General features: G+C 46.0%; 29 non-coding genes across 29 annotated transcripts; all 29 read right to left on the reverse strand.

The window, feature by feature from the left end:
• Positions 1-30,313: 30,313 nt before the first annotated feature.
• LOC144765440 (small nucleolar RNA SNORD50) lies at positions 30,314-30,384 on the reverse strand. The gene has a single exon (XR_013597429.1). It is a non-coding gene; the product is annotated as a small nucleolar RNA SNORD50 (small nucleolar RNA).
• An 8,729-nt stretch (positions 30,385-39,113) lies between these two features.
• On the reverse strand, positions 39,114-39,181 carry LOC144765424 (small nucleolar RNA SNORD50). The gene has a single exon (XR_013597413.1). It is a non-coding gene; the product is annotated as a small nucleolar RNA SNORD50 (small nucleolar RNA).
• Positions 39,182-39,802: 621 nt separating this feature from the next.
• Positions 39,803-39,888, reverse strand: LOC144765408 (small nucleolar RNA SNORD103/SNORD85). The gene has a single exon (XR_013597398.1). It is a non-coding gene; the product is annotated as a small nucleolar RNA SNORD103/SNORD85 (small nucleolar RNA).
• Positions 39,889-43,962: 4,074 nt separating this feature from the next.
• LOC144765425 (small nucleolar RNA SNORD50) lies at positions 43,963-44,030 on the reverse strand. Its single transcript, XR_013597414.1, has one exon. It is a non-coding gene; the product is annotated as a small nucleolar RNA SNORD50 (small nucleolar RNA).
• A 621-nt stretch (positions 44,031-44,651) lies between these two features.
• On the reverse strand, positions 44,652-44,737 carry LOC144765409 (small nucleolar RNA SNORD103/SNORD85). The gene has a single exon (XR_013597399.1). It is a non-coding gene; the product is annotated as a small nucleolar RNA SNORD103/SNORD85 (small nucleolar RNA).
• A 10,078-nt stretch (positions 44,738-54,815) lies between these two features.
• Positions 54,816-54,883, reverse strand: LOC144765426 (small nucleolar RNA SNORD50). The gene has a single exon (XR_013597415.1). It is a non-coding gene; the product is annotated as a small nucleolar RNA SNORD50 (small nucleolar RNA).
• Positions 54,884-55,504: 621 nt separating this feature from the next.
• Positions 55,505-55,590, reverse strand: LOC144765410 (small nucleolar RNA SNORD103/SNORD85). Its single transcript, XR_013597400.1, has one exon. It is a non-coding gene; the product is annotated as a small nucleolar RNA SNORD103/SNORD85 (small nucleolar RNA).
• Positions 55,591-59,626: 4,036 nt separating this feature from the next.
• On the reverse strand, positions 59,627-59,694 carry LOC144765428 (small nucleolar RNA SNORD50). The gene has a single exon (XR_013597417.1). It is a non-coding gene; the product is annotated as a small nucleolar RNA SNORD50 (small nucleolar RNA).
• A 621-nt stretch (positions 59,695-60,315) lies between these two features.
• On the reverse strand, positions 60,316-60,401 carry LOC144765411 (small nucleolar RNA SNORD103/SNORD85). The gene has a single exon (XR_013597401.1). It is a non-coding gene; the product is annotated as a small nucleolar RNA SNORD103/SNORD85 (small nucleolar RNA).
• Positions 60,402-64,463: 4,062 nt separating this feature from the next.
• Positions 64,464-64,531, reverse strand: LOC144765429 (small nucleolar RNA SNORD50). The gene has a single exon (XR_013597418.1). It is a non-coding gene; the product is annotated as a small nucleolar RNA SNORD50 (small nucleolar RNA).
• A 621-nt stretch (positions 64,532-65,152) lies between these two features.
• Positions 65,153-65,238, reverse strand: LOC144765412 (small nucleolar RNA SNORD103/SNORD85). Its single transcript, XR_013597402.1, has one exon. It is a non-coding gene; the product is annotated as a small nucleolar RNA SNORD103/SNORD85 (small nucleolar RNA).
• A 4,028-nt stretch (positions 65,239-69,266) lies between these two features.
• Positions 69,267-69,334, reverse strand: LOC144765430 (small nucleolar RNA SNORD50). The gene has a single exon (XR_013597419.1). It is a non-coding gene; the product is annotated as a small nucleolar RNA SNORD50 (small nucleolar RNA).
• Positions 69,335-69,955: 621 nt separating this feature from the next.
• Positions 69,956-70,041, reverse strand: LOC144765413 (small nucleolar RNA SNORD103/SNORD85). The gene has a single exon (XR_013597403.1). It is a non-coding gene; the product is annotated as a small nucleolar RNA SNORD103/SNORD85 (small nucleolar RNA).
• A 4,065-nt stretch (positions 70,042-74,106) lies between these two features.
• Positions 74,107-74,174, reverse strand: LOC144765431 (small nucleolar RNA SNORD50). Its single transcript, XR_013597420.1, has one exon. It is a non-coding gene; the product is annotated as a small nucleolar RNA SNORD50 (small nucleolar RNA).
• Positions 74,175-74,795: 621 nt separating this feature from the next.
• Positions 74,796-74,881, reverse strand: LOC144765414 (small nucleolar RNA SNORD103/SNORD85). Its single transcript, XR_013597404.1, has one exon. It is a non-coding gene; the product is annotated as a small nucleolar RNA SNORD103/SNORD85 (small nucleolar RNA).
• Positions 74,882-78,919: 4,038 nt separating this feature from the next.
• LOC144765432 (small nucleolar RNA SNORD50) lies at positions 78,920-78,987 on the reverse strand. Its single transcript, XR_013597421.1, has one exon. It is a non-coding gene; the product is annotated as a small nucleolar RNA SNORD50 (small nucleolar RNA).
• A 621-nt stretch (positions 78,988-79,608) lies between these two features.
• LOC144765416 (small nucleolar RNA SNORD103/SNORD85) lies at positions 79,609-79,694 on the reverse strand. The gene has a single exon (XR_013597406.1). It is a non-coding gene; the product is annotated as a small nucleolar RNA SNORD103/SNORD85 (small nucleolar RNA).
• Positions 79,695-83,734: 4,040 nt separating this feature from the next.
• On the reverse strand, positions 83,735-83,802 carry LOC144765433 (small nucleolar RNA SNORD50). The gene has a single exon (XR_013597422.1). It is a non-coding gene; the product is annotated as a small nucleolar RNA SNORD50 (small nucleolar RNA).
• Positions 83,803-84,423: 621 nt separating this feature from the next.
• LOC144765417 (small nucleolar RNA SNORD103/SNORD85) lies at positions 84,424-84,509 on the reverse strand. The gene has a single exon (XR_013597407.1). It is a non-coding gene; the product is annotated as a small nucleolar RNA SNORD103/SNORD85 (small nucleolar RNA).
• A 4,040-nt stretch (positions 84,510-88,549) lies between these two features.
• On the reverse strand, positions 88,550-88,617 carry LOC144765434 (small nucleolar RNA SNORD50). Its single transcript, XR_013597423.1, has one exon. It is a non-coding gene; the product is annotated as a small nucleolar RNA SNORD50 (small nucleolar RNA).
• A 621-nt stretch (positions 88,618-89,238) lies between these two features.
• LOC144765418 (small nucleolar RNA SNORD103/SNORD85) lies at positions 89,239-89,324 on the reverse strand. The gene has a single exon (XR_013597408.1). It is a non-coding gene; the product is annotated as a small nucleolar RNA SNORD103/SNORD85 (small nucleolar RNA).
• Positions 89,325-93,383: 4,059 nt separating this feature from the next.
• On the reverse strand, positions 93,384-93,451 carry LOC144765436 (small nucleolar RNA SNORD50). The gene has a single exon (XR_013597425.1). It is a non-coding gene; the product is annotated as a small nucleolar RNA SNORD50 (small nucleolar RNA).
• Positions 93,452-94,072: 621 nt separating this feature from the next.
• Positions 94,073-94,158, reverse strand: LOC144765419 (small nucleolar RNA SNORD103/SNORD85). The gene has a single exon (XR_013597409.1). It is a non-coding gene; the product is annotated as a small nucleolar RNA SNORD103/SNORD85 (small nucleolar RNA).
• A 22,743-nt stretch (positions 94,159-116,901) lies between these two features.
• On the reverse strand, positions 116,902-116,969 carry LOC144765437 (small nucleolar RNA SNORD50). The gene has a single exon (XR_013597426.1). It is a non-coding gene; the product is annotated as a small nucleolar RNA SNORD50 (small nucleolar RNA).
• Positions 116,970-117,590: 621 nt separating this feature from the next.
• On the reverse strand, positions 117,591-117,676 carry LOC144765420 (small nucleolar RNA SNORD103/SNORD85). Its single transcript, XR_013597410.1, has one exon. It is a non-coding gene; the product is annotated as a small nucleolar RNA SNORD103/SNORD85 (small nucleolar RNA).
• A 10,418-nt stretch (positions 117,677-128,094) lies between these two features.
• On the reverse strand, positions 128,095-128,162 carry LOC144765435 (small nucleolar RNA SNORD50). The gene has a single exon (XR_013597424.1). It is a non-coding gene; the product is annotated as a small nucleolar RNA SNORD50 (small nucleolar RNA).
• Positions 128,163-128,782: 620 nt separating this feature from the next.
• Positions 128,783-128,868, reverse strand: LOC144765422 (small nucleolar RNA SNORD103/SNORD85). The gene has a single exon (XR_013597411.1). It is a non-coding gene; the product is annotated as a small nucleolar RNA SNORD103/SNORD85 (small nucleolar RNA).
• A 6,056-nt stretch (positions 128,869-134,924) lies between these two features.
• LOC144765439 (small nucleolar RNA SNORD50) lies at positions 134,925-134,992 on the reverse strand. Its single transcript, XR_013597428.1, has one exon. It is a non-coding gene; the product is annotated as a small nucleolar RNA SNORD50 (small nucleolar RNA).
• A 622-nt stretch (positions 134,993-135,614) lies between these two features.
• LOC144765423 (small nucleolar RNA SNORD103/SNORD85) lies at positions 135,615-135,700 on the reverse strand. The gene has a single exon (XR_013597412.1). It is a non-coding gene; the product is annotated as a small nucleolar RNA SNORD103/SNORD85 (small nucleolar RNA).
• Positions 135,701-142,356: the final 6,656 nt, after the last annotated feature.

Here is a 142,356-nt window from a genome sequence, read left to right on the forward strand (position 1 = left end):
GGTTTCTGGCATTTCAGCCTCGTCGGCCCGGCTTGCTTGAATCCTGATGGAGCAGTGAGCAAGGGACTCATGTCTGAGTATACCCTGCCACACCTATAGTGGCCAAAAACGATTCAGAAAAGGGGGTGGTGATGAACAGAGTGTCTGAATTAAGCAGACCACTCTTACCCAGTCCAAAGATCAGGGCTTGATCCATCACCGTTATTTAGCTCACTGCCCCATCCCAGCTCAGAACCTGGCTATATGCAAATTAGTCTGTCCCTGGCCCAGTGCATCATGGGAACAGGGCAGACCAAACTACCAAGCCAATTCTTCACCAGAAAGGAGACAAGCTACCGGGGACCGGTTTCTGGCATTTCAGCCTCGTCGGCCCGGCTTGCTTGAATCCTGATGGAGCAGTGAGCAAGGGACTCATGTCTGAGTATACCCTGCCACACCTATAGTGGCCAAAATCGATTCAGAAAGCTTCCTTCCCAGAAAAGGTTAGCAGGGCTGTGATGGTCACAGCCCATACCCAAACTGAGCCCTTTCCTGAAAAGGTTGGTAGAGTTGTGATGGCCACAGCTCAAACTCAGACAGATAATAGTGTTGTGAAGCCTGAAACAATGGATCACTCCACTCAGACAGAGAGCATTGAGGAGGAAGAGAAATCTCCCTCCCACCAGACTTTAGGAAAGGATCAGCCTCCTCAGGGAACTGATTTGACCCCTTGTGAAGAAACTGCCCCAGAGGTAGTCAGGCCTAGCCTGGCAGAACCCCTGATGGCAGTGGACCCTTCCAAGGTGGGACCCAGTCTGGAGCAGGTAACCTGCCCCTCTCTACCCTGCCTCAGCCAGCCCAGGGCTGTAGAGGTCAGGGAGGCCAGTGGTGGACCCCAAAGGGCCCCCTGTCCAAAAGAACTTCCCAATCAGCAGATTAAGGACACTGAAGCTAGTAATCCTAGCCAAGTGAAAATAAAACAAACTCCTGAGGGATCCCCCTTAAACGTAGTTAGTGAACTCCCACAGATGGACACTGTTGGGCACAGCCAAACCTGGGACCTGAAGGCCCCAAACCTGACCTGTCCCCCCCAGTAAGCCAAACAGAGGGACTCAGCCTCCAGCTTTAGGTAGCCAGAGGTTGACCCTGAGAGCTCAACACAACTCAGTCTTGGAAAGAAAGGCCTCTATGGTGGATAATGATTGGAGGAAGCTGAGCCCAAAATTAGTGGAGCCTCACTTCAGTACTCCATCTCAGCACCAGCCTTTTACTTTGCCAAAACACACCACAGGTAGAGATTCCCTATGGTGGAGACCCTCAGACACCCTTAGGGTGAGGGATTGCTTAGTATACCATGAGATAGGGGGTAACCATGCCAATGCTGGTACTTCCTTATATGGCCACTTAGGCAATATAGGCTTACCTGTCAAGGATAGCCTTATATCCTTTCGTTTGGGGGGGGGGGGGGGGGGGGTTATGTAGGAAGGTAGATCCCAGACTATGGTTGCCCCCAACTTTTTGCCTGGTGTTTTGCTGGTTTTCTGACTTAGTTCACCTGGGGCCCTGCTATTCAGGACCCCAGGCCCACTGCTCTCTCTGTTAAAATGGATTCCATGTACCTTAGGTACATATCTAATTGGATACTGAGTCACCTTATCAGTCCCTGCACAGTGTACCTTAGGTACCCAGGGCATAGGTGTACCCAGGGCCTACCAGGGGCTGCAGCATGTATTATGCCACCCCTGGCTGGCCATCCAAATCTGACACAACTGGCTGCACGACAGCTGGGGCAAGGTGGTGTAATCACCCTTTGCTTTAGATATAGTATTCCTATATCTAACCCTAAAATGGGCACATATATTCCTATCAGTCACTCCTATGGCAGGCCTTAACAATCCTGAAGGCAGGGTGCTTGGAATAATGTGAAATGGTGCTCTAGCATGAGCTGAGCCCGTTTGCAGCTTGCGGAACCAAGTCCTAATAGCTGTTCCATGATAACGCATACCATATACTCTTAAGTGCATTATAATCCTCGCGGTTATATGCCAACTCTGGTATCGCTTTATCAAAACATGTCGAGTAAGGTGTCATACAAATTGGAATACTAACCCCTCGCCAATTCTGGCGACAGGGTTAGCATTCCACCCTTCTAGAGGGACACGACATGTATGTAACCTGTAACCCCGGTTAATATCAGACATAGCCTCAGCTCCGCAAGATGGATGCTGCCACCGAGACACAAGTCTGCCCTCCTGCTGCTGGGAGTCCTCCCAGCACAGGAGGCAAGGACAAAGGGTTTCCTGCCAGGGGCGGTGCCAGCACCGTCCCAGACAGGATTTTGTGTATCCTAGGTAGGCAGGGCTTTAGAGGAAGGTGACTGCAAGTGGCACCCCGGTGCACACTATGCATAGGCCGGCTTGAACCAGTTCCAGGGGCACTCCAGCCCCTGATCTGGGGAAAGCCCGCCAAAGGAGAGGGGTGTAACCACCCCCCTCCTATTCCCACCCATAGGGCACGACTTAGTCGCGTGCCAGCCCCTTTTTGCAGGATAAAGGTAGGAACTGGCCCCCTTCCAAATTAGATCAATCTTTGAATCCTGAACCGACTTTCTACGAGAGGAACTCAAGACTCTTCCTAAGATTTCTCCCTTGTGACTAAGGAGTAGTCACCCTGCAGCAGCAGGCACCAACCAAGCATCGCGGTCTGCTGTAAGTCTCTCCTCCGGATCAAGACTGCCCAGCACGACGAGAACCGGCTTCCCTGGCACCTCTGACCTCAACCTGCATCATCAGCCCAGCTGTGATCCGTGGGTGTGACGAGACCTCGAGGGACCGGCCATCTTTGAAGACTGCCCGACGCTTGTCCAGCACGACCACCGAGTGACCCTCGACTGAGTGCTTTGGGGTAAGAGAAGCCCCGACCCTGAGCAGCTCCAGCACCGAAGTTCAGCCCCCCTGCAACCACGAGATCTGCTTGGGGCCCTTCTGCTCTTTGCTGCTCACCGCGTTGTCCAGGTCACTTGCCCGTTGGCTAGTGGCCCTCTCACGACGCTTCACGACGACAAACACCGCTGGTCTGGTTGCTCCAGACTAGCCCTTGCTCCCCTCCAAAAGAGGAGCACCCTGGACCCTCCTGGTCCACTCCAGACTCCATTTTAAGTCCACCGCGTGGGCTTGCATTTGCCAAGACTTGTTGCCCCAATCCTGGGTCCAGCGACGTCGACAGCAGAGACCATCGTGGGACAGCTCGCACCTCCATCCTGGTCGCCGACAACGCCTCCTGGTCCGAGAGACTGCAGAGCCCAGCAGCGCCCACTCACCTGGTCGAGGTGACTTCGTCCGGTGCCATCCTGGTGCCCACCTAAATCACTGGCTAGTGATTCAGAACTTGGTCCCCTCTGCTTACAGGTCTTCTTCCCTGATCCAGGCTTGGATCACCACGAACTTCTTCACTGGCCGCCTGCCAGCAACTTCTTTCTTCAGGCTCCTGGTTCTTTAACGAGGGTTTCCGACGCAACTTGAACCCTATGCAGCCGCAGCCCCTGGGCTAGGTAAACTGAGTACTCCGGTGCTCCAGCATAGTCCAACACCCTAAGTGTTCGGATCCACTCTTGTTTTCGACCCACCTAGTCGGGTTCGCCCGAGAACAGTAACTTTGTGATTGCTAGTATCCATAGACTTGTTCCCGCATTATGCGTGAGAGTTCCCACTCTGCACACGGCGTCCCTAGGCCTCCTGCTTCTAATCCAAGGGTTCAGCATTGTAGGCCTAGCGTTTCTACAGTCTAGAAAAGTATTACTTACCTGCTAGTAACTTCGCATTCCACTTCTTGTGTATATGGTTTTTCGTGCCCCTCGGGCATTTGTGTAAATTGTGCGACTTTAAGTATTTTCGTAAAAATTTTGTTGTGTGCTTAGCTCCCTGTCTCATAAAGAGCCAGGGTAGTCTTGTTATAAATAAATATACTTTATTTTTGATAACAACTTGTGTGGTGTCCTTTCACTTGGTGTTCAAGGGGTAATGTGATGGTAAAACAGCTGGCTTAACACGCCCTCTAGAGTCTTAGCCTTAGACTGCTCTTATCCATGTGTGGTTCTGAAAATCTGGATTCATATAATAGTTCTGGACTCGAGAAATAAAACTTTGTCGAAATATGACGAATTTGGTATCAAAAGACCGAGAATGACGAGTACATCATGTACATGTATTTTCGGCGTGTTGAGTGACGATTTCACCTCGAAATCATCATTTACATTCTGAACCCTTGGCTCCCATTTATATGTTGCCCTTTACATAGGCCTTAATCCAGTTGAGTTTGATTCCACAAGGACACATACTCCTTAATCGACTTTTCCCTGACCTCAGTACAAGTTAGAACCATTGCCCCAGGCCGAACTCGTTAGGTCAGTTCCCTCCCAGTGGCCGAGCAAGATAGCATCTAGGCTCAACCAGCCATAAAACCATTTCAGCGCGCACACCTGCCATATCTCGCTCACATCTTTTTCCACTCCTTTGCTTCACTTACTTTATGGTGGGGAGGTGCCCGTTTTTAGTAGGGGTCCAGTGATACCTGATGAAATGTTGGGCTTTGCCAAATGATTTGTTGTAGGCAGCACGAAGTGAAATATGGACATGTCATCATGACTCTGCTTTTTCTTTGAACCAGAATATGTTAACTATTTACTTTACAACCAAGAATGTTTTGCCTAGGGCCTAAAACTGTGTGTAAGAAGAGAAGCCTGACTTCATGAAAGTGTGCAGTCTCCTGAGAACATACCCGTATTGTACTTCTAGGACACCTGTTACCTTGGTTGCAGCCAATAAACTAATCTTTGACTTCACCTAGAAGACTCTGAAGTTTCTGTAGGTCTGGATCAGGAGAACCAGAGGTCTCTGGGTGTTGATTCCCTGGCACCGCTGGGTTACCGGTTCTGTGCCGGTTCTTAAAAACCCAGTACCTCAGTTGGCGCCCAACGTTTGGGGCGATTCCAGTGGTACCAGTCAGCCAGAAGATCGTGAGGAGCTTTGTGTGGAAATTCCGGAGGACGGCCAACCACCTCATCGACCCCTGCATGTCGACGTGGTCCGAAGGTCTTTGCTGCAAGGTTCCCCGCTTCCCGACGGCTACAAGGGCTGCTGCCCTGGCTATCGCCCTGATTTGGACCCTTGAAGTTTTTGGTAGAGCGAAACACTGAGACGAGTCTTCTGGTGACGTCATCGATAATTTCAGTTAAGTATAAGTGGAGCATCTCCCAGTCCTTAGTTGGACTTACTTTGTGGTATCTTTGGGATACAAAAGGTTTTGTATTGGTACTTGCAAGCACCATAACCGAAGGACTCGTGTATTCACGAGAAATATCGTAATCTATAATCCTTTGAAGTTTGGAACTAGACTAGAGAGCGAGGATGCCTAGTCTTAGACTTGGGAATTTATTTTGTCTTGGTAATAATAGGGACTCCCGATTGGAAGGCTCATGTCCGGTTCCTCCAGTTGGAACTCCGACTTACGAGCTATACGTAAAACATGGGGTAGGCCCCATCACCTACAACGAAGTATGGATTAAATACACCAGGAAATATGGTGTTCTAAAATGGCCCCAATATGGTAGCTTTGATTCTGAAATCTTAGGCAACCTTGAAGTTAAACTCTTCAAAAAGAAAGCCCGGCCGGCAATGTTTGACTCCTTCCGCTTATGGCGTAAAGAAGCCAAACAAAAAGAAATTAAATTAGCTAAGAAAAATAAGAGAGAAGGGGGACTTTCAGTAATGCAAGCTGCTGTGCAGTTTAAAGATAATGAGGAAGAGCAGATTAATGAGCAGTTGCACAGGCAACGTAAAATGGCAATAGATAAGTGTTATCCAGTTTTGCCGTCTCTTCAGCAAGAGGCAGCAAAAGAGCGTGAAAAAGACCCATTAATGTCACATTTGCTAAATTCACCACCCCCCTATGCGCAGAATGTCACAGCACCCCCGCAACCTTTAGTTGCACAAGCTGCGCCTCCTGCTCCTCAACAGCACCCACCAGCTGTTCTTCAGCTGGCTCCTACTTCTTCGGTGCAGCCTCCTCCAGGCCCACCGACCACTTCTATTTCACCTGTGTTTTCTACGATTTTGCCTACTGTACTTTTTACGTCTCCTAATGCTCCCTCTACGATTCTGCCTAGTGCCCCCTCTATTTTCTCTGATACCTCTTCTGCTATCTCTACCCCCGCCTTATCTCACCCCGTTTTTCCATCTGTTTGTCCTTCAGTTTCACCTTCCATTCGGCAGAAAATGGCCAGCACTGTTACTAATCTTCTTTTACCTCTTTTCGGGTCGCCTGCTACGACCCCTAACATAGGAAGAAGACAGTTGCGAAGTCAACTGCCTGATTATCAAGAGAGAGATTCCCTGAATAGTTTAGCTCGGAAATGGGTCATGGACACTGCAAAATATGATGTAGTCAGTCATGGAAGTCTTCCATCAATGGGAAGCAGCGACACAGATATGTTTTCGAACAGATGTATGTTTTTCTTGGCGAGGATTTAGAAGACAATGATCAAGAATGCATCCCACAAGAGATGTGTCGTGTACGGTTTAGGTTTGGAGAGGGTATGATTGTAGGTCCAGATGTGGAAAAAGCAGTTGAAATGTTGTTATCATATCGGCGTAAGGGAGGCAGTTCAGGGTCACCATCTGAATCTAATACATCCAGTAGGAAAAAGGCGCGACAATACCCTATGAGAGAAGTTCCCCCACAGTGGAGAGAGGGTAACACGACTGCTGTCCCACCTATTCTGCCACACTTCCACCGTGTATGGGTACATGTCCCATGGAAGCGAGCTGAAGTTTTAGCACTCAAACAAACATTACCAGATCCACGTAAAAATCCTGCAGGGTACTATAAAGAATTGTCACAAACTGCTGGGTCATGTATAATGAATTTAGCCGATATCGATATGTTATTTGGAAATGTCGTTCCACAGCCTTTATGGGGTAAAATTCGTCATGTAGATCATGACCAGGAATTAGGTGAAACTGTGGTAAATAAATAAATAATACCTCTCTTTTTGACTAGACATATAACATAACAGATAGCTCAATAAATAAGAGTCAAGATTCGAGGTAGTAGGAGTTTTGCAGGTTTAATACAGCATAAGGACAGGAACAGGACAACCTGCATAGGAATAAAATGGCAGGGCCCAGCAGCTGCTGGGGCTGCATCTGGGATGAGCGCGCTGACTTTTAATAACAATACATGAGCATATATACATAACGCAAACACATAGCATTACATTGCAGTAGGCGTAGCAGTGGGTGGAGCAGAAGGTGTGACGCGTAGCAGTCGCGAAAGATAAGGGCGAAAGTAGGTGTAACTGGGCGTATACATAGACATGTGATGCAAACGTAACAGAATATGTCATGAATGGGCGGAAACATTGGAGGGGGCTACCTAAGGAGCCGGAACCTCTAACCTGATGGTGCGCGCAAACTAGCAATGACGTATCACTAGGAGAAACTGGGGGCTTCGAACTCTGTGCTAGGAGCAGAGACTGAAGTCTGGAGAGTCAGGGCGACATGTACCTAAACAGTATCTAGTATCTGATGTTTAGAGAACATGTTGATATAAACTAGAAGTTAGGAGGGGAAAGGCTAACTTGATTCTAAGACTGGACCATGCATTATTCTACATGTAGTGCGTGATGAAGAATATTAAATGACCATTAAATGCAGTATTTCTCTAACGTGGAGACGTGAAGGCTAGACAATGACGGAAACTATTGATACGATTCAGTAGTTTAGGAATGCAGAGGAGGAGGACTGAACTGATAACTGGAATCATAACATACTTTTGGCAGACTCAGAGACTGAGCCAGGCTGAGCCGGGCACTGCGAGGCAGGAAGTAAGTGAAGGGTCGAGGATACAGGTGGGGGCTGTATCGCTCCTCAGCGAAGTTGCAGGAGACAGGAGCTGAATCTGGTGTCCAGGCCCTTTTGAGGCCTAGAAACGGGGACTTTATAATAGAATAACGTGCACACTGATAAACGTGGCAACGTAGCTTTACATAGGCCTGATATTCGTAGTATTCACGAGGACTGGAAACTGGCATACTAGAGGTGGACACAACTGTAATTGCGTCATTAATCGAACATGGGGAATGCATATGCATATTTAATCATGCACACATAACATATGATGGATGACACGTAGGGACACAGAACATGGCAAATTTTACTTTTCCACATTCCCTCCTTGTCACTACGTTTCCATCAGGAAACATCAATATTCATGATACCATCTATCATTTCATACAGTATCATTTGCTCGTCTCGAATTATCCTGGAACGGGATTTAGAACGGGGCTTGGGACTAGGAATACAAGAGGTAGCACAAATGCCGCAAATCGCAGGGCCACATTGTATACAGAGGCAGCAGCTGAATATGATCGCTACTGCAATACCTAGGAAAGACAATATTTTCCATCCCCATGCGGAAATTATATTCCAGAACCAACCGGACCATGTCCAGGTGCCTGGATCTTGGTGTAACAGATGGGCAATTTTATGGAGTCTGGTTATAGCTGAATAAACAGACGGCGCGTTATTTGGAATGAAAATGCAGCAACTAGATCCGATGACTCTACAGGCCCCGCCCTATCGGCCAGTATGACGTCAAGGACGAGACGATTCTGTAAAACGACAAATCTCATAGCAGATTGCTCTTCAGTTAAATTACCTAGAGCAGAGGCAGTCTCATTTACTACAGCTTCAAGGGTTCTGGTTAACCTACGGATCAGTTTACTATTCTGGATAGGTCCTATGAAGAAAAAGAAACCTCTGTTGAAATCTGTATACTGTTCTAGAGCAGTTTCAGTATAATCGACAATTGGGGACTCCCTTTTATGTCTAATGTGTACTAGATGTGTATTTCTATGATAATCAGGTGGGGCTAGAAAAACTGGTGGCAGTAGGAAGGCAATGTAACAGGTTCCCTCCCAATCGAGGGGCAGACGAACATATGCAGTTTGACCACAAATAAAATAAGAATGACGTGAAGCTTTAAAGATAGATTTCCCACTGTCACTATACTTGACAATAGTAGTACAATCACTATGTCCTACGTGTATGGAACCCTTATTTCGGACACATAATTCGCCTCTGACTGGTAGTACTGAAATAGTAGGTAAGTCTGGAGTAGTATCAGACTGAACATTCAGGACCATGAAATTCGAAGAATAATTACCTAAATTATACACTTCATTTTCTAGATCTAAACCTGTTCTGTGGGGGAGACCTTGCTTGTCTGGAAAACATGTATTGTTAAGAAAAGATATATCTGTTGAGGATGACTTTAACGTGGACCATGCTCCACACGAACCATTATGTGAAAATGGATAAGGAAAAAGTGGCAGAACTCCCTTCGGTGTCTGGAAAGGGGGGAGTCGACCACACACCCAACAATTAGTGGCATTGCTGGTCTGGTGTGAGTAATGTAACATGCGGATAAATGAGTTATTTCGCATAGCGAGGCGGTAAGACAGTTCATGAGGAGGCAGATCACTAAACGTGTGCTCTACTGTAGCATTAGCAGACTTATTTACATGAAGAACTGGGAAATACAAGAAAAATGCATAACTGGTGCAGGAAATCATAAGGCTGAGAAATAATATGAAACATAGAAAAACGATACATCGGATTGAGTTTTGACTAACTCTCTCACTATGGGGGTCTATTTTATACATGTCAGAAACAGTCTAACCGTTTCACCTAGGGGAGGACTTAGACAATCAAACTGACTGACTTATTTTACTAGACCGGAGTTTTAGCTTGTACTCCTGTTGTGGAGTTTTCTCTAACAGGGGAGGGGTTGTAGCAATGTCTTTTGCGGGACAGTCCTTGAAAACAATATTTTGGCAATCCTTCAAATCCTGGGAAATGTTCTTTAAGACGGGTTTCAGTCCATTAAAAAGTTTGACATGAGAAAGGTGTACCCAGCCTTTGCGTCCTTCCAACTTCACGGCTGTACGGGTGGTGAGGAGGACCTGTCGGGGCTCTTTCCAACGAGGCTCCAGCGGACTTGATCTGTCAAAGTTGCGGACCATCATCATGGATCCCGGAACGATTTCATGCGGTGCCACCTCGGTATTGTCTGGAAATGCGGCAGCAACCTGTGAACGACATGAGTTGAGGGCAGACATCAAGGAAGCTAGGTAATCTGTCAGCATATTACTTGAAACATCGGTAATACTTCGGGGTCTAGGAGTACCCCACATGTTAGGGGGGCGGCCGAAAACGACCTCATACGGGGACAGACCTGATCTGGAATGTGCGACCATGCGCATATAAAATAAAGCGACTGGTAGAGCTACTAGCCAGTCCACACCTTTTTCTTTACACACTTTTGCAATACGGATTTTCAGGGTCTGGTTATGTCTCTCTACAAGACCGGCTGCTTCAGGATGGCGTACACAATGGAACTTCCACTGGTACCCTAACAAAAGGGAAACGTGCTTCATGAGTTCAGATGAGAATGGCTGGCCGTTGTCAGAATATACGACTCTAGGGAGTCCATAACGAGGGAAGAACTCACGAACCAACTGCTTGGCAGTGGTCGCGGCTGTGTAATCTGGGACTGGATATGCTTCTGTCCACCTGGACAAAGCGCATACAACTACAAGGACATACTTGAAACCTCGACATCGCTCCATCTGAATATAATCCATCTGGAGGACTTCAAAAGGGTGGTCAGGGGGCTGGAATCCACCTTGTTCCACCGGGACACTTTTACCTGGATTAAACTGACAACATATCATACAGGTACGGACTTTCTGCTTGGCTGCAGCTCGTAAATGCTTGTTGAACCAAATGTTCTGGATACTATCTAACATAGCTTTTTCTCCTAAATGTGCTGGACTATGTGCGGTATTAATAATGACTTGAACCATAGAGTCGGGGAGAAACCATGTGGCTCTACCCTTTGTTAACCATCCTTGATCTGTCTGGACCCCTCCTTGTTCGGACCATTTCTTGATTTCTTCAGGAGTAGCATGTAACTGGATATCTATGACATCTTGTGTAGGGTCCTTAACTGTCATACATGTAATCGGATCTGGAGTATGTGTCTGTGTCGGATTAACTTGAATGTCTGGAGTCTGTGCTGTAAGCTTGGCTGTGCGATCTGCTAGATCGTTACCTTGAGAAATGGTGTCAGTAACCTTCGTATGTGCTTTGCACTTCATAATAGCGATAGATGTCGGTAAGTGTATGGCATCTAACAGAGCTTGAATAAGGAGACCATGCTGAATCTTGGTTCCATGAGAAGTCATGAAACCTCTCTCCTGCCAGAGCACTCCGAAGTCGTGTACAACTCCAAATGCGTAACGTGAATCTGTGTAAACATTAACTTTCAAGTTCTTGGCGTGTATACAGGCTTGTGTCAGAGCAACTAGCTCTGCTGCTTGAGCGGACAGGGTATCAATACGGTGTGTTTCAATAACTTCGGTGTCAGTAGTCACTGCATACGCGGCGACTAGTTCTCCTGTACTTGTTCTCATACATGAACCATCCACATAAAGTGTCAGGTCGGGGTCTGGTAACGGAATATCTGTCAGATCTTGTCTTGGCTTTGTCGTAATGTTAACTACTTCCACGCAATCATGTGTGGCAGAATTCGAATTAACTGATGGTAACAGTGTAGCAGGATTCAGGATGTTGCAGCGTCTGATTTCTATGTGTGGCTGGAACAGTGTCAATTCATAACCTGTTAAACGTGCAATTGTCAAGTGCTGAGTTTGTGTTCGGTTTAAAAGAACTTCCACAGAATGTGGAACTTGTACTGTCAAGGAGTGTCCTAAGACTATGGAATCACTTTGTCTGATAGCTAGTGCTGTGGCTGCAACTGACTTGAGGCACGCAGGCAGAGCCTGGGCTACAGGATCTAATGTGCTCGAAAAATAAGCACAGGGCTTGTATTGTCCTGCTTGATCTTGTGTGAGAACAGATAATGCTGTACCTTCACGTTCAGTGACGAAAAGTGTAAAAGGCTTACTGTAGTTCGGTGTCGCTAGAACTGGAGCTTGGCATAGGGCTTTCTTTAACTCATTGAAACTAAGTGTATGTTCAGATGTCCAAGGGAGGACAGTCGATACGGCTGTCTCCTGTGTCGTTAACTGTATCAGTGGTTTGGCTAGAAATGCATACTGAGGAATCCATTGTCTGCAGTAAGAAGTAAGGCCAATAAAAGCACGTACCTCCTTCTGGGTCTTGGGCTGAGGAAGACTCGCTATTAACTGGATACGGTCTGGTGTCAACTGCCTACCCCTCTTGGACAGTAAGTGTCCTAAGTAGACCACTTGCTGGACACAGAATTGAAGCTTCGAAGGGGACACCTTGTGCCCCATCTCGGCTAGGAAATACAAGACTGTAAGTGATGCTCGCTCGCAAGCACGTTCAGAACGGGCTGTGATCAGTAGATCATCGGCATACTGGAGCAGGGCAGTGTCAGTTGGCATGTGAATGTTGTCTAGTTGTCTCTTGAGTGCTTGACTGTAAATACTAGGACTTTCTGTGAAACCTTGAGGAGCTCGTGTAAACATATAGCTCCTTCCATTTAAACAAAATCCGAAAAGGAACTGGCTGTCTGGATGAATAGGAACACTGAAAAATGCGTTCTTGAGGTCTATGACAGTGAAGAACGTGGCTTCGGAATCAATGGCTGTCAATAGGGAAGAGATATCTGGGACAACTGGGTACTGCGGAATAATACATTTATTAAGCTCTCGTAGGTCAATCACTAATCGATATACTGGGGGTGCATTTGGATCAGTACGTTTCATGACTGGAATGATCGGAGAATTACATACATTGGAGTCAGTTTCTACAACCACTCCTTGAGCAATAAGCTCGTCAATAATTTTGGATAAGGCTGCTACAGCCTCAGGTGGCAATCTGTACTGTCTGATTCGTGGTAACACTACACCTGGCTTGAGAGTCACACGATAGGGTGTGATTTGCATGTACCCTACATCAGTTGGACCTTGCGCCCATAAGTGCTGCGGAACATTAGACAGTCTTGAATCAAAATCTCGTAATACATAGTGACCCTTGAAGTCACGTAGGAACAATCGTATTCCCTCTGGGGAACAGCATATAACTGCACCTAACTCTTTCAGTGTCTTAATGCCTAATAGGTTTTCTGGACATGACTTAGTAAGTAACAGATCAGTAGTACGGGACAATGGACCTACTTCTAGAGTAACTGGCTTTGAAATCTCATTTACGATAGGTTTTCCTGAAAATCCAAGGGAAACATTTCTTGAGCCTGAGAGCGGAGCCCCTGGAACTTCGGCGTGACTAATTGTGGTCCTACTTGCCCCTGTATCAATCAAAAACTTTCTGTCTTTCCCTAATACTTGACTATGAACATAGGGACCTTCTTGATCTACAGGTATCTCGATGAGAGGCAAGCCTACCTCCCTCTCTAGGCTGTTTCATGAATACTGCTGGTACTCTGGATACTCAGACTGTGCATACTGGTACATCTGCGATGTAACATGCTGTGTTGCAGCAATAGGCTGCGGTGCGGTAACTGTCTGTGGTGCATTCTGTGGCTGAGGAATCTGTGAAACTTGTTCTTGTCTAGGCGGACGTGGTCTTTCTTTAGTCTTACCAGTAGCTATGTTGTGTTTCAGAACTGCACACTCATTTATAAAATGACCTGGCTGTTTACAATAATTGCAATTCCCTTTAACGGGAGCTGCAGGATGACTGGCTTGATTCGGACCCCTCTTCTGACTGTCTTGAGGAACAGATTGTGCAACTAGTACTTTCATTTTCGTGTCTTTCATACGTTTTCTCTCGTGTTCTTGTTCTTCTCTGATTCTATTCTGGTGGTATTGAAGCATCTGCAACATCTGGGACGGGGTATTAGCTTGCCAGGTACTTTCGACTTTCAAAACTCGATTTTTAATTTGTGGGCTTGAATTCTCGACTAATTTAGTAACAAAAAGGTGAGGGTATGACTCACTACTTGTCTTGAGGCCACTGTTGATGCTGAAACATTTTTCAAATCTAGAATAAAAATCACTAATATCCTCATCTTGCTTCTGTTTACAGGCTGAGATTGCATCCCAGTCTTCTTTTCTAGTTGTCAATAACCTGGGTAAAACTTGTATTAATAATTCTGGTAATTCTTTACATTTATCTCCAAGACCGGTACCTGGTACTCGTGCCTTGTCTTCAGCTTCTAGAACTGCCCAATCGATCTTTTTCTCTCCCACCTCCCATTCTTTTTCCTTGAGCTTTTCATACACCCCTGCGGGCAGCAGAACCTTTAACATTTTAATTATATCTGGATACGTGTATTCTCCCATACGGAGCATGTCTTTTAATTCTCTATGGAACCCTGCTGGATCTTTGTCATGACAGGGAATTAATTTCTTCATCTCGAGGAGTTCCATCTTTGTTATTGGAGTGTATACAAACACTCGCTGCATTTCGCCACCCGTTCCTTTAACTGGGTGGACTTCTCGTAACGGATTCTGTCTCTCCATGTAAAATGGTTTACTTTCTGGGGGTGAGACATGAACTAAATGCGGGTTCAGAAACGTTCTATATTTGTGACGCTGTTCTAGAATGACACTAATTAAGTCGGTACCTAAACCTTTCCATCTATACTGGAGTAACTCGTTCAGGACATCATGTAACGGACCTGGATCAGAGTGTTGACCCTCATACAAAGTAATGAGGTGCTGGATCATATACATACCCACCAGTCGTTGTTCGGCTGGGGGCATTTTCAGAAACATTTGTGCCACTATTTCGTCTGGAAAAGTGGTAGAATCAGTAATCCATCGGACTGCTGATCGGGCTAGTTCTTGTTCATGCATGGTACTCAACTCACTGTAACCGATTCGTGATTTCAGAATGTGATCGGTAGCTTGGAATACTTGTTCTAGAGAACCTTGTTCTGGTGCTGGATGATGGAAAATAGACTTGTGTTCTAGGCGTAAATGGCGATCTGGAAATCTAGATTTTCCTACATACGCTATTCTGGCGGGATTCTCGTCCTCTACCTCTTCAGTATCAGAGTTACTTTCTTTCTCGCTTACTTGTGCTGCTTTACGTTGTTCGTGTATCTTTATTATTTCTCTACGGATTTTCTTGTACATACTCTCCACAGCACCGACGGTCTTGTGCTTACCCTCGGCTATATGATCACTCCACCTTGTCAGGGTTTTCATTTCGGCTGGATCTTTAGACGGGTAATCTTGTTCTCTTATTAGACAATTGATCAGAAACTTTAATATCATGAGCTGGATCTCGGCTTTCCTTTGAGACATGGCCTCGCTAATACTTTCTGGATCATCCCCTGTACGGATGAAACGATATATTCTGTCTAGATCTTCTTTCATATTCGGTAAGGTGACTAGATACTCGGCCACCTTTCTTACGCGGAATGAATATAAAACCATATTATCCTCGCCTGGGACTGGATCATAGCCGCATTCGGCAAGGGATTTTCTTATTTCTGCTACAGTCTGATGTCTAGGCGTACGCTGTGACGCTTGTGCATGTAATTCGGCTGTCGTTAAACGCTTGTGTGGCGGCGGGGTTTGAGGAGTACCTCCCCCTGCGGCCCCTAAACTGGAGTCGTCTACTGAGGCTCTCCGTCCTGGCAGAGTGGGAAATGGAAATGTAGGCTGGACTTGTATGGCGGGCTGGACCGGGGGTACCGTAACAGGTACTCCGGTGTCTGGAGGAGCGGGAAGTGCCTGATTTACAGGGACTGGCGGAGCGCGAACAGGATTTGCATATTCTGGGACTGTGTCGTCCAAATAGGACGAAATGAAAATATCAGCTGCGGTCTGTTTGTGACGTAGCTTGGTCGGAACTAATGGTGGCGGGAAATTACTGGATGCCTCTGGGGTCGCTTTTGGCAAGCCCTCGGCAAGGAGAGGATACATACCCCTAATAAGGGCATGCCTCTGTCTGTCTGACTGTTCGGCTTTGACTTGTTCACCTATCTCGATTAGTTCTTTTTCTTGTGCTCGTTCTAAGGATTCTCTACTTAATTCTGACTTTCTGATTTCCTTTTCAGTTCTTTTATGAGCTTCTTTGCGCCATAACTCGATGGCATCTTTCTGTGACTGTCTGGCTTTCTTTTTCCATAATGCCTCTTCTACTCGCATGATGCACTCGGCATCCCATGTACCCGATACGGGCCATCTATACTTTTCTTCTAACTGTTTGGTATACTCTACCCATAAATCTAGATACAATATGGCGCTTATGCCATGCTTCTGATACATAAAATGACCTGGACTGTCCCTCGGCGGAACAGGAACTGCTTCTTCTAACAAACCCTTTCTAGTTTTTAGCTGACGTAATCTCGAAAAGAGAGACATTGTAAACTTGAATCGGAACACAATACAATACACGAGAAACAATAACAATTTGGAGAACAATTCAGGCATACCACGACATTGGAAATACATTGAACAACATCATAACATAACAGTTCGGACAGAATATTACCTGGAATACTGAGAACAGAAACACAAGAATTTCTCGAGAACGGAACAGACTAGAGTTACTGGATGCACTGCTGAAACAGTACGGAACATACCGGTCCCATAAAGGGACGCATCAAGACCCGTATCCACCTAGGTGAACACTTCGTTTGTGAGTCTGTGTACCACCAACCCACGGACCAGAGTCAATTTAGATTGACCCTGTCTAGATACTACCCCAGTAATGGTACTCACCGGGCAGCAAGAACGGAAGGCCTCGGACTGGACTGGACTGCTACGACGACGACGGACTTCGGACTTCAGTTACGGGTGGACCTCCGGATACCTCGGACCTTGGACTCTTGGCTTGGGCTCTGGTCGGGACTCGCCGCGTTCCTCCACCGTCTCGTTTGGATGCTGGACCGCCTCCTCCGTCTCCTCCGTGGGCCTGAGGGATACTTGAAGCAGAAATATCTGCCGGTGCGCAGAAGAGTTCCGTCACGACTGCAGAGGGTCAGGGGGTCGGCGTGGCTTCACCGACGCGTGGGGAAAGGGCAAGTCCCTATTCGGGCGCCATTATGTGGTAAATAAATAAATAATACCGCTCTTTTTGACTAGACATATAACATAACAGATAGCTCAATAAATAAGAGTCAAGATTCGAGGTAGTAGGAGTTTTGCAGGTTTAATACAGCATAAGGACAGGAACAGGACAACCTGCATAGGAATAGAATGGCAGGGCCCAGCAGCTGCTGGGGCTGGATCTGGGATGAGCGCGCTGACTTTTAATAACAATACATGAGCATATATACATAACGCAAACACATAGCATTACATTGCAGTAGGCGTAGCAGTGGGTGGAGCAGAAGGTGTGACGCGTAGCAGTCGCGAAAGATAAGGGCGAAAGTAGGTGTAACTGGGCGTATACATAGACATGTGATGCAAACGTAACAGAATATGTCATGAATGGGCGGAAACATTGGAGGGGGCTACCTAAGGAGCCGGAACCTCTAACCTGATGGTGCGCGCAAACTAGCAATGACGTATCACTAGGAGAAACTGGGGGCTTCGAACTCTGTGCTAGGAGCAGAGACTGAAGTCTGGAGAGTCAGGGCGACATGTACCTAAACAGTATCTAGTATCTGATGTTTAGAGAACATGTTGATATAAACTAGAAGTTAGGAGGGGAAAGGCTAACTTGATTCTAAGACTGGACCATGCATTATTCTACATGTAGTGCGTGATGAAGAATATTAAATGACCATTAAATGCAGTATTTCTCTAACGTGGAGACATGAAGGCTAGACAATGACGGAAACTATTGATACGATTCAGTAGTTTAGGAATGCAGAGGAGGAGGACTGAACTGATAACTGGAATCATAACATACTTTTGGCAGACTCAGAGACTGAGCCAGGCTGAGCCGGGCACTGCGAGGCAGGAAGTAAGTGAAGGGTCGAGGATACAGGTGGGGGCTGTATCGCTCCTCAGCGAAGTTGCAGGAGACAGGAGCTGAATCTGGTGTCCAGGCCCTTTTGAGGCCTAGAAACGGGGACTTTATAATAGAATAACGTGCACACTGAGAAACGTGGCAACGTAGCTTTACATAGGCCTGATATTCGTAGTATTCACGAGGACTGGAAACTGGCATACTAGAGGTGGACACAACTGTAATTGCGTCATTAATCGAACATGGGGAATGCATATGCATATTTAATCATGCACACATAACATATGATGGATGACACGTAGGGACACAGAACATGGCAAATTTTACTTTTCCACAAAACGTGGGCTAATATTACTGCTGCAGATGCCCGCCAAGTTGGTGGTGCCAAGCCTGAGCCTTTGATAGCAGAACTCCCTGGTAGAATAGTAGATTACATGAAAACGATAATGCCTGCAATATGCGTAAATTGGGATAAATTGTCTGCATGCAAGCAAAAGAAAGAAGAAACCGTTTCAGATTTCTTCACCAGATTTGAAGAAACATTTATTGACCACAGCGGTCAAGATATGACCACAGAAGGTGGTCAGAGATTGTCGATAAATTCGTGCACAATCTGCTTCCAGAATTGTGTAAAAACTTAAGATTCAGAAAGTTCTTGGGCAGTCTCATCTTCAGCCCAGATATTAGCTACTGCACAATACTACGAGAATAGAGACAAAGATGAGAAAGATAAAGTAGAAAAGAAAACTAGAGAACTCAAAACGAAGGTTTTGCTACAGCAAGCCTATCCGCCACGTGGTGGTGGTAATCAACATAATAATGGCCAGAATCACTACCAGAATACTTTTCAGCAGCCTCAACAGTATCAGAGAAACTCGCAAAGATTTGATTACACTCAACCCCGTGTAGGTCCCAACCAGTGTTTATATTGCAAACAAGAGGGTCATTACAAGTATAATTGTCCTGCCCTATCACAACGTGCAAATGGAGTTTCTGGTGTAAGAGGTCGTGGCAGTCAGCAAGCGCCTAGAGGTAGAGGGCGTGGAAACGCCCCACAGGACACACGTCCCCTTCCACCACAAAACTCTATGAACAGGTTTGATCAGCAAAATAACGTATCTGACAGGACAGCTCAATACTATGTTGAAGAATATTAAACAGAAAATGAGCAGTGGGAGAATGATGACTGCTAGGACAGCCATAGACAAAGAGAGGGAGTTGTTTCAGTTCCAGTAGATCAGAGTGGACCTTACGTTGAGGTGATTACATCAGGTGTGTCAGAACCTTTTCTGTTGGATACTGGTGCTACAAAGAGTTCTATTATGCACTCCAAACTCCCTGGCGCACCTTTGTCTGGCGAAATGAACGTTTCTGTAGGTTTTTCTGGCGCCTCGGTTAGAAATCCGATTTCTGACCCTTTATCTTTCTGTTGGTCCTTGTGAATTCGAAGCACCCCTTATTCTGACAACAGGTTGTGGTGAAAATTTGCTAGGATTAGATTTTCTAAAAAGATTGTATGCGACTTTGTATTGTTCTCCTTCAGGAGTACAACTCACTTTAGGTAAGAAAGTGGTGTCTCCCATGTATTTGTCGAGAGATGCACTTCCAGCAGAATTAGCATTTCTCCCAGATATTCTTTGGGCTACTGGTCCTAATGATGTAGGTCTTTTAGAAATTCCACCATATGTTGTAACATTGAAGTCGAATGTTAAAATGCCACGAATTCCCCAATACAGAATATCTAATGAGGGTGAAAAAGCTTTGCTAGCGATTGTTTACGAATTGATTGAAAAGGATGTGATTGAGGAAACACGAGGCAATGTTTGCAATAGTCCTGTTCTGCCTGTTTTAAAACGAACTGACCCTTCTCAGCCACCTGTGTACAGATTCGTGATTGATCTTCAAGAAGTAAATAAGATAGTTGTGCCACAATTTCCAGTTGTCCCCGACATTACCACATTGACTAGGATTCCAGCTTCTGCTTCATGGTTTTCAGTGATTGACCTAAAGAATGCTTTCTTCAGCATCCCAATTGCTGAGGAGAGCAGGGATATTTTTTCCTTTAGTTTAGGAGGTCGAAGCTTCCGCTTTAAACGCGCTCCTCAAGGCTACTGTGAAAGCCCCTCAATATACAGTCAGGCTCTGAAAACTCAGCTTGACACGATTGTTTTGCCAAAAGGTGCCACTCTTGTACAGTATGTGGACGATTTGCTCATTGCTGCAGATAATGAGAAAATTTGTAAACAGGCCACATTGACATTGTTGCGTCATCTGTGTGATCTGCTTCACAAGGTGTCACTTTCCAAGCTTCAATATTGCCGACAAGAAGTGACCTACTTAGGTCACCTCTTATCGAAGGAGGGAAGGAAACTGACCCCAGAAAGAATTCAGGCAATAGCGAAATTGAGTGTGCCAAGAACACAGAGAGAAGTACGTGCTTTCTTGGGCATTACATCGTACTGTAGACAGTGGATTCCAAATTTTTCGTTATTGGCCAAACCCTTGGTGGCACTAACGTGTAAGAATACACCCAATCTCATTCCTTGGTCTGAAGAGTGTCAGAAAAGTTCTCTCGAATTACGCACAGCATTATGTTCGGCTCCTGTGTTAGGTACCCCCAACTACAGTAAGCCTTTCACATTGTATGTCCACGAGAAGGAGGGCTGTGCATTGTCTGTGTTGACTCAGTTATTCGGAGATAGACAGCGGCCATGCGCCTATTTTTCGGCCACTTTGGATCCGGTAGCACGAGCATTGCCGAGTTGTTTAGGGCCACAGCATCAGCAGCTGTTTCTATTCGACAGTCTACTGGTCTAGCAATGAATAATACACTAATCGTGATGGTCCCGCATGCAGTAGACACATTGTTAAATAGGACCAAGACACAGCACTTAACTAGTGCTCGACTGTCCAGTTACGAATTGACGCTGCTAGCGAGCCATGTGCACATAAAAAGGTGCAGTACTCTGAATCTAGCCACGTTGTTACCAATTGCAGAAGAGTCAGATGCTTCAGAGCAGCACAATTGTTTCCTCACAACAGAGGAAGAGACAAAAGGGAGAGTGGATTTATTTGACACTCCTCTTGCTGAATGTGATGGTACATTATGGGTAGATGGTTCATGCTTTAAGCTCCCAAATGGGAATGTGACTGCAGCATATGCTGTCACAACTTTGCACACAGTCGTTGAAACTGCACGAATACCACATGGTTCAGCTCAAGCCGCAGAACTAGTCGCACTTACGAGAGCATGTGTGTTGTCTAAAGGAATGAGAGTGACTGTGTACACTGATAGTCAGTATGCGTTTGGAGTGGCTCACAGTTTTGGACGATTGTGGAGAGAACGTGGATTCCTGACTTCGCATGGAGCTAAGATTCAGCATGGTCAGTTGGTGAATGAGCTTCTTGAATCACTGACCTTGCCCCTGCAAATGGCGATTGTGAAATGTAGTGCTCACAAGAAGGTGACTGATGATGTTGGTCTTGGAAATGCATTTGCTGATGAGACCGCTAAGGAAACGGCAAAGAATGGGATGAGACGAATGTATGTTGCAGGCCCTGAAAGATGGACTGGTGAGGTTGGAATATGTGAGGACACGATAGAAAGTGTGAAGTCCATCCAAGCTGAGGCCACAGAGAAAGAGTTAAGCACGTAGAGAGAGTACAGGAAGAATGGATGCAAATGGTTGTTGGGTTGAATTGACAGAGCATCAGAGATGGTTGTTACCCGATGCATATGTGCTTGCAGTGGTTACAATGGCTCATGGAATGGCTCATATCAGCGTGAAAGGGATTTGCGAGTTGTTGGCCCCAGTGTGGAAGAATTCAGGGATTCCCAAGTGTGCAGAGAATGTTGTCAAGAATTGCATGGTATGTCTGAAGCACAATCCTGGTAGGGGAACCCCAACTCCAGCTGGTCATTTTGCACCTCCTACGTATCCGTTTGAGGTTTTGCAGATAGATTTCATACACATGGAGAGGTGCAACAACTTAAAATACGTGCTCGTGGTTGTTTGTGCCTTCTCAAGATGGGTAGAAGCCTATCCCCTAAAAGACAATACTGCCTTGTCCACAGCAAAAGCCCTTGTAAAAGAGTACTTCCCCAGGTTCGGAATGCCTAGAATTGTCTGGTCTGACAACGGAAGTGAATTTGTGGGTCGTGTGATGAAGAGTGTGTGAAGGGCTAGGCATTAGGCAGAAGTTCCACGCTGCAAATCACCTCCAATCAGCTGGATTAGTAGAATGTTACAATGGCACGTTAAAACTTAAATTGGCCAAAATCCAAGCGAGCACAGGTCTTAAATGGCCTGACGCTCTACCCGTAGCACTCCTATCCACCAGAATGACTGTGCATTCGCGAGTGAAACTCAGCCCCTACGAAATCGTCTTTGGCCGGCCAGCCAACATATGGGGAGTGCCTAGGCCCACGAAGTTCAGCGAGCTGCAACACCCTATTTTGCTTGATTACTTGTATGAATTGACGGCTAAATTGCGTGTTTTACATCAACAGGTCCACAACACCTTGCCTCCGGTCTCTGAGACTCCGGGTCACTCCATTGACCCCGGTTCCTGGGTTCTCGTCCGCAACTTTCAAAGAACAAGAAACGACCAGCCCAGATGGACCGGGCCTCACCTCGTCCTTCTGTCCACGAGGTCAGCCGTCCGGGTGGAGGGGAAGGCCAACTGGGTCCACGGGATCCATTGTAAAAAAATACCCTTCCCTCTGCCCTATGACCAATGGATCCAGAAGGGTGTCACTGACTCAGAGCTCACAACTGATGACCGTGTAAAAGAAACTAACCCTGATTGTGAAAGCGAGAACATTTTTCAAGAAACTGTGCCACCACCAGAACAATTGAATTCTTTGGAACCTGAACTGCTGTTTCAGGACCAGACAGTACCAGGAAAAAGACGCTACAATTTGCGACAGAGAAAAACAGACTAATAAAATTGATTCCTTTTTATGATTTTGAGACCAAAGACCTATGGACTAATAAATTCCTTTTTTTCTCCCAAATACCTTTTTGTGCAGATCTCCCATTTAGGAAACTTGCTTATTTTTGTTTTTCGAACCGCCATCCGGGTTCCGCTGCTAGGGCCGCGATTGGTTAAAGTCTTTGGAAGTGCAGCCAACGACGTTAGGTCGGTGGTTCTGGTCGGTCCAAGGGAGTTGCCCTAGACTGACAGAAGCACTCCTTAGCAGAAACTACCTCCTCGTCGCGGGCAGCACCTTAGAGAGGATGGAGTTTCCTGATGTGGAGAGACCTGCCAAACAAATGAACTTTAAGCAGAGACTATGTAACACGATGACAAAGAAAAGTTTTATAATATTGTGTATTTTTATGCTATCCAGCGTAATGATCTTCTTGATAAGTTGTTTTATTCTCTTTCCATGTAACATTTGCGCCCACTGCATCACCCATACCTCCCCCTACTGTTTCCTCTCATTCTTTCCACCCTCTGCCTGACCACGAATCAAATAGGAGATTAGAGTTCATTAATAACTCCTTCGTTCAGTTATTACACCAACACCAACTTGTAATGAACACGACTAACTGTTGGGTGTGTGGTCTCATGCCTCACACAACGGATAAAGGTATCCCCTATTTGGTCCTGCCATTTAGTCACAATGGTTCAGTATGGGCATATAGGACAATGTTCATATATGCACGAGAAATCCAACCCTACATTCTGTAAAAGACAACCTCAAGACTAGCGCCCTAGTCAAAGGTATAGTTGACATGATCAAGGAAGTAACTTCTTATGAAGATACTCCGGATGATGAGATACTTGCATATGTAGGTTGGAACGTGACCGGATATGGCACTACGTTAAGTGAGAAACAGCAAGCCAAAAGATCGTCCCCTATCTGGATCGTACCCCATCAAGGTCACCTGTGTCTTCAAGGTATTGGCAAGAATCCCAGAGCTCAGCTAGGGAAGAGTGTCTGTACAGAAACGTATGTGTTTGGATCTCAGACTTCCCCTGCGTTTTTAGCCGCTAAGGGTACTTATTTCATCTGCCATGATAGAGCCTATACATGGTTGCCCCCTGACTTCTCGGGCTCATGTTTTGTTTCATTCCGGTTACCTCCCACCTACACAGCAGCGGCGGATTACCATCGGACAAGGGTAGTTAGAGGTGTTTTGAGTAAAGAAGACACTGCAGGTCAAGAATTTGGGGACTTTGCAAAGGGTTTTCTGCCGTTCTGGGGATCCATGGCTAACAGTAGAAACATAAGGCAATTAACAAGGGTAGTTGAATCCACCGTGATTGAAACTGCTGGTGCCCTTAGTAACCTGACTGCTGAGCTCCAGTCGGATCGACTTATGACCCTTCAGAACCGGGTCGCTTTGGATGTAATACTTGCGGACCGAGGTGGAGTATGCAAATTGATCCAGTCTATAGTTGTTGCATTTTCATCCCAGATAATGCTCCAACAGTGTACAGGGCCATCTCCAAACTGCATAAGATTTCCGAATCTATTCATGCGGATAAAGGAGATTGGTCATTAATGGGATGGTTCTGGGAACTGATATCTGCCTGGGGATGGAAAATTCTGATGGTCATTGGGATGGTTTTGGCCATTCTTTTTCTGTTCTGTCTGTGCATACAGTGTGTTCCTGCAATATGTGGCCTCTGCATCACATTATGTGTACGGAAGCCTGTGTCAAGAGATAAACTAAGTACTAGAATGATGTTACAGCAACATCTGACTTTAGGAATATAGATCTGGACTCAGACTAACATGAGGATAGATTAATTGCCTATGTAAGGGCAAAAGGAGGGTTTGTGGTTCTGAAAATCTGGATTCATATAATAGTTCTGGACTCGAGAAATAAAACTTCGTCGAAATATGACGAATTTGGTATCAAAAGACCGAGAATGACGAGCACATCATGTACATGTATTTTCGGCGTGTTCGAGTGACGATTTCACCTCGAAATCATCATTTACATTCTGAACCCTTGGCTCCCATTTATATGTTGCCCTTTACATAGGCCTTAATCCAGTTGAGTTTGATTCCACAAGGACACATACTCCTTAATCGACTTTTCCCTGACCTCAGTACAAGTTAGAACCATTGCCCCAGGCCGAACTCGTTAGGTCAGTTCCCTCCCAGTGGCCGAGCAAGATAGCATCTAGGCTCAACCAGCCATAAAACCATTTCAGCGCGCACACCTGCCATATCTCGCTCACATCTTTCTCCACTCCTTTGCTTCACTTACTTTATGGTGGGGAGGTGCCCGTTTTTATTAGGGGTCCAGTGATATCTGATGAAATGTTGGGCTTTGCCAAATGATTTGTTGTAGGCAGCACGAAGTGAAATATGGACATGTCATCATGACTCTGCTTTTTCTTTGAACCAGAATATGTTAACTATTTACTTTACAATCAAGAATGTTTTGCCTAGGGCCTAAAACTGTGTATAAGAAGAGAAGCCTGACTTCATGAAAGTGTGCAGTCTCCTGAGAACATACCCGTATTGTACTTCTAGGACACCTGTTACCTTGGTTGCAGCCAATAAACTAATCTTTGACTTCACCTAGAAGACTCTGAAGTTTCTGTAGGTCTGGATCAGGAGAACCCGAGGTCTCTGGGTGTTGATTCCCTGGCACCGCTGGGTTACCGGTTCTGTGCCGGTTCTTAAAAACCCAGTACCTCACATGCTACTAGGATAGCTGGTCTATAAGGTTGACTTACAACCAATCATCAATAAGGGTTGTTTGGACTGATACATAGTGATCACTAGAATAGTGAGCACTGCTTATCAGGCCAACTTCTCACACGATGTACTAGGCATGATGCCTCCCCTACCATTTGGCCTTCTTGAGGGTGTACCCCTTCCATCCCTCTGAATTGCAGTGCTCCCATGGCCCTTGCTGTCTCATTGTCCTTTTTGAGCTGAGTTAACTTGTCGTCAACTAGCGTTCCAAAGAGTTGCTCTCCGTTAAAGGGTGTGTTCAGGATGTTGTTCTGTACCTCAGGCTTGAAGCCTGAAATCCTAAGCCAGGCGTGTCTTCTCTCCGTCACCCCAATCATCATTTGCCTACTCGACATCTCCGCAGCATCCAAGGCCGACTTTAAACATGTTTGCGCCATGTTTTTCCCTTCCTCTACCAGGTGGACTGCCCTTTGCTGGTATTGTTCTGGTAGATGTTTCAGGAGTTGCCCCACTTCCTCCCAGAACTAGTAAACGTGCATGTTGATTAGGGCTTTTGAGTTGCCGATGAGCCATTGAATCACTGCACTCCGTTCTACTTTCCTTCCCATGAGGTCCATCCTTCTACTCTCTTTGTCTGGAGGTGGTACGGCATTTGTGGGGACATTGGCCCTTTTCCTAGCCATTGCTGTAATTGAGTCAGCTGGCACTGATCCCTGAATGTATGCAGGGTCCTTTGAGGATTGCTTGTACTTCTTTTCTATCCTTGGGGTCACTGATTTACATACAGCTGGCTCCCTGAAAGCCTCCCAGCCCTGGTCCAGCACACTAGGGAGCATGGGCATGAACTGACTCCATGTTTGTTGAGGTAGCTCTTTCCAGGAGAAAACATGCCTTTGGCTTCTACTCCCATTTCACTCCATATGTCTTTGCAGCCTTTTTAACGACCATATTATAGACCCCTTTAACCTCCTGCGGTGAAGGCCTCGAAGAGTATGTGTCTACTCCTCCTTCCTATAATTCGGTATTGAGGTCATGCCACTCAAAGTCTTGTTCCTCAGAGGACGTAGAGTCCTGGTAGGTTTGTTGATCCTCCTCGCCTTCGCTCTCGAAGTAATACATGGCCTCTTCCTCCTGCTCCTAGACCGGTGCAGGCATTTTCGGCGGTTCAGGATCTTCGTCGCATCTTTCGACTTCGGCAGGATGGTGTACTAGCTCATCCTTTCGAAGTCCTTTTTTCGCTGCAGGATGCTCGCCATTTCTGCCTCGAGCCTCCTTTTCTTCCTCTCCATCTCTGCAGCCTGTTCGGGGTCGAGAGTTTGAGCGCTTCGCTTTGAAATCATCAACGTCGTTGTGGACCCTTCTTTTCTCGGCGTTGAGGTGTCCTTTTCGAGGGCATCCTTTGACGACCTAGATTTTTCGTGGGTCTTTGCCGTCCGGGAGTCCTTTTCAAAGGATCTGCTGGGCTGCTTATCCTTGGGTGCCGTTGCTTTCACCGAGTGGATCGACAGCAAGGTTCCCTTTGAGGACTTTGCTTCACTCTTATGAGTGTCGCTCGAGTGTCTGGGGGATGACGACTCTTACCTCCTTCAAAGTTTTCTTTGGGACCTTGATGAAGGTGCAGTCCTCCGGCCCCTCGGCGAGGTAGTCCTCCTCTCTACTGGAGAGGCCAAAGTCTCATAGCAATGGAGGTGGCCCTTGCCCCTGCATGGTGTAGTTTCCCAGTCTCTGCCTCTCCCTTACTCTGAGGGTCTTGGGTGTGAACGCCAAGCACGTGTTGCAGTCCTCGCTGTTGTGGTCGAGCAGCAGGCAGAGGTTGCAGACTGGATGCTGGTCCTTCTGGGCGTACTTGTGGTGACAATTGGTGCAAAACTTGAAAGGTGTTTTGTCCATCCCTGCGCTCAGGGAGCCCCCAGTGTGCGCATTTTCCGTAGAACGTTGAGATCTCGGTTGAAAACCTTCTCCGTCATCCCGGTTACCTGACCTGTAGTCTGGTGTGTTGAAATCAGTGATTTTCATCAATTTTCTGCTATTTTCGTCGATTCTCTCTACAAATCTCTGGAACTCCTTCGGTAACTATCCAGACCCAACGGCTGAAAAAAGAATCTGGACATGGCGACAAAAGGTGGTAACTTCCGGAGGAAGCACGTCGACGTCACGAAGGACACTAAATGGTGGTATGTCGACGCCCACCTGGGCCACAAAAAGACAAGAAAAAAAAGACTACAATACCGACCCAACTACTAGATGGCGGAATAATGCACAGCATAGTTAATCCAGAAAGATTCACGCTGCAAAACGAATAGTTTCTAACCTGTTGGTGTTGTTTTGCAGCTTGAAGATCTTTCTAGATTCACTATGCTGTGCATTATGGGAAACAACCTTTACAACGCAACTTTTACAACGCACTACCATTACAACAAAACTTTTACAACGCAAGATCCATTACATAGCATGCCATTACAACGCAGTCATTACAACGCATACCATCACAACGCATAGTACCCTTACACTACCCAAAACGTACCCTACTGTTGTACCCCCTGGAGTTAGAATAGTAATTTTTACCCTCACACTATCCAACACTTACCCTACTGTTGCACACCGTGGAGTTCGAATAGTAATTTTTACCCCTATACCATCAAATACTTACCATACATGCAATGTAATGGTATGCGTTGTAATGGTATGCGTTGTAAAGGTAGTATGCGTTGTAATGGAATGCGTTGTAAAGGCATGCGTTGAAAAAGTATGCGTTGTAACATCATACATCCGTGCATTGTTCCGCGGTCTAGTGGTTGGGTCCGGAATCGTTGTCTTTTCTCTTTTTTTTCCGTAGCCCAGGTGGGCGTCGACGTCACACCTTTTGGTGTCCTTCCTGTGACGTCGGCACACTTCCTGCGGAAGCTCCCACCCTTGGGTGCCATCTTCGGATTTTTTTTTCCTCCTGTTTTTGTGTCATTGTTATACATCCTTTTCCAATCATTTCAGGTTCTTTCTTCTTTTCAAGGAACTCCTGATTGGTCTCTTAAGAGTTTGACTGTATATTGTCTACGTATTCCCTTTTCCTACTATCTCATCTTTCTGGCGGAGGTGGGTGGGTTCGCTAGTGAATCCAGAAAGATCTTCAAGCTGCAAAACAACACAGACAGGTAAGAAACTATTCGTTTTGCAGCGTGAATCTTTCTGGATTCCCTATACTGTGCAAAGACTTTGTAGCGGTTTGTCATGTTTGTGGCGGCTGGGTGGAAGATGAGCTTTGGTTGTTGAATATACGTTGAAGCACTCTGTCCTACTTGTGCTTCCTTGTTCATTTGTATATCCACGCAGTAGTGCTTAGTGAACGTGTACACTGAAGCCCATGTTGCGGCCAGGCATATGTCTTGTATGGGTGTGTTAGCCAGGAAGGCTATTGTTGCTCCCTTTTTCCTAGTAGAGTGGGCGTGTCCCCCTCCTAGTAGCTCTTGCCCTGCCTGCTTGTGACAGAATTGTATAGTTTGTGCGATCCATTGTGCGATGGTGCCCTTTGTTACTGGTCTTCCCATGAAACTGCCTGCAAAGGACACAAAGAACTGCTTTGTTTTCCTGTGCTCTTTAGTTCTTTCAATATAATGCATTACTGCCCTTCTAGCGTCTAGAGTGTGCAGTGCCCTCTCTGCACTTGTGGATGGGTTCTGAAAGAAGCTTGGTATCTGAATTGGTTGGTTCATGTGAAAGGTGAGGAATCTGCAGGTGGCAGTATCCATCTAAAAGAGGTTTGTGGAGCTTCCTCTACTAGCAGTTAAGAAACATATCTATCTCTATCTATCTATCTATATATATTTATATATAAATATATATATATATTTATATATAAAATAACCAGAGTGCTTTTGAAGAATAAAAGTGAACAAGCATCAGAGACTGGCTAACTAGACTCAACCCATTGCAGTTCCAAACTGTGGTCTCATCATGGTCGTTCACAAATGGCCATCTATACTATAGAAGCACTCCGCAATTCTCTGTATGTAGCTCAGGTACACAGCTACCTAAGCAGGCCTACAAAGGTGTTCAATAACTGCATAATTTTGTCCCAATTTACACTTCACAGCTTGCTGCCAACCAATACATCAAAAGATGTAGTTATTACCGCATAATCTTTCTTATAACACGGACCAATCGGAGATCAGAGACTTTCAACACAATGATGCACCCAAACAAATTCAAAGCAAACTTTTATTAAATACATCAGCGTAAATATCCAAAACAGTCACCAGATCAGGTCAATCAAATTCTTATTCCTTAAACTTCCTCAGGTAGTAAACGCCAACTCCTCAGGTCTTGCCATCTCATGTAAGGTACCTGAAAGTAACAAGTTCTCAGTTAGCAGGCGGCAAATTGGCATGCACATACCTATTGAAAGCCACTCTTGGTCTTAAGTCATATAAAAGCACCTACACCATGTTTAAATTATTCAGCTAGTATGAACCCTGTAGGATAAAGCCAAGTTTGTAGTTGTGGCTCTGAACAGGCTTAGTGGCTAAGCAGCAGTAGCTCATTCAGAAGACTCACGAGTGAAACACCCAGACAGTATAGGCTTGCAAATTCCCCTTAGTGTGTATGATGTTAGGTGGCGATTGAAGATAACACAAGTTGCCACTGCACCATATAAACGGATGCAGTACAGGTTAAAAAAATAAGGGGGGGGGGATCAACCAAGCCCACCTATACAATCCCTACGTTACAAGGAATGATGTCAGAAGTCAGATCCCTCTAAAAGGTTTCATCAGGCATTCAAGGTTCGGGATAGTTTCATCACTGAACAGCCAATTACAGATAAGATTATAATTATACCTGGGATAAGACTTCTACACTGGTCCGACAACCTGAAATAAAAAAAAAAACAATCAGGTACTGTAGCAAAAAACAACCGACAAAAAATCTATACTTGATATGCAGCATATCAGTGTCTACAGTGAGAGTTCATCTGCAGTTTTGTTTTATCTAGGGAAGGCCAACAATCTGGGACTGCACAACAGCATAGCGAATATGCTACTTACCAGTATGCATCTGTTCTTGGCATGTAGGGCTGCTGACATTCATATCTATAGCATAGATCGCCGCCTAGTGTTGGGTCCGGATGATTGCACATTGTTGTCCTGGAAGAGTCTTCGAAGTATCACGAGATAGGTGGCTCCTCCCCTGGACTACAGTGCGCATGGGCATCGACTCCATCCCCAGATTGTTTTTAGCCATTGTGGCAAAGATGGAGTGTAACACCGTGAGTGATGACCATGCTAAGTGTAAGTGCTGCAGCCGCTACAGGCGCCGGGGAGGAGGGCGGGCGATATGAATGTCAGCAGCCCTACATGCCAAGAACAGATGCATACTGGTAAGTAGCATATTCGGTTTGAGGCATGTGGGCTGCTGAATTCATATCTATAGCATAGAATATATAGCAGTCCCTCCATTAGCGGCGGCCGCCTGTGCCAGCTGCAGCAGTTTGAAAAAGTGTTTTTAGAACAGCCTGCCCTACAGCTGCCTGCTGTTTGGAGTGCACATCTACACAGTAGTGTTTTGTAAATGTGTGGTGTAGACAATGTGGCTGCTCTACAAATGTCTTCTAAAGGGATATTTCAAAGGAAAGCCATGGAGGCCCCCAACTTGCAGGTGGAGTGCGCCCTGGGGGGGGATTGTTAAAGTGCGCTTTGCTTTTTGATAGCAAATTTGAATACACTTAACGATCTACCTGGCTATACCTGCTTTGGAAATGGGGTTGCCTTTGTGTTGCGCGGAAAAGGCAACAAAGAGTTGTTTCGTCTTCCTAAAATCTTTGGTTCTATCAATGTAATACATTAAAGCTCTTTTGACGTCAACAGTGTGGAGAATTCTTTCTGCCACTGTCTCAGGATTTTGGAAGAACACAGGCAGTTCAATAGTCTGATTGATATGGAACTGTGAAACCACCTTTGGAAGAAATTTAGGGTTAGTGCGCAGCACCACCCGGTTGGAGTGAATTTGTATGAATGGCTCCTGGATAGTTAGTGCCTGGAGTTCACTAACATGTCGCAGTGACGTAATCGCTATTAGGAAAGCCACTTTCCATGTTAAGAACTGAATCTCGCATGAATGTAGAGGCTCAAAAGGTGGACCCATTAGTCGGGTGAGGACCACATTAAGATTCCATTCAGGAGCTGGTGGGGTCCTGGGAGGAATGACTCGTTTGAGTCCCTCCAGAAAGGCTTTAATGGCAGGCACTCTGAAAAGGGAGAGATGCTGCCTGTTTTGGAGATAAGCTGCTATGGCGGATAAATGTATTTGAATGGAAGCATATGCTAGATTGCATTTGTAATGATGTAACAGATAACAATTGATGTTGTGCGTAGACGCGTCAAGCGGGTCTATGTTGTGGTCCACACAATAAATGACAAACCACTTCCATTTTGCCGCATAGCATGCTCTGGTGGTGGGCTTTCTTACCTCCCGTATGATATCCATAGTCTGGAGGCAAGTTGAGGTAGCCAAACTCTAAGACCTCAGGAGCCAGATCGCCAGGTTGAGCTGTTGCGGATCTGGGTGCTGAATGTCGCCATGGCTCTGCGTCAAAAGTCTGGGTGTGAGGTGCAGCCTTTGATGCGGTACCACGGAAAGTTCTAGAAACGGGGTGTACCATGGTTGGCGTGCCCACGTTGGAGCAACCAGGATGAGCGTCATCGAGTGTTGCTTTAGCTTTCGTGCCACCAGCGGTATTAGAGGTGCTGGGGGAAAAGCGTACGCAAATTTGCCTGACCAGTTCATCCATATCGCATTGCCCTGCGACTTTGGGTGCGGGAACCTGGCGGCAAAGCTTTGGCATTTGGCGTTTTCCCTTGTGGCGAACAGGTCTATCTCTGGATAACCCCACTGCTGGAAGTACGGGCGGAGTACTGATGGATGTAGCTCCCACTCGTGCATTTGGTGGTTGTACCTGCTGAGCAGATCCGCCATCTGATTGTCCTTGCCTGGGAGGTGTTCCGCCATGAGGAAGATGTTCCTTTGAATGGCCCACTTCCACATGCTCTGAGCTAGATGAGACAACTGTGGAGAGTGTGTACCTCCCTGCTTCTGAATGTAGTACATGGCCGTCATGTTGTCCGTCCGGATCAACACGACCTTGTTGCACAGAAGTACCTTGAATGCCTTCATCGCCATGAAGATTGCCATCAGCTCTAGGTGGGTTGATGTGCATCTTCTTTTGCTGCATTGTCCATAGTCCCTGCACTGTGTAGTGGAGTACATGAGCTCCCCAACCCTGGAGAGATGAGTCTGTCGTTAGGATGATCTGTGGCACAGGCTCCTGGAACGGTCGGCCCTTGCAAAGGTTGTGTGGATTCCACCAATGCAGAGAGTTGTATGCACAACCGGTCACCAACACTAGGTCTTTTAACTGTCCGTGAGCCTGATTCCACTGACGTGCTAAGCACTCCTGAAGCGGACGCATATGTAGTCTCGCGTGCGGGACTATGAAGATGCAGGAGGCCATCATGCCTATTAACTGCATGAACACTCGTGCTGGAAGCGAGTGTTGCGGTCTGAATTTCTGTATCAGGAATTGAATGCTGTTGATCCTCACTGAATTTGGCTGTGCTGTGGCTGCCAGAGTGTTTATTGTCGCGCCCAGACACTGCCGTACATGGGGGGGCTGAAGGTGTGACTTTGGGTAATTCAGTGAGAATCCCAGATCGTGAAGGTGAATGGTGTGGGACATGTTGGCAGCGCACTGCTGGGCCGACTTTGCTTGGACAAGCCAGTCGTCCAAATAAGGGTAGACGTCAACGTTTTGTCTCCTGAGGTGCGCAGCCACTGTCGCCAGGCACTTTGTGAACACCCTGGGCGCTGTAGTTACTCCGAAAGGAAGGACTTTGAATTGGTAATGCTGATTCTGAATGGTGAATCTGAGGTATTTTCTGTGTGACGGATGTAGTGGAATGTGAAAATATGCATCCTTTAGATCTAATGTTGCGAGGAAATCCCCCTGATTGAGCAACGGAAGAACCTGCTGCAGTGTGAGCATATGAAAGTGTTCCGATAGGATGTATTGGTTTAGGGGTCTGAGGTCCAGTATGGGTCTGAGGGACCCGTCTTTCTTTGGGATTAAGAAGTACAGGGAGTACACTCCTGTGCCTCTTTGTTCCACTGGTACGAGCTCGATTGCCCCTTTTTGCAGCATGACGAGTACCTCTTGCTGCAACAAGTGCAAATGCTCTGTGGACATAGGACGGTGTTTTGGGGGTATGTTGGGTGGAGTGGATGTTAACTCCAGACAATAACCGTACTGGATAAGCTTTATGACCCACTTGTCTGTGGTGATGAATTTCCAGACCGGCAGGAACTATTGGAGTCTCCCCCCGACCGGTGTTGTATGGTCGGGGGGCAGTGACAAGGCGTCACTGTTTGTTGGCGGCGGAGGATCGGGAGCTGTTGTTTCCACGACCTCTGCCTTTGGCGTTGTTTCCGCGATCGCCAAATCTACTGTCTTTGGTGTACGTGTTTTGCGCGCCACCCTTATTGTACTGTGTTTGCTGGGACATCTGGCCTCTGGAAACACCTCTATTGCCTGAGCGAGGAAAAGAACCACCCCTGAACTGCTGGGACTGGAGAGCCCCCATAGACTTTGCAGTCTCGGTGTCCTTTTTGATTTTTTTCTAAGGTGGTGTCCACCTCAGGTCCAAATAAGTGATCAGGGTTTACAGGCTGATTTAGGATAGTGGTTTGTATCTCCGGCTTGAACCCGGAGATTCTGAGCCCGGCCTATCGCCGCAACATTACACTGGTGTTAATGGCCCTGGCCGCGGTGTCTGCTGTGTCCAGTGCACACTTAATAGAAGCATTTGAGATGAGTTTCCCTTCTTGTATGGGCATCTCTGCTGCCTCTTTATATTTATCTGGCAAGTGTTGTAACAGGGTCTCAAGTGTATCGTAATGTGCCCTGTCATATCTGGCCAAGAGTGCCTGAGTGTTTGAAATGCGCCAGATATTGGCCGCTTGAGCCGCCACCCTTTTCCCTGATGCTTCTAGCACTTTAGATTCCCTGTCAGGGGGAGGAGCATCACCAGTAGTTTGTGAGTTTGCCCTCTTCCGGGCGTTGGAAACAACTAAAGAGTCCAACGGCAACTGGCCCTTGATGTAGGTAGGGTCCCCAGGTGCCGGCTTGTACTTTTTTTTTTTATTCTGGGGTTTATAACCCTGGCCCTTGTGGGTTCTTTAAAAATGTCTGCAGCATGTTTTAAGACACCCTTCAGCATTGGCAGAGTCTTTACAGTCTTCTCAGAGGTGGAAAAGGTGTCAAACAAAAAATCCACCTCAATAGGGTCAGCATGGAGCTGGACGTCATGATTTTTGGCTGCCCTTTCAATAAGCGCATTAAATGCCGCTGAGTCCTCAGTAGGCGATGTTTTTACATTATACACTTGAGTGTCTGGGGCAGTTTGTGGATCCCCTGGGTCAGCAGCATCTGCCCATGTGTCATGTTGATCCTCAGGATCAGTGTCCGCAGGGTAGTTGTACTCATCATAGTCACCTTCCCCAGCCTCCACCTCGGAGTAAGTGGGAGAGATTGGAGCAGTGTCCTGTCCACGGGGAGCTATTAGTTCTACCAGAACGGGTGTTTCCGTGGAATCCTTCTTTTTCTTTAAAGGAATTGTGTAGGACTCCATAGGTTGTGCTGGGGTGATCTTTCGTTTGTAAATAGAAAGTTTACCGGTGTCGGCGTCTATGAATTGTTCCGACTGCTCCTCCAGCAGGGGTGTCGATACTTTGTGCCCACAACCGCAGGTGTAGGCTTAGGCCCCATGGACACCTTCATGGACGCCTCGACGACCGTCTTCGGCGCGAATGCCTTCGGCACCACTTTCGGCGGCAGCGTAAACTGAATGGGCGCGGTCGACTTGTGCGGTTTGGTGGCAGGCTTCGGCGTGGAAGTATCCTTCCGATCGGCAGCGGAAGATTTGTCCTTAATGCGTTTCAATGATTCCGACACCTGCTTCATGAAGGAGGCGGACGGCTGCGTCGACTCGACAGGTGTCTTCGAGCCACCACCAGGTGCGGACTCGAGGGTTGTAGTACTTTTGGCCTTGTCCGGCCGACGCGCAGGATCGACAACTTTTGTAGCTCCGAGTCCTTTGTCTGTGTCGACGGCCCTCGGCGCCGAAGTCTTCAGGTCGACGACCTTGACAAGTGCTTTTGGTGTCCCAGTCTTCGGCTCGACACCCTTGAGCGACTTCACCGGGTCGATAACCTTTTTTGGCTTTGTCTGCACCGACAGGTCTGAAGACTTGGAGCCGACCAAGGCGACACGCACTTTGTTTCGACGGCACCTCTAGCACTTTCGGTTGTGTAGACACCGGAGCTTGCTCTTTCGGTTTCGATTTCACCAGTTGTGGCTCTTTAGAAGTGTCCGTAGCCGGGCGAGACTGTGGAACTTGGTGCAAGATCTTGGGTAAGGCCATGTGGCGATCCCTCGACCTGAGCCGTACATATTGTTTCAACGGGGCATAGCTCCTCGCTTGAGCTATCTTCCGTGGCCCCATAGGCTTCATCGTCGTCTCATACCTAGTCGACTATTTCTTCAGCATCGAGCATTTCTACGTCTGCGTCGTAGTTGGAGTCGATCTCCGCCGCTGGATTGGAAAGCGGCTCTTGATCTTCCTGCTCGTCTGCCTCTTCTCCCTCGGTTTCGAAAATGTTCACCGGGTCAGGTGCCGTCTGCTGGGCCTCCTGGCGCGCTGCGCGCAGAAGTCGAATTGTCTTCTTGGAGCAGAAACGAGAACAAGCCATACAGTTTGCTTCATCGTGATCCGGCGACAGGCACTTGTTGCACACCGGGTGGACATCGATGTGAGGATACTTCGAGTTGCACACGGGGCACCTTTTGAACGGGCTCCGTTCCATGATGGTTCGTCGAAGGCCTGTAGCGTCGACCGGGCCTCGAGCACTGAAGAGCCACGCGACTCCTCTGGATGTCCGACTCGGGAACTGAGCTGGAACAGAACTGGGCACCGATCGGAAGACAATACCGACGATAGGAAAGGCCTTTGGGCCAAAAAGAAAGTTTCTATTGATTCCGAACTTGAGTGATCAAATATGCATCCGAACCCAATGGCGGAAAAAAACAATCTGGGGATGGAGTCGATGCCCATGCGCACTGTAGTCCAGGGGAGGAGCCACCTATCTCGTGATACTTCAAAGACTCTTCCAGGACAACAATGTGCAATCATCCGGACCCAACACTAGGCGGCGATCTATGCTATAGATATGAATTCAGCAGCCCACATGCCTTGAACACAGAGTGTTCAATCATCATTAGGTAGAAATTGAAAGAAAGTCACTTGAAGCACTGTTTTATTTCATTGGGTGCTGAGGGCCAAACAAATGTGATCACTTACTAGAAACTGAGCCGATCCCAGCTGAATTTGGCAGATGACAGGAGTACACAAGCTGTGAATCGAAAGAAATGGCACTTTAAGGAGGATCACGTTTCGAAGTAGAAGCACATACCTTTTAGTAGAAACAAGGAAAGCAGGAAACTAATGACAAATATATGGCTGCACTAAGGATTCTGCTACACAGTGAATTTGGAAACTGCACAGAACAAGATCTCAGAGACCAAATTGAGAATAATACTTATTTGAATAATCTTCATAAAAGATTACTCTGTAGCCACAATCCAGCCCCTGAGAGAATATATATGAACAGCAAAGGGGTTTGAGAAGTTAATGTTACCTGCTCTGGCCATTGCAACAAAGAGCACAATTGATTCACCCTACTGGCAATGCTGTGAGTTAAGAGAGAAAAGTCATATACAAAAGGAAGGGAGAGGGAGATATCTATTTAAGATGTGGTTCAAGGACACGAGGGAGGCAATTCCGCTGGTCCAGCAGTGGGAAAGGAGTGCAAAATATCGGGACACTTTTAAAAGTGTGTCTAACCTCATGGCTGCTATTGATATTCCTCTCCTGTGCTGGACAATAATAGGAATGGGTGTGGTCATGACGAGCTCAACTCGTCAGGAGCACACGAGCACCGTGCATCATGACGAGCTGAGCTCGTCATGAGCACGGAAGGGGTTAAGGCACATAACTCAGTGAGAGTAAGTCACATTAAGGAGAAAAAAAATGATGTGAGTGAAGGAATGTCAAAATTGGCGTTAACAATAGATTAAGAGTTATGACTGATTTGGGGTTACCTGTACTATTTTATCTGAATACAGCTTTACAGAAGTTCAGGCAAATGTACTCCTGAAGTCTTCATATATCAAAAGTGAAGCATTTGGTGAGCATGTATCATTACTTACGGCTACTATGAAGACCGCTTAGGAGATTAAGGACAGGGGTACTTACACAAAAGATTAAGTAGCGAGTGACAGTAGCGACCTAATTGGATGGGTTAATCAGGGTAGATTAGGGACCGCACCAGGTACAGATAACCCATCGATTCTGATGGGGCGGATGGATATGTCATATTTTGAACTGTTTTGGAGAGGTTTTCTTTGTCAAAGTAGGTTGTAGGAAACGGTTTGAGCACACAATTTTGCAGAAAGGCCCCATCCTCTCAAACATAAGAAGAGAAATGTGAAACTCGATCTTAAGGGGGGGGGGGGATGGGGGGGGAGTTAAGACAGCTTTTAGGTGACTTGTGTGTGCAAGAGATTATTAAGCCTGTTGATGTAGCACAGTTAATTTCCGCTGTCCTAGAGTGGGCAAAAGGAGGGGTGGCTAAAGATTGTGTGCAGGTTGGCACTCACTCACCAAGAATATTGTTACTGAACATCATTCGATTTCCAAAATACAGGAAATGGTAGGCATCCTGAGTGATGCCGGTTATTTTACAACAACACAACTTAATGCAGCACATCATCAAGTGATACTTGAAGCCAATTCTCAAATCTTAACTACCTCTGTTACACCATTTGGTGTTTATAAATATTTGCGTATACCATGCCGACCCACATTTGTGACTACTATTTTCCGAAGCTAATGTACAGATTTCAAAATCTCAGCCAGTACAAGCTTTCCAGGACGATAGTTTGATTCATGCCAATAGTGTCGAGGAATACAACAGCATATTAACAGGAATTCATGGGGTGCTAAAAGATAGGGAGGTTGACTGTGACAAAAGAGAACTGCAAGTTTTTGACATTCTGTGGAGAATTCAATTTGGAGGTTTGGTGAAAGCAGTAAATGAGGGACCTTGTACGATTTACAAAGATCAACTGAGATTGTTCATAGGAATGAGTGAATATTATTTGGGACAAGTGCTCGAGTTAAATCCCACAATATATTTACTTGGCATATGAAACCACGGGGGCCATTTGATAACAGTTAAGCCTCTACATGTGATGAGTACAAAGAAAAACTTGCAGCAATTTTCGCTGCATGAAGTGTATCATCCTTTAAAAGCACAATTTAGATCTAAATATTGCCCCATTTTTACAAGAACCACCATATCCGATCTATAAATATGCTCAACCTTAGTTGCAATCAGCAAGTAATAATCATATGTGGAATGGCAATCTGATTTCAGGAGTCAGATCCGTACGAGTTCTCCTCATAAAGTCAGGTTCGGGATTGTCTCATCATTAATCAGACTGATTTTAAACTTTACACCACATGTGGAGGAGCGAAGCATACTTTCAGAATGCAGCATCTGTATGACCATCTTCGGTCAGACAATGCATCTGTGCTTCTTAGAAGCACTACAGACAAATTGGTCTTTCAAATAGATAGCATGGCCCACAAAACACTGACCTCACAAGTGCACCCAATATCAAGAGTTAAGCTATAGCATGCACATAGGTCCCACAGCATACAAAGATCCAAGTCTTAGTAAGACAACGCAAGAAAGACATCAAGTTGCACAATAAAAGACATTTAAGCTACAAAGTCTAACTGACGCCTGCTTGAAAATGGTTCCTCACCTTTTTGGAGGGTAGCCGAGATAACAGCAGCATTCTTCGGGCCATCATTCCTAAAAGCGAAGGCACAGTATGTTAAGCACTATTTAGTAAGATAAGCTGAAAGAAACAGTACATCATTCTTCACCCTCTCGAGTCTCTACCACACTGGAGCTGAAAAGTATAGCAAATGTTAACAGCCTGCAAGAGGAGAAGAGCTCCACGGTCCTTCCTTTTGCCCCACTCACGAGGCTCTCTTGCAAAAACACTAAGTCACTTTTAGCTGCCTGCAATATGATGTATGGGCGTCTGTCCAGCTCAGATTTATGAGTACATGATAGGTTTCTCATTACTGAACACTCGTTCTCAGTGAGGGCAAGTGTATCATCATCGCCAGAGTAGCCCGTAGAGGCAGCAGTCAGTGGTGATAAGGAACGAGGACCACAACATATGACCAAAAAGCAGGAATGAGCATTGGTTAAGACATTGGCACTACAATCTATCAAGCCACACATGAACAACTGAAAGCTACTCTCAACCTGCAATTCGAAGTAAGATGAATTATGGGGAGCACTGACAAGCAGGTCAGTCACACTAGTGAGTTGGACGAGGGCACAAAGGATGGGGCAAAGGAATAGCAGAGTATTGAATGAAGGAGAGCTGAATGCTTAACAGATAAAAGAGCAGCACTTACAGGAGGTACCGTTGAAAAATGTAGCCTACAAGCTAAACATAAAAACTCAAGCTCAATTACTTTGCACATGCTGTGAACTAACTACACCCTAATAGCCTAATCGGTGAAGGATGGAAAAGAGTATCTGGTAGTTTGCCACGCCAAAAACCAGACAGGTCATGAAGCTCACCAGTCAATAAGCAAGTACAGAGGTTCACAAAGTCAAGAGAAGCCCCATGCCCGTGCGGACAGCCAAATCAACACTCGCTTTCAAAATTGTGTTCTCGGTTTTAACTTCACTGCGACACAAATCAGTCACATAAGGCAATGTCTGGGTGTGCCATTTCCCCCTTTGGTCTTCTCCCTCTTCTGAAGGCTTGGGGTCTGGTTGCACCACGAGGCAGACTACAGACAGGTCATGGAGTACAGGGCTTACATGGGAGCACCATGGTGGGTCTTGTAGCCTCCATGTTTCAGGAAGGTCTGGTGCAGGAGTGGAAGTAAGGGTACAATCCTTACATTCTTCACACTATCATTCCTGCCAAGTCTTGGATCTGGTCCCATGGTACGGACTTTGGTGCAGCATAATCTAATGGACACGTGGCACAATATCGCCTCTTGCGCTGAAAGGCTGCACTCTAGAGTGGGTTAACTGCAAAGGAGGAAAACTCAAATTGACAAATTCATCCGAGTGGCTAGAGAAGTGTAAGTATGCAGTTTAGTGATTATATTTCCCTTGGATGCAAACACAGCAATTATTTTGGTGAACAAAAGCAAAATTATTGTATTCTTCTGTGGCAGTTTTATGGCTTTATAGAATTTACATAACTATGAGCGAACAACTTTACACACCCACCACAAGACTCAGATTTATTTTCTGAATGGTTAATTTGCTTGTAGGTGTAGATCACCAGATATTTTTAGCAATGAATAGCAGCGGTTTTGAGTCCTGTCGTGTAAAGTTAGGGGAAGTGACCAACCAAAAGAACCAGTTTCAGAGAAAAATTAAGTACATCTAGTGCAGTGGGCAGCAGACATTTAGAGCAGGACAGATGCTACCGGGCAGAGCACAAAAGGGAGGAGGGCTGTGGCTATCTAACATACTGCTCAAGTGAGGCTAGCCAAAGCACTAACATGCTGGTCAATCAAGGTCAGGCTGACCCATCATAGCATGCAAAGGCTGTGCCTGACCTAGAGCACATAGAATGCGGATACGTCCCCACGCATGGTGAGAAGATGCAGTGGTCCTTTTCGGTTTAGCAGATAAATCGCAGACACAAAACATTCACTGGTCACAAAAGGAAAGCGATATTGGCACAAAGAGAAAGCATGCAAGTATTCTTTACTGACCTAAATGCTATCGGGATATAAGAAATGAACAGCACTGTGCACAGTTTTGTAGAAATTGCAAACTGGTGTCAGTTATTTTGACAAAGTGCAAGATAAAGCTCAGGATATACTGTAGGCCTAACCATGGCAAGGTCGCAGAGTGTGCAACCGCCTACTGCAGTTTTCCAAAATCCAGGCAAGACAAACATTAAGTGAAAACAATGGTACAGAGTTTTCAATCATCATTAGGTAGAAATTGAAAGAAAGTCACTTGAAGCACTGTTTTATTTCATTGGGTGCTGAGGGTCAAACAAATGTGATCACTCACCAGAAACTGAGCCGATCCCAGCTGAATTTGGCAGATGACAGGAGTACACTGAAGCTGTGAATCGAAAGAAATGGCACTTTAAGGAGGATCACGTTTCGAAGTAGAAGCACATACCTTTTAGTAGAAACAAGGAAATCAGAAAACTAATGACAAATATATGGCTGCACTAAGGATTCCGGGCTGCTACACAGTGAATTTGGAAACTGCACAGAACAAGATCTCAGAGACCAAATTGAGACCAATACTTATTTTAATAATCTTCATAAAAGATTACTCTGTAGCCACAATCCAGCCCCTGAGAGAATATATATGAACAGCAAAGGGGTTTGAGAAGTTAATGTTACCTGCTCTGGCCATTGCAACAAAGAGCACAGTTGATTCACCCTACTGTCAATGCTGTGAGTTAAGAGAGAAAAGTCATATACAAAAGGAAGGGAGAGGGAGATATCTATTTAAGATGTGGTTCAAGGACACGAGGGAGGCAATTCCGCTGGTCCAGCAGTGGGAAAGGAGTGCAAAATATCGGGACACTTTTAAAAGTGTGTCTAACCTCATGGCTGCTATTGATATTCCTCTCCTGTGCTGGACAATAATAGGAATGGGTGTGGTCATGACGAGCTCAACTCGTCAGGAGCACACGAGCACCGTGCATCATGACGAGCTGAGCTCGTCATGAGCACGGAAGGGGTTAAGGCACATAACTCAGTGAGAGTAAGTCACATTAAGGAGAAAAAAAATGGAGTGAAGGAATGTCAAAATTGGCGTTAACAATAGATAAAGAGTTATGACTGATTTGGGGTTACCTGTAACTATTTTATCTGAATACAGCTTTACAGAAGTTCAGGCAAATGTACTCCTGAAGTCTTCATATATCAAAAGTGAAGCATTTGGTGAGCATGTATCATTACTTACGGCTACTATGAAGACCGCTTAGGAGATTAAGGACAGGGGTACTTACACAAAAGATTAAGTAGCGAGTGACAGTAGCGACCTAATTGGATGGGTTAATCAGGGTAGATTAGGGACCGCACCAGGTACAGATACCCCATCGATTCTGATGGGGCGGATGGATATGTCAGATTTTGAACTGTTTTGGAGAGGTTTTCTTTGTCAAAGTAGGTTGTAGGAAACGGTTTGAGCACACAATTTTGCAGAAAGGCCCCATCCTGTCAAACATAAGAAGATGAATGTGAAACTCAATCTTTGGGGGGGGGGGGGGGGGGGGGGGGGGGGAGTTGAGACAGCTTTTAGGCGACTTGTGTGTGCAAGAGATTATTAAGCCTGTTGATGTAGCACAGTTTATTTCCGCTGTCCTAGAGTGGGCAAAAGGAGGGGTGGCTAAATAAGATTGTGTGCAGGTTGGCACTCACTCACCAAGAATATTGTTACTGAACATCATTCGATTTCCAAAATACAGGAAATGGTAGGCATCCTGAGTGATGCCGGTTATTTTACAACAACACAACTTAATGCAGCACATCATCAAGGGATACTTGAAGCCAATTCTCAAATCTTAACTACCTCTGTTACACCATTTGGTGTTTATAAATATTTGCGTATACCATGCCGACCCACATTTGTGACTACTATTTTCCGAAGCTAATGTACAGATTTCAAAATCTCAGCCAGTACAAGCTTTCCAGGACGATAGTTTGATTCATGCCAATAGTGTCGAGGAATACAACAGCATATTAACAGGAATTCATGGGGTGCTAAAAGATAGGGAGGTTGACTGTGACAAAAGAGAACTGCAAGTTTTTGACATTCTGTGGAGAATTCAATTTGGAGGTTTGGTGAAAGCAGTAAATGAAGGACCTTGTACGATTTACAAAGATCAACTGAGATTGTTCATAGGAATGAGTGAATATTATTTGGGACAAGTGCTCGAGTTAAATCCCACAATATATTTACTTGGCATATGAAACCACGGGGGCCATTTGATAACAGTTAAGCCTCTACATGTGATGAGTACAAAGAAAAACTTGCAGCAATTTTCGCTGCATGAAGTGTATCATCCTTTAAAAGCACAATTTAGATCTAAATATTGCCCCATTTTTACAAGAACCACCATATCCGATCTATAAATATGCTCAACCTTAGTTGCAATCAGCAAGTAATAATCATATGTGGAATGGCAATCTGATTTCAGGAGTCAGATCCGTACGAGTTCTCCTCATAAAGTCAGGTTCGGGATTGTCTCATCATTAATCAGACTGATTTTAAACTTTACACCACATGTGGAGGAGCGAAGCATACTTTCAGAATGCAGCATCTGTATGACCATCTTCGGTCAGACAATGCATCTGTGCTTCTTAGAAGCACTACAGACAAATTGGTCTTTCAAATAGATAGCATGGCCCACAAAACACTGACCTCACAAGTGCACCCAATATCAAGAGTTAAGCTATAGCATGCACATAGGTCCCACAGCATACAAAGATCCAAGTCTTAGTAAGACAACGCAAGAAAGTCATCAAGTTGCACAATAAAAGACATTTAAGCTACAAAGTCTAACTGACGCCTGCTTGAAAATGGTTCCTCACCTTTTTGGAGGGTAGCCGAGATAACAGCAGCATACTTCGGGCCATCATTCCTAAAAGCGAAGGCACAGTATGTTAAGCACTATTTAGTAAGATAAGCTGAAAGAAACAGTACATCATTCTTCACCCTCTCGAGTCTCTACCACACTGGAGCTGAAAAGTATAGCAAATGTTAACAGCCTGCAAGAGGAGAAGAGCTCCACGGTCCTTCCTTTTGCCCCACTCACGAGGCTCTCTTGCAAAAACACCAAGTCACTTTTAGCTGCCTGCAATATGATGTATGGGCGTCTGTCCAGCTCAGATTTATGAGTACATGATAGGTTTCTCATTACTGAACACTCGTTCTCAGTGAGGGCAAGTGTATCATCATCGCCAGAGTAGCCCGTAGAGGCAGCAGTCAGTGGTGATAAGGAACGAGGACCACAACATATGACCAAAAAGCAGGAATGAGCATTGGTTAAGACATTGGCACTACAATCTATCAAGCCACACATGAACAACTGAAAGCTACTCTCAACCTGCAATTCGAAGTAAGATGAATTATGGGGAGCACTGACAAGCAGGTCAGTCACACTAGTGAGTTGGACGAGGGCACAAAGGATGGGGCAAAGGAATAGCAGAGTATTGAATGAAGGAGAGCTGAATGCTTAACAGATAAAAGAGCAGCACTTACAGGAGGTACCGCTGAAAAATGTAGCCTACAAGCTAAACATAAAAACTCAAGCTCAATTACTTTGCACATGCTGTGAACTAACTACACCCTAATAGCCTAATCGGTGAAGGATGGAAAAGAGTATCTGGTAGTTTGCCACGCCAAAAACCAGACAGGTCATGAAGCTCACCAGTCAATAAGCAAGTACAGAGGTTCACAAAGTCAAGAGAAGCCCCATGCCCGTGCGGACAGCCAAATCAACACTCGCTTTCAAAATTGTGTTCTCGGTTTTAACTTCACTGCGACACAAATCAGTCACATAAGGCAATGTCTGGGTGTGCCATTTCCCCCTTTGGTCTTCTCCCTCTTCTGAAGGCTTGGGGTCTGGTTGCACCACGAGGCAGACTACAGACAGGTCATGGAGTACAGGGCTTACATGGGAGCACCATGGTGGGTCTTGTAGCCTCCATGTTTCAGGAAGGTCTGGTGCAGGAGTGGAAGTAAGGGTACAATCCTTACATTCTTCACACTATCATTCCTGCCAAGTCTTGGATCTGGTCCCATGGTACGGACTTTGGTGCAGCATAATCTAATGGACACGTGGCACAATATCGCCTCTTGCGCTGAAAGGCTGCACTCTAGAGTGGGTTAACTGCAAAGGAGGAAAACTCAAATTGACAAATTCATCCGAGTGGCTAGAGAAGTGCAAGTATGCAGTTTAGTGATTATATTTCCCTTGGATGCAAACACAGCAATTATTTTGGTGAACAAAAGCAAAATTATTGTATTCTTCTGTGGCAGTTTTATGGCTTTATAGAATTTACATAACTATGAGCGAACAACTTTACACACCCACCACAAGACTCAGATTTATTTTCTGAATGGTTAATTTGCTTGTAGGTGTAGATCACCAGATATTTTTAGCAATGAATAGCAGCGGTTTTGAGTCCTGTCGTGTAAAGTTAGGGGAAGTGACCAACCAAAAGAACCAGTTTCAGAGAAAAATTAAGTACATCTAGTGCAGTGGGCAGCAGACATTTAGAGCAGGACAGATGCTACCGGGCAGAGCACAAAAGGGAGGAGGGCTGTGGCTATCTAACATACTGCTCAAGTGAGGCTAGCCAAAGCACTAACATGCTGGTCAATCAAGGTCAGGCTGACCCATCATAGCATGCAAAGGCTGTGCCTGACCTAGAGCACATAGAATGCGGATACGTCCCCACGCATGGTGAGAAGATGCAGTGGTCCTTTTCGGTTTAGCAGATAAATCGCAGACACAAAACATTCACTGGTCACAAAAGGAAAGCGATATTGGCACAAAGAGAAAGCATGCAAGTATTCTTTACTGACCTAAATGCTATCGGGATATAAGAAATGAACAGCACTGTGCACAGTTTTGTAGAAATTGCAAACTGGTGTCAGTTATTTTGACAAAGTGCAAGATAAAGCTCAGGATATACTGTAGGCCTAACCATGGCAAGGTCGCAGAGTGTGCAACCGCCTACTGCAGTTTTCCAAAATCCAGGCAAGACAAACATTAAGTGAAAACAATGGTACAGAGTTTTCAATCATCATTAGGTAGAAATTGAAAGAAAGTCACTTGAAGCACTGTTTTATTTCATTGGGTGCTGAGGGTCAAACAAATGTGATCACTCACCAGAAACTGAGCCGATCCCAGCTGAATTTGGCAGATGACAGGAGTACACTGAAGCTGTGAATCGAAAGAAATGGCACTTTAAGGAGGATCACGTTTCGAAGTAGAAGCACATACCTTTTAGTAGAAACAAGGAAATCAGAAAACTAATGACAAATATATGGCTGCACTAAGGATTCCGGGCTGCTACACAGTGAATTTGGAAACTGCACAGAACAAGATCTCAGAGACCAAATTGAGACCAATACTTATTTTAATAATCTTCATAAAAGATTACTCTGTAGCCACAATCCAGCCCCTGAGAGAATATATATGAACAGCAAAGGGGTTTGAGAAGTTAATGTTACCTGCTCTGGCCATTGCAACAAAGAGCACAGTTGATTCACCCTACTGTCAATGCTGTGAGTTAAGAGAGAAAAGTCATATACAAAAGGAAGGGAGAGGGAGATATCTATTTAAGATGTGGTTCAAGGACACGAGGGAGGCAATTCCGCTGGTCCAGCAGTGGGAAAGGAGTGCAAAATATCGGGACACTTTTAAAAGTGTGTCTAACCTCATGGCTGCTATTGATATTCCTCTCCTGTGCTGGACAATAATAGGAATGGGTGTGGTCATGACGAGCTCAACTCGTCAGGAGCACACGAGCACCGTGCATCATGACGAGCTGAGCTCGTCATGAGCACGGAAGGGGTTAAGGCACATAACGAATAGTTTTCTTACCTGTCGGTGTAGTTTTGCAGCTTGAAGATCTTTCTGGATTCACTATGCTGTGCATTATTCCGCGGTCTTGTGGTTGGGTCCGGATTCGTAGTCTTTTCTTTGTTTTTTTTTTTTTTTTTCTTTGCCCAGGTGGGCGTCGGCGTCACACCCCCTTTGGGTGTATTTCCGGTGACGTCGGCATGCTTCCTGCGGAAGCTCCCACTCTTGGGCGCCATCTTCGGGTTCTTTTTTTCCGTGTTTCTTTCGTTTCCGAAGTAATGGCAATGTTCATCTTAGTTTGTATTTACCGCTTTGTACTTTCAAAGTCTATTCTTTAGTTAACCACCTCTTCTCTCTCCAGCCTCATCTTTCTGGCGGAGGTGGGTGGGTTCGCTAGTGAATCCAGAAAGATCTTCAAGCTGCAAAACTACACCGACAGGTAAGAAAACTATTCGTTTTGCAGCGTGAATCTTTCTGGATTCACTATGCTGTGCATAGATTTTGTAGCGGTTTCTCATCTCTGTGGCGGCTGGGTGGAAGATGAGCGTTGGGTGTTGAATATGTGCCGTAGCACCTTCTGTCCCACTTGAGCTTCCTTGTTCATTTGTATGTCCACACAGTAGTGCTTCGTGAACGTGTGCACCGAAGCCCATGTTGCCGCCAGGCATATGTCCTCTATGGGTGTGTTAGCCAGGAAGGCTATTGTAGCGCCCTTCTTCCTGGTGGAGTGGGCACGCGTCCCCTCAGCCAGTTCCTGTCCTGCCCGTTTGTGGCAGAGTTGGATTGTTTGTGCGATCCATCGTGCAATGGTCCTTTTGGTTACTGCTTTGCCCATGAAGCTGTTTGCGAAGGACACAAAAAACTGTTTCGTTTTCCTGTGCCCCTTTGTCCTTCCAATGTAGTGCATGACTGCCCTTCTGGCGTCCAGGGTGTGCAGAGCTCTCTCTGCGCTGGTTGTGGGTTTTTGGAAAAAACTCGGTATCTGTATCGACTGGTTCATGTGAAAATTGGATACCACCTTCGGCATGAAGTGTGGGTCAGTCCTCATCACAACTCTATCGTTGTGTATTTGTATGTATGGTTCTTGTAGCGTCAGCGCTTGAAGCTCGCTTACTCTGCGTAAGGACGTTATCGCAACCAGGAAGGCTGTTTTCATAGTTAGCATCTTTAGGGAGGCCTTGTGAAGTGGTTCAAAGGGCTCTTTCATGAGTTCCGTTAGGACTGTGTTCAAGTTCCATGCAGGTGGCGGCACCCGCTTGGGTGGTGCGATCCTTTTCGCTCCTTCTAGGAATCTCTTCACCACCTGTGATGTGAAGAAGCTCCTGCACGTTTCTCCCCTTGTGTAGGCTACTATCGCTGCCAAGTGAACTCTTAACGAGGATGAGCTAAGGTTCTTCTCCAGTAAGTGCGTCAGGTACCTTAGCACTGTGGAGTCCCTCTTCATCTTATTGTGGAGTCTTTCCTGTCTGCACCATATTGTGAATCTTTTCCATTTCGCAACGTAGCACTTTCGAGTGCTGGGCCTTCGTGCCTCCCGAAGTACCCTCAGGGTGCTTTCTGGTAGTCTCAAATGTGCGAACTCTATGTCCTCAGGAGCCACGCTACTAGGCTCATGCTCTCTGGCTCTGGATGCAGTACCTCTCCTTTCTGCATGGACAGTAGATCTTTCCTCCTGCTGAATCTGTGGGGTGCACACTGTGTCATCTCCATGATCTGCGAGTACCAGGTCTGCCTCGCCCACTGCGGTGCGACCAGTATCAGTGTCATGTTGCTCGCTCTGCATTTGCTCAGTACTCTGTGCATCAGTGGTATCGGGGGAAAGGCGTAGGCAAATGTCCTTGACCAATCTATCCATAGGGCATTCCCCAGTGTCCCCTCCTCGGGCTGCCTGGATGCGAAGTTTTGGCATTTTGCATTCTGGCGTGTGGCAAACAGGTCCACCGATGGTGTCCCCCACCTGTCGAACAGGTATCTTGTCTCCTGAGCATTGAGCTCCCACTCGTGGGATGCCGATGTCTGCCTGCTGAGCCAATCGGCTTGTATGTTGTCCTTCCCTGGTAGGTGTATGGCTAGCAGGTCTATCTTGAGAGGGATGGCCCATCTCCATATCTCCTGCGCCAGCGTTGAAAGCGGTGCGGACTGTGTGCCCCCCTGCTTGTTGATGTAGAACATCGCAGTGGTGTTGTCTGTTTGTATCAATACCTTGTGCTTGTACAGTCTTGTTTGAAAGGCCTTCAGTGCAAGGAAGATTGTCTTCAATTCTAAGTAATTGATGTGCTTTGTGGCATCCGTCGGTGTCCACAGTCCCCTCACCTTGAGCTCCTCCATGTGAGCGCCCCATCCCTTCAGGGATGCGTCTGTGGTGATGGTCACTGTTGGCGTTGGGGGCGTTAGAGGCTTTCCCCTTGCTATGTTCTCCATGGTCCACCATGTCATCTCCTTCTGCACTGCGTGCGTTACAACCACTAGATCCTCCCAACTGCCTGTAGCTTGTGACCATTGCTCCTGTAGCCATTCTTGAATGGGTCTCATGTGGAGTCGTACATTCGGTACCAGGTGGATGCATGATGCCATCATCCCCATGATCTTGCTCGCCGTCCTCACTGTCCGAGCTTGTCCCTTCCGGTAGAGGCGAGTTTCCTTCACCAGCGCCCTCGCCCTCTTCTCGCTGGGGAACACCTTGCCCTGTAAGGTGTTGATCTGTGCTCCCAGGAAGATCTTCACTTGTTCCGGCTCCATTGATGATTTCTTCCAATGGATGGAGAACCCCAGGTTTATGAGCGTGCTGGTCACTGTATGTGCGTGCAGCTTGCATTTCTGGTATGAGTTTGCTTTCACCAGCCAGTCGTCCAGGTAAGGGTATACATGTATCCCCTGCCTTCTTAGGTGCGCCGCGACTGCTGCGAGGCACTTTGTGAAAACTCTTGGTGCCGATTTTAGACCGAAGGCCAGTGTCGTGAACTGGTAGTGGCTTTCTCCGACGGTGAACCTGAGCATGTGCTTGTGCTTCCTGTTCATTGGGATGTGCAGGTATGCGTCTTTGAGGTCTATAGTGACCATGAAGTCCCCGGTCTGCAACTGTGGGAGCACCTCTTGCAGGGAGGTCATTTTGAATTTTTGCGTTCTTATGAATCGGTTCACGAACCGTAAAACGAGAATGGGCCTCATTGTCTCGTCTACTTTTGGTACCAGGAAGTATGTTGAGTATACTCCTGTGTTTCTTTCTTTGAAGGGTACCCTTTCTATGGCCTGCTTCCGCAGGAGTTCTTTTGCTTCTTCCTGAAGGCACTGCAGCTGCTTGCTTGCTAGCGGCTTTCTTCTTGGTTTTCTGCTTGTTGGCCTCGCCTCCAACTCTATGCAGTATCCGAATTGGATAATGTTGAGGATCCATTTGTCTGATGTGATTCCTCTCCACTCCTGGAGGTGGAATCTTAATCTCCCTCCCACTGGTGTCCTGTGGTCGTGGGTGTCTAGTTTGTCTTGACCCATCTGTACGTGCTGCCCCCTGGGATCTTTTTTGTGGGTGGGCACACGGGTTTTTTCGAAGTCACTTGGAGGTGGGCTGCTGGCCCCCTCTTCTATTTTGTCCTCGTCCATTTCTCCCTCGAAAGGACTGGCCTCTTTGTTGGTACTGCCAGGGCTGTTTCTGATGGCCCTGCTGACCCTGCGAGTCTGCCTGGTGCGTTTGCTGGAAAGCCTGGTGTGAAGTACCTGGCTGGTTTCCACCTCTCCCGCCAGGCCTCCGTGACGGGGTGCCCCTCTTGTTCCCTCTGAACTGCAATGCTCCCATGGATCTTGCTGTTTCGTTATCCTTCTTAAGTTGGCTGAGTTGCTCATCAACTGTTTGTCCGAAAAGCGTACTGCCGTTGAACGGGGTGTTCAGGATGCTGTGTTGCACCTCCGGTTTGAAACCGGATATCCTGAGCCAGGCGTGTCTCCTTTCCGTGACGCCCATCATCATGAGCCTGCTGGCCGTGTCTGCCCCATCCAGAGCCGTCTTAAGGCAAGAATTTGCAGCATTCTTCCCCTCTTCAATTAGCTTTTCGGCTTTCTGCTTGGCATCCTGGGGCAAGTCCTTCACCAACTGTCCCAGTCCCTCCATGATTTGGTACATGTGTCTGTTCACCAGGGCGTTGGAATTAGCCATGCGCCAGTGGGTCGCGGCATTCCGTTCGATCCTTCTGCCCACCAGATCCATCCTTTTGCTCTCTTTATCCGGTGGCGGGCCCGAGGTAGTGGGTACGTTAGCCCTCCTCCTTGCTGTGGCCGTGATAATGGAGTCTGCGGAGACCGTGCCCTGAATGTAGGCCGGGTCCTTTGCGGCATGCTTGTACTTCTTCTCAGTTCTGGGAGTCACTGCCTTGCATGTTGCGGGCTCCCTGAAAGCTTCCTTCCCCTGAGCCAAGACGCTCTCGAGCATCGGGAGGAACTGGCTCCTCGTTTGTGTTGGGAGCAATGTTTCCAGAAGAAAGTCTGCTTTCTGCTTCTCTTCGTCGAGCTTGAGCTTGAAAGCTGCTGCGGCAGATTGTATCACCGCGTTGTAGGCCCCGATGTCGTCCGGCGGCGAGGGCCTCGAGGGGTAGGTGTCGACCACCTCCTCCGGGCTGTCGGTCTCGACATCGATGTAATCCACATCCTGAAGGTCATAGGGCGCCGACTCTGTGTCTGTCCTGCCCTCATCTTCCTCCCCATAGCTGTAGCTCTCGTGGGGATTCTCGTACTCCTCCTGGTCGTCGAACACCTCGACGTCCCGGTCTTGCTCGGTGACTTCGGCGACCTCCTCTTCTTCCTCCTCGACCGCCTCCAGCACTGGTGGCTTGGTCTTCTGAGGGATCGTGAAGGCCTTCATCCTTGCGTCGAAATCTTTTTTCCGCTGCATGAAGTTCTCCATTTCTGCCTCGAGGCGCCTTCTTTTCTTTTCCATCTCGGCCGCGTGTTCCGCGTCGGATGGTTCCGCCGGTCTCTTCGACGGATGGCTCGTCGCCGTGCCTCTCGGAGTCGAAGTTTTCGACGTCGAACCGGATATCGGGTCTCTGGTCGTCGTCGACAGTTTCGGGTCTTTCTCCCTCGTCGATCGATCCTTTTCGGGGACGATTTTCGACGTCTTCTGCTGATCAGCAGCTCTCGGCGCCGGGGACTCCTTCTCTGAGGATCCGCTGGGCCTGGGAGTAGTCGCGGACGCCGCCTTTTTTGGCGTCGGCGCTTTCGGGGTCTTGCCCTCGATTTTTCGAGACTCAGTCTCTCGGGTTCTTGGGGGCCGAAGAGTCTCCTACCTTGTCAGAAGTCTTCGTGTAATCGGTCTCTACGACCGTGTAGCAGTCGTCTTCGGCGGCAGCGTTGTCTTCTTCCTCGGAGGACATCCCCAGCTCGTAGAGCGACGGGGTCGGGGCCTTCCCCTGCAGGGTGGCGTGTGCTACCCTCTGCCTCTCTCTCACACGAAGGGTCTTCGGGGTGAAGGCGGAACAGGCGTTGCAGTCTCCGCTTTCGTGGTCCACCGGTAGGCAAAGGTTGCATACCGGGTGCTGGTCTTTCTGCGCGTACTTGTGGTGGCAGTTCCGGCAGAACTTGAACGGCGTGTTGTCCATCCTCGAGCGTCCAGGGCCTCTCTGGTCGCGTGTTCGTCGACGTTCGTCGAAGATCTGGATGGAAAACGCCTTATCTTTGCTTGTCTTTCGTCGGTGAAGTCCCCTGGAGTCTTCAGATGACTTCTCCTCGTCTTTTCTGTATTTTCTTTCTTCTTTCTCCAAAAATGTCTGGAGCCCAAACGGGAACGATCCAGACCCGACCGCGGAAAAAAAGAATCTGAAGATGGCGCCCAAGAGTGGGAGCTTCCGCAGGAAGCATGCCGACGTCACCGGAAATACACCCAAAGGGGGTGTGACGCCGACGCCCACCTGGGCAAAGAAAAAAAAAAAAAAAAAAACAAAGAAAAGACTACGAATCCGGACCCAACCACAAGACCGCGGAATAATGCACAGCATAGTGAATCCAGAAAGATTCACGCTGCAAAACTCAGTGAGAGTAAGTCACATTAAGGAGAAAAAAAATGATGTGAGTCAAGGAATGTCAAAATTGGCGTTAACAATAGATAAAGAGTTATGACTGATTTGGGGTTACCTGTAACTATTTTATCTGAATACAGCTTTACAGAAGTTCAGGCAAATGTACTCCTGAAGTCTTCATATATCAAAAGTGAAGCATTTGGTGAGCATGTATCATTACTTACGGCTACTATGAAGACCGCTTAGGAGATTAAGGACAGGGGTACTTACACAAAAGATTAAGTAGCGAGTGACAGTAGCGACCTAATTGGATGGGTTAATCAGGGTAGATTAGGGACCGCACCAGGTACAGATACCCCATCGATTCTGATGGGGCGGATGGATATGTCATATTTTGAACTGTTTTGGAGAGGTTTTCTTTGTCAAAGTAGGTTGTAGGAAACGGTTTGAGCACACAATTTTGCAGAAAGGCCCCATCCTGTCAAACATAAGAAGATGAATGTGAAACTCAATCTTTGGGGGGGGGATGGGGGGGGGGGGAGTTGAGACAGCTTTTTAGGCGACTTGTGTGTGCAAGAGATTATTAAGCCTGTTGATGTAGCAGTTTATTTCCGCTGTCCTAGAGTGGGCAAAAGGAGGGGTGGCTAAATAAGATTGTGTGCAGGTTGGCACTCACTCACCAAGAATATTGTTACTGAACATCATTCGATTTCCAAAATACAGGAAATGGTAGGCATCCTGAGTGATGCCGGTTATTTTACAACAACACAACTTAATGCAGCACATCATCAAGTGATACTTGAAGCCAATTCTCAAATCTTAACTACCTCTGTTACACCATTTGGTGTTTATAAATATTTGCGTATACCATGCCGACCCACATTTGTGACTACTATTTTCCGAAGCTAATGTACAGATTTCAAAATCTCAGCCAGTACAAGCTTTCCAGGACGATAGTTTGATTCATGCCAATAGTGTCGAGGAATACAACAGCATATTAACAGGAATTCATGGGGTGCTAAAAGATAGGGAGGTTGACTGTGACAAAAGAGAACTGCAAGTTTTTGACATTCTGTGGAGAATTCAATTTGGAGGTTTGGTGAAAGCAGTAAATGAGGGACCTTGTACGATTTACAAAGATCAACTGAGATTGTTCATAGGAATGAGTGAATATTATTTGGGACAAGTGCTCGAGTTAAATCCCACAATATATTTACTTGGCATATGAAACCACGGGGGCCATTTGATAACAGTTAAGCCTCTACATGTGATGAGTACAAAGAAAAACTTGCAGCAATTTTCGCTGCATGAAGTGTATCATCCTTTAAAAGCACAATTTAGATCTAAATATTGCCCCATTTTTACAAGAACCACCATATCCGATCTATAAATATGCTCAACCTTAGTTGCAATCAGCAAGTAATAATCATATGTGGAATGGCAATCTGATTTCAGGAGTCAGATCCGTACGAGTTCTCCTCATAAAGTCAGGTTCGGGATTGTCTCATCATTAATCAGACTGATTTTAAACTTTACACCACATGTGGAGGAGCGAAGCATACTTTCAGAATGCAGCATCTGTATGACCATCTTCGGTCAGACAATGCATCTGTGCTTCTTAGAAGCACTACAGACAAATTGGTCTTTCAAATAGATAGCATGGCCCACAAAACACTGACCTCACAAGTGCACCCAATATCAAGAGTTAAGCTATAGCATGCACATAGGTCCCACAGCATACAAAGATCCAAGTCTTAGTAAGACAACGCAAGAAAGACATCAAGTTGCACAATAAAAGACATTTAAGCTACAAAGTCTAACTGACGCCTGCTTGAAAATGGTTCCTCACCTTTTTGGAGGGTAGCCGAGATAACAGCAGCATTCTTCGGGCCATCATTCCTAAAAGCGAAGGCACAGTATGTTAAGCACTATTTAGTAAGATAAGCTGAAAGAAACAGTACATCATTCTTCACCCTCTCGAGTCTCTACCACACTGGAGCTGAAAAGTATAGCAAATGTTAACAGCCTGCAAGAGGAGAAGAGCTCCACGGTCCTTCCTTTTGCCCCACTCACGAGGCTCTCTTGCAAAAACACCAAGTCACTTTTAGCTGCCTGCAATATGATGTATGGGCGTCTGTCCAGCTCAGATTTATGAGTACATGATAGGTTTCTCATTACTGAACACTCGTTCTCAGTGAGGGCAAGTGTATCATCATCGCCAGAGTAGCCCGTAGAGGCAGCAGTCAGTGGTGATAAGGAACGAGGACCACAACATATGACCAAAAAGCAGGAATGAGCATTGGTTAAGACATTGGCACTACAATCTATCAAGCCACACATGAACAACTGAAAGCTACTCTCAACCTGCAATTCGAAGTAAGATGAATTATGGGGAGCACTGACAAGCAGGTCAGTCACACTAGTGAGTTGGACGAGGGCACAAAGGATGGGGCAAAGGAATAGCAGAGTATTGAATGAAGGAGAGCTGAATGCTTAACAGATAAAAGAGCAGCACTTACAGGAGGTACCGCTGAAAAATGTAGCCTACAAGCTAAACATAAAAACTCAAGCTCAATTACTTTGCACATGCTGTGAACTAACTACACCCTAATAGCCTAATCGGTGAAGGATGGAAAAGAGTATCTGGTAGTTTGCCACGCCAAAAACCAGACAGGTCATGAAGCTCACCAGTCAATAAGCAAGTACAGAGGTTCACAAAGTCAAGAGAAGCCCCATGCCCGTGCGGACAGCCAAATCAACACTCGCTTTCAAAATTGTGTTCTCGGTTTTAACTTCACTGCGACACAAATCAGTCACATAAGGCAATGTCTGGGTGTGCCATTTCCCCCTTTGGTCTTCTCCCTCTTCTGAAGGCTTGGGGTCTGGTTGCACCACGAGGCAGACTACAGACAGGTCATGGAGTACAGGGCTTACATGGGAGCACCATGGTGGGTCTTGTAGCCTCCATGTTTCAGGAAGGTCTGGTGCAGGAGTGGAAGTAAGGGTACAATCCTTACATTCTTCACACTATCATTCCTGCCAAGTCTTGGATCTGGTCCCATGGTACGGACTTTGGTGCAGCATAATCTAATGGACACGTGGCACAATATCGCCTCTTGCGCTGAAAGGCTGCACTCTAGAGTGGGTTAACTGCAAAGGAGGAAAACTCAAATTGACAAATTCATCCGAGTGGCTAGAGAAGTGTAAGTATGCAGTTTAGTGATTATATTTCCCTTGGATGCAAACACAGCAATTATTTTGGTGAACAAAAGCAAAATTATTGTATTCTTCTGTGGCAGTTTTATGGCTTTATAGAATTTACATAACTATGAGCGAACAACTTTACACACCCACCACAAGACTCAGATTTATTTTCTGAATGGTTAATTTGCTTGTAGGTGTAGATCACCAGATATTTTTAGCAATGAATAGCAGCGGTTTTGAGTCCTGTCGTGTAAAGTTAGGGGAAGTGACCAACCAAAAGAACCAGTTTCAGAGAAAAATTAAGTACATCTAGTGCAGTGGGCAGCAGACATTTAGAGCAGGACAGATGCTACCGGGCAGAGCACAAAAGGGAGGAGGGCTGTGGCTATCTAACATACTGCTCAAGTGAGGCTAGCCAAAGCACTAACATGCTGGTCAATCAAGGTCAGGCTGACCCATCATAGCATGCAAAGGCTGTGCCTGACCTAGAGCACATAGAATGCGGATACGTCCCCACGCATGGTGAGAAGATGCAGTGGTCCTTTTCGGTTTAGCAGATAAATCGCAGACACAAAACATTCACTGGTCACAAAAGGAAAGCGATATTGGCACAAAGAGAAAGCATGCAAGTATTCTTTACTGACCTAAATGCTATCGGGATATAAGAAATGAACAGCACTGTGCACAGTTTTGTAGAAATTGCAAACTGGTGTCAGTTATTTTGACAAAGTGCAAGATAAAGCTCAGGATATACTGTAGGCCTAACCATGGCAAGGTCGCAGAGTGTGCAACCGCCTACTGCAGTTTTCCAAAATCCAGGCAAGACAAACATTAAGTGAAAACAATGGTACAGAGTTTTCAATCATCATTAGGTAGAAATTGAAAGAAAGTCACTTGAAGCACTGTTTTATTTCATTGGGTGCTGAGGGTCAAACAAATGTGATCACTCACCAGAAACTGAGCCGATCCCAGCTGAATTTGGCAGATGACAGGAGTACACTGAAGCTGTGAATCGAAAGAAATGGCACTTTAAGGAGGATCACGTTTCGAAGTAGAAGCACATACCTTTTAGTAGAAACAAGGAAATCAGAAAACTAATGACAAATATATGGCTGCACTAAGGATTCCGGGCTGCTACACAGTGAATTTGGAAACTGCACAGAACAAGATCTCAGAGACCAAATTGAGACCAATACTTATTTTAATAATCTTCATAAAAGATTACTCTGTAGCCACAATCCAGCCCCTGAGAGAATATATATGAACAGCAAAGGGGTTTGAGAAGTTAATGTTACCTGCTCTGGCCATTGCAACAAAGAGCACAGTTGATTCACCCTACTGTCAATGCTGTGAGTTAAGAGAGAAAAGTCATATACAAAAGGAAGGGAGAGGGAGATATCTATTTAAGATGTGGTTCAAGGACACGAGGGAGGCAATTCCGCTGGTCCAGCAGTGGGAAAGGAGTGCAAAATATCGGGACACTTTTAAAAGTGTGTCTAACCTCATGGCTGCTATTGATATTCCTCTCCTGTGCTGGACAATAATAGGAATGGGTGTGGTCATGACGAGCTCAACTCGTCAGGAGCACACGAGCACCGTGCATCATGACGAGCTGAGCTCGTCATGAGCACGGAAGGGGTTAAGGCACATAACTCAGTGAGAGTAAGTCACATTAAGGAGAAAAAAAATGATGTGAGTGAAGGAATGTCAAAATTGGCGTTAACAATAAAGAGTTATGACTGATTTGGGGTTACCTGTAACTATTTTATCTGAATACAGCTTTACAGAAGTTCAGGCAAATGTACTCCTGAAGTCTTCATATATCAAAAGTGAAGCATTTGGTGAGCATGTATCATTACTTACGGCTACTATGAAGACCGCTTAGGAGATTAAGGACAGGGGTACTTACACAAAAGATTAAGTAGCGAGTGACAGTAGCGACCTAATTGGATGGGTTAATCAGGGTAGATTAGGGACCGCACCAGGTACAGATACCCCATCGATTCTGATGGGGCGGATGGATAGGTCATATTTTGAACTGTTTTGGAGAGGTTTTCTTTGTCAAAGTAGGTTGTAGGAAACGGTTTGAGCACACAATTTTGCAGAAAGGCCCCATCCTGTCAAACATAAGAAGATGAATGTGAAACTCAATCTTTTGGGGGGGGGGGGGGGGGAGGGAGTTGAGACAGCTTTTAGGCGACTTGTGTGTGCAAGAGATTATTAAGCCTGTTGATGTAGCACAGTTTATTTCCGCTGTCCTAGAGTGGGCAAAAGGAGGGGTGGCTAAATAAGATTGTGTGCAGGAACATCATTCGATTTCCAAAACACAGGAAATGGTAGGCATCCTGAGTGATGCCGGTTATTTTACAACAACACAACTTAATGCAGCACATCATCAAGTGATACTTGAAGCCAATTCTCAAATCTTAACTACCTCTGTTACACCATTTGGTGTTTATAAATATTTGCGTATACCATGCCGACCCACATTTGTGACTACTATTTTCCGAAGCTAATGTACAGATTTCAAAATCTCAGCCAGTACAAGCTTTCCAGGACGATAGTTTGATTCATGCCAATAGTGTCGAGGAATACAACAGCATATTAACAGGAATTCATGGGGTGCTAAAAGATAGGGAGGTTGACTGTGACAAAAGAGAACTGCAAGTTTTTGACATTCTGTGGAGAATTCAATTTGGAGGTTTGGTGAAAGCAGTAAATGAAGGACCTTGTACGATTTACAAAGATCAACTGAGATTGTTCATAGGAATGAGTGAATATTATTTGGGACAAGTGCTCGAGTTAAATCCCACAATATATTTACTTGGCATATGAAACCACGGGGGCCATTTGATAACAGTTAAGCCTCTACATGTGATGAGTACAAAGAAAAACTTGCAGCAATTTTCGCTGCATGAAGTGTATCATCCTTTAAAAGCACAATTTAGATCTAAATATTGCCCCATTTTTACAAGAACCACCATATCCGATCTATAAATATGCTCAACCTTAGTTGCAATCAGCAAGTAATAATCATATGTGGAATGGCAATCTGATTTCAGGAGTCAGATCCGTACGAGTTCTCCTCATAAAGTCAGGTTCGGGATTGTCTCATCATTAATCAGACTGATTTTAAACTTTACACCACATGTGGAGGAGCGAAGCATACTTTCAGAATGCAGCATCTGTATGACCATCTTCGGTCAGACAATGCATCTGTGCTTCTTAGAAGCACTACAGACAAATTGGTCTTTCAAATAGATAGCATGGCCCACAAAACACTGACCTCACAAGTTCACCCAATATCAAGAGTTAAGCTATAGCATGCACATAGGTCCCACAGCATACAAAGATCCAAGTCTTAGTAAGACAACGCAAGAAAGACATCAAGTTGCACAATAAAAGACATTTAAGCTACAAAGTCTAACTGACGCCTGCTTGAAAATGGTTCCTCACCTTTTTGGAGGGTAGCCGAGATAACAGCAGCATTCTTCGGGCCATCATTCCTAAAAGCGAAGGCACAGTATGTTAAGCACTATTTAGTAAGATAAGCTGAAAGAAACAGTACATCATTCTTCACCCTCTCGAGTCTCTACCACACTGGAGCTGAAAAGTATAGCAAATGTTAACAGCCTGCAAGAGGAGAAGAGCTCCACGGTCCTTCCTTTTGCCCCACTCACGAGGCTCTCTTGCAAAAACACCAAGTCACTTTTAGCTGCCTGCAATATGATGTATGGGCGTCTGTCCAGCTCAGATTTATGAGTACATGATAGGTTTCTCATTACTGAACACTCGTTCTCAGTGAGGGCAAGTGTATCATCATCGCCAGAGTAGCCCGTAGAGGCAGCAGTCAGTGGTGATAAGGAACGAGGACCACAACATATGACCAAAAAGCAGGAATGAGCATTGGTTAAGACATTGGCACTACAATCTATCAAGCCACACATGAACAACTGAAAGCTACTCTCAACCTGCAATTCGAAGTAAGATGAATTATGGGGAGCACTGACAAGCAGGTCAGTCACACTAGTGAGTTGGACGAGGGCACAAAGGATGGGGCAAAGGAATAGCAGAGTATTGAATGAAGGAGAGCTGAATGCTTAACAGATAAAAGAGCAGCACTTACAGGAGGTACCGCTGAAAAATGTAGCCTACAAGCTAAACATAAAAACTCAAGCTCAATTACTTTGCACATGCTGTGAACTAACTACACCCTAATAGCCTAATCGGTGAAGGATGGAAAAGAGTATCTGGTAGTTTGCCACGCCAAAAACCAGACAGGTCATGAAGCTCACCAGTCAATAAGCAAGTACAGAGGTTCACAAAGTCAAGAGAAGCCCCATGCCCGTGCGGACAGCCAAATCAACACTCGCTTTCAAAATTGTGTTCTCGGTTTTAACTTCACTGCGACACAAATCAGTCACATAAGGCAATGTCTGGGTGTGCCATTTCCCCCTTTGGTCTTCTCCCTCTTCTGAAGGCTTGGGGTCTGGTTGCACCACGAGGCAGACTACAGACAGGTCATGGAGTACAGGGCTTACATGGGAGCACCATGGTGGGTCTTGTAGCCTCCATGTTTCAGGAAGGTCTGGTGCAGGAGTGGAAGTAAGGGTACAATCCTTACATTCTTCACACTATCATTCCTGCCAAGTCTTGGATCTGGTCCCATGGTACGGACTTTGGTGCAGCATAATCTAATGGACACGTGGCACAATATCGCCTCTTGCGCTGAAAGGCTGCACTCTAGAGTGGGTTAACTGCAAAGGAGGAAAACTCAAATTGACAAATTCATCCGAGTGGCTAGAGAAGTGTAAGTATGCAGTTTAGTGATTATATTTCCCTTGGATGCAAACACAGCAATTATTTTGGTGAACAAAAGCAAAATTATTGTATTCTTCTGTGGCAGTTTTATGGCTTTATAGAATTTACATAACTATGAGCGAACAACTTTACACACCCACCACAAGACTCAGATTTATTTTCTGAATGGTTAATTTGCTTGTAGGTGTAGATCACCAGATATTTTTAGCAATGAATAGCAGCGGTTTTGAGTCCTGTCGTGTAAAGTTAGGGGAAGTGACCAACCAAAAGAACCAGTTTCAGAGAAAAATTAAGTACATCTAGTGCAGTGGGCAGCAGACATTTAGAGCAGGACAGATGCTACCGGGCAGAGCACAAAAGGGAGGAGGGCTGTGGCTATCTAACATACTGCTCAAGTGAGGCTAGCCAAAGCACTAACATGCTGGTCAATCAAGGTCAGGCTGACCCATCATAGCATGCAAAGGCTGTGCCTGACCTAGAGCACATAGAATGCGGATACGTCCCCACGCATGGTGAGAAGATGCAGTGGTCCTTTTCGGTTTAGCAGATAAATCGCAGACACAAAACATTCACTGGTCACAAAAGGAAAGCGATATTGGCACAAAGAGAAAGCATGCAAGTATTCTTTACTGACCTAAATGCTATCGGGATATAAGAAATGAACAGCACTGTGCACAGTTTTGTAGAAATTGCAAACTGGTGTCAGTTATTTTGACAAAGTGCAAGATAAAGCTCAGGATATACTGTAGGCCTAACCATGGCAAGGTCGCAGAGTGTGCAACCGCCTACTGCAGTTTTCCAAAATCCAGGCAAGACAAACATTAAGTGAAAACAATGGTACAGAGTTTTCAATCATCATTAGGTAGAAATTGAAAGAAAGTCACTTGAAGCACTGTTTTATTTCATTGGGTGCTGAGGGTCAAACAAATGTGATCACTCACCAGAAACTGAGCCGATCCCAGCTGAATTTGGCAGATGACAGGAGTACACTGAAGCTGTGAATCGAAAGAAATGGCACTTTAAGGAGGATCACGTTTCGAAGTAGAAGCACATACCTTTTAGTAGAAACAAGGAAATCAGAAAACTAATGACAAATATATGGCTGCACTAAGGATTCCGGGCTGCTACACAGTGAATTTGGAAACTGCACAGAACAAGATCTCAGAGACCAAATTGAGACCAATACTTATTTTAATAATCTTCATAAAAGATTACTCTGTAGCCACAATCCAGCCCCTGAGAGAATATATATGAACAGCAAAGGGGTTTGAGAAGTTAATGTTACCTGCTCTGGCCATTGCAACAAAGAGCACAGTTGATTCACCCTACTGTCAATGCTGTGAGTTAAGAGAGAAAAGTCATATACAAAAGGAAGGGAGAGGGAGATATCTATTTAAGATGTGGTTCAAGGACACGAGGGAGGCAATTCCGCTGGTCCAGCAGTGGGAAAGGAGTGCAAAATATCGGGACACTTTTAAAAGTGTGTCTAACCTCATGGCTGCTATTGATATTCCTCTCCTGTGCTGGACAATAATAGGAATGGGTGTGGTCATGACGAGCTCAACTCGTCAGGAGCACACGAGCACCGTGCATCATGACGAGCTGAGCTCGTCATGAGCACGGAAGGGGTTAAGGCACATAACTCAGTGAGAGTAAGTCACATTAAGGAGAAAAAAAATGATGTGAGTGAAGGAATGTCAAAATTGGCGTTAACAATAGATAAAGAGTTATGACTGATTTGGGGTTACCTGTAACTATTTTATCTGAATACAGCTTTACAGAAGTTCAGGCAAATGTACTCCTGAAGTCTTCATATATCAAAAGTGAAGCATTTGGTGAGCATGTATCATTACTTACGGCTACTATGAAGACCGCTTAGGAGATTAAGGACAGGGGTACTTACACAAAAGATTAAGTAGCGAGTGACAGTAGCGACCTAATTGGATGGGTTAATCAGGGTAGATTAGGGACCGCACCAGGTACAGATACCCCATCGATTCTGATGGGGCGGATGGATATGTCATATTTTGAACTGTTTTGGAGAGGTTTTCTTTGTCAAAGTAGGTTGTAGGAAACGGTTTGAGCACACAATTTTGCAGAAAGGCCCCATCCTGTCAAACATAAGAAGATGAATGTGAAACTCAATCTTTGGGGGGGGGGGGAGTTGAGACAGCTTTTAGGCGACTTGTGTGTGCAAGAGATTATTAAGCCTGTTGATGTAGCACAGTTTATTTCCGCTGTCCTAGAGTGGGCAAAAGGAGGGGTGGCTAAATAAGATTGTGTGCAGGTTGGCACTCACTCACCAAGAATATTGTTACTGAACATCATTCGATTTCCAAAATACAGGAAATGGTAGGCATCCTGAGTGATGCCGGTTATTTTACAACAACACAACTTAATGCAGCACATCATCAAGTGATACTTGAAGCCAATTCTCAAATCTTAACTACCTCTGTTACACCATTTGGTGTTTATAAATATTTGCGTATACCATGCCGACCCACATTTGTGACTACTATTTTCCGAAGCTAATGTACAGATTTCAAAATCTCAGCCAGTACAAGCTTTCCAGGACGATAGTTTGATTCATGCCAATAGTGTCGAGGAATACAACAGCATATTAACAGGAATTCATGGGGTGCTAAAAGATAGGGAGGTTGACTGTGACAAAAGAGAACTGCAAGTTTTTGACATTCTGTGGAGAATTCAATTTGGAGGTTTGGTGAAAGCAGTAAATGAGGGACCTTGTACGATTTACAAAGATCAACTGAGATTGTTCATAGGAATGAGTGAATATTATTTGGGACAAGTGCTCGAGTTAAATCCCACAATATATTTACTTGGCATATGAAACCACGGGGGCCATTTGATAACAGTTAAGCCTCTACATGTGATGAGTACAAAGAAAAACTTGCAGCAATTTTCGCTGCATGAAGTGTATCATCCTTTAAAAGCACAATTTAGATCTAAATATTGCCCCATTTTTACAAGAACCACCATATCCGATCTATAAATATGCTCAACCTTAGTTGCAATCAGCAAGTAATAATCATATGTGGAATGGCAATCTGATTTCAGGAGTCAGATCCGTACGAGTTCTCCTCATAAAGTCAGGTTCGGGATTGTCTCATCATTAATCAGACTGATTTTAAACTTTACACCACATGTGGAGGAGCGAAGCATACTTTCAGAATGCAGCATCTGTATGACCATCTTCGGTCAGACAATGCATCTGTGCTTCTTAGAAGCACTACAGACAAATTGGTCTTTCAAATAGATAGCATGGCCCACAAAACACTGACCTCACAAGTGCACCCAATATCAAGAGTTAAGCTATAGCATGCACATAGGTCCCACAGCATACAAAGATCCAAGTCTTAGTAAGACAACGCAAGAAAGACATCAAGTTGCACAATAAAAGACATTTAAGCTACAAAGTCTAACTGACGCCTGCTTGAAAATGGTTCCTCACCTTTTTGGAGGGTAGCCGAGATAACAGCAGCATTCTTCGGGCCATCATTCCTAAAAGCGAAGGCACAGTATGTTAAGCACTATTTAGTAAGATAAGCTGAAAGAAACAGTACATCATTCTTCACCCTCTCGAGTCTCTACCACACTGGAGCTGAAAAGTATAGCAAATGTTAACAGCCTGCAAGAGGAGAAGAGCTCCACGGTCCTTCCTTTTGCCCCACTCACGAGGCTCTCTTGCAAAAACACCAAGTCACTTTTAGCTGCCTGCAATATGATGTATGGGCGTCTGTCCAGCTCAGATTTATGAGTACATGATAGGTTTCTCATTACTGAACACTCGTTCTCAGTGAGGGCAAGTGTATCATCATCGCCAGAGTAGCCCGTAGAGGCAGCAGTCAGTGGTGATAAGGAACGAGGACCACAACATATGACCAAAAAGCAGGAATGAGCATTGGTTAAGACATTGGCACTACAATCTATCAAGCCACACATGAACAACTGAAAGCTACTCTCAACCTGCAATTCGAAGTAAGATGAATTATGGGGAGCACTGACAAGCAGGTCAGTCACACTAGTGAGTTGGACGAGGGCACAAAGGATGGGGCAAAGGAATAGCAGAGTATTGAATGAAGGAGAGCTGAATGCTTAACAGATAAAAGAGCAGCACTTACAGGAGGTACCGCTGAAAAATGTAGCCTACAAGCTAAACATAAAAACTCAAGCTCAATTACTTTGCACATGCTGTGAACTAACTACACCCTAATAGCCTAATCGGTGAAGGATGGAAAAGAGTATCTGGTAGTTTGCCACGCCAAAAACCAGACAGGTCATGAAGCTCACCAGTCAATAAGCAAGTACAGAGGTTCACAAAGTCAAGAGAAGCCCCATGCCCGTGCGGACAGCCAAATCAACACTCGCTTTCAAAATTGTGTTCTCGGTTTTAACTTCACTGCGACACAAATCAGTCACATAAGGCAATGTCTGGGTGTGCCATTTCCCCCTTTGGTCTTCTCCCTCTTCTGAAGGCTTGGGGTCTGGTTGCACCACGAGGCAGACTACAGACAGGTCATGGAGTACAGGGCTTACATGGGAGCACCATGGTGGGTCTTGTAGCCTCCATGTTTCAGGAAGGTCTGGTGCAGGAGTGGAAGTAAGGGTACAATCCTTACATTCTTCACACTATCATTCCTGCCAAGTCTTGGATCTGGTCCCATGGTACGGACTTTGGTGCAGCATAATCTAATGGACACGTGGCACAATATCGCCTCTTGCGCTGAAAGGCTGCACTCTAGAGTGGGTTAACTGCAAAGGAGGAAAACTCAAATTGACAAATTCATCCGAGTGGCTAGAGAAGTGTAAGTATGCAGTTTAGTGATTATATTTCCCTTGGATGCAAACACAGCAATTATTTTGGTGAACAAAAGCAAAATTATTGTATTCTTCTGTGGCAGTTTTATGGCTTTATAGAATTTACATAACTATGAGCGAACAACTTTACACACCCACCACAAGACTCAGATTTATTTTCTGAATGGTTAATTTGCCTGTAGGTGTAGATCACCAGATATTTTTAGCAATGAATAGCAGCGGTTTTGAGTCCTGTCGTGTAAAGTTAGGGGAAGTGACCAACCAAAAGAACCAGTTTTAGAGAAAAATTAAGTACATCTAGTGCAGTGGGCAGCAGACATTTAGAGCAGGACAGATGCTACCGGGCAGAGCACAAAAGGGAGGAGGGCTGTGGCTATCTAACATACTGCTCAAGTGAGGCTAGCCAAAGCACTAACATGCTGGTCAATCAAGGTCAGGCTGACCCATCATAGCATGCAAAGGCTGTGCCTGACCTAGAGCACATAGAATGCGGATACGTCCCCACGCATGGTGAGAAGATGCAGTGGTCCTTTTCGGTTTAGCAGATAAATCGCAGACACAAAACATTCACTGGTCACAAAAGGAAAGCGATATTGGCACAAAGAGAAAGCATGCAAGTATTCTTTACTGACCTAAATGCTATCGGGATATAAGAAATGAACAGCACTGTGCACAGTTTTGTAGAAATTGCAAACTGGTGTCAGTTATTTTGACAAAGTGCAAGATAAAGCTCAGGATATACTGTAGGCCTAACCATGGCAAGGTCGCAGAGTGTGCAACCGCCTACTGCAGTTTTCCAAAATCCAGGCAAGACAAACATTAAGTGAAAACAATGGGACAGAGTTTTCAATCATCATTAGGTAGAAATTGAAAGAAAGTCACTTGAAGCACTGTTTTATTTCATTGGGTGCTGAGGGTCAAACAAATGTGATCACTCACCAGAAACTGAGCCGATCCCAGCTGAATTTGGCAGATGACAGGAGTACACTGAAGCTGTGAACCGAAAGAAATGGCACTTTAAGGAGGATCACGTTTCGAAGTAGAAGCACATACCTTTTAGTAGAAACAAGGAAATCAGAAAACTAATGACAAATATATGGCTGCACTAAGGATTCCGGGCTGCTACACAGTGAATTTGGAAACTGCACAGAACAAGATCTCAGAGACCAAATTGAGACCAATACTTATTTTAATAATCTTCATAAAAGATTACTCTGTAGCCACAATCCAGCCCCTGAGAGAATATATATGAACAGCAAAGGGGTTTGAGAAGTTACCTGCCCTGGCCATTGCAACAAAGAGCACAGTTGATTCACCCTACTGTCAATGCTGTGAGTTAAGAGAGAAAAGTCATATACAAAAGGAAGGGAGAGGGAGATATCTATTTAAGATGTGGTTCAAGGACACGAGGGAGGCAATTCCGCTGGTCCAGCAGTGGGAAAGGAGTGCAAAATATCGGGACACTTTTAAAAGTGTGTCTAACCTCATGGCTGCTATTGATATTCCTCTCCTGTGCTGGACAATAATAGGAATGGGTGTGGTCATGACGAGCTCAACTCGTCAGGAGCACACGAGCACCGTGCATCATGACGAGCTGAGCTCGTCATGAGCACGGAAGGGGTTAAGGCACATAACTCAGTGAGAGTAAGTCACATTAAGGAGAAAAAAATGATGTGAGTGAAGGAATGTCAAAATTGGCGTTAACAATAGATAAAGAGTTATGACTGATTTGGGGTTACCTGTAACTATTTTATCTGAATACAGCTTTACAGAAGTTCAGGCAAATGTACTCCTGAAGTCTTCATATATCAAAAGTGAAGCATTTGGTGAGCATGTATCATTACTTACGGCTACTATGAAGACCGCTTAGGAGATTAAGGACAGGGGTACTTACACAAAAGATTAAGTAGCGAGTGACAGTAGCGACCTAATTGGATGGGTTAATCAGGGTAGATTAGGGACCGCACCAGGTACAGATACCCCATCGATTCTGATGGGGCGGATGGATATGTCATATTTTGAACTGTTTTGGAGAGGTTTTCTTTGTCAAAGTAGGTTGTAGGAAACGGTTTGAGCACACAATTTTGCAGAAAGGCCCCATCCTGTCAAACATAAGAAGATGAATGTGAAACTCAATCTTTTGGGGGGGGGGGGAGGGAGTTGAGACAGCTTTTAGGCGACTTGTGTGTGCAAGAGATTATTAAGCCTGTTGATGTAGCACAGTTTATTTCCGCTGTCCTAGAGTGGGCAAAAGGAGGGGTGGCTAAATAAGATTGTGTGCAGGAACATCATTCGATTTCCAAAACACAGGAAATGGTAGGCATCCTGAGTGATGCCGGTTATTTTACAACAACACAACTTAATGCAGCACATCATCAAGTGATACTTGAAGCCAATTCTCAAATCTTAACTACCTCTGTTACACCATTTGGTGTTTATAAATATTTGCGTATACCATGCCGACCCACATTTGTGACTACTATTTTCCGAAGCTAATGTACAGATTTCAAAATCTCAGCCAGTACAAGCTTTCCAGGACGATAGTTTGATTCATGCCAATAGTGTCGAGGAATACAACAGCATATTAACAGGAATTCATGGGGTGCTAAAAGATAGGGAGGTTGACTGTGACAAAAGAGAACTGCAAGTTTTTGACATTCTGTGGAGAATTCAATTTGGAGGTTTGGTGAAAGCAGTAAATGAAGGACCTTGTACGATTTACAAAGATCAACTGAGATTGTTCATAGGAATGAGTGAATATTATTTGGGACAAGTGCTCGAGTTAAATCCCACAATATATTTACTTGGCATATGAAACCACGGGGGCCATTTGATAACAGTTAAGCCTCTACATGTGATGAGTACAAAGAAAAACTTGCAGCAATTTTCGCTGCATGAAGTGTATCATCCTTTAAAAGCACAATTTAGATCTAAATATTGCCCCATTTTTACAAGAACCACCATATCCGATCTATAAATATGCTCAACCTTAGTTGCAATCAGCAAGTAATAATCATATGTGGAATGGCAATCTGATTTCAGGAGTCAGATCCGTACGAGTTCTCCTCATAAAGTCAGGTTCGGGATTGTCTCATCATTAATCAGACTGATTTTAAACTTTACACCACATGTGGAGGAGCGAAGCATACTTTCAGAATGCAGCATCTGTATGACCATCTTCGGTCAGACAATGCATCTGTGCTTCTTAGAAGCACTACAGACAAATTGGTCTTTCAAATAGATAGCATGGCCCACAAAACACTGACCTCACAAGTGCACCCAATATCAAGAGTTAAGCTATAGCATGCACATAGGTCCCACAGCATACAAAGATCCAAGTCTTAGTAAGACAACGCAAGAAAGACATCAAGTTGCACAATAAAAGACATTTAAGCTACAAAGTCTAACTGACGCCTGCTTGAAAATGGTTCCTCACCTTTTTGGAGGGTAGCCGAGATAACAGCAGCATTCTTCGGGCCATCATTCCTAAAAGCGAAGGCACAGTATGTTAAGCACTATTTAGTAAGATAAGCTGAAAGAAACAGTACATCATTCTTCACCCTCTCGAGTCTCTACCACACTGGAGCTGAAAAGTATAGCAAATGTTAACAGCCTGCAAGAGGAGAAGAGCTCCACGGTCCTTCCTTTTGCCCCACTCACGAGGCTCTCTTGCAAAAACACCAAGTCACTTTTAGCTGCCTGCAATATGATGTATGGGCGTCTGTCCAGCTCAGATTTATGAGTACATGATAGGTTTCTCATTACTGAACACTCGTTCTCAGTGAGGGCAAGTGTATCATCATCGCCAGAGTAGCCCGTAGAGGCAGCAGTCAGTGGTGATAAGGAACGAGGACCACAACATATGACCAAAAAGCAGGAATGAGCATTGGTTAAGACATTGGCACTACAATCTATCAAGCCACACATGAACAACTGAAAGCTACTCTCAACCTGCAATTCGAAGTAAGATGAATTATGGGGAGCACTGACAAGCAGGTCAGTCACACTAGTGAGTTGGACGAGGGCACAAAGGATGGGGCAAAGGAATAGCAGAGTATTGAATGAAGGAGAGCTGAATGCTTAACAGATAAAAGAGCAGCACTTACAGGAGGTACCGCTGAAAAATGTAGCCTACAAGCTAAACATAAAAACTCAAGCTCAATTACTTTGCACATGCTGTGAACTAACTACACCCTAATAGCCTAATCGGTGAAGGATGGAAAAGAGTATCTGGTAGTTTGCCACGCCAAAAACCAGACAGGTCATGAAGCTCACCAGTCAATAAGCAAGTACAGAGGTTCACAAAGTCAAGAGAAGCCCCATGCCCGTGCGGACAGCCAAATCAACACTCGCTTTCAAAATTGTGTTCTCGGTTTTAACTTCACTGCGACACAAATCAGTCACATAAGGCAATGTCTGGGTGTGCCATTTCCCCCTTTGGTCTTCTCCCTCTTCTGAAGGCTTGGGGTCTGGTTGCACCACGAGGCAGACTACAGACAGGTCATGGAGTACAGGGCTTACATGGGAGCACCATGGTGGGTCTTGTAGCCTCCATGTTTCAGGAAGGTCTGGTGCAGGAGTGGAAGTAAGGGTACAATCCTTACATTCTTCACACTATCATTCCTGCCAAGTCTTGGATCTGGTCCCATGGTACGGACTTTGGTGCAGCATAATCTAATGGACACGTGGCACAATATCGCCTCTTGCGCTGAAAGGCTGCACTCTAGAGTGGGTTAACTGCAAAGGAGGAAAACTCAAATTGACAAATTCATCCGAGTGGCTAGAGAAGTGTAAGTATGCAGTTTAGTGATTATATTTCCCTTGGATGCAAACACAGCAATTATTTTGGTGAACAAAAGCAAAATTATTGTATTCTTCTGTGGCAGTTTTATGGCTTTATAGAATTTACATAACTATGAGCGAACAACTTTACACACCCACCACAAGACTCAGATTTATTTTCTGAATGGTTAATTTGCTTGTAGGTGTAGATCACCAGATATTTTTAGCAATGAATAGCAGCGGTTTTGAGTCCTGTCGTGTAAAGTTAGGGGAAGTGACCAACCAAAAGAACCAGTTTCAGAGAAAAATTAAGTACATCTAGTGCAGTGGGCAGCAGACATTTAGAGCAGGACAGATGCTACCGGGCAGAGCACAAAAGGGAGGAGGGCTGTGGCTATCTAACATACTGCTCAAGTGAGGCTAGCCAAAGCACTAACATGCTGGTCAATCAAGGTCAGGCTGACCCATCATAGCATGCAAAGGCTGTGCCTGACCTAGAGCACATAGAATGCGGATACGTCCCCACGCATGGTGAGAAGATGCAGTGGTCCTTTTCGGTTTAGCAGATAAATCGCAGACACAAAACATTCACTGGTCACAAAAGGAAAGCGATATTGGCACAAAGAGAAAGCATGCAAGTATTCTTTACTGACCTAAATGCTATCGGGATATAAGAAATGAACAGCACTGTGCACAGTTTTGTAGAAATTGCAAACTGGTGTCAGTTATTTTGACAAAGTGCAAGATAAAGCTCAGGATATACTGTAGGCCTAACCATGGCAAGGTCGCAGAGTGTGCAACCGCCTACTGCAGTTTTCCAAAATCCAGGCAAGACAAACATTAAGTGAAAACAATGGTACAGAGTTTTCAATCATCATTAGGTAGAAATTGAAAGAAAGTCACTTGAAGCACTGTTTTATTTCATTGGGTGCTGAGGGTCAAACAAATGTGATCACTCACCAGAAACTGAGCCGATCCCAGCTGAATTTGGCAGATGACAGGAGTACACTGAAGCTGTGAATCGAAAGAAATGGCACTTTAAGGAGGATCACGTTTCGAAGTAGAAGCACATACCTTTTAGTAGAAACAAGGAAATCAGAAAACTAATGACAAATATATGGCTGCACTAAGGATTCCGGGCTGCTACACAGTGAATTTGGAAACTGCACAGAACAAGATCTCAGAGACCAAATTGAGACCAATACTTATTTTAATAATCTTCATAAAAGATTACTCTGTAGCCACAATCCAGCCCCTGAGAGAATATATATGAACAGCAAAGGGGTTTGAGAAGTTAATGTTACCTGCTCTGGCCATTGCAACAAAGAGCACAGTTGATTCACCCTACTGTCAATGCTGTGAGTTAAGAGAGAAAAGTCATATACAAAAGGAAGGGAGAGGGAGATATCTATTTAAGATGTGGTTCAAGGACACGAGGGAGGCAATTCCGCTGGTCCAGCAGTGGGAAAGGAGTGCAAAATATCGGGACACTTTTAAAAGTGTGTCTAACCTCATGGCTGCTATTGATATTCCTCTCCTGTGCTGGACAATAATAGGAATGGGTGTGGTCATGACGAGCTCAACTCGTCAGGAGCACACGAGCACCGTGCATCATGACGAGCTGAGCTCGTCATGAGCACGGAAGGGGTTAAGGCACATAACTCAGTGAGAGTAAGTCACATTAAGGAGAAAAAAAATGATGTGAGTGAAGGAATGTCAAAATTGGCGTTAACAATAGATAAAGAGTTATGACTGATTTGGGGTTACCTGTAACTATTTTATCTGAATACAGCTTTACAGAAGTTCAGGCAAATGTACTCCTGAAGTCTTCATATATCAAAAGTGAAGCATTTGGTGAGCATGTATCATTACTTACGGCTACTATGAAGACCGCTTAGGAGATTAAGGACAGGGGTACTTACACAAAAGATTAAGTAGCGAGTGACAGTAGCGACCTAATTGGATGGGTTAATCAGGGTAGATTAGGGACCGCACCAGGTACAGATACCCCATCGATTCTGATGGGGCGGATGGATATGTCATATTTTGAACTGTTTTGGAGAGGTTTTCTTTGTCAAAGTAGGTTGTAGGAAACGGTTTGAGCACACAATTTTGCAGAAAGGCCCCATCCTGTCAAACATAAGAAGATGAATGTGAAACTCAATCTTGGGGGGGGGGGGGGGGAGTTGAGACAGCTTTTAGGCGACTTGTGTGTGCAAGAGATTATTAAGCCTGTTGATGTAGCACAGTTTATTTCCGCTGTCCTAGAGTGGGCAAAAGGAGGGGTGGCTAAATAAGATTGTGTGCAGGTTGGCACTCACTCACCAAGAATATTGTTACTGAACATCATTCGATTTCCAAAATACAGGAAATGGTAGGCATCCTGAGTGATGCCGGTTATTTTACAACAACACAACTTAATGCAGCACATCATCAAGTGATACTTGAAGCCAATTCTCAAATCTTAACTACCTCTGTTACACCATTTGGTGTTTATAAATATTTGCGTATACCATGCCGACCCACATTTGTGACTACTATTTTCCGAAGCTAATGTACAGATTTCAAAATCTCAGCCAGTACAAGCTTTCCAGGACGATAGTTTGATTCATGCCAATAGTGTCGAGGAATACAACAGCATATTAACAGGAATTCATGGGGTGCTAAAAGATAGGGAGGTTGACTGTGACAAAAGAGAACTGCAAGTTTTTGACATTCTGTGGAGAATTCAATTTGGAGGTTTGGTGAAAGCAGTAAATGAGGGACCTTGTACGATTTACAAAGATCAACTGAGATTGTTCATAGGAATGAGTGAATATTATTTGGGACAAGTGCTCGAGTTAAATCCCACAATATATTTACTTGGCATATGAAACCACGGGGGCCATTTGATAACAGTTAAGCCTCTACATGTGATGAGTACAAAGAAAAACTTGCAGCAATTTTCGCTGCATGAAGTGTATCATCCTTTAAAAGCACAATTTAGATCTAAATATTGCCCCATTTTTACAAGAACCACCATATCCGATCTATAAATATGCTCAACCTTAGTTGCAATCAGCAAGTAATAATCATATGTGGAATGGCAATCTGATTTCAGGAGTCAGATCCGTACGAGTTCTCCTCATAAAGTCAGGTTCGGGATTGTCTCATCATTAATCAGACTGATTTTAAACTTTACACCACATGTGGAGGAGCGAAGCATACTTTCAGAATGCAGCATCTGTATGACCATCTTCGGTCAGACAATGCATCTGTGCTTCTTAGAAGCACTACAGACAAATTGGTCTTTCAAATAGATAGCATGGCCCACAAAACACTGACCTCACAAGTGCACCCAATATCAAGAGTTAAGCTATAGCATGCACATAGGTCCCACAGCATACAAAGATCCAAGTCTTAGTAAGACAACGCAAGAAAGACATCAAGTTGCACAATAAAAGACATTTAAGCTACAAAGTCTAACTGACGCCTGCTTGAAAATGGTTCCTCACCTTTTTGGAGGGTAGCCGAGATAACAGCAGCATTCTTCGGGCCATCATTCCTAAAAGCGAAGGCACAGTATGTTAAGCACTATTTAGTAAGATAAGCTGAAAGAAACAGTACATCATTCTTCACCCTCTCGAGTCTCTACCACACTGGAGCTGAAAAGTATAGCAAATGTTAACAGCCTGCAAGAGGAGAAGAGCTCCACGGTCCTTCCTTTTGCCCCACTCACGAGGCTCTCTTGCAAAAACACCAAGTCACTTTTAGCTGCCTGCAATATGATGTATGGGCGTCTGTCCAGCTCAGATTTATGAGTACATGATAGGTTTCTCATTACTGAACACTCGTTCTCAGTGAGGGCAAGTGTATCATCATCGCCAGAGTAGCCCGTAGAGGCAGCAGTCAGTGGTGATAAGGAACGAGGACCACAACATATGACCAAAAAGCAGGAATGAGCATTGGTTAAGACATTGGCACTACAATCTATCAAGCCACACATGAACAACTGAAAGCTACTCTCAACCTGCAATTCGAAGTAAGATGAATTATGGGGAGCACTGACAAGCAGGTCAGTCACACTAGTGAGTTGGACGAGGGCACAAAGGATGGGGCAAAGGAATAGCAGAGTATTGAATGAAGGAGAGCTGAATGCTTAACAGATAAAAGAGCAGCACTTACAGGAGGTACCGCTGAAAAATGTAGCCTACAAGCTAAACATAAAAACTCAAGCTCAATTACTTTGCACATGCTGTGAACTAACTACACCCTAATAGCCTAATCGGTGAAGGATGGAAAAGAGTATCTGGTAGTTTGCCACGCCAAAAACCAGACAGGTCATGAAGCTCACCAGTCAATAAGCAAGTACAGAGGTTCACAAAGTCAAGAGAAGCCCCATGCCCGTGCGGACAGCCAAATCAACACTCGCTTTCAAAATTGTGTTCTCGGTTTTAACTTCACTGCGACACAAATCAGTCACATAAGGCAATGTCTGGGTGTGCCATTTCCCCTTTGGTCTTCTCCCTCTTCTGAAGGCTTGGGGTCTGGTTGCACCACGAGGCAGACTACAGACAGGTCATGGAGTACAGGGCTTACATGGGAGCACCATGGTGGGTCTTGTAGCCTCCATGTTTCAGGAAGGTCTGGTGCAGGAGTGGAAGTAAGGGTACAATCCTTACATTCTTCACACTATCATTCCTGCCAAGTCTTGGATCTGGTCCCATGGTACGGACTTTGGTGCAGCATAATCTAATGGACACGTGGCACAATATCGCCTCTTGCGCTGAAAGGCTGCACTCTAGAGTGGGTTAACTGCAAAGGAGGAAAACTCAAATTGACAAATTCATCCGAGTGGCTAGAGAAGTGTAAGTATGCAGTTTAGTGATTATATTTCCCTTGGATGCAAACACAGCAATTATTTTGGTGAACAAAAGCAAAATTATTGTATTCTTCTGTGGCAGTTTTATGGCTTTATAGAATTTACATAACTATGAGCGAACAACTTTACACACCCACCACAAGACTCAGATTTATTTTCTGAATGGTTAATTTGCTTGTAGGTGTAGATCACCAGATATTTTTAGCAATGAATAGCAGCGGTTTTGAGTCCTGTCGTGTAAAGTTAGGGGAAGTGACCAACCAAAAGAACCAGTTTCAGAGAAAAATTAAGTACATCTAGTGCAGTGGGCAGCAGACATTTAGAGCAGGACAGATGCTACCGGGCAGAGCACAAAAGGGAGGAGGGCTGTGGCTATCTAACATACTGCTCAAGTGAGGCTAGCCAAAGCACTAACATGCTGGTCAATCAAGGTCAGGCTGACCCATCATAGCATGCAAAGGCTGTGCCTGACCTAGAGCACATAGAATGCGGATACGTCCCCACGCATGGTGAGAAGATGCAGTGGTCCTTTTCGGTTTAGCAGATAAATCGCAGACACAAAACATTCACTGGTCACAAAAGGAAAGCGATATTGGCACAAAGAGAAAGCATGCAAGTATTCTTTACTGACCTAAATGCTATCGGGATATAAGAAATGAACAGCACTGTGCACAGTTTTGTAGAAATTGCAAACTGGTGTCAGTTATTTTGACAAAGTGCAAGATAAAGCTCAGGATATACTGTAGGCCTAACCATGGCAAGGTCGCAGAGTGTGCAACCGCCTACTGCAGTTTTCCAAAATCCAGGCAAGACAAACATTAAGTGAAAACAATGGTACAGAGTTTTCAATCATCATTAGGTAGAAATTGAAAGAAAGTCACTTGAAGCACTGTTTTATTTCATTGGGTGCTGAGGGTCAAACAAATGTGATCACTCACCAGAAACTGAGCCGATCCCAGCTGAATTTGGCAGATGACAGGAGTACACTGAAGCTGTGAATCGAAAGAAATGGCACTTTAAGGAGGATCACGTTTCGAAGTAGAAGCACATACCTTTTAGTAGAAACAAGGAAATCAGAAAACTAATGACAAATATATGGCTGCACTAAGGATTCCGGGCTGCTACACAGTGAATTTGGAAACTGCACAGAACAAGATCTCAGAGACCAAATTGAGACCAATACTTATTTTAATAATCTTCATAAAAGATTACTCTGTAGCCACAATCCAGCCCCATAGAGAATATATATGAACAGCAAAGGGGTTTGAGAAGTTAATGTTACCTGCTCTGGCCATTGCAACAAAGAGCACAGTTGATTCACCCTACTGTCAATGCTGTGAGTTAAGAGAGAAAAGTCATATACAAAAGGAAGGGAGAGGGAGATATCTATTTAAGATGTGGTTCAAGGACACGAGGGAGGCAATTCCGCTGGTCCAGCAGTGGGAAAGGAGTGCAAAATATCGGGACACTTTTAAAAGTGTGTCTAACCTCATGGCTGCTATTGATATTCCTCTCCTGTGCTGGACAATAATAGGAATGGGTGTGGTCATGACGAGCTCAACTCGTCAGGAGCACACGAGCACCGTGCATCATGACGAGCTGAGCTCGTCATGAGCACGGAAGGGGTTAAGGCACATAACTCAGTGAGAGTAAGTCACATTAAGGAGAAAAAAAATGATGTGAGTGAAGGAATGTCAAAATTGGCGTTAACAATAGATAAAGAGTTATGACTGATTTGGGGTTACCTGTAACTATTTTATCTGAATACAGCTTTACAGAAGTTCAGGCAAATGTACTCCTGAAGTCTTCATATATCAAAAGTGAAGCATTTGGTGAGCATGTATCATTACTTACGGCTACTATGAAGACCGCTTAGGAGATTAAGGACAGGGGTACTTACACAAAAGATTAAGTAGCGAGTGACAGTAGCGACCTAATTGGATGGGTTAATCAGGGTAGATTAGGGACCGCACCAGGTACAGATACCCCATCGATTCTGATGGGGCGGATGGATAGGTCATATTTTGAACTGTTTTGGAGAGGTTTTCTTTGTCAAAGTAGGTTGTAGGAAACGGTTTGAGCACACAATTTTGCAGAAAGGCCCCATCCTGTCAAACATAAGAAGATGAATGTGAAACTCAATCTTTTGGGGGGGGGGGGGGGGAGGGAGTTGAGACAGCTTTTAGGCGACTTGTGTGTGCAAGAGATTATTAAGCCTGTTGATGTAGCACAGTTTATTTCCGCTGTCCTAGAGTGGGCAAAAGGAGGGGTGGCTAAATAAGATTGTGTGCAGGAACATCATTCGATTTCCAAAACACAGGAAATGGTAGGCATCCTGAGTGATGCCGGTTATTTTACAACAACACAACTTAATGCAGCACATCATCAAGTGATACTTGAAGCCAATTCTCAAATCTTAACTACCTCTGTTACACCATTTGGTGTTTATAAATATTTGCGTATACCATGCCGACCCACATTTGTGACTACTATTTTCCGAAGCTAATGTACAGATTTCAAAATCTCAGCCAGTACAAGCTTTCCAGGACGATAGTTTGATTCATGCCAATAGTGTCGAGGAATACAACAGCATATTAACAGGAATTCATGGGGTGCTAAAAGATAGGGAGGTTGACTGTGACAAAAGAGAACTGCAAGTTTTTGACATTCTGTGGAGAATTCAATTTGGAGGTTTGGTGAAAGCAGTAAATGAAGGACCTTGTACGATTTACAAAGATCAACTGAGATTGTTCATAGGAATGAGTGAATATTATTTGGGACAAGTGCTCGAGTTAAATCCCACAATATATTTACTTGGCATATGAAACCACGGGGGCCATTTGATAACAGTTAAGCCTCTACATGTGATGAGTACAAAGAAAAACTTGCAGCAATTTTCGCTGCATGAAGTGTATCATCCTTTAAAAGCACAATTTAGATCTAAATATTGCCCCATTTTTACAAGAACCACCATATCCGATCTATAAATATGCTCAACCTTAGTTGCAATCAGCAAGTAATAATCATATGTGGAATGGCAATCTGATTTCAGGAGTCAGATCCGTACGAGTTCTCCTCATAAAGTCAGGTTCGGGATTGTCTCATCATTAATCAGACTGATTTTAAACTTTACACCACATGTGGAGGAGCGAAGCATACTTTCAGAATGCAGCATCTGTATGACCATCTTCGGTCAGACAATGCATCTGTGCTTCTTAGAAGCACTACAGACAAATTGGTCTTTCAAATAGATAGCATGGCCCACAAAACACTGACCTCACAAGTTCACCCAATATCAAGAGTTAAGCTATAGCATGCACATAGGTCCCACAGCATACAAAGATCCAAGTCTTAGTAAGACAACGCAAGAAAGACATCAAGTTGCACAATAAAAGACATTTAAGCTACAAAGTCTAACTGACGCCTGCTTGAAAATGGTTCCTCACCTTTTTGGAGGGTAGCCGAGATAACAGCAGCATTCTTCGGGCCATCATTCCTAAAAGCGAAGGCACAGTATGTTAAGCACTATTTAGTAAGATAAGCTGAAAGAAACAGTACATCATTCTTCACCCTCTCGAGTCTCTACCACACTGGAGCTGAAAAGTATAGCAAATGTTAACAGCCTGCAAGAGGAGAAGAGCTCCACGGTCCTTCCTTTTGCCCCACTCACGAGGCTCTCTTGCAAAAACACCAAGTCACTTTTAGCTGCCTGCAATATGATGTATGGGCGTCTGTCCAGCTCAGATTTATGAGTACATGATAGGTTTCTCATTACTGAACACTCGTTCTCAGTGAGGGCAAGTGTATCATCATCGCCAGAGTAGCCCGTAGAGGCAGCAGTCAGTGGTGATAAGGAACGAGGACCACAACATATGACCAAAAAGCAGGAATGAGCATTGGTTAAGACATTGGCACTACAATCTATCAAGCCACACATGAACAACTGAAAGCTACTCTCAACCTGCAATTCGAAGTAAGATGAATTATGGGGAGCACTGACAAGCAGGTCAGTCACACTAGTGAGTTGGACGAGGGCACAAAGGATGGGGCAAAGGAATAGCAGAGTATTGAATGAAGGAGAGCTGAATGCTTAACAGATAAAAGAGCAGCACTTACAGGAGGTACCGCTGAAAAATGTAGCCTACAAGCTAAACATAAAAACTCAAGCTCAATTACTTTGCACATGCTGTGAACTAACTACACCCTAATAGCCTAATCGGTGAAGGATGGAAAAGAGTATCTGGTAGTTTGCCACGCCAAAAACCAGACAGGTCATGAAGCTCACCAGTCAATAAGCAAGTACAGAGGTTCACAAAGTCAAGAGAAGCCCCATGCCCGTGCGGACAGCCAAATCAACACTCGCTTTCAAAATTGTGTTCTCGGTTTTAACTTCACTGCGACACAAATCAGTCACATAAGGCAATGTCTGGGTGTGCCATTTCCCCCTTTGGTCTTCTCCCTCTTCTGAAGGCTTGGGGTCTGGTTGCACCACGAGGCAGACTACAGACAGGTCATGGAGTACAGGGCTTACATGGGAGCACCATGGTGGGTCTTGTAGCCTCCATGTTTCAGGAAGGTCTGGTGCAGGAGTGGAAGTAAGGGTACAATCCTTACATTCTTCACACTATCATTCCTGCCAAGTCTTGGATCTGGTCCCATGGTACGGACTTTGGTGCAGCATAATCTAATGGACACGTGGCACAATATCGCCTCTTGCGCTGAAAGGCTGCACTCTAGAGTGGGTTAACTGCAAAGGAGGAAAACTCAAATTGACAAATTCATCCGAGTGGCTAGAGAAGTGTAAGTATGCAGTTTAGTGATTATATTTCCCTTGGATGCAAACACAGCAATTATTTTGGTGAACAAAAGCAAAATTATTGTATTCTTCTGTGGCAGTTTTATGGCTTTATAGAATTTACATAACTATGAGCGAACAACTTTACACACCCACCACAAGACTCAGATTTATTTTCTGAATGGTTAATTTGCTTGTAGGTGTAGATCACCAGATATTTTTAGCAATGAATAGCAGCGGTTTTGAGTCCTGTCGTGTAAAGTTAGGGGAAGTGACCAACCAAAAGAACCAGTTTCAGAGAAAAATTAAGTACATCTAGTGCAGTGGGCAGCAGACATTTAGAGCAGGACAGATGCTACCGGGCAGAGCACAAAAGGGAGGAGGGCTGTGGCTATCTAACATACTGCTCAAGTGAGGCTAGCCAAAGCACTAACATGCTGGTCAATCAAGGTCAGGCTGACCCATCATAGCATGCAAAGGCTGTGCCTGACCTAGAGCACATAGAATGCGGATACGTCCCCACGCATGGTGAGAAGATGCAGTGGTCCTTTTCGGTTTAGCAGATAAATCGCAGACACAAAACATTCACTGGTCACAAAAGGAAAGCGATATTGGCACAAAGAGAAAGCATGCAAGTATTCTTTACTGACCTAAATGCTATCGGGATATAAGAAATGAACAGCACTGTGCACAGTTTTGTAGAAATTGCAAACTGGTGTCAGTTATTTTGACAAAGTGCAAGATAAAGCTCAGGATATACTGTAGGCCTAACCATGGCAAGGTCGCAGAGTGTGCAACCGCCTACTGCAGTTTTCCAAAATCCAGGCAAGACAAACATTAAGTGAAAACAATGGTACAGAGTTTTCAATCATCATTAGGTAGAAATTGAAAGAAAGTCACTTGAAGCACTGTTTTATTTCATTGGGTGCTGAGGGTCAAACAAATGTGATCACTCACCAGAAACTGAGCCGATCCCAGCTGAATTTGGCAGATGACAGGAGTACACTGAAGCTGTGAATCGAAAGAAATGGCACTTTAAGGAGGATCACGTTTCGAAGTAGAAGCACATACCTTTTAGTAGAAACAAGGAAATCAGAAAACTAATGACAAATATATGGCTGCACTAAGGATTCCGGGCTGCTACACAGTGAATTTGGAAACTGCACAGAACAAGATCTCAGAGACCAAATTGAGACCAATACTTATTTTAATAATCTTCATAAAAGATTACTCTGTAGCCACAATCCAGCCCCATAGAGAATATATATGAACAGCAAAGGGGTTTGAGAAGTTAATGTTACCTGCTCTGGCCATTGCAACAAAGAGCACAGTTGATTCACCCTACTGTCAATGCTGTGAGTTAAGAGAGAAAAGTCATATACAAAAGGAAGGGAGAGGGAGATATCTATTTAAGATGTGGTTCAAGGACACGAGGGAGGCAATTCCGCTGGTCCAGCAGTGGGAAAGGAGTGCAAAATATCGGGACACTTTTAAAAGTGTGTCTAACCTCATGGCTGCTATTGATATTCCTCTCCTGTGCTGGACAATAATAGGAATGGGTGTGGTCATGACGAGCTCAACTCGTCAGGAGCACACGAGCACCGTGCATCATGACGAGCTGAGCTCGTCATGAGCACGGAAGGGGTTAAGGCACATAACTCAGTGAGAGTAAGTCACATTAAGGAGAAAAAAAATGATGTGAGTGAAGGAATGTCAAAATTGGCGTTAACAATAGATAAAGAGTTATGACTGATTTGGGGTTACCTGTAACTATTTTATCTGAATACAGCTTTACAGAAGTTCAGGCAAATGTACTCCTGAAGTCTTCATATATCAAAAGTGAAGCATTTGGTGAGCATGTATCATTACTTACGGCTACTATGAAGACCGCTTAGGAGATTAAGGACAGGGGTACTTACACAAAAGATTAAGTAGCGAGTGACAGTAGCGACCTAATTGGATGGGTTAATCAGGGTAGATTAGGGACCGCACCAGGTACAGATACCCCATCGATTCTGATGGGGCGGATGGATAGGTCATATTTTGAACTGTTTTGGAGAGGTTTTCTTTGTCAAAGTAGGTTGTAGGAAACGGTTTGAGCACACAATTTTGCAGAAAGGCCCCATCCTGTCAAACATAAGAAGATGAATGTGAAACTCAATCTTTGGGGGGGGGGGGGGGGGGGGGGAGTTGAGACAGCTTTTAGGCGACTTGTGTGTGCAAGAGATTATTAAGCCTGTTGATGTAGCACAGTTTATTTCCGCTGTCCTAGAGTGGGCAAAAGGAGGGGTGGCTAAATAAGATTGTGTGCAGGAACATCATTCGATTTCCAAAACACAGGAAATGGTAGGCATCCTGAGTGATGCCGGTTATTTTACAACAACACAACTTAATGCAGCACATCATCAAGTGATACTTGAAGCCAATTCTCAAATCTTAACTACCTCTGTTACACCATTTGGTGTTTATAAATATTTGCGTATACCATGCCGACCCACATTTGTGACTACTATTTTCCGAAGCTAATGTACAGATTTCAAAATCTCAGCCAGTACAAGCTTTCCAGGACGATAGTTTGATTCATGCCAATAGTGTCGAGGAATACAACAGCATATTAACAGGAATTCATGGGGTGCTAAAAGATAGGGAGGTTGACTGTGACAAAAGAGAACTGCAAGTTTTTGACATTCTGTGGAGAATTCAATTTGGAGGTTTGGTGAAAGCAGTAAATGAGGGACCTTGTACGATTTACAAAGATCAACTGAGATTGTTCATAGGAATGAGTGAATATTATTTGGGACAAGTGCTCGAGTTAAATCCCACAATATATTTACTTGGCATATGAAACCACGGGGGCCATTTGATAACAGTTAAGCCTCTACATGTGATGAGTACAAAGAAAAACTTGCAGCAATTTTCGCTGCATGAAGTGTATCATCCTTTAAAAGCACAATTTAGATCTAAATATTGCCCCATTTTTACAAGAACCACCATATCCGATCTATAAATATGCTCAACCTTAGTTGCAATCAGCAAGTAATAATCATATGTGGAATGGCAATCTGATTTCAGGAGTCAGATCCGTACGAGTTCTCCTCATAAAGTCAGGTTCGGGATTGTCTCATCATTAATCAGACTGATTTTAAACTTTACACCACATGTGGAGGAGCGAAGCATACTTTCAGAATGCAGCATCTGTATGACCATCTTCGGTCAGACAATGCATCTGTGCTTCTTAGAAGCACTACAGACAAATTGGTCTTTCAAATAGATAGCATGGCCCACAAAACACTGACCTCACAAGTGCACCCAATATCAAGAGTTAAGCTATAGCATGCACATAGGTCCCACAGCATACAAAGATCCAAGTCTTAGTAAGACAACGCAAGAAAGACATCAAGTTGCACAATAAAAGACATTTAAGCTACAAAGTCTAACTGACGCCTGCTTGAAAATGGTTCCTCACCTTTTTGGAGGGTAGCCGAGATAACAGCAGCATTCTTCGGGCCATCATTCATAAAAGCGAAGGCACAGTATGTTAAGCACTATTTAGTAAGATAAGCTGAAAGAAACAGTACATCATTCTTCACCCTCTCGAGTCTCTACCACACTGGAGCTGAAAAGTATAGCAAATGTTAACAGCCTGCAAGAGGAGAAGAGCTCCACGGTCCTTCCTTTTGCCCCACTCACGAGGCTCTCTTGCAAAAACACCAAGTCACTTTTAGCTGCCTGCAATATGATGTATGGGCATCTGTCCAGCTCAGATTTATGAGTACATGATAGGTTTCTCATTACTGAACACTCGTTCTCAGTGAGGGCAAGTGTATCATCATCGCCAGAGTAGCCCGTAGAGGCAGCAGTCAGTGGTGATAAGGAACGAGGACCACAACATATGACCAAAAAGCAGGAATGAGCATTGGTTAAGACATTGGCACTACAATCTATCAAGCCACACATGAACAACTGAAAGCTACTCTCAACCTGCAATTCGAAGTAAGATGAATTATGGGGAGCACTGACAAGCAGGTCAGTCACACTAGTGAGTTGGACGAGGGCACAAAGGATGGGGGAAAGGAATAGCAGAGTATTGAATGAAGGAGAGCTGAATGCTTAACAGATAAAAGAGCAGCACTTACAGGAGGTACCGCTGAAAAATGTAGCCTACAAGCTAAACATAAAAACTCAAGCTCAATTACTTTGCACATGCTGTGAACTTACTACACCCTAATAGCCTAATCGGTGAAGGATGGAAAAGAGTATCTGGTAGTTTGCCACGCCAAAAACCAGACAGGTCATGAAGCTCACCAGTCAATAAGCAAGTACAGAGGTTCACAAAGTCAAGAGAAGCCCCATGCCCGTGCTGACAGCCAAATCAACACTCGCTTTCAAAATTGCGTTCTCGGTTTTAACTTCACTGCGACACAAATCAGTCACATAAGGCAATGTCTGGGTGTGCCATTTCCCCCTTTGGTCTTCTCCCTCTTCTGAAGGCTTGGGGTCTGGTTGCACCACGAGGCAGACTACAGACAGGTCATGGAGTACAGGGCTTACATGGGAGCACCATGGTGGGTCTTGTAGCCTCCATGCTTCAGGAAGGTCTGGTGCAGGAGTGGAAGTAAGGGTACAATCCTTACATTCTTCACACTATCATTCCTGCCAAGTCTTGGATCTGGTCCCATGGTACGGACTTTGGTGCAGCATAATCTAATGGACACGTGGCACAATATCGCCTCTTGCGCTGAAAGGCTGCACTCTAGAGTGGGTTAACTGCAAAGGAGGAAAACTCAAATTGACAAATTCATCCGAGTGGCTAGAGAAGTGTAAGTATGCAGTTTAGTGATTATATTTCCCTTGGATGCAAACACAGCAATTATTTTGGTGAACAAAAGCAAAATTATTGTATTCTTCTGTGGCAGTTTCATGGCTTTATAGAATTTACATAACTATGAGCGAACAACTTTACACACCCACCACAAGACTCAGATTTATTTTCTGAATGGTTAATTTGCTTGTAGGTGTAGATCACCAGATATTTTTAGCAATGAATAGCAGCGGTTTTGAGTCCTGTCGTGTAAAGTTATGGGTAGTGACCAACCAAAAGAACCAGCTTCAGAGAAAAATTAAGTACATCTAGTGCAGTGGGCAGCAGACATTTAGAGCAGGACAGATGCTACCGGGCAGAGCACAAAAGGGAGGAGGGCTGTGGCTATCTAACATACTGCTCAAGTGAGGCTAGCCAAAGCACTAACATGCTGGTCAATCAAGGTCAGGCTGACCCATCATAGCATGCAAAGGCTGTGCCTGACCTAGAGCACATAGAATGCGGATACGTCCCCACGCATGGTGAGAAGATGCAGTGGTCCTTTTCGGATTAGCAGATAAATCGCAGACACAAAACATTCACTGGTCACAAAAGGAAAGCGATATTGGCACAAAGAGAAAGCATGCAAGTATTCTTTACTGACCTAAATGCTATCGGGATATAAGAAATGAACAGCACTGTGCACAGTTTTGTAGAAATTGCAAACTGGTGTCAGTTATTTTGACTAAGTGCAAGATAAAGCTCAGGATATACTGTAGGCCTAACCATGGCAAGGTCGCAGAGTGTGCAACCGCCTACTGCAGTTTTCCAAAATCCAGGCAAGACAAACATTAAGTGAAAACAATGGTACAGAGTTTTCAATCATCATTAGGTAGAAATTGAAAGAAAGTCACTTGAAGCACTGTTTTATTTCATTGGGTGCTGAGGGTCAAACAAATGTGATCACTCACCAGAAACTGAGCCGATCCCAGCTGAATTTGGCAGATGACAGGAGTACACTGAAGCTGTGAATCGAAAGAAATGGCACTTTAAGGAGGATCACGTTTCGAAGTAGAAGCACATACCTTTTAGTAGAAACAAGGAAATCAGAAAACTAATGACAAATATATGGCTGCACTAAGGATTCCGGGCTGCTACACAGTGAATTTGGAAACTGCACAGAACAAGATCTCAGAGACCAAATTGAGACCAATACTTATTTTAATAATCTTCATAAAAGATTACTCTGTAGCCACAATCCAGCCCCATAGAGAATATATATGAACAGCAAAGGGGTTTGAGAAGTTAATGTTACCTGCTCTGGCCATTGCAACAAAGAGCACAGTTGATTCACCCTACTGTCAATGCTGTGAGTTAAGAGAGAAAAGTCATATACAAAAGGAAGGGAGAGGGAGATATCTATTTAAGATGTGGTTCAAGGACACGAGGGAGGCAATTCCGCTGGTCCAGCAGTGGGAAAGGAGTGCAAAATATCGGGACACTTTTAAAAGTGTGTCTAACCTCATGGCTGCTATTGATATTTCTCTCCTGTGGTGGACAATAATAGGAATGGGTGTGGTCATGACGAGCTCAACTCGTCAGGAGCACACGAGCACCGTGCATCATGACGAGCTGAGCTCGTCATGAGCACGGAAGGGGTTAAGGCACATAACTCAGTGAGAGTAATTCACATTAAGGAGAAAAAAAATGATGTGAGTGAAGGAATGTCAAAATTGGCGTTAACAATAGATAAAGAGTTATGACTGATTTGGGGTTACCTGTAACTATTTTATCTGAATACAGCTTTACAGAAGTTCAGGCAAATGTACTCCTGAAGTCTTCATATATCAAAAGTGAAGCATTTGGTGAGCATGTATCATTACTTACGGCTACTATGAAGACCGCTTAGGAGATTAAGGACAGGGGTACTTACACAAAAGATTAAGTAGCGAGTGACAGTAGCGACCTAATTGGATGGGTTAATCAGGGTAGATTAGGGACCGCACCAGGTACAGACACCCCATCGATTCTGATGGGGCGGATGGATATGTCATATTTTGAACTGTTTTGGAGAGGTTTTCTTTGTCAAAGTAGGTTGTAGGAAACGGTTCGAGCACACAATTTTGCAGAAAGGCCCCATCCTGTCAAACATAAGAAGATGAATGTGAAACTCAATCTTTTGGGGGGGGGGGGGGGGAAGGGAGTTGAGACAGCTTTTAGGCGACTTGTGTGTGCAAGAGATTATTAAGCCTGTTGATGTAGCACAGTTTATTTCCGCTGTCCTAGAGTGGGCAAAAGGAGGGGTGGCTAAATAAGATTGTGTGCAGGAACATCATTCGATTTCCAAAACACAGGAAATGGTAGGCATCCTGAGTGATGCCGGTTATTTTACAACAACACAACTTAATGCAGCACATCATCAAGTGATACTTGAAGCCAATTCTCAAATCTTAACTACCTCTGTTACACCATTTGGTGTTTATAAATATTTGCGTATACCATGCCGACCCACATTTGTGACTACTATTTTCCGAAGCTAATGTACAGATTTTAAAATCTCAGCCAGTACAAGCTTTCCAGGACGATAGTTTGATTCATGCCAATAGTGTCGAGGAATACAACAGCATATTAACAGGAATTCATGGGGTGCTAAAAGATAGGGAGGTTGACTGTGACAAAAGAGAACTGCAAGTTTTTGACATTCTGTGGAGAATTCAATTTGGAGGTTTGGTGAAAGCAGTAAATGAAGGACCTTGTACGATTTACAAAGATCAACTGAGATTGTTCATAGGAATGAGTGAATATTATTTGGGACAAGTGCTCGAGTTAAATCCCACAATATATTTACTTGGCATATGAAACCACGGGGGCCATTTGATAACAGTTAAGCCTCTACATGTGATGAGTACAAAGAAAAACTTGCAGCAATTTTCGCTGCATGAAGTGTATCATCCTTTAAAAGCACAATTTAGATCTAAATATTGCCCCATTTTTACAAGAACCACCATATCCGATCTATAAATATGCTCAACCTTAGTTGCAATCAGCAAGTAATAATCATATGTGGAATGGCAATCTGATTTCAGGAGTCAGATCCGTACGAGTTCTCCTCATAAAGTCAGGTTCGGGATTGTCTCATCATTAATCAGACTGATTTTAAACTTTACACCACATGTGGAGGAGCGAAGCATACTTTCAGAATGCAGCATCTGTATGACCATCTTCGGTCAGACAATGCATCTGTGCTTCTTAGAAGCACTACAGACAAATTGGTCTTTCAAATAGATAGCATGGCCCACAAAACACTGACCTCACAAGTGCACCCAATATCAAGAGTTAAGCTATAGCATGCACATAGGTCCCACAGCATACAAAGATCCAAGTCTTAGTAAGACAACGCAAGAAAGACATCAAGTTGCACAATAAAAGACATTTAAGCTACAAAGTCTAACTGACGCCTGCTTGAAAATGGTTCCTCACCTTTTTGGAGGGTAGCCGAGATAACAGCAGCATTCTTCGGGCCATCATTCCTAAAAGCGAAGGCACAGTATGTTAAGCACTATTTAGTAAGATAAGCTGAAAGAAACAGTACATCATTCTTCACCCTCTCGAGTCTCTACCACACTGGAGCTGAAAAGTATAGCAAATGTTAACAGCCTGCAAGAGGAGAAGAGCTCCACGGTCCTTCCTTTTGCCCCACTCACGAGGCTCTCTTGCAAAAACACCAAGTCACTTTTAGCTGCCTGCAATATGATGTATGGGCGTCTGTCCAGCTCAGATTTATGAGTACATGATAGGTTTCTCATTACTGAACACTCGTTCTCAGTGAGGGCAAGTGTATCATCATCGCCAGAGTAGCCCGTAGAGGCAGCAGTCAGTGGTGATAAGGAACGAGGACCACAACATATGACCAAAAAGCAGGAATGAGCATTGGTTAAGACATTGGCACTACAATCTATCAAGCCACACATGAACAACTGAAAGCTACTCTCAACCTGCAATTCGAAGTAAGATGAATTATGGGGAGCACTGACAAGCAGGTCAGTCACACTAGTGAGTTGGACGAGGGCACAAAGGATGGGGCAAAGGAATAGCAGAGTATTGAATGAAGGAGAGCTGAATGCTTAACAGATAAAAGAGCAGCACTTACAGGAGGTACCGCTGAAAAATGTAGCCTACAAGCTAAACATAAAAACTCAAGCTCAATTACTTTGCACATGCTGTGAACTAACTACACCCTAATAGCCTAATCGGTGAAGGATGGAAAAGAGTATCTGGTAGTTTGCCACGCCAAAAACCAGACAGGTCATGAAGCTCACCAGTCAATAAGCAAGTACAGAGGTTCACAAAGTCAAGAGAAGCCCCATGCCCGTGCGGACAGCCAAATCAACACTCGCTTTCAAAATTGTGTTCTCGGTTTTAACTTCACTGCGACACAAATCAGTCACATAAGGCAATGTCTGGGTGTGCCATTTCCCCCTTTGGTCTTCTCCCTCTTCTGAAGGCTTGGGGTCTGGTTGCACCACGAGGCAGACTACAGACAGGTCATGGAGTACAGGGCTTACATGGGAGCACCATGGTGGGTCTTGTAGCCTCCATGTTTCAGGAAGGTCTGGTGCAGGAGTGGAAGTAAGGGTACAATCCTTACATTCTTCACACTATCATTCCTGCCAAGTCTTGGATCTGGTCCCATGGTACGGACTTTGGTGCAGCATAATCTAATGGACACGTGGCACAATATCGCCTCTTGCGCTGAAAGGCTGCACTCTAGAGTGGGTTAACTGCAAAGGAGGAAAACTCAAATTGACAAATTCATCCGAGTGGCTAGAGAAGTGTAAGTATGCAGTTTAGTGATTATATTTCCCTTGGATGCAAACACAGCAATTATTTTGGTGAACAAAAGCAAAATTATTGTATTCTTCTGTGGCAGTTTTATGGCTTTATAGAATTTACATAACTATGAGCGAACAACTTTACACACCCACCACAAGACTCAGATTTATTTTCTGAATGGTTAATTTGCTTGTAGGTGTAGATCACCAGATATTTTTAGCAATGAATAGCAGCGGTTTTGAGTCCTGTCGTGTAAAGTTAGGGGAAGTGACCAACCAAAAGAACCAGTTTCAGAGAAAAATTAAGTACATCTAGTGCAGTGGGCAGCAGACATTTAGAGCAGGACAGATGCTACCGGGCAGAGCACAAAAGGGAGGAGGGCTGTGGCTATCTAACATACTGCTCAAGTGAGGCTAGCCAAAGCACTAACATGCTGGTCAATCAAGGTCAGGCTGACCCATCATAGCATGCAAAGGCTGTGCCTGACCTAGAGCACATAGAATGCGGATACGTCCCCACGCATGGTGAGAAGATGCAGTGGTCCTTTTCGGTTTAGCAGATAAATCGCAGACACAAAACATTCACTGGTCACAAAAGGAAAGCGATATTGGCACAAAGAGAAAGCATGCAAGTATTCTTTACTGACCTAAATGCTATCGGGATATAAGAAATGAACAGCACTGTGCACAGTTTTGTAGAAATTGCAAACTGGTGTCAGTTATTTTGACAAAGTGCAAGATAAAGCTCAGGATATACTGTAGGCCTAACCATGGCAAGGTCGCAGAGTGTGCAACCGCCTACTGCAGTTTTCCAAAATCCAGGCAAGACAAACATTAAGTGAAAACAATGGTACAGAGTTTTCAATCATCATTAGGTAGAAATTGAAAGAAAGTCACTTGAAGCACTGTTTTATTTCATTGGGTGCTGAGGGTCAAACAAATGTGATCACTCACCAGAAACTGAGCCGATCCCAGCTGAATTTGGCAGATGACAGGAGTACACTGAAGCTGTGAATCGAAAGAAATGGCACTTTAAGGAGGATCACGTTTCGAAGTAGAAGCACATACCTTTTAGTAGAAACAAGGAAATCAGAAAACTAATGACAAATATATGGCTGCACTAAGGATTCCGGGCTGCTACACAGTGAATTTGGAAACTGCACAGAACAAGATCTCAGAGACCAAATTGAGACCAATACTTATTTTAATAATCTTCATAAAAGATTACTCTGTAGCCACAATCCAGCCCCTGAGAGAATATATATGAACAGCAAAGGGGTTTGAGAAGTTAATGTTACCTGCTCTGGCCATTGCAACAAAGAGCACAGTTGATTCACCCTACTGTCAATGCTGTGAGTTAAGAGAGAAAAGTCATATACAAAAGGAAGGGAGAGGGAGATATCTATTTAAGATGTGGTTCAAGGACACGAGGGAGGCAATTCCGCTGGTCCAGCAGTGGGAAAGGAGTGCAAAATATCGGGACACTTTTAAAAGTGTGTCTAACCTCATGGCTGCTATTGATATTCCTCTCCTGTGCTGGACAATAATAGGAATGGGTGTGGTCATGACGAGCTCAACTCGTCAGGAGCACACGAGCACCGTGCATCATGACGAGCTGAGCTCGTCATGAGCACGGAAGGGGTTAAGGCACATAACTCAGTGAGAGTAAGTCACATTAAGGAGAAAAAAAATGATGTGAGTGAAGGAATGTCAAAATTGGCGTTAACAATAGATAAAGAGTTATGACTGATTTGGGGTTACCTGTAACTATTTTATCTGAATACAGCTTTACAGAAGTTCAGGCAAATGTACTCCTGAAGTCTTCATATCAAAAGTGAAGCATTTGGTGAGCATGTATCATTACTTACGGCTACTATGAAGACCGCTTAGGAGATTAAGGACAGGGGTACTTACACAAAAGATTAAGTAGCGAGTGACAGTAGCGACCTAATTGGATGGGTTAATCAGGGTAGATTAGGGACCGCACCAGGTACAGATACCCCATCGATTCTGATGGGGCGGATGGATAGGTAATATTTTGAACTGTTTTGGAGAGGTTTTCTTTGTCAAAGTAGGTTGTAGGAAACGGTTTGAGCACACAATTTTGCAGAAAGGCCCCATCCTGTCAAACATAAGAAGATGAATGTGAAACTCAATCTTTGGGGGGGGGGGAGTTGAGACAGCTTTTAGGCGACTTGTGTGTGCAAGAGATTATTAAGCCTGTTGATGTAGCACAGTTTATTTCCGCTGTCCTAGAGTGGGCAAAAGGAGGGGTGGCTAAATAAGATTGTGTGCAGGTTGGCACTCACTCACCAAGAATATTGTTACTGAACATCATTCGATTTCCAAAATACAGGAAATGGTAGGCATCCTGAGTGATGCCGGTTATTTTACAACAACACAACTTAATGCAGCACATCATCAAGTGATACTTGAAGCCAATTCTCAAATCTTAACTACCTCTGTTACACCATTTGGTGTTTATAAATATTTGCGTATACCATGCCGACCCACATTTGTGACTACTATTTTCCGAAGCTAATGTACAGATTTCAAAATCTCAGCCAGTACAAGCTTTCCAGGACGATAGTTTGATTCATGCCAATAGTGTCGAGGAATACAACAGCATATTAACAGGAATTCATGGGGTGCTAAAAGATAGGGAGGTTGACTGTGACAAAAGAGAACTGCAAGTTTTTGACATTCTGTGGAGAATTCAATTTGGAGGTTTGGTGAAAGCAGTAAATGAAGGACCTTGTACGATTTACAAAGATCAACTGAGATTGTTCATAGGAATGAGTGAATATTATTTGGGACAAGTGCTCGAGTTAAATCCCACAATATATTTACTTGGCATATGAAACCACGGGGGCCATTTGATAACAGTTAAGCCTCTACATGTGATGAGTACAAAGAAAAACTTGCAGCAATTTTCGCTGCATGAAGTGTATCATCCTTTAAAAGCACAATTTAGATCTAAATATTGCCCCATTTTTACAAGAACCACCATATCCGATCTATAAATATGCTCAACCTTAGTTGCAATCAGCAAGTAATAATCATATGTGGAATGGCAATCTGATTTCAGCAGTCAGATCCGTACGAGTTCTCCTCATAAAGTCAGGTTCGGGATTGTCTCATCATTAATCAGACTGATTTTAAACTTTACACCACATGTGGAGGAGCGAAGCATACTTTCAGAATGCAGCATCTGTATGACCATCTTCGGTCAGACAATGCATCTGTGCTTCTTAGAAGCACTACAGACAAATTGGTCTTTCAAATAGATAGCATGGCCCACAAAACACTGACCTCACAAGTGCACCCAATATCAAGAGTTAAGCTATAGCATGCACATAGGTCCCACAGCATACAATGATCCAAGTCTTAGTAAGACAACGCAAGAAAGACATCAAGTTGCACAATAAAAGACATTTAAGCTACAAAGTCTAACTGACGCCTGCTTGAAAATGGTTCCTCACCTTTTTGGAGGGTAGCCGAGATAACAGCAGCATTCTTCGGGCCATCATTCCTAAAAGCGAAGGCACAGTATGTTAAGCACTATTTAGTAAGATAAGCTGAAAGAAACAGTACATCATTCTTCACCCTCTCGAGTCTCTACCACACTGGAGCTGAAAAGTATAGCAAATGTTAACAGCCTGCAAGAGGAGAAGAGCTCCACGGTCCTTCCTTTTGCCCCACTCACGAGGCTCTCTTGCAAAAACACCAAGTCACTTTTAGCTGCCTGCAATATGATGTATGGGCGTCTGTCCAGCTCAGATTTATGAGTACATGATAGGTTTCTCATTACTGAACACTCGTTCTCAGTGAGGGCAAGTGTATCATCATCGCCAGAGTAGCCCGTAGACGCAGCAGTCAGTGGTGATAAGGAACGAGGACCACAACATATGACCAAAAAGCAGGAATGAGCATTGGTTAAGACATTGGCACTACAATCTATCAAGCCACACATGAACAACTGAAAGCTACTCTCAACCTGCAATTCGAAGTAAGATGAATTATGGGGAGCACTGACAAGCAGGTCAGTCACACTAGTGAGTTGGACGAGGGCACAAAGGATGGGGCAAAGGAATAGCAGAGTATTGAATGAAGGAGAGCTGAATGCTTAACAGATAAAAGAGCAGCACTTACAGGAGGTACCGCTGAAAAATGTAGCCTACAAGCTAAACATAAAAACTCAAGCTCAATTACTTTGCACATGCTGTGAACTAACTACACCCTAATAGCCTAATCGGTGAAGGATGGAAAAGAGTATCTGGTAGTTTGCCACGCCAAAAACCAGACAGGTCATGAAGCTCACCAGTCAATAAGCAAGTACAGAGGTTCACAAAGTCAAGAGAAGCCCCATGCCCGTGCGGACAGCCAAATCAACACTCGCTTTCAAAATTGTGTTCTCGGTTTTAACTTCACTGCGACACAAATCAGTCACATAAGGCAATGTCTGGGTGTGCCATTTCCCCCTTTGGTCTTCTCCCTCTTCTGAAGGCTTGGGGTCTGGTTGCACCACGAGGCAGACTACAGACAGGTCATGGAGTACAGGGCTTACATGGGAGCACCATGGTGGGTCTTGTAGCCTCCATGTTTCAGGAAGGTCTGGTGCAGGAGTGGAAGTAAGGGTACAATCCTTACATTCTTCACACTATCATTCCTGCCAAGTCTTGGATCTGGTCCCATGGTACGGACTTTGGTGCAGCATAATCTAATGGACACGTGGCACAATATCGCCTCTTGCGCTGAAAGGCTGCACTCTAGAGTGGGTTAACTGCAAAGGAGGAAAACTCAAATTGACAAATTCATCCGAGTGGCTAGAGAAGTGTAAGTATGCAGTTTAGTGATTATATTTCCCTTGGATGCAAACACAGCAATTATTTTGGTGAACAAAAGCAAAATTATTGTATTCTTCTGTGGCAGTTTTATGGCTTTATAGAATTTACATAACTATGAGCGAACAACTTTACACACCCACCACAAGACTCAGATTTATTTTCTGAATGGTTAATTTGCTTGTAGGTGTAGATCACCAGATATTTTTAGCAATGAATAGCAGCGGTTTTGAGTCCTGTCGTGTAAAGTTAGGGGAAGTGACCAACCAAAAGAACCAGTTTCAGAGAAAAATTAAGTACATCTAGTGCAGTGGGCAGCAGACATTTAGAGCAGGACAGATGCTACCGGGCAGAGCACAAAAGGGAGGAGGGCTGTGGCTATCTAACATACTGCTCAAGTGAGGCTAGCCAAAGCACTAACATGCTGGTCAATCAAGGTCAGGCTGACCCATCATAGCATGCAAAGGCTGTGCCTGACCTAGAGCACATAGAATGCGGATACGTCCCCACGCATGGTGAGAAGATGCAGTGGTCCTTTTCGGTTTAGCAGATAAATCGCAGACACAAAACATTCACTGGTCACAAAAGGAAAGCGATATTGGCACAAAGAGAAAGCATGCAAGTATTCTTTACTGACCTAAATGCTATCGGGATATAAGAAATGAACAGCACTGTGCACAGTTTTGTAGAAATTGCAAACTGGTGCCAGTTATTTTGACAAAGTGCAAGATAAAGCTCAGGATATACTGTAGGCCTAACCATGGCAAGGTCGCAGAGTGTGCAACCGCCTACTGCAGTTTTCCAAAATCCAGGCAAGACAAACATTAAGTGAAAACAATGGTACAGAGTTTTCAATCATCATTAGGTAGAAATTGAAAGAAAGTCACTTGAAGCACTGTTTTATTTCATTGGGTGCTGAGGGTCAAACAAATGTGATCACTCACCAGAAACTGAGCCGATCCCAGCTGAATTTGGCAGATGACAGGAGTACACTGAAGCTGTGAATCGAAAGAAATGGCACTTTAAGGAGGATCACGTTTCGAAGTAGAAGCACATACCTTTTAGTAGAAACAAGGAAATCAGAAAACTAATGACAAATATATGGCTGCACTAAGGATTCCGGGCTGCTACACAGTGAATTTGGAAACTGCAGAGAACAAGATCTCAGAGACCAAATTGAGACCAATACTTATTTTAATAATCTTCATAAAAGATTACTCTGTAGCCACAATCCAGCCCCATAGAGAATATATATGAACAGCAAAGGGGTTTGAGAAGTTAATGTTACCTGCTCTGGCCATTGCAACAAAGAGCACAGTTGATTCACCCTACTGTCAATGCTGTGAGTTAAGAGAGAAAAGTCATATACAAAAGGAAGGGAGAGGGAGATATCTATTTAAGATGTGGTTCAAGGACACGAGGGAGGCAATTCCGCTGGTCCAGCAGTGGGAAAGGAGTGCCAAATATCGGGACACTTTTAAAAGTGTGTCTAACCTCATGGCTGCTATTGATATTCCTCTCCTGTGCTGGACAATAATAGGAATGGGTGTGGTCATGACGAGCTCAACTCGTCAGGAGCACACGAGCACCGTGCATCATGACGAGCTGAGCTCGTCATGAGCACGGAAGGGGTTAAGGCACATAACTCAGTGAGTAATGAATATGCTACTTACCAGTATGCATCTGTTCTTGGCATGTAGGGCTGCTAACATTCATATCTTAGCATTAGATCGCCGCCTAGTGTTGGGCTCGGATGATCGCACATTGTTGTCCTGGAAGAGTCTTCGAAGTATCCTGAGATAGGTGGCTCCTCCCCTGGACTACAGTGCGCATGGGCATCGGCTCCATCCCCAGATTGTTTTTCGCCATTGTGGCAGAAGATGGAGTGAAAAGTGTAAAGGATGTCCATGCTAATGAATAAATACAATAGTATATCTGCAGCTGCGACAGGCACCGGGGAGGAGGGCGGGCGATATGAATGTTAGCAGCCCTACATGCCAAGAACAGATGCATACTGGTAAGTAGCATATTCAGTTCGAGGCATGTGGGCTGCTAAATTCATATCTTAGCATAGAATACATAGCAGTCCCTCCATCAGCGGCGGTTGCCCGTGCCAGCTGCAGAAACCTGAAAAAGTGTCTTCAGAACAGCCTGTCCTACAGCAGCTTGCTGCTTGGAATGCACATCAACACAGTAGTGTTTTGTAAAGGTATGTGGTGTAACCCACGTGGCTGCTCTGCAAATATCCTCTAAAGGAATGTTCCCTAGGAAAGCCATGGATGCCCCCAGTTTGCGTGTGGAGTGCGCTCTGGGGGGTATTGTTAAAGTGCGCTTGGCTTTTTGATAACATATCTGGATGCACTTAACAATCCATCTGGCTATCCCTGCCTTGGAAATCGGGTTGCCTTTGTGTTGTGGTGCGAAGGCAACAAAGAGTTGTTTTGTTTTTCTAAAGGGTTGTGTTCTGTCTATGTAGTACATCAACGCCCTCCGTACATCTAAGGTATGGAGCATTCTTTCCGCCACCGTTTGCGGGTTTTGAAAGAATGCTGGTAAGTCAATAGTTTGGTTTAGATGAAACTGTGACACCACCTTCGGAAGGAATTTGGGGTTAGTGCGTAGCACTACCCTATTTGGATGAATTTGAATGAATGGCTCTTGGATTGTGAGCGCCTGCAGCTCACTGACACGCCTCAGAGACGTAATAGCTACAAGGAAAGCTACTTTCCACGTAAGGAACTGGAGTTCACACGAGTGCAGTGGCTCAAATGGTGGACCCATCAGTCTGGTGAGAACGACATTGAGGTTCCACACCGGAGCTGGCGGTGTTCTTGGGGGAATGACTCGTTTCAGACCTTCAAGGAAGGCTTTAATGGCGGGCACTCTGAAGACAGAGAGGTGCTGCCTGTTCTGGAGATAAGCCGCTATGGCGGATAGATGTATCCGAATGGAAGTGTACGCTAGATTGCACTTGTAAAGATGCAACAGATAGCAGATGATGTTGGGGATAGATGCATCTAGCGGGTTGATGTCATTGGCTGTACAGTAAATGACAAAACGCTTCCACTTTGCAGCATAGCATGCTCTAGTAGTTGGTTTCCTCGCCTCCTTGATGATGTTCATGCATTCCGGAGGTAGGTTAAGGTATCCAAACTCTAGGACTTCAGGAGCCAGATCGCCAGGTTGAGCTGTTGCGGATCTGGATGCTGAATTTCTCCATGGTTCTGCGTCAAAAGACTGGGCGTGAGGCGCAGTCTTTGATGCGGCACCACTGAGAGTTCGAGGAACGTGGTGTACCAAGCCTGGCGCGCCCACGTTGGAGCAACTAGGATGAGAGTCATCTCGTGCTGCCTTAGCTTTCTTGCGACCAGCGGTATTAGAGGGGCTGGCGGAAAAGCGTACGCAAATTTGCCTGACCAGTTCATCCATATCGCATTCCCCTGCGACTGTGGGTGAGGGAACCTGGCGGCAAAGTGTTGGCATTTTGCGTTCTCTTTTGTGGCAAACAGGTCTATCTCCGGATGACCCCACTGCTGGAAGTACGGGTGGAGGACAGATGGGTGTAACTCCCACTCGTGCATTTGATGGCTGTACCTGCTGAGCAGATCCGCCATCTGATTGTCCTTTCCTGGGAGGTGTTCTGCCATGAGGAAAATGTTCCTCTGAATGGCCCACTTCCACATGCTCTGAGCCAGATGAGACAGCTGTGGCGAGTGGGTGCCTCCCTGCTTTTGAATGTAGTACATCGCGGTCATGTTGTCCGTCCGGACTAGCACGACTTTGTTGCACAGATGTACAATGAAGGACTTGAGCGCCATGAAGATTGCCATCAGTTCCAGATAGTTGATGTGCATCTTCTGTTGCTGCGTCGTCCATAGTCCCTGCACTGTGTAAGTGAGCACATGAGCTCCCCATCCCTGGAGAGATGCGTCCGTTGTCAGGACAATCTGCGGCACAGGCTCTTGGAACAGTCGGCCCTTGCAAAGGTTGTGTGGAGTCCACCAATGCAGAGAGTCGTATGCCCGACTGGTAACCAACACTAGGTCTGTCAATTGCCCACGAGCCTGTGTCCACTGATTCGCTAAGCACTCCTGGAGCGGGCGCATATGTAGCCGTGCGTGAGGGACTATGAAGATGCAGGAGGCCATCATGCCTATCAACTGCATGAACACTCTCGCTGGAAGCGAGTGTTGTGGCCTGAACCTTTGGATCAGAGCCTGCATGCTGTCTATCCTGACTTGGTTTGGCTGAGCCATGGCCGTCAGGGTGTTGATCGTCGCACCTAGGAACTGCCGGACATGTGCCGGCTGAAGATGCGATTTTGGGTAGTTCAGGGAGAAACCCAGATCGTGAAGAAGGTGAATGGTAGTCGACATGTCTGCGGCGCACTGTTGCTCTGACTTGGCTTGCACGAGCCAGTCGTCTAGGTAGGGGTAGACATGGATGTTCTGCCTCCTGAGGTGCGCCGCTACTGTCGCCAGACACTTGGTGAACACCCTCGGGGCTGTGGTGACTCCGAAGGGTAGGACCTTGAACTGGTAGTGCCTGCCTTGAATAGTGAACCTGAGGTATTTCCTGTGTGACGGGTGTAGTGGAATGTGGAAATAAGCATCCTTGAGATCTAAGGTTGCTAAGAAATCTCCCTGGTTTAGCAATGGAAGAATCTGTTGCAGTGTAAGCATGTGGAAATGTTCTGACAGTATGTACAGGTTGAGGGGACGTAGATCTAGAATGGGTCTGAGAGATCCGTCCTTCTTTGGAATAAGGAAGTACAGGGAATAAACCCCTGTGCCTTCCTCTCCCACCGGCACGAGCTCGATTGCTCCCTTTTGCAGCATCACCACCACTTCCTGCTGCAATAAGAGCAAGTGCTCTGCGGACATAGGCCTTTGCCTTGGCGGGATGTTGGGTGGAGTGGACCTCAACTCTAGGCAATAACCATACTGGACTAGTTGTCGCACCCACCTGTCTGTGGTGATGTTTCTCCAGACGGGCAGGAACGAATAGTTTTCTTACCTGTCGGTGTAGTTTTGCAGCTTGAAGATCTTTCTGGATTCACTATGCTGTGCATTATTCCGCGGTCTTGTGGTTGGGTCCGGATTCGTAGTCTTTTCTTTGTTTTTTTTTTTTTTTTTTTTCTCTTTGCCCAGGTGGGCGTCGGCGTCACACCCCCTTTGGGTGTATTTCCGGTGACGTCGGCATGCTTCCTGCGGAAGCTCCCACTCTTGGGCGCCATCTTCGGGTTCTTTTTTTCCGTGTTTCTTTCGTTTCCGAAGTAATGGCAATGTTCTTCTTAGTTTGTATTTACCGCTTTGTATTTTCAAAGTCTATTCTTTAGTTAACCACCTCTTCTCTCTCCAGCCTCATCTTTCTGGCGGAGGTGGGTGGGTTCGCTAGTGAATCCAGAAAGATCTTCAAGCTGCAAAACTACACCGACAGGTAAGAAAACTATTCGTTTTGCAGCGTGAATCTTTCTGGATTCACTATGCTGTGCATAGATTTTGTAGCGGTTTCTCATCTCTGTGGCGGCTGGGTGGAAGATGAGCGTTGGGTGTTGAATATGTGCTGTAGCACCTTCTGTCCCACTTGAGCTTCCTTGTTCATTTGTATGTCCACACAGTAGTGCTTCGTGAACGTGTGCACCGAAGCCCATGTTGCCGCCAGGCATATGTCCTCTATGGGTGTGTTAGCCAGGAAGGCTATTGTAGCGCCCTTCTTCCTGGTGGAGTGGGCACGTGTCCCCTCAGCCAGTTCCTGTCCTGCCCGTTTGTGGCAGAGTTGGATTGTTTGTGCGATCCATCGTGCAATGGTCCTTTTGGTTACTGCTTTGCCCATGAAGCTGTTTGCGAAGGACACAAAAAACTGTTTCGTTTTCCTGTGCCCCTTTGTCCTTTCAATGTAGTGCATGACTGCCCTTCTGGCGTCCAGGGTGTGCAGAGCTCTCTCTGCGCTGGTTGTGGGTTTTTGGAAAAAACTCGGTATCTGTATAGACTGGTTCATGTGAAAATTGGATACCACCTTCGGCATGAAGTGTGGGTCAGTCCTCATCACAACTCTATCGTTGTGTATTTGTATGTATGGTTCTTGTAGCGTCAGCGCTTGAAGCTCGCTTACTCTGCGTAAGGACGTTATCGCAACCAGGAAGGCTGTTTTCATAGTTAGCATCTTTAGGGAGGCCTTGTGAAGTGGTTCAAAGGGCTCTTTCATGAGTTCCGTTAGGACTGTGTTCAAGTTCCATGCAGGTGGCGGCACCCGCTTGGGTGGTGCGATCCTTTTCGCTCCTTCTAGGAATCTCTTCACCACCTGTGATGTGAAGAAGCTCCTGCACGTTTCTCCCCTTGTGTAGGCTACTATCGCTGCCAAGTGAACTCTTAACGAGGATGAGCTAAGGTTCTTCTCCAGTAAGTGCGTCAGGTACCTTAGCACTGTGGAGTCCCTCTTCATCTTATTGTGGAGTCTTTCCTGTCTGCACCATATTGTGAATCTTTTCCATTTCGCAACGTAGCACTTTCGAGTGCTGGGCCTTCGTGCCTCCCGAAGTACCCTCAGGGTGCTTTCTGGTAGTCTCAAATGTGCGAACTCTATGTCCTCAGGAGCCACGCTACTAGGCTCATGCTCTCTGGCTCTGGATGCAGTACCTCTCCGTTCTGCATGGACAGTAGATCTTTCCTCCTGCTGAATCTGTGGGGTGCACACTGTGTCATCTCCATGATCTGCGAGTACCAGGTCTGCCTCGCCCACTGCGGTGCGACCAGTATCAGTGTCATGTTGCTCGCTCTGCACTTGCTCAGTACTCTGTGCATCAGTGGTATCGGGGGAAAGGCGTAGGCAAATGTCCTTGACCAATCTATCCATAGGGCATTCCCCAGTGTCCCCTCCTCGGGCTGCCTGGATGCGAAGTTTTGGCATTTTGCATTCTGGCGTGTGGCAAACAGGTCCACCGATGGTGTCCCCCACCTGTCGAACAGGTATCTTGTCTCCTGAGCATTGAGCTCCCACTCGTGGGATGCCGATGTCTGCCTGCTGAGCCAATCGGCTTGTATGTTGTCCTTCCCTGGTAGGTGTATGGCTAGCAGGTCTATCTTGAGAGGGATGGCCCATCTCCATATCTCCTGCGCCAGCGTTGAAAGCGGTGCGGACTGTGTGCCCCCCTGCTTGTTGATGTAGAACATCGCAGTGGTGTTGTCTGTTTGTATCAATACCCTGTGCTTGTACAGTCTTGTTTGAAAGGCCTTCAGTGCAAGGAAGATTGTCTTCAATTCAAAGTAATTGATGTGCTTTGTGGCATCCGTCGGTGTCCACAGTCCCCTCACCTTGAGCTCCTCCATGTGAGCGCCCCATCCCTTCAGGGATGCGTCTGTGGTGATGGTCACTGTTGGCGTTGGGGGCGTTAGAGGCTTTCCCCTTGCTATGTTCTCCATGGTCCACCATGTCATCTCCTTCTGCACTGCGTGCGTTACAACCACTAGATCCTCCCAACTGCCTGTAGCTTGTGACCATTGCTCCTGTAGCCATTCTTGAATGGGTCTCATGTGGAGTCGTACATTCGGTACCAGGTGGATGCATGATGCCATCATCCCCATGATCTTGCTCGCCGTCCTCACTGTCCGAGCTTGTCCCTTCCGGTAGAGGCGAGTTTCCTTCACCAGCGCCCTCGCCCTCTTCTCGCTGGGGAACACCTTGCCCTGTAAGGTGTTGATCTGTGCTCCCAGGAAGATCTTCACTTGTTCCGGCTCCATTGATGATTTCTTCCAATGGATGGAGAACCCCAGGTTTATGAGCGTGCTGGTCACTGTATGTGCGTGCAGCTTGCATTTCTGGTATGAGTTTGCTTTCACCAGCCAGTCGTCCAGGTAAGGGTATACATGTATTCCCTGCCTTCTTAGGTGCGCTGCGACTGCTGCGAGGCACTTTGTGAAAACTCTTGGTGCCGATTTTAGACCGAAGGCCAGTGTCGTGAACTGGTAGTGGCTTTCTCCGACGGTGAACCTGAGCATGTGCTTGTGCTTCCTGTTCATTGGGATGTGCAGGTATGCGTCTTTGAGGTCTATAGTGACCATGAAGTCCCCGGTCTGCAACTGTGGGAGCACCTCTTGCAGGGAGGTCATTTTGAATTTTTGCGTTCTTATGAATTTGTTCACGAACCGTAAATCGAGAATGGGCCTCATTGTCTCGTCTACTTTTGGTACCAGGAAGTATGTTGAGTATACTCCTGTGTTTCTTTCCTTGAAGGGTACCCTTTCTATGGCCTGCTTCTGCAGGAGTTCTTTTGCTTCTTCCTGAAGGCACTGCAGCTGCTTGCTTGCTAGCGGCTTTCTTCTTGGTTTTCTGTTTGTTGGCCTCGCCTCCAACTCTATGCAGTATCCGAATTGGATAATGTTGAGGATCCATTTGTCTGATGTGATTCCTCTCCACTCCTGGAGGTGGAATCTTAATCTTCCTCCCACTGGTGTCCTGTGGTCGTAGGTGTCTAGTTTGTCTTGACCCATCTGTACGTGCTGCCCCCTGGGATCTTTTTTGTGGGTGGGCACACGGATTTTTTTGAAGTCACTTGGAGGTGGGCTGCTGGCCCCCTCTTCTATTTTGTCCCCGTCCATTTCTCCCTCGAAAGGACTGGCCTCTTTGTTGGTACTGCCAGGGCTGTTTCTGATGGCCCTGCTGACCCTGCGAGTCTGCCTGGTGCGTTTGCTGGAAAGCCTGGTGTGATGTACCTGGCTGGTTTCCGCCTCTCCCGCCGGGCCTCCGTGACGGGGTGCCCCTCTTGTTCCCTCTGAACTGCAATGCTCCCATGGATCTTGCTGTTTCGTTATCCTTCTTAAGTTGGCTGAGTTGCTCATCAACTGTTTGTCCGAAAAGCGTACTGCCGTTGAATGGTGTGTTCAGGATGCTGTGTTGCACCTCCGGTTTGAAACCGGATATCCTGAGCCAGGCGTGTCTCCTTTCCGTGACGCCCATCATCATGAGCCTGCTGGCGGTGTCTGCCCCATCCAGGGCCGTCTTAAGGCAAGAATTTGCAGCATTCTTCCCCTCTTCAATTAGCTTTTCGGCTTTCTGCTTGGCATCCTGGGGCAAGTCCTTCACCAACTGCCCCAGTCCCTCCATGATTTGGTACATGTGTCTGTTTACCAGGGCGTTGGAATTAGCCATGCGCCAGTGGGTCGCGGCATTCCGTTCGATCCTTCTGCCCACCAGATCCATCCTTTTGCTCTCTTTATCCGGTGGCGGGCCCGAGGTAGTGGGTACGTTAGCCCTCCTCCTTGCTGTGGCCGTGATAATGGAGTCTGCGGAGACCGTGCCCTGAATGTAGGCCGGGTCCTTTGCGGCATGCTTGTACTTCTTCTCAGTTCTGGGAGTTACTGCCTTGCATGTTGCGGGCTCCCTGAAAGCTTCCTTCCCCTGAGCCAAGACGCTCTCGAGCATCGGGAGGAACTGGCTCCTCGTTTGTGTTGGGAGCAATGTTTCCAGAAGGAAGTCTGCTTTCTGCTTCTCTTCGTCGAGCTTGAGCTTGAAAGCTGCTGCGGCAGATTGTATCACCGCGTTGTAGGCCCCGATGTCGTCCGGCGGCGAGGGCCTCGAGGGGTAGGTGTCGACCACCTCCTCCGGGCTGTCGGTGTCGACATCGATGTAATCTACCTCCTGAAGGTCATAGGGCGCCGACTCTGTGTCTGTCCTGCCCTCATCTTCCTCCCCATAGCTGTAGCTCTCGTGGGGATTCTCGTACTCCTCCTGGTCGTCGAACACCTCGACGTCCTGGTCTTGCTCGGTGACTTCGGCGACCTCTTCTTCTTCCTCCTCGACCGCCTCCAGCACTGGTGGCTTGGTCTTGTGAGGGATCGTGAAGGCCTTCATCCTTGCGTCGAAATCTTTTTTCCGCTGCATGAAGTTCTCCATTTCTGCCTCGAGGCGCCTTCTTTTCTTTTCCATCTCGGCCGCGTGTTCCGCGTCGGATGGTTCCGCCGCTCTCTTCGACGGATGGCTCGTCGCCGTGCCTCTCGGAGTCGAAGTTTTCGACGTCGAACCGGATATCGGGTCTCTGGTCGTCGTCGACAGTTTCGGGTCTTTCTCCCTCGTCGATCGATCCTTTTCGGGGACGATTTTCGACGTCTTCTGCTGATCAGCAGCTCTCGGCGCCGGGGACTCCTTCTCTGAGGATCCGCTGGGCCTGGGAGTAGTCGCGGACGCCGCCTTTTTTGGCGTCGGCGCTTTCGGGGTCTTGCCCTCGATTTTTCGAGACTCAGAGTCTCTCGGGTTCTTGGGGGCCGAAGAGTCTCCTACCTTGTCAGAAGTCTTCGTGTAATCGGTCTCTACGACCGTGTAGCTGTCGTCTTCGGCGGCAGCGTTGTCTTCTTCCTCGGAGGACATCCCCAGCTCGTAGAGCGACGGGGTCGGGGCCTTCCCCTGCAGGGCGGCGTGTGCTACCCTCTGCCTCTCTCTCACACGAAGGGTCTTCGGGGTGAAGGCGGAACAGGCGTTGCAGTCTCCGCTTTCGTGGTCCACCGGTAGGCAAAGGTTGCATACCGGGTGCTGGTCCTTCTGCGCGTACTTGTGGTGGCAGTTACGGCAGAACTTGAACGGCGTGTTGTCCATCCTCGAGCGTCCAGGGCCTCTCTGGTCGCGTGTTCGTCGACGGTCGTCGAAGATCTGGATGGAAAACGCCTTATCTTTGCTTGTCTTTCGTCGGTGAAGTCCCCTGGAGTCTTCAGATGACTTCTCCTCGTCTTTTCTGTATTTTCTTTCTTCTTTCTCCAAAAATGTCTGGAGCCCAAACGGGAACGATCCAGACCCGACCGCGGAAAAAAAGAATCTGAAGATGGCGCCCAAGAGTGGGAGCTTCCGCAGGAAGCATGCCGACGTCACCGGAAATACACCCAAAGGGGGTGTGACGCCGACGCCCACCTGGGCAAAGAGAAAAAAAAAAAAAAAAAAAACAAAGAAAAGACTACGAATCCGGACCCAACCACAAGACCGCGGAATAATGCACAGCATAGTGAATCCAGAAAGATTCACGCTGCAAAACTGCTGTAGTCTCCCCCCGACAGGTGTTAGGTGGTCGGGGGGCAGTGACAGAGAGTCACTTTTTGCTTGGAGCAGAGGAGCGGGAGCTGTTGTTTCCTCTGCCGCGACCTCTGTTGCTGTTATTTCTGTAACCTCCCTTGTTCTGTTTTGTGAACGAGGATTGTGCCCCACCTTTAGAGAACTGGGATTGTTGACCCATTTGTCCTCTGGTGACTCCACGTGCACCTGAGCGACGAAAATTGCTGCCACGAAACTGTTGTGACTGCAGGGCCCCCATGGACTTAGCAGTTTCTGTGTCCTTCTTTATTTTCTCTAGGGTGGTGTCAACATCTGGACCAAACAGACTTTCAGGATTGACTGGCTGATTAAGGATTGTTGTCTGAATATCCGGTTTAAACCCTGAGATGCGGAGCCACGCTTGTCGTCTCAGCATAACGCTAGTGTTGATAGCTCTAGCAGCTGTGTCCGCAGCGTCAAGTGCACACTTGATGGCTGCGTTTGAGATTAGCTTTCCTTCCTCAATGAGCAGTTGGGTGGCTTCTTGGAACTGTGGAGGCAGGTGTTGTACAATCTGTTCTAGGGTGTCGTAGTGCGCCCTATCGTAACGCGCCAAGAGTGCCTGTGTATTGGCGATGCGCCAAAAGTTTGATGCCTGTGCAGCTACTCTTTTGCCCCCTGCCTCTAGCACTTTGGACTCCTTATCCGGGGGAGGAGCTTCACCCGTTGTCTGGGAGTTGGCACGTTTCCTGGCATTGGCGACCACAAGAGAGTCCAGTGGCAATTGTCCCCGGATGTATGCGGGGTCCGCAGGCGCAGGTCTGTACTTTTTTTCAATGCGAGGGTTGACCACTCTCGCTCTTGTAGGCTCCTTAAATATGTCCCCAGCATGCTTGAGGACTCCTTTAAGCATAGGCAGTGTCTTTACTGTCCTTTCAGAGACTGAAAAAGTGTCGAAAAGGAAGTCTTCCTCAACCGGGTCGGCATGCATGTCCACATCATGATTGGCTGCCGCCCTTTCGAGTAGTGCATGAAAACCTGCTGAATCCTCAGTCGGGGATGCACGTGCATTAAAAAGCTGCGGGTCCTGCCCCACACCCTGGGTGTTCTGGTCACCAGTGTCATCATATGAATCCGGTTGTGCATCAGGTTCATTGATAGGGAAATTGTACTGCTCGTCTTCATCATACCCCTCACCCGCAGAGTGTTCTGGGGAGGGAGTAGGGCTCCGTCTCGGAGGAGGCTGGATTGGTTCCGTGAGGCCTGAGGCGTCAAGGGGCACCCTCTTCTTCTTTAGTGGGATGACATAGGAGTCCACTGGCTCCGAAGTGATTTTCCTCTTATAGAGGGTCAGTTTGCCTGTGTCAGCGTCTATGAAATGCTCTGAATCGTCCTCTGATTCGAGCACCCGACGTGGAAGCGGGCCAGTCGGTGAAGAAATCACCTGTTTCGGTGCCGATTTGGTTGAAAATGCTTTCGGCGCCTCCTTCGGCGGCAAAATAAAGAGAAGTTTCCCAGAAGGCTTCGCTGGAGTGTCCTTTTGCGGCTGCGGCGATGGTATCGGAGCCGACGGGGCAAAGGCCTTCTCCCTGATTCTTTGCAGTGATTCGGCTATGAGGGACGGCTCACTCACAGTTTGTTTCGGCGCTGACGAGGATGGTCTGATCTTTCCCTCGGAACCGACGTCCTTGTGGGCCTTGTGCGCTTTGGGCGCGGATCCTGTCTTAACCGCCTCCGATTCCTGTGTTCGGGGCGCAGACTTCTTTCCGTGTGCCTGCGTAGCCTCCTTGGAGCCGACTTTGGCGGGCTTGGACGGCGTCGTAGCCGCTGACCCGTGCCGACCATCTTTTTTGGAGGACCCCTCCTCTGGCGTCGGTTTCGATTTTGCAGCATCGGAATCGACGGACTTCTTCGACTTCTGCGGACCGGAGGTCGACGGAGTCGATGGGGTAGCGGGCACCGTCGTTTTCACCGGCACGGCAGCCATCTTAGGGACACTCGAGTCCTTAAGTTTCGGTTTCGTTTTCGGGTCGGCCATTTTAGGTGTTGTCGATCCCGATGGTTTTGGTTTCGAAACAGTCTGCTCAGCAAGTAAGTCCGTGGCCGGGCCCGAAGGCGGGGCTGTGGCTTGCGGCAACGGGTCTTGGGTAAGGCCGACAGGCGATCCCGTGTCCCGGTCGGTATCCTCGTAACCTTCGGGGCAGAGCTCGTCCCCCGAGCTGTCTGCCGCGGCCCCATAAATCTCATCGTCGTCTCCTACCTCGTCGACGTATTCAAGGCCTTGACCCGCGACTCCGTCGTCGTCTCCCGGATCCGCCTCGACCTCCGTCTCGGGTGGGGAGATTTGGAGATGATGACCCTGGTCCTCTTCGTCCTGGTCGCCGAAGATGTTCTCCGGATCCGGGGCCGCTTGTTTAGCTTCCATGCGCACCGCGCGCCGAAGCTTGAGAGTCTTCTTCGAGCGGAACTGTGCACACAACTTGCACTTGCCGTCGTCGTGGGCAGGCGAAAGGCATTTGTTACACACGGGGTGTAGATCGATGTGTGGGTACTTGGACCCACAGAGCGGGCAGTACTTAAACGGGCTCCGCTCCATGTCTGAAAAGTTTTGCAGTCGTGTCGCGATGAGAAGGCCTCAAAGTTCCGAGAGCGAAGAAAACTCCGCTTATTCCGGCTCCAAGAGACGGAAGACTCGAGACCGTGCGCAGACAATACCGACGCAAGAAAATCGAGGCCTTTTGGCCGCTAAAAGTTAGTTTTTCTAGGTTCCGACAGTAAGACGTCGAGACCACATCCGAACCCAATGGCGGAAAAAAACAATCTGGGGATGGAGCCGATGCCCATGCGCACTGTAGTCCAGGGGAGGAGCCACCTATCTCAGGATACTTCGAAGACTCTTCCAGGACAACAATGTGCGATCATCCGAGCCCAACACTAGGCGGCGATCTAATGCTAAGATATGAATTTAGCAGCCCACATGCCTCGAACGTCACATTAAGGAGAAAAAAAATGATGTGAGTGAAGGAATGTCAAAATTGGCGTTAACAATAGATAAAGAGTTATGACTGATTTGGGGTTACCTGTAACTATTTTATCTGAATACAGCTTTACAGAAGTTCAGGCAAATGTACTCCTGAAGTCTTCATATATCAAAAGTGAAGCATTTGGTGAGCATGTATCATTACTTACGGCTACTATGAAGACCGCTTAGGAGATTAAGGACAGGGGTACTTACACAAAAGATTAAGTAGCGAGTGACAGTAGCGACCTAATTGGATGGGTTAATCAGGGTAGATTAGGGACCGCACCAGGTACAGATACCCCATCGATTCTGATGGGGCGGATGGATATGTCATATTTTGAACTGTTTTGGAGAGGTTTTCTTTGTCAAAGTAGGTTGTAGGAAACGGTTTGAGCACACAATTTTGCAGAAAGGCCCCATCCTGTCAAACATAAGAAGATGAATGTGAAACTCAATCTTTGGGGGGGGGGGGGGGGTTGAGACAGCTTTTCGGCGACTTGTGTGTGCAAGAGATTATTAAGCCTGTTGATGTAGCACAGTTTATTTCCGCTGTCCTAGAGTGGGCAAAAGGAGGGGTGGCTAAATAAGATTGTGTGCAGGTTGGCACTCACTCACCAAGAATATTGTTACTGAACATCATTCGATTTCCAAAATACAGGAAATGGTAGGCATCCTGAGTGATGCCGGTTATTTTACAACAACACAACTTAATGCAGCACATCATCAAGTGATACTTGAAGCCAATTCTCAAATCTTAACTACCTCTGTTACACCATTTGGTGTTTATAAATATTTGCGTATACCATGCCGACCCACATTTGTGACTACTATTTTCCGAAGCTAATGTACAGATGAACTGCGTTACTTACCTGTAACAGCAGTTATCCAGTATTGGTGTCTTTCATAGATTCACATGCCTGAATCATTCCCCGTCGTCGAGACGGGAGCCTCCGGTACATAAAAAAGTAATGTCCTATAGACATACATAGAGAAAATAGGCCTAAGGGTCTCACCTTAGTAGCCTTTCTTTGTCCTTATGCAAAAAGGACCAAACTCTCACAGTCAGCCAATCAGCTCCGACCTCCCTCTAGAACCTTCCTGGGAGGAGCCTCAGTCCCTCAGATTTTCGTACGCACTCAGTTAGTTAGGCGTAACATTGTGAGAAAGGGATGTGAGACTTCCCAGGGGAGGCGGGAGGGTTGCATGTGAATCTATGAAAGACACCAATACTGGATAACTGCTGTTACAGGTAAGTAACGCAGTTCTTATCCAGTATTAGGGGTGTCTTTCATAGATTCACATGCCTGAATCAGAGTAGCTAGCAATTAGACATGCACATTCGTGATGGAAAGGTGCCCTGCAGGCATGTTAGACAATGTACACATTGTACTATAGCATGTAAAAAGACAGCATAAGCAGAGCATCACAATAGCAGAAAATGTGCATACCTGGATGGCGGGATGAGGGAAGGCTCACCTCACTGAAAGAGATGGCGTAGCACCGCCTGGCCCACTGCTGCATCCTTCTGAAGTTCGAGATCCAGGCAGTAGTGTCTGGAGAAGGTGTGCGGTGACTGCCAGGTCGCCGCTCTGCATATGTCCAGGATCGGCACTCCAGCGAAAAGTGCTGCTGATGTGGACATCGCCCTGGTGGAATGTGCAGTGACACGATCAGTCAAAGGCCGTCCGGCCTTGGTATGACAGAACGCAATCGCCGAGGAAATCCATCTCGAGATGCTTTGCTTCGTGAGAGGCAGGCCCATTCTTGGATTGCTTTATGCCACGAATAGTTGTGAAGATTTTCTGAAGTCTTTGGTTTTATCCAGATAGAACTTTAGACATCTCTTGAGGTCTAAAGAATGGAGTGCTCTTTCGGCTGCGGTGGAAGGGTTTGCAAAGAAAGACCTAAGGACTATTGGCTCATTGAGATGAAAGTCCGAAGGCACTTTCGGTATGAACTTTGGGTTCGGTCTTAACAGCACTCTGTCCTGTCTGAATTGCAGGTATGGATCCTGAATGGACAGGGCTTGAAGTTCGCTCACTCTCCTGGCCGATGTTAGAGCGAGCAAGAGCGCAGTTTTCCATGAGACGTGTTTGATGGATGCCCGATGAATGGGTTCAAAGGGATGCCTCATAAGTTGGTTGAGAACTAGGTTCAGATGCCACATTGGGGGGACTTTCCGAGGCCTCGGAAAGGATCTATAAAGTCCCTTCAGGAATTGTTTGACAAGTCGATTGGACCACAGGGAAGGTCCCGTGAAAGTTCTGGCGAACCTCGATATAGCTGCTAGGTGGACTTTTATGGACGCATGTGCCAGTCCTGATCGTGCCAAGTGCAGCAGGTATGGCAATAGCTGTTCAGGAGTGACTAACAGCGGTTGCAGGCCTTGGGCCGAACACCAAATGCAGAATCTTTTCCATTTGAGAGAGTAGGTTTTGTTGGTACTGTCTGCTCTCGCTTTTGCCAGTATATCTCTGCAGTCCTGCGGGATATTTAGGCCACCGAACTCTCTGTGCTCAGGAGCCAGGCCGATAAGCTGAGCGATGGCAGGTTCGGGTGTTGCACCTGCCCCTTGGACATCGTCAGGAGGTTCGGGTGCTGTCGCAGACAAATCGGTGTCTTGATAGAGAGCCGAAGTAGATCCGAGAACCAGTGTTGTCTCGGCCAGTACGGGGCAATCAGGATCAGGGTACAGGGCTCCGCCTTCATCTTCCTGAGGAGCCTCGGGATCATGGGAAACGGAGGAAAAGCGTAAGCAAACACGCTGAACCAACCGATGGAAAAGGCATTCCCCAGCGATCCTTGTTGGGGATGCCAGCTTGCGTAGCTTGGGCATTTGGCGTTCCCCTTGGTGGCAAACAGGTCGATTCTTGGGACTCCCCATTGAGAGAAGATGTGAGTCAGCGCGCTGTCGCTCAGTTCCCACTCGTGGGAGAGTGATCGTTGCCTGCTTAGGGCGTCGGCGATGGTATTTTCCTTGCCCGGCACATAGGCGGCCTTGAGTGCGATTCCCTGCAGCACTAGCCAGTTCCAGATCTTCTGCGATTCGCGTGATAGAGAGAGCGAACGCGTTCCTCCCTGTTTGTTGAGATAGTGCATCGTCGTGGTGTTGTCCGTTTTGACGAGCACTGGGGAGTGCCGGATGCGTGGTAGAAAGGCCTGTAGCGCTAGATACACGGCTCTCAGCTCCAAAAGATTTATATGAAGCTGTTTTTCCTGAGTTTCCCATTTGCCGCTGATCCGAAGGTCCTGAAGGACAGCTCCCCATCCCTCCAGGGAAGCGTCCGTGGTGATCACCAGAGGTGTTGCCGGAAGGAGAAATGACAGTCCTACGGTCAGATTGTTGCGACTCCTCCACCAGGTTAGACTCTTGGTCATTTTGGGTGTTATCCAGACAGTGTCCTCGAAAGAGCCAGTACTTTGAGTCCATTGGCTCGCGAGCGCCTCCTGCAACGGGCGCATTCTGAGTCTGCAGTGAGGGACGAGGAGTATACAGGAGGACATCATGCCCAGGAGGGATGTATAGGTCCTGACCTTCAGGTTTGTCCTGTTCGCCACAGCCGTGGCCAGGGACAATATCTTGTCTGTCCTTTCCTTCGAGGGAAAGGCTCTCGCACACTCTGTGTCCAAGGTTGCTCCGAGGAATGTAATTTTTGTCGTAGGGACGACACAGGATTTCTTGAGATTGAGGGTTAATCCCAGCCTCTGAAAAAGATTTGTGCAGGCGTTGGAGGATGTGGCTGCGTCTTCCTCCGAGGGTGCTTTCACCAGCCAGTCGTCTAGGTAGGGGAAGACCTGGTGACCCATTTGACGCAGGAAAGCTGCCACTGGTGCAAGGCACTTCGTGAAAATCCGCGGCGCGGATTTGAGGCCGAATGGTAGTACCTTGAATTGATAATGTTGCCCTGCCACCTCGAACCTCAGGAATTTTCTGTGACACTTGAGGATGGGAATGTGGTAGTAGGCATCCTGGAGATCCAAGGAGGTCATGAAATCCCCTCTTTCTAGAATGCCTAGTATTTCTTGAATCGTCACCATCCTGAACGATTGGCTTCGTAGGAAGACGTTGAGCGCTCGGAGGTCCAGAATGGGCCGCCACTTGTCCTCTTTCTGGTGTACAAGAAAGAAGTGGGAGTAAAAGCCCTTCCCCTTCAGGGGTGCCGGAACGCGCTCGATAGCTCCTTTCTTCAGCATTACAGAAATTTCCTGGAGAAGCAGGCGTAAGTTTCTGTGCGCCCGCCTGCGAGGAGGAGTCCTGGGAGGGATGGTGGTGAATTCGAGGGAATGGCCAAAACGTATAATTTGGAGAACCCACTTGTCCGTGGTTATGAGTTGCCAATTGTTGAGGAAATGGGTCAATTTTCCTCCAATTTGTAAGGATGGATAGGGTGGCTGGACTGGCTGGAGTAGCTCGTCACTGGCGGCCTCCAGTGCCCCTCTTTGTAGTCTTGCCTCTGAAGGTAGATCGTCCATAGGATGATTGACGGCCTTGAGGTTGCTTGTGTTGGTATTGACCTTTGTTAGAATAGGAGTACGAGGACCTATTCTGATAGGAACCTCGATACGAGGACTGTCCTCTAGATCTGTTGCCTCGAAAGGACTGGTTTCGTGACTGTAAGGTACCCAGAGCCCTTGCCGTATCCGTGTCCTTCTTCATGGTTTGCAATGCCTCATCGATTTTGGACCCAAAAAGGTGCTGGCCATCGAAGGGCATGTCCAAGACCTTGGACTGCACCTCCTGGCGGAAGGACGTCGCTTTAAGCCATCCTTGACGGCGTAGGACCGCAGCTCCAGCAAGTTGACGAAAGCCAGTCATGGCTGCATCGATAGCACAGTCAATAATTTCGGCAGCCGAAGATTGACCCTCCACTAGTAGAGCCTGGACTTCCCCATGGACCGAGTCCGGCAGGTCTGACAAATATGGGGCTATGTCTTCCCAGAGTTGGCGATTATAACGCCCCAATAAGGCAATGGAGTTGGCTACCTTGACGGTCATGGCCGAAGTCGTGGTGAACCTTTTGCCGATCGTGTCCAGTTTTCTTCCTTCTTTGTCCGGAGGAGCGGACAGCGGGAGGAAGGGTTGCGTGAGTGTTTCTGGGCCGCTTGTGTGACCACTGAATCCGGTTTAGGGTGCCCATTTAGGCAAACCGCTGCAGACAGGGGGGCTTTGTACTTTTTGTCTAAGCGCGGAACAACCGCAGACACAGAAGCGGGCGTCAGCATTATCTTCTTGCCTTGTTCCCATAGAAATTCTATTATTGGAATAGATTTCGTCGTCTTTTGAGTCTGCTCCTTAAAATCGTGTAGGAAGCATTCAGTCTCTGTTGATTCGATAGTCATATGGAATCTCTTCGCCGCTCTTTCCACAATTTTATGGAAGCCACCTATGTCTACCGGCGGCGAGTCCGCATGGCGCGGTTGGGGCGATGCTGGTGAGGACGCCACATATTCATCCTCCTCATCATGGGAAGAGTGGGCCTCCTGGACCTCTCCTTCCTCCAATTCTTCCTCCTCCTCATCCTCGTCAGACGACACTACCTCCTGAGGTTGAATCTTTTCATGGTGGGCCTGAGGGGGAGGTCGAGACTGTTTTGGGGCTGCCTCTGGGTTAGGAACGATAGGTGGCTGATCTCTACTGTCAGCGTCCGGGAAACGTTGTTTGTAATCCTGTACAAGGAATTTCAGGTCGTTCACCAGAGCAGCAGGGAGGCAGATCATGGGGGTAACCTCCGTGGTGACTTTAGTGTGGACGGAGTGCTCCTGGTAGGAGTATTCCTCTACCTCCTCGTCAGTGCTTTGGCACTTGACATGTAGGTCCGAGATGGAAGTAGCGGGGCCCAGGTGGTCATCCTCCTCTGATTCTTCACTCTGGAAGATTTCGTTAGGTGGGTGCAGCTCCACTTTGCTTGGAGACGTGGTCTCCGGCGTAATATGCGGCTTAGTAGACTTGCCCAACGCAGGACTGGAGGTGGAAGCTGTCGAAGGCGTCGTCGACGGTGGTAGCGTGAGGGATGCCACCTCCACGAGCTTGGTTTTCTTCCATGTGTCCGGAAGTGTCTTCGTCGACGACGAGTCCTCCGTCGACGGCAGCTTTAACTTCGTCGTCGATGCCCTCGTCGACGCTGTCGTCGTCGGGGCTGTCGGTGGTGGGTTCGTCGTCGACGCCGTCGTCGTTATCTTCGTCGACAGCGTAGTTTTCGTCGACGGAGTAGTTTTCGACGTCGACAGGGTCTTTGTCGTCGACGATTTCAGCAGTAAAATGGAGGAAATAGGCCTACCTGTCGATGACGATGATGGAGATGTTATCGTCGACGGTGAAAGAGACAACGCTGACGTCGTCGAGACCGTGGTAGTCACTGAGGTAGTCCTCTGAGGTCTGCTAGAGGCCTGAGCAGGCTTTTTAAAAGTCTGAGTATCCTTAACAGACACAGAAGATGTCGTAGATCTTGCCTCTGAAGACTTCTTGGCTGTCTTCCTAGGAGGGGTGTCTGAGGGGCCAGGGGAAGTTACCCTTGGCCTCTTTTGAGAGACTGCTGAGGTTTTAGAGACACTACCTTCGGAAGATTCCAGAGTGTCTCTGTCCTTGAGTCTGTCGAGCCAGATGAGAAGGCGGCCTTCCCTGTCTCTCACGGTCTTCCTAGGGAAAGACCTACATATTTTGCAGTCTGCAGGGACGTGGTCCGGATAAAGGCAATATAAGCATAAGGTATGCTTATCATCCACATGGAGCCTTTTCTTCCCACATGAAGAGCAGGCCCTGAAAAGGGCTTTCTTCTGGTATTCAGACATCGAAGAAAGCAGTGGAAAGCAAACACTTACTGCCTCAAAGTGTTACTGAAGTAGTCCTTGAAGATTGTAGAATGAAGATTCACTTTTCAAAGGAAGTAGATGAGTTATAAGGAATCCTGAGAAGAGCTCAGGCTGGAGACTCCCTAGCACAACGTGCGGTAGAAAATCTGAGGGACTGAGGCTCCTCCCAGGAAGGTTCTAGAGGGAGGTCGGAGCTGATTGGCTGACTGTGAGAGTTTGGTCCTTTTTGCATAAGGACAAAGAAAGGCTACTAAGGTGAGACCCTTAGGCCTATTTTCTCTATGTATGTCTATAGGACATTACTTTTTTATGTACCGGAGGCTCCCGTCTCGACGACGGGGAATGATTCAGGCATGTGAATCTATGAAAGACACCCCTAATACTGGATAATTCAAAATCTCAGCCAGTACAAGCTTTCCAGGACGATAGTTTGATTCATGCCAATAGTGTCGAGGAATACAACAGCATATTAACAGGAATTCATGGGGCGCTAAAAGATAGGGAGGTTGACTGTGACAAAAGAGAACTGCAAGTTTTTGACATTCTGTGGAGAATTCAATTTGGAGGTTTGGTGAAAGCAGTAAATGAGGGACCTTGTACGATTTACAAAGATCAACAGAGATTGTTCATAGGAATGAGTGAATATTATTTGGGACAAGTGCTCGAGTTAAATCCCACAATATATTTACTTGGCATATGAAACCACGGGGGCCAGTTAAGCCTCTACATGTGATGAGTACAAAGAAAAACTTGCAGCAATTTTCGCTGCATGAAGTGTATCATCCTTTAAAAGCACAATTTAGATCTAAATATTGCCCCATTTTTACAAGAACCACCATATCCGATCTATAAATATGCTCAACCTTAGTTGCAATCAGCAAGCAATAATCATATGTGGAATGGCAATCTGATTTCAGGAGTCAGATCCATACGAGTTCTCCTCATAAAGTCAGGTTCGGGATTGTCTCATCATTAATCAGACTGATTTTAAACTTTACACCACATGTGGAGGAGCGAAGCATACTTTCAGAATGCAGCATCTGTATGACCATCTTCGGTCAGAAAATGCATCTGTGCTTCTTAGAAGCACTACAGACAAATTGGTCTTTCAAATAGATAGCATGGCCCACAAAACACTGACCTCACAAGTGCACCCAATATCAAGAGTTAAGCTATAGCATACACATAGGTCCCACAGCATACAAAGATCCAAGTCTTAGTAAGACAACGCAAGAAAGACATCAAGTTGCACAATAAAAGACATTTAAGCTACAAAGTCTAACTGACGCCTGCTTGAAAATGGTTCCTTACCTTTTTGGAGGGTAGCCGAGATAACAGCAGCATTCTTCGGGCCATCATTCCTAAAAGCGAAGGCACAGTATGTTAAGCACTATTTAGTAAGATAAGCTGAAAGAAACAGTACATCATTCTTCACCCTCTCGAGTCTCTACCACACTGGAGCTGAAAAGTATAGCAAATTTTAACAGCCTGCAAGAGGAGAAGAGCTCCACGGTCCTTCCTTTTGCCCCACTCACGAAGCTCTCTTGCAAAAACACCAAGTCACTTTTAGCTGCCTGCAATATGATGTATGGGCGTCTGTCCAGCTCAGATTTATGAGTACATGATAGGTTTCTCATTACTGAACACTCGTTCTCAGTGAGGGCAAGTGTATCATCATCGCCAGAGTAGCCCGTAGAGGCAGCAGTCAGTGGTGATAAGGAACGAGGACCACAACATATGACCAAAAAGCAGGAATGAGCATTGGTTAAGACATTGGCACTACAATCTATCAAGCCACACATGAACAACTGAAAGCTACTCTCAACCTGCAATTCGAAGTAAGATGAAATATGGGGAGCACTGACAAACAGGTCAGTCACACTAGTGAGTTGGACGAGGGCACAAAGGATGGGGGAAAGGAATAGCAGAGTATTGAATGAAGGAGAGCTGAATGCTTAACAGATAAAAGAGCAGCACTTACAGGAGGTACCGCTGAAAAATGTAGCCTACAAGCTAAACATAAAAACTCAAGCTCAATTACTTTGCACATGCTGTGAACTTACTACACCCTAATAGCCTAATCGGTGAAGGATGGAAAAGAGTATCTGGTAGTTTGCCACGCCAAAAACCAGACAGGTCATGAAGCTCACCAGTCAATAAGCAAGTACAGAGGTTCACAAAGTCAAGAGAAGCCCCATGCCCGTGCTGACAGCCAAATCAACACTCGCTTTCAAAATTGCGTTCTCGGTTTTAACTTCACTGCGACACAAATCAGTCACATAAGGCAATGTCTGGGTGTGCCATTTCCCCCTTTGGTCTTCTCCCTCTTCTGAAGGCTTGGGGTCTGGTTGCACCACGAGGCAGACTACAGACAGGTCATGGAGTACAGGGCTTACATGGGAGCACCATGGTGGGTCTTGTAGCCTCCATGTTTCAGGAAGGTCTGGTGCAGGAGTGGAAGTAAGGGTACAATCCTTACATTCTTCACACTATCATTCCTGCCAAGTCTTGGATCTGGTCCCATGGTACGGACTTTGGTGCAGCATAATCTAATGGACACGTGGCACAATATCGCCTCTTGCGCTGAAAGGCTGCACTCTAGAGTGGGTTAACTGCAAAGGAGGAAAACTCAAATTGACAAATTCATCCGAGTGGCTAGAGAAGTGTAAGTATGCAGTTTAGTGATTATATTTCCCTTGGATGCAAACACAGCAATTATTTTGGTGAACAAAAGCAAAATTATTGTATTCTTCTGTGGCAGTTTTATGGCTTTATAGAATTTACATAACTATGAGCGAACAACTTTACACACCCACCACAAGACTCAGATTTATTTTCTGAATGGTTAATTTGCTTGTAGGTGTAGATCACCAGATATTTTTAGCAATGAATAGCAGCGGTTTTGAGTCCTGTCGTGTAAAGTTAGGGGAAGTGACCAACCAAAAGAACCAGCTTCAGAGAAAAATTAAGTACATCTAGTGCAGTGGGCAGCAGACATTTAGAGCAGGACAGATGCTACCGGGCAGAGCACAAAAGGGAGGAGGGCTGTGGCTATCTAACATACTGCTCAAGTGAGGCTAGCCAAAGCACTAACATGCTGGTCAATCAAGGTCAGGCTGACCCATCATAGCATGCAAAGGCTGTGCCTGACCTAGAGCACATAGAATGCGGATACGTCCCCACGCATGGTGAGAAGATGCAGTGGTCCTTTTCGGTTTAGCAGATAAATCGCAGACACAAAACATTCACTGGTCACAAAAGGAAAGCGATATTGGCACAAAGAGAAAGCATGCAAGTATTCTTTACTGACCTAAAAGCTATCGGGATATAAGAAATGAACAGCACTGTGCACAGTTTTGTAGAAATTGCAAACTGGTGTCAGTTATTTTGACAAAGTGCAAGATAAAGCTCAGGATATACTGTAGGCCTAACCATGGCAAGGTCGCAGAGTGTGCAACCGCCTACTGCAGTTTTCCAAAATCCAGGCAAGACAAACATTAAGTGAAAACAATGGTACAGAGTTTTCAATCATCATTAGGTAGAAATTGAAAGAAAGTCACTTGAAGCACTGTTTTATTTCATTGGGTGCTGAGGGTCAAACAAATGTGATCACTTACCAGAAACTGAGCCGATCCCAGCTGAATTTGGCAGATGACAGGAGTACACTGAAGCTGTGAATCGAAAGAAATGGCCCTTTAAGGAGGATCACGTTTCGAAGTAGAAGCACATACCTTTTAGTAGAAACAAGGAAATCAGAAAACTAATGACAAATATATGGCTGCACTAAGGATTCCGGGCTGCTACACAGTGAATTTGGAAACTGCACAGAACAAGATCTCAGAGACCAAATTGAGACCAATACTTATTTTAATAATCTTCATAAAAGATTACTCTGTAGCCACAATCCAGCCCCTGAGAGAATATATATGAACAGCAAAGGGGTTTGAGAAGTTAATGTTACCTGCTCTGGCCATTGCAACAAAGAGCACAGTTGATTCACCCTACTGTCAATGCTGTGAGTTAAGAGAGAAAAGTCATATACAAAAGGAAGGGAGAGGGAGATATCTATTTAAGATGTGGTTCAAGGACACGAGGGAGGCAATTCCGCTGGTCCAGCAGTGGGAAAGGAGTGCAAAATATCGGGACACTTTTAAAAGTGTGTCTAACCTCATGGCTGCTATCGATATTCCTCTCCTGTGCTGGACAATAATAGGAATGGGTGTGGTCATGACGAGCTCAACTCGTCAGGAGCACACGAGCACCGTGCATCATGACGAGCTGAGCTCGTCATGAGCACGGAAGGGGTTAAGGCACATAACTCAGTGAGAGTAAGTCACATTAAGGAGAAATAAAATTATGTGAGTGAAGGAATGTCAAAATTGGCGTTAACAATAGATTAAGAGTTATGACTGATTTGGGGTTACCTGTAACTATTTTATCTGAATACATCTTTACAGAAGTTCAGGCAAATGTACTCCTGAAGTCTTCATATCAAAAGTGAAGCATTTGGTGAGCATGTATCATTACTTACGGCTACTATGAAGACCGCTTAGGAGATTAAGGACAGGGGTACTTACACAAAAGATTAAGTAGCGAGTGACAGTAGCGACCTAATTGGATGGGTTAATCAGGGTAGATTAGGGACCGCACCAGGTACAGATACCCCATCGATTCTGATGGGGCGGATGGATATGTCATATTTTGAACTGTTTGAGAGGTTTTCTTTGTCAAAGTAGGTTGTAGGAAACGGTTTGAGCACACAATTTTGCAGAAAGGCCTCATCCTGTCAAACATAAGAAGAGAAGGAGTAGTTTCTGTCCTGTAACTCAAGTTCTGTAGTAGGGGTATCTCTGTTATAGTCATAATCTAGTGAATAGTCCCGCCCATGTGCGTGGACCCCGGAGCAATCAAAAATAATCTCTTCAAGTGTCGAAAAATGCAGACCTGCACAGACACTTAAGAGAGAATTAAAGACAGATAATGCAGCCTATAACACAGGCTACACTGTCCAGTACTTCAACTAGAAATTCCACCAAAAAAATCCACAAAACAGCAAAGCATGTACAGATTTCCCTTGCTTCAGCAGCAAAAACCCTCTGGAATGATAGAGAGGAGGAGGATCTGGACAGACAAGCCCCATAGGCTGCCATTATGTGGCTCAGAACAGGATACTGTGCCTTTAAGAGAACTTTCCAGAACTTCACAGTATCCCAGCATGCACTGCAGGTCCCTTTTACTTTCAGTTCTTTTTGAAGGCGTAACACGCCAGACCTGTAGCATTCCTTACATGAATATCTCTCTCCACCGGGAAGGAGGGCGGGCGCTTATGACTATAACAGAGATACCCCTACTACAGAACTGGAGTTACAGGACAGAAACTACTCATTCTGTAGTAGGGGATCTCTGTATATAGTCATAATCTAGTGAATAGAATGGCAAGCCCATCCCCACACCAAAGCGGCGGTGGAGAAACGAGAAAGAACACCACTATTGTGCGAACAGATTTCGCAGCGAAGCCTGCCCAACCTGAGCGTCTGCTCTGGCATCAGTGTCCACGCAGTAATGCTTAGCAGAGGTATGAACCGACTTCCAAGTGGCCGCCTTGCAGATTTCGGCAATTGGAACATTACGGAGCAAAGCAGTCGTGGCAGCTTTGCCCCTGGTGGAATGAGCCTTAGGTTTACCCCATAAGGTCTTATTAGCTTTTTGGTAACACAATTGTATGCAGGACACAATCCACCTCGAGATAGACTGCTTAGAGGTAGCAAGACCTGTCCTGACTGATCCATAATTGATAAACAATTGGTCCGACCTACGAATATCTTTGGTTTTATCCAGATAAAATTTCAACACCCTCCGAACATCCAGGGAATGTAAAGACCTTTCCGCTGGAGATGAAGGATTCTGAAAAAACGTAGGCAAAGTTATAGTCTGGTTGACATGAAAATCAGAAATAACCTTGGGAAGAAACTTAGGGTGAGTATGCATAACAACCTTAGCAGCATGAAATACAGTATAAGGTTCTTGGCAACACAACGCATGAATTTCACTCACCCTGCGGGCCGATGTAATGGCCACGAGGAACGCCGCCTTCCAGGACAGGTGCTGCAGCGAAGCCTTATGAATAGGTTCAAAAGGCTCCTTCATCAACCTGGACAGCACCACATTCAGTTCCCATGAAGGCGAAGGAATCCTGACAGGAGGAAACACTTTCTTCAAGCCTTCCAAAAAGTCTTTGATCACAGGGATCTGGAAGAAGGAAGTCTGTGAAGGGCATTTCCTGTAGGCAGTCAATGCAGCCAGATGGACCTTAATGGAATGGACATTAATGCCAGACTGCGCAAGATGTAGAAGATATGGAAGGATGACATCTTCCTTACATGTCGTGGGGTCATAGTTCTTGGACTTGCACCAGATACAAAACCTCTTCCACTTGTAAGCATAAGAAGTCCTAGTGGAAGGGCGCTTAGCCTCCTTCAGTATGTCCATGCAATCTTCTGGGAGATTAAGATGGCCATATTGCACTCTCTCAGGAGCCATGCCGCCAAACTCAAAGACGAGAGGTTGGGGTGCAACATCAGCCCCCCGAACTTCGTGAGAAGGTCCGGCCTGCACGCCAACTTCATGTGAGGAAGGAGAGACCGGTGAAGTAGGTCCGTGAACCACCACTGCCTGGGCCATTCCGGGGCAATCAGTATCATCCGCGCCCTGGACTGGGACAGCTTGATGAGAACCGTCAGAATCAGTGGTATGGGTGGAAAAGCGTACAGAAAACTGTTCGACCAGTTGATCCATAACGCATTCCCCAGCGTCTCCGGCTGGTAGTACCTGGAGGCGAAGTCTCGGCATTTGCTGTTTTCTGCGGTGGCGAACAGATCTACGTCTGGAGTTCCCCACCTTGCGAAGACTTCTCCTAGTACTTCGTCGTTTATGACCCATTCGTGGTTTTCCTGAATCAGTCTGCTCAGTGAGTCTGCCTGAACATTCTGCACACCTGGCAGATGGGTGGCCGTTATAGTCAGTCCTCGGGCCAGAAGCCAGTGCCAGATCGCCTGCGCCTCCTGCGACAGGGTGCGTGATCTCGAGCCCCCCTGCTTGTTGAGGTAATACATCGTGGTCGTATTGTCCGTCTGTACAAGCAAAGAGTTGGTCTGGAAGGACGGGTGAAAGGCCTTCAGGGCCAAGTGAACAGCTCTGAGTTCCAGGAAATTGATGTGGTACGTGGACTCCGTCGGGGACCACGTCCCTTGAATCTGTAAGTCTCCGGAGTGCGCTCCCCAGCCCTGGAGAGAAGCATCCGTCACGATAGTCTGAGTGGGAATGTCCTTGTGGAAGGGAACCCCTCTGAGGAGATTCTCCGCTGAACACCACCACTTCAGAGACTGAAGAGCATGCAGAGACAGTCGTATCTTGTCGTCCCAAGACCCTCTCCTCTGGTCCCACTGATCCTCCAAGCACTCCTGCAGCGGTCTCATGTGCAGCCGCACATGTGGCGTCAGGAAGATACAAGAGGCCATCGATCCCAGTAGAGAAGACACCGTCCTCACTGTTGTAGAAGGAGTGGTCATAAGAGCCTGAGCCTTCCGAAGGAGTGATAATCGTCGCTCCTCCGAAGAAGACACGCTTGCTGACCTCGTATCGATGGTGGCCCCCCAAGTATTGAATGCACTGGACCGAAGTCGGGACAGACTTGGACATGTTGATGTGTAACCCCAGCTTGTTCAAAAGAACGCACGTCTTCTGGAAGTGCGCTTGAGCTTCCGAGAAGGAGGAGGCCTTGATTGTCTACCCGTACCTGGACGATTGGTTAAACACCTTGTTCTTCCTCAGGTGTGCCGCTACCACGCACTTCGAGAAAGTCCTGGGCGCAGACTTCAGCCCGAACGGAAGTACTGTGTACTGATAGTGGATTGGTGCCGACTTGAAATCGCAGGAACTTCCTGTGTTTGTGCGCAATGGGCACATGGAAGTACGCATCCTGTAGGTCTAATGCACATAGCCAGTCTCCCTGTTGCAACTGAGGATAAATCTGATGCAACGACAGCATGCGAAACTTCTCTCTGCGAATCCATTTGTTCGCCTGTCGCAAGTCCAGAATGGGCCTGAACTCGTTCTTGTCCTCCTTGCGGACCAGAAAGAACCGGGAGTACAGACCTCTTCCTCTGAGACAGAGGTACGTCTTTTATCGCCCTTTTCCTTAACAGGATATCGGCCTCCGCCTGGAGCTCGCGCAGTTGATACTGCGAGCTGACCGGTGGAATCGATGGAGGAGGGCTGGTGAACCGAAGACTGTATCCATTGCAAACAATATTCAGCACCCACTTGTCCTGAGTAATTTTTCTCCACTCTGCCAGAAAAAATTGAACGCTTCCCCCCCACCGGAGCGGGTAACGGATGAAGGGGAAGTAACCGCTCAGGGTCGAGACCCGGCCGGGCCTTTGTTAGCTGTAGAGGGCTGCTGTCCACCTCTACCCTTCTGGCGCTTCTGGAAGGGTCTCCGGAACTGCTGCTGTTGTTGCTGCTGCTGTCCCGAAGACTGTCCTCGTCCTTTCCCCTGTGCACCGAACTGTCTCTGGAACGGGCGGTAGGACTTCTTTTCTTTGGGCTTTTCCAAGCCCACAGCCGTCAGGGTCTCCGCCTTCATGCGGGCCATCTAATCATCGGCATGTTTTCCGAACAGTGTTTCTCCGGAAAAGGGCAGATTGGCCACCCGCTGCTGGGCCTCCGGCTTGAGTGACGTGAGCCTGAGCCAAGCATGACGGCGCTGGTTGATCCCGTGACAGTAACCATGGGCCGCCAACAGCGAGATATCCGCAGCCGCGCTGATGACCTGGTTTGAAACCAGCATCCCTTCCTTAAGTATTTCTAGGAAGTCCTCCTTGTCACGTGGCAGAAGGTCCGTGAACTGTTCCAGGGAGTCTCACAGGGCACGGCTGTACCGCCCCAGCAAAGCCGAATCGCTGGAGGCTTTCATGGTCGTGGAAGAAAAGAAGTTCCACAAGCCTTCCTTCCAGCCGAATCAATCCATCGGCTTTCCTTATCAGGCGGCACGGTGGAGGGCGGGGAGGTATAGTGTAACTTCTTGGCCGTCGTCACTATAACGGAGTCGGGCACTGGGTCCATCCGCAGGAAGGCCGGGTCCGAATCTGGTGCTCTGTACTTCTTCAGAAGTCGGGAGGGAGCGGCCTTCACCACCGTAAGCGTAAGAAACAGCTCCTCCGCAGGTTCGACCAGCCCTGGCACCAATGGCAGCAGAGGGCGAGACAGATGCTTCTTGTGAAGTGTCTCTAATATCACGGACGTCGTAGGTGTAGGAGCCGCCACCGTGATGCCCAATTTCGTAGCGCCCCTCAGGAGAACCACCTTGTCCCCGGGGAATCCGACAAGGTCGGCGAATAGGATCGTGTCCTGGAGGAGTCCGTGCGGGTCCTGGACCCTCGCCTCGTAGATCTAGTGGAGGATCTGCGCCGACTCCTAGATCTTCCTCTCCGTCCGGAGCGCGATCTTGACTTCCTAGGCCTCGGGCGACCCGCCAGCGCGGGCGTCTTAGGCTTGGCCGGGGCCTCTGGCTTAGGAGTCCCCATGGGAGGTGTCGGAAACCTGGGCAACGAAAACGACCTCGGAGGAGGCTTCAGTGGCACCTGAGGTTAGGTACGGTTTGCGGAAGCGGAGGCAAAGGCGGAGGGGTAGGAACCCTCGGAGGGGGACCCCTCGGCAATGGCGGCGGAGGCGTAACCTGCGAAGGCGTATACACCTCGGAATACACCGAGCCCGGTGATCCACCACCAGCCTGGGGCGTCGGAGAGCCTCCCATGGCATCAGGCCTCCTCTCCCGCTTTTTCGACGTCGAAGAACGGTGACCAGACGGCGAGCGTCGGCCCCTCGACTTAGAGCGTCTCTTCCTCGGCGTTGACCGGCGCCCATGCCTCGACGACCTCTCATGCCTCGACGGCGACCTCTTGTGCCTTGACGGCGACCTCTTGTGCCTCGACTGCAACCTCTTCCGCCTCGACGGCGGACCACTCCTCCACGACGAGGATCCCCTCGACGACGATGTTCTCCTCCTCTTCGCCGACGGTGAACGGCGGTGTTTGCTTCGACGGCGAGCGCAGACGCCGGGCCCTTCGACGTCGATCACTCGACGTCGAGACCGACGACGAAATAGTCACTGGAGACTTCGACGTCGGTCTGTGCACATCCCTCGACGTCGAGCGCCGACGGCGCTTCGCCCCAGAGCCCTGGGGGGACGGGGAACAGACCGCAGTCATTCCTCTCGACGTCGTGGTCGCTGCAATCGACCCAGACGGAGAGTGGGCACGTTTGCTGGTCTTCCTGCCCCTGGGGAGCCACCCAGAGGCCTCAGCATGGGCAGAAGGAGCCCCTCCAGACCCACCTTGTGCCTTCAGCCTTCTTTCCTCGAGTCCCTGAAGCCAGATCTTCTTTCTTTCCTTCAGGGTCCTGCCAGAGAAGCCCTGACAAATCTCACACTCCTCTGGGACATGGGAAGAGGGAAGACAGAGGATACACACTTCATGGGAATCCGATTTGGCCTTCTTCCTGGAGCACTCCGGGCATTTGTCAAATAATGCAGGCATATTTGACATCAAAAGGGAGCAAAACCCAATAAGAACAGCACTAAAGTACTTTAGAAGCACTCAAAACGAAATTAATAGTGAAAAAAATCACCAATAAACCCTTGAAAAGGGAGAGCTCAATGCTCCAGGGTCCTGCTTGCAGGAGCCGGAAAAAAGAACTGAAAGTAAAAGGGACCTGCAGTGCATTCTAGGATACTGTGAAGTTCTGGAAAGTTCTCTTAAAGGCACAGTATCCTGTTCTGAGCCACATAATGGCAGCCTATGGGGCTTGTCTGTCCAGATCCTCCTCTCTATCAATCATGAGGGTTTTTGCTGCTGAAGCAAGGGAAATCTGTACAGACTTTGCTGTTTTGTGGATTTTTTTGGTGGAATTTCTAGTTGAAGTACTGGACAGTGTAGCCTGTGTTAGAGGCTGCATTATCTGTCTTTAATTCTCTCTTAAGTGTCTGTGCAGGTCTGCATTTTTCGGCACTTGAAGAGATTATTTTTGATTGCTCCGGGGTCCACGCACATAGGTGGGACTATTCACTAGATTATGACTATACAGAGATCCCCTACTACAGAAATGTAAATCTCAACCTTGGGGGGGGGGGCAGGGGAGTTGAGACAGCTTTTAGGCGACTAGTGTGTGCAAGAGATTATTAAGCCTGTTGATGTAGCACAGTTTATTTCCGCTGTCCTAGAGTGGGCAAAAGGAGGGGTGGCTAAATAAGATTGTGTGCAGGTTGGCACTCACTCACCAAGAATATTGTTACTGAACATCATTCGATTTCCAAAATACAGGAAATGGTAGGCATCCTGAGTGATGCCGGTTATTTTACAACAACACAACTTAATGCAGCACATCATCAAGTGATACTTGAAGCCAATTCTCAAATCTTAACTACCTCTGGTACACCATTTGGTGTTTATAAATATTTGCGTATACCATGCCGACCCACATTTGTGACTACTATTTTCCGAAGCTAATGTACAGATTTCAAAATCTCAGCCAGTACAAGCTTTCCAGGACGATAGTTTGATTCATGCCAATAGTGTCGAGGAATACAACAGCATATTAACAGGAATTCATGGGGTGCTAAAAGATAGGGAGGTTGACTGTGACAAAAGAGAACTGCAAGTTTTTGACATTCTGTGGAGAATTCAATTTGGAGGTTTGGTGAAAGCAGTAAATGAGGGACCTTGTACGATTTACAAAGATCAACTGAGATTGTTCATAGGAATGAGTGAATATTATTTGGGACAAGTGCTCGAGTTAAATCCCACAATATATTTACTTGGCATATGAAACCACGGGGGCCATTTGATAACAGTTAAGCCTCTACATGTGATGAGTACAAAGAAAAACTTGCAGCAATTTTCGCTGCATGAAGTGTATCATCCTTTAAAAGCACAATTTAGATCTAAATATTGCCCCATTTTTACAAGAACCACCATATCCGATCTATAAATATGCTCAACCTTAGTTGCAATCAGCAAGCAATAATCATATGTGGAATGGCAATCTGATTTCAGGAGTCAGATCCGTACGAGTTCTCCTCATAAAGTCAGGTTCGGGATTGTCTCATCATTAATCAGACTGATTTTAAACTTTACACCACATGTGGAGGAGCGAAGCATACTTTCAGAATGCAGCATCTGTATGACCATTTTCGGTCAGACAATGCATCTGTGCTTCTTTGAAGCACTACAGACAAATTGGTCCTTCAAATAGATAGCATGGCCCACAAAACACTGACCTCACAAGTGCACCCAATATCAAGAGTTAAGCTATAGCATGCACATAGGTCCCACAGCATACAAAGATCCAAGTCTTAGTAAGACAACGCAAGAAAGACATCAAGTTGCACAATAAAAGACATTTAAGCTACAAAGTCTAACTGACGCCTGCTTGAAAATGGTTCCTCACCTTTTTGGAGGGTAGCCGAGATAACAGCAGCATTCTTCGGGCCATCATTCCTAAAAGCGAAGGCACAATATGTTAAGCACTATTTAGTAAGATAAGCTGAAAGAAACAGTACATCATTCTTCACCCTCTCGAGTCTCTACCACACTGGAGCTAAAAGTATAGCAAATGTTAACAGCCTGCAAGAGGAGAAGAGCTCCACGGTCCTTCCTTTTGCCCCACTCACGAAGCTCTCTTGCAAAAACACCAAGTCACTTTTAGCTGCCTGCAATATGATGTATGGGCGTCTGTCCAGCTCAGATTTATGAGTACATGATAGGTTTCTCATTACTGAACAGTCGTTCTCAGTGAGGGCAAGTGTATCATCATCGCCAGAGTAGCCCGTAGAGGCAGCAGTCAGTGGTGATAAGGAACGAGGACCACAACATATGACCAAAAAGCAGGAATGAGCATTGGTTAAGACATTGGCACTACAATTTATCAAGCCACACATGAACAACTGAAAGCTACTCTCAACCTGCAATTCGAAGTAAGATGAAATATGGGGAGTGTAGGAGAGTAGGGTCTGCTATCCTATGGTCACCCCAATTTTTGCTTTTTGCTTCACTGGTTTTCGACTTAATGTGGCTCTGGGCCTGCTAATCAGACCCCCAGCCTTCTACTCTCTCTAAATTCACAGACAAGTACTATAGGTACATAACCAATTTGGTACTGGACACCTTGTCAGCCCCTATCCAGTGCACACTAGGTGCCAAGGGCATAGGTGCATCCAAGGCCTACCAGGGGCTGCAGCATATCTTTTGCCACCCCTGGCTGGTACTTAAATCAACACAACTGGCTGTTCCCACAGCTGGGGCAAGGTGGTGTACTCAAACCTTGCTTAGATGTAGTATACCCATGTCTAAACCTATATCTGGACACATCTATACCTATCAGTCACTCCTATGGCAGGCCTTTACAGTCCTGGAGGCAGAGTGCGTGGTTTTATGTGAGATGGTGCTCTAGCATGAGCGCAGCCTGACTGCAGTGTTGGGACCAATTCCTTAATGCTGTTCCAGCGATACTGCCATACCATATACTCTTAAGTGCATTATAATCCTTACGGTTATTGCAACTCTGGTTTGGCTTTATCAAAACATGTCGTGATTGGTGTCATACACATTGGAATACTATCCCCTTGCCAGTCCTGGTAATGGGGATAGCATCCCACCCTTCTAGAGGGTGCAGGCATGTTACTTTACTAAAAACGCGGTTAATCCTAACCAGAGCCCCAGCATCACAAAATGGATGCTGCTGCCACAGACACATGCCTGGCCTCCTGCTGCTGACCGAAACTCGGCAGAGGACGCCTGGACAAAGGGTTTCCTGTCACAGGGAGGTGTCACACCACCCCAGACAGGAGATAGTGGATTGTTGCAGGGAGGGTGAAAGAAACTAGACACTGCCTGGGGCGCACAAGGTGTCCCTGGGCAGATTCCAGTCAAACCGGTTCTGTGGCCATCCTGCCCCAGTCCTGACGCGAAACTGGACAAAGGGAAAGGGGTGTAACCACCCCCTTCCCAGGTCCCACCCATAGGAGGGACCTAGCAGGTAATCCAGGCCCTTGATTCGACTTAAAAGTAGGAGCTGTGCCAATGCACATCAGATTATCCTGACTGAAACGAAACTCTAGACCCTTCAACATCCCACTCCTCGTGGAAGACTAAAGAATCTCCCTTGTGGTCAAGGAGTGACCACCCTATGCAAACAGGCACCATCCAGCACCTCGACGTTTGCTTTGTTGCAGTTCCCGCCAGAACTCGAGCGACAGATCGACAAGACCCAGCGTGCCTGCCTTCTAACAGTCCGATCCACAGTCCCTGCAGAACTGAGACCCGTGGAGGCGACCTGAAGTGTGGGAGCGGCCATCTTGGAGAAACAACGAAGCGCTGACCGTGCAGCATCCGAGGCCCCCTCGAAGCTGTGCATTGGAGTCTGAGAAGCTCCAGCCCCGAACAGCTTGTGCACCAAAGCTCACCCCTCCACACTCGACGAGTGCTGCGTGGGGCCCTTTTGCATCTTTCCGCGTTGGTCCGGTCGCTTGCCTGTTGGCTAGTGGCCCCAGTACCAACGAAACCTTGAATTTACAAAGCTAGTCTGGTTGCTCCAGACTGGCACTCGCTCCCCTGAAAAGGAGCACCCGCTCAGACCTTGCTGGTCCGAGTGTTAAGCCATCTTCGATTCCTGCGTGGGTTGCATTTGCCAAGGCCTGTTGACTCCGATCTTGAAGCCGACACCGCTGACAGCGAGAGCCTTCGTGGGACCATCCTCGGAAGCTACACGACATCGACCTGATTGCGCCCGACATTGCCTGGTTCCTTCCTGGTCACTGGCTAGTGACCCAGACTCTGTCCCCTCTGCTTTCAGGTACTCTACAACTTCGATCCACTCTTGGATCGCACCGGACACTTCTCTTCTGGACGCCTGCAGCATCTTCATCTCCAGGCACCCTAGATCTTCGTGACGAAACCCGACACACCTTTGCACCTGCTTCCTGTGGGTGAGGTAACTCTTGAACACCGGTGCTCCTGTAGTGTTTTACACCTCTAGTGTCTAAGTCTAAAGTTTTGTCCTTCTAGGCCAGTCGGAAGACTCTTAAAACTAACTCGATAACTTTTACGCACCATTGACTTTGCATTGGTGCATGCTTGTGCTTTCTGCACTGCACCCGAATTCCGCGGGCTACTCCCGCCCTAACTACTGTTAGTGCATCGTAGTCCAAGCGATTCCCAAGGCCCTAGGCCTTACCCCAGATCGATTAGTGATTGTTATTCCACTTTATTGATATATGGTTTGAGTGGCCACCGGCCTCATCCAAAACGTGCAACTTGTCTATGTTATACTGTGCTTTTATTTAAACGCTTGTGCTTCATTGCTCATAAAGAGTAGCGGGGATTATTCTAAGAATAAATACATATATTTTGATAATATATAACTTGTGTGGTGTCCTTTCATTTGGTATTACAGGATTGTACATGGTAAAACAGCTCGTTTCACTCGCCCTCTGAAGTGAAGCCTTTAAGGCTGCTTAGTCAATGCTACCCCTAGGATAGCTTGTCTATAAGGTTGACTTACAACCACCACCATAAAGGATTGTTTGGACTGATATAAGGTGCCCCCAGAACTGGAGACATTATACATCAGGCCAACTTCTCACAGGGAGCACTGACAAACAGGTCAGTCACACTAGTGAGTTGGACGAGGGCACAAAGGCTGGGGGAAAGGAATAGCAGAGTATTGAATGAAAGAGAGCTGAATGCTTAACAGATAAAAGAGCAGCACTTACAGGAGGCACCTCTGAAAAATGTACCCTACAAGCTAAACATAAAAACTCAAGCTCAATTACTTTGCACATGCTGTGAACTAACTACACCCTAATAGCCTAATCGGTGAAGGATGGAAAAGAGTATCTGGTAGTTTGCCACGCCAAAAACCAGACAGGTCATGAAGCTCACCAGTCAATAAGCAAGTACAGAGGTTCACAAAGTCAAGAGAAGCCCCATGCCCGTGCTAACAGCCAATCAACACTCGCTTTCAAAATTGCGTTCTCGGTTTTAACTTCACTGCGACACAAATCAGTCACATAAGGCTATGTCTGGGTGTGCCATTTCCCCCTTTGGTCTTCTCCCTCTTCTGGGGGCTTGGGGTCTGGTTGCACCACGAGGCAGACTACAGACAGGTCATGGAGTACAGGGGTTACATGGGAGCACCATGGTGGGTCTTGTAGCCTCCATGCTTCAGGAAGGTCTGGTGCAGGAGTGGAAGTAAGGGTACAATCCTTACATTCTTCACACTATCATTCCTACCAAGTCTTGGATCTGGTCCCATGGTACGGACTTTGGTGCAGCATAATCTAATGGACACGTGGCACTGGTCACAAAAGGCAAGCGATACCGGATATTGGCACAAAGAGAAAGCATGCAAGTATTCTTTACTGACCTAAATGCTATCGGGATATAAGAAATGAACAGCACTGTGCACAGTTTTGTAGAAATTGCAAACTGGTGTTAGTTATTTTGACAAAGTGCAAGATAAATTGGTGTTAGTTATTTTGACAAAGTGCAAGATAAAGCTCAGGAGATACTGTAGGCCTAGCCGTGGCAATGTCGCAGAGTGTGCAACTGCCTACTGCAGTTTTCCAAAATCCAGGCAAGACAAACATTAAGTGAAAACAATGGTACAGAGTTTTCAATCATCATTAGGTAGAAATTGAAATAAAGTCACTTGAAGCACTGTTTTATTTCTTTGGGTGCTGAGGGTCAAACAAATGTGATCACTTACCAGATACTGAGCCGATCCCAGCTGATTTGGCAGATGACAGGAGTACACTGAAGCTGTGAATCGAAAGAAATGGCACTTTAAGGAGGATCACGTTTCGAAGTAGAAGCACATACCTTTTAGTAGAAACAAGGAAAGCAGGAAACTAATGACAAGTATATGGCTGCACTAAGGATTCCGGGCTGCTACACAGTGAATTTGGAAACTGCACAGAACAAGATCTCAGAGACCAAATTGAGACCAATACTTATTTTAATAATCTTCATAAAAGATTACTCTGTAGCCACAATCCAGCCCCTGAGAGAATATATATGAACAGCAAAGGGGTTTGAGAAGTTAATGTTACCTGCTCTGGCCATTGCAACAAAGAGCACAGTTGATTCACCCTACTGTCAATGCTGTGAGTTAAGAGAGAAAAGTCATATACAAAAGGAAGGGAGAGGGAGATATCTATTTAAGATGTGGTTCAAGGACACGAGGGAGGCAATTCCGCTGGTCCAGCAGTGGTAAAGGAGTGCAAAATATCGGGACACTTTTAAAAGTGTGTCTAACCTCATGGCTGCTATCGATATTCCTCTCCTGTGCTGGACAATAATAGGAATGGGTGTGGTCATGACGAGCTCAACTCGTCAGGAGCACACGAGCACCGTGCATCATGACGAGCTGAGCTCGTCATGAGCACGGAAGGGGTTAAGGCACATAACTCAGTGAGAGTAAGTCACATTAAGGAGAAAAAAAATGATGAGTGTAGGAATGTCAAAATTGGCATTAACAGTAGATAAAGAGTTATGACTGATTTGGGGTTACCTGTAACTATTTTATCTGAATACAGCTTTACAGAAGTTCTGGCAAATGTACTCCTGAAGTCTTCATATATCAAAAGTGAAGCATTTGGTGAGCATGTATCATTACTTACGGCTACTATGAAGACCGCTTAGGAGATTAAGGACAGGGGTACTTACACAAAAGATTAAGTAGCGAGTGACAGTAGCGACCTAATTGGATGGGTTAATCAGGGTAGATTAGGGACCGCACCAGGTACAGATACCCCATCGATTCTGATGGGGCGGATGGATATGTCATATTTTGAACTGTTTTGGAGAGGTTTTCTTTGTCAAAGTAGGTTGTAGGAAACGGTTTGAGCACACAATTTTGCAGAAAGGCCCCATCCTGTCAAACATAAGAAGAGAAATGTGAATCTCAATCTAGGGAGGGAGGGGGGGTTGAGACAGCTTTTAGGCGACTTGTGTGTGCAAGAGATTATTAAGCCTGTTGATGTAGCACAGTTTATTTCCGCTGTCCTAGAGTGGGCAAAAGGAGGGGTGGCTAAATAAGATTGTGTGCAGGTTGTCACTCACTCACCAAGAATATTTTTACTGAACATTTTTCGATTTCCAAAATACAGGAAGTGGTAGTCATGCCGGTGATTTTACAACAATACAACTTAATGCAGCACATCATCAAGTGATACTTGAAGCCAATTCTCAAATCTTAACTACCTCTGTTACACCATTTGGTGCTTATAAATATTAGCGTATACCACGCCGACCCACATTCGTGACTACTATTTTTCGATGCTAATGTACAGATTTCAAAATCTCCAGTCAGTACAAGCTTTTCCAGAACGATAGTTTGATTCATGCCAATAGTGTCGAGGAATACAACAGGATATGAACAGGAATTCATGGGGTGCTGAAAGATAGTTGACTGTGACAATAGAGAACTGCAAGTTTTTGACATTCTGTGGAGCATTCAATTTGGAGGTTTGGTGAAAGCAGTAACTGAGGCACCTTGTACGGTTGACAAAGATCAACTGAGATTGTTCATAGGAATGAGTGAATATTATTTGGACAAATGCTCGAGTTAAATCCCACAATATATTTACTTGGCATATGAAACCACAGGGGTCATTTGATAACTGTTAAGCTTCTACATGTGATAAATACAAAGAGAAACACAGCAATTTTCGCTGCATCAAGTGTATCATCCTTTAAAAGCACAATTTAGATCTAATAATTGCCCCATTTTTTACAAGAACCACCATATCCCATCTATAAGTAAGCTCAAACTTTGTTGCAATAGGCAAGCAATAATCATATGTGGAATGGCAATCTGATTTCAGGAGTCAGATCGGTACGAGTTCTCCTCATAAAGTCAGGTTCGGGATTGTCTCATCATTAATCAGACTGATTTTAAACTTTACACTACATGTGGAGGAGAGAAGCATACTTTCAGAATGCCGCATCTGTATGACCATATTCGGTCAGACAATGCATCTGTGCTTCTTAGACGCACTACAGACAAATCGGTCTTTCAAATAGATAGCATGGCCCACAAAAAAAATGACCTCACAAGTTCACCCAATATTAAGAGTAAGCTATAGCATGCACATAGATCCCACAGCATGCAAAGATCCAAGTCTTAGTAAGACAACGCAAGAAGGACATCAAGTTGCACAATAAAAGACATTTAAGCTACAAAGTCTAACTGACGCCTGCTTGAAAATGGTTCCTCACCTTTTTTGGAGGGTAGCCGACATAACAGCAGCATTCTTCGGGCCATCGTTCCTAAAAGCGAAGGCACAGTATGTTAGGCACTATATAGTAAGATAAGCTGAAAGAAACAGTACATAATTCTTCACCCTCTCGAGTCTCTACCACACCGGAGCTGAAAAGTATAGCAAATCTTAACAGCCTGCAAGAGGAGAAGAGCTCCACGGTCCCTCCTTTTGCCCCATTCACGAAGCTATCTTGCAAAAACACCAGGTCACTCTTAGCTGCCTGCAATATGATGTATGGGCGTCTGTCCAGCTCAGATTTATGAGTACATGATAGGTTTCTCATTACTGAACACTCGTTCTCAGTGAGGGCAAGTGTATCATCATCGCCAGGAACGAGGACCACAACATGTGACCAAAAAGCAGGAATGAGCATTGGTTAAGACATTGGCACTGCAATCTATCAAGCCACACAGGAACAACTAAAAGGTACTCTCAACCTGCAATTCGGGGAACACTGACAAATATGTCAGTCACACTACTCAGTTGCAGGGCACAAAGGCTGGGGGAAAGGAATAGCAGACCAGCTTACCAGATAAAAGAGCAGCACTTACAGGAGGTACCTCTGAAAAATGTAGCCTACAAACTAAACATGAAAACTCAAGCTCAATTACTTTGCACATGCTGTGAACTAACTGCACCATAAAAGCCTAATCAGCGAAGGATGGAAAACAGTACCTGGTGGTTTTACACACCAAAAAACACAGGTTATAAAGCTCACCAGTCAACAAGCAACTACAGAGGTTCACAAAGTCAAGAGAAGCCCCATGCCCGTGCAGAGTATAGCGACCCATGCCACCACCTTGTGTGCCTCGCAGCCCTGGCAAGCCCACTCGCACAGGGAGCGGCAGCGCCTGCTCCAGCACTGTGCACACCGGCACGAACATGGAGCACAGGAAGAAACGCAGCTTGGACGAACACTGCACTTTCACCAGCAGGGGGAACTGCTAAAAAAAAAAAAAAAAGAAAGACAAAAGGACGGGCTGCCTGGAAACAAAAGGGCAGATTTACAACTTCTGGCGCATCTCTGCCAATCAGCAGGGATGCACCAGAAAAGTTGCGACACGCCAAACCACCCGTGCGCCGCATTTATAATGCGGCGCGCCGTGGCGCACACATGGGCAGATGCGTGTCACATCCCCAGGCGGAAAGGTGGCGCATTGCTGAAGTCTCGTCTTTAGTGTGTGGAGAAGTGTGGCTCACTGGTTAGAGCGGCAGACTGATGCAGAGGTCTGGCCCAGACCAGGGTTCAATTACAGTCACGGCAGGGTCTTGGGCTCAATGTCCTCGGACCCGATAATTCTCTCGCCTCGGTGCCTACTCTAATCATGGGTCCCACTCTGCAACTCAGGGCAAAAGCTTGCTTAATCTCCACACCGGCCCTACTGCTAGGATGCCTGGCTTCACCTTGGGGTGCCGAGGAGTGGGCACCTCACAGGAACAGGCCAGGATGGGTTCCTCAGCGGCACAGCGTGGGGACACACTGGCTAGTGTAACCAGGCGCTTTATAAGCTCAGTATCATTATCATAATTATTATTATAAGTGCGACGTGGCCCCAGCAAGGCTCGGTGCTGCCCTATGCCTAACATGCTGCATCAAACCTTACGCCTGCTTCAAGCAGGCGCAGGGTTTTGACGCAGCATGGCGTATAAGTGACCCAGTGAAATCTTGTAGATTTCACTGCATCACTTTTACAAGGCGTACCTGAGGTAACGCCCACCCTGCGCTGGAACCCCCACATGAAACTGGACGCAGGTTTCATGTGGTGCAAGGGTTTACAACGTGACGCATCTCCCTAGATGCGTCACGTTGTAAATATGGCGCAACATGGCGCATGGTTTATGCCGCCGCTGCGTCACAAAAGTGAAACAACTGCGGCGTAAATGTGGCTTGTAAATCTGCCCATAGTGCCTACAGACTAAACACGTAAGGTGCAACAACAGAAGTAAAAGGACAAGTAGCCATGGGAGGATACAAATGAAGACAAGGCCGTACTAAGGAGGGACTAACAAGCCTATTTATAAATCAGAAGCCAGCATTTACAAAGGGCAGTCTTAGTGCATGCGCTCTACTCTAGGCTCGACCTAACGTCTTGCAGAGCAGCGCATGCGCGCTTTGAGGCTCCACCTAAAACAGCCCCGCAGTGATCACAGGAGAAACTCTTCAGTTACCCTCCAACTGTCAGTGGTGGTTTTAAATAACACAGTAAATAAGGTAACCGTACCAAAGAAGCTGCAGCCCAGGGACAGATACACCTAATGCTAGTGCCCATATGCCCTCTCCTTGGCAACTGAAACTATTTTGTTCAGTCTTGGTCTCTAGCTTTTCATAAACCACTGCCACGGTTTAACGAAACTGATTCTAAAAAACCAAATACAGCTCGCCTAACGCACCGACTTGTTAAATGAAATGCCGGGGATGTCAACGAGACAACAGAGAGACATTTGGTCATTCGGCTTGCAAACTAATGTGTTTGCGAAATACTTAAGCTCGAGGGACAGCAGGACATAAATAATCCCAACTAAAGTGGAGGTAGGGGGCCCAGAATGAGAAGGAAAAACAGAGACGGACCAGACATAAAAGTAGTACTAACGCATTTAGCATGGTGTTTTTTGCCTGTTCTGTCCGATTTAGCATAGCTTTGTAAACGTGTAAAAACACACACATGCATGTGTACATATATATATATATATACATATATATATATATATATATATATATATATATATATATATATTACCTACTGGCGGTCGCCAGTAGGTAGTTATAGTTAGGATTGTTTTCCATAGGGAAATCGTAACATTCTATTGCAAATAACTTTGGCGCCGGTTGAGGAATCTGCCTGAAATTTTCCTCAACTTTGCCTCGCGGCGCTCCGCTCCTTCCCTGAAAGTTTGGGGGGCATCCGTCAAGCGGGGGCCGAGATAAAAAGGGGGTCCCAAAACATGTTTTCCCCATGTTAATTTCCATAGGGCGGTCGAACCCACTTTCAGCTCGAACGGCTGAATGGATTTTCACCAAACTTGGCAAAATTGTAGGGACTGGTAGCCCGATGTGCCTTTGCTATGTCTCAAGATATGTGCTCCAGAGATTTTGAGTATTTTCAGTTAAAAAAAAAATATTTATCTATAAGCGCGCCCTGGTACGCGCACCGGGGAGTGCTCCGGGCGCGCCACGCGACTTGCGCACGGAAAGCTGATTGGTTCACGGGTGTCTGTCAACATTCCAAACAGACCGGAGCGGCCGCCATCTTGTGTCTCGGTAGGATCGAGACACAAGAGGTGGCAAAAACAAAGGGGGAAATAACCAAAAGGGGGCAGGGGAGACCCCCCCCTGACCCCCTAGGTTTGATGTGGGTGTCATAAAAGGGCCCCGCCGCATAACAAAAAAAAGAAATTCGATTTTCGCGAGGGGAGCGCCCGGTACGCGCCCCGGTGCGCGTACCGGGGAGCGTACCCTGGAGAAAAAACAATGACAGACTTCTTTACAAATGTAGCATTTTTTAATACATTGGAGGTAGTTCTTTTTCATTTTTTTAAGAACACAGCTCTTTGATAAGAATTGGAGGTAGCTCTGAAAAGAACTTTTGTTTTTCTTCTTTTTTTTAAACAAAAACAGGGAACTGGAAACAGCTCTACAGGAGCCAAAAAAATAATAATTAGGCCTGGGGATGGCAGCGGTGGTTCTCGAGAGCTCGAACCATGAGTGTGACACTTTGCTCCCCATAGCAAAGAAGATGGTCACATTTTCGGCATTTTAATATAGCCTGATTAAAAGCAGGCTGAATATTTGGTATCATCTCCTGCTCACGCCGACGCACAGAAGGTGTTGCTTCACCGGTAGAAGTAGAGCCACCATCCCTGGGAGCCTCTCGTCCCAGAGCACTGACACTCTCCCGTGCATAGTTCTGGGGATGTTTCCTTGACACGTGGCGTATCATCAGTTCCCGAAGCTGTATTTTTTTCTGGGATTTCCTCTCGATAAGATGGTGTGGCATATTTTACACTCCACCTTTGGAGCATTTACCTTCTTCTCCCCCTCTGGAATTTTGAAAAACTTCCAAATGAAATGTTCCTTCACAGTTCGTTCAGGAACCTCCTCATCAATGAAATCCTCAGTCTCATCACTGCTGCTGGATGCTCTTGCAGCCATGAAAATAGAAGTAAATATGACAGGTGCCAAAAGCAGGTCTTGCACTCACAAAAGTGAAACAAGAAGTGAAGGAAATGGGTGGGGATTTCAGTCTTTGTAAAAAAAAAAAAAAAAAAAAAAAAAGTTAGGAACCAATGAAAACAGTTATTTCAAGGTCATATGACTTGTTACGCTTACGCTACGCTCTCTGGAGCGCGCCCGGGGGCGCGTAGCGTAAGCGCGTCAGGACGTTGCGCGATCGGATGCGCTTGCGTGCTTCCGGGTGCGCTTACGCAGGGCGTCATATGACGCATCACGTGGTTACGCGAAACGTCACGATGTTTTCGTTCGCAAGAATAGCGCTAACGGGACGCTCACCGATACGCTCCCCGGTGCGCGCCGCAACACTGCGCTTACCCGAGCGTTCACCGGTACGCGCCCCGGGAGAACAAAAAAACTATTAAATAATTATACAATATAAAATTTGTTATACATTTTTTTTTACTTTTTATACCTATAGAGATTTGCTATTAACAAACCTATGAAATTCACTGAAAAAACCATAGGTTTCACACCAGTTATAGTTAGGAATTAGCATTTAAAAAAAAAACTATTAAATTCACTGAAAAAAACCATAGGTTTCACACCTGTTATAGTTAGCTGGAAGTTTTACTTGCATAAAACCATTGAAATTCCCACGTTATAGTTAGTTGGACTCACTATAACTTGCGCGTGCAATGCACGGCTGATGACGTCACATATTACATCACTCATGACATCACTGATGACACCATCCAGTGAATGTGTGTCTTTCTGAAAAATAAATATTAGTGAGTAACGTTTAAATATTTAAATATATGTATTAATGTTTCACTTTGTGTATAAGTGGCTGCATGGGTTGGCGAGTAGCTACATGTGTAGGTACATGGGTTATTAGATGTTTTTTTTAATATCAATATGAGTGTCTATATGTTTGGTGGGGGTGTTACTTAGCACATAGATGCATGAATGACTGACTCTGTATCTGTTTTGAATACAGCATATGTGCAGGACTGTATGGGTGGATGAGTGTGTATATGTGTATGTTAGTGAGTGAATGACTGTCTCACTAGTGTCTTTATCAGTAACTACATATGTTTTAATCTAGTATATGTGAATATTGATGTATATAAGTGAGTATATGTGAGAGTGAGGGATTGTAAGAGTTCCTGTTTAAATAAGTATGTGTTTCTATAAGTGATTGTTTAAGAGAGTATGTGTAAGTTTCCTTAGAAGTAAAGTGGTAGTGTGTGTATAGCTGTATATGCAAATAAATGGATGTTTAATAGTTTATTTATATGTGTGAGAGTATCTTTTGGATGACTGTCGTTGTGTAACAGGATATATAGGTGTATCACTATATATGATGAGTGAGTATATGTATGAGTGACTACATAGAACTGTTGGTGAATGAGTGGATGTGTATATAGATGGTGGAATTACTGAATTGGTTGTTGTACCTGGTATGGGTATCTCCATTTAAAAAAAAATGTTAGTTTCTATTTTTGAATATGTGTTTCAAAGTTTACATTACAGTGAAAGGAGGTCTGTCACTTTGTCACAACGATGGTGTCATCAGTGATGTCATGAGTGATGTCACTGACCATGTCATGAGCGATGTAATATGTGACGTCATCAGCAGTGCACTGCACGCGCAAGTTATAGTGAGTCCAACTAACTATAACGTGGGAATTTCAATGGTTTTATGCGAGTAAAACTTCCAGCTAACTATAACAGGTGTGAAACCTATGGTTTTTTCAGTATATATATATATATATATATATATGGGCAGATCTACCATAAAGTGCAGCAGCGTGGCACCGTAAGCCCTTTGGCTGCGCTACGCTGCGGCACTTTCAGAGCACAGGAATGTAACATATTTACAAGAATATGTTGCATTCCTGTGCTCTCCCCTGCGCTGGGTCACAAACAGCTGCCAAGCGCCAGCACCCTTGCACCATGGTGCAAGGATGCCTGCGCCATGGGGAGATTGTTTTTGAGCAGGAAGGTGCCCCTTCCTGCACAAAAACAATCACTAAAGGCTTTTTTCTCTTTCAATGCCTGCTGTAGAATACAGTAGGCATTGAAAGAGGAAAAAAACAAGGATAAATTAAAACATTTCTCCTTGTTGCGCCTCCCTACGCCACCTCTAGGGTGGCGTAGTGTTCAGACGCATCTCCAGATGTACGATTTCTCGTAAATCTGGAGATGTGTCTTGTTACATGGGTGTTGCGTGGGAACACCCATGGAACGCCCCTTCAACCCAAACTGCTGCGTGTGAAGGGTCCGTATTTGCAAGGAGAGGAATAGTCACGCAGGGTGCTTTTCCTGTCCTTGTAAATATGGTGGAGCCTCTTGCGCCACGAAAAGTGACGTACTGGTGGCACAGGGGGCTTGTAAATCTGCCCCTAAGTGTGCGTATAAATATATGCCACCCATTTACAAGCTACGCATGCATATCATTCATTAGGTATGCCCCCAAGGTCTCATCTGCTGCAGCATGCATGCAGCCGACCTCCCCCTGTGCTGCCCAAAAGAAAGAAAAAATTACTTAAGATGCCTTTCAATTCTTTTTTTAAATGCAGATTTATATAGCGCGAACTCAACCCGAAGGTATTGGAGCGCTTTACATGAGCACCGGTTACGTTACACATGGACACATTCAGGCACGGGGAGATGAAGTGATTTGTCCAGAATGACAAGATGTGGACGCGACTGAAACCTTGTTTTCCAGCACCAAAGTCGGCAGTCTAGCCGTCAGACCACATCCACTCCCCAAGCCTGACGTGACCTTTGTCCCAAAAACCAGGACATGTGCT

Source organism: Lissotriton helveticus, chromosome 6, assembly GCF_964261635.1.
Source record: "Lissotriton helveticus chromosome 6, aLisHel1.1, whole genome shotgun sequence".
Lineage (NCBI taxonomy): Eukaryota > Metazoa > Chordata > Amphibia > Caudata > Salamandridae > Lissotriton > Lissotriton helveticus.